The sequence below is a fragment of the Megalobrama amblycephala genome, linkage group LG22 (genome assembly GCF_018812025.1).
Source record: "Megalobrama amblycephala isolate DHTTF-2021 linkage group LG22, ASM1881202v1, whole genome shotgun sequence".
Classification (NCBI taxonomy): Eukaryota; Metazoa; Chordata; class Actinopteri; order Cypriniformes; family Xenocyprididae; genus Megalobrama; species Megalobrama amblycephala.
In genome coordinates this window covers 33,379,690-33,523,868 of record NC_063065.1, presented here as the reverse complement: position 1 = coordinate 33,523,868, position 144,179 = coordinate 33,379,690, and the positions used below count along the sequence as shown (strand labels likewise).

General features: G+C 37.6%; 2 protein-coding genes across 5 annotated transcripts; both read left to right on the top strand.

Moving 5' to 3' along the window:
• The first annotated feature begins 59,230 nt into the window (after positions 1–59,230).
• Positions 59,231–129,413, top strand: ccny (cyclin Y). 4 transcript variants are annotated; one of them, XM_048174279.1, is made up of 12 exons: positions 59,231–59,751; positions 103,253–103,327; positions 103,823–103,843; positions 110,405–110,439; positions 110,801–110,824; positions 111,161–111,264; positions 113,244–113,279; positions 114,085–114,142; positions 114,227–114,346; positions 121,696–121,862; positions 124,185–124,347; positions 128,737–129,413. In XM_048174279.1, the coding sequence occupies exons 1-12, from the start codon at positions 59,598–59,600 to the stop codon at positions 128,851–128,853; spliced, it is 1,074 nt and encodes a 357-aa protein (XP_048030236.1). In that variant the 5' UTR covers positions 59,231–59,597; the 3' UTR covers positions 128,854–129,413. The 4 variants fall into 4 exon arrangements, with proteins under 4 accessions (XP_048030236.1, XP_048030237.1, XP_048030238.1 ...); XM_048174280.1 differs by lacking the exon at positions 103,823–103,843; XM_048174281.1 differs by lacking the exon at positions 110,801–110,824 and having other exon boundaries at positions 59,232–59,751.
• Positions 129,414–136,111: 6,698 nt separating this feature from the next.
• LOC125258117 (gap junction delta-4 protein) lies at positions 136,112–140,137 on the top strand. Its single transcript, XM_048174959.1, is given in 4 exon segments — positions 136,112–136,762; positions 138,234–139,304; positions 139,307–139,333; positions 139,336–140,137. Coding segments are annotated over 4 exon segments (1,257 nt in total). The 5' UTR covers positions 136,112–136,698; the 3' UTR covers positions 139,431–140,137.
• Positions 140,138–144,179: the final 4,042 nt, after the last annotated feature.

Below are 144,179 nucleotides of genomic sequence, written 5' to 3'. Positions count from 1 at the left end.
ACAATTCTGACTTTTTTTGCACAATTGTGAGTTTATATCTCAAATTCTGACTTCTTTTCTCAGAAATGTGAGATATAAACTGGCAATTGTGAGTTATAAAGTCCAATTATGAGGGGGAAAAAAAACAACTGACTTTTTTTCCTCACAATTCTAACTTTTTTCTCAGAATTGCGAGTTTTTTCTTTTTTCAATTCTGACCTTTTTTCTCGAGTTTATATCTCGTAATTCTGATTTCTTTTCTCACAATTCTGACAATTCTATCTCAATTATGACATTTTTCGTACAATTGCAAGTTTATATCTCGCAATTCTGACTTTATAAATCGCAATTGCGAGTTTATATCACATCATTCTGAGATGTAAACTCGCAATCGTGAGAAAAAAAGTCACATTTACCTGTTTTATTTTTTGTTCAGTGGCGGAAACAAACTTCCATAGTAAACTAATCAGAAACTACAAATAAATGAAAAATAAACACTAACAATAATATAGTGAACACTAAATTGGAACTGACACACTGATAATAAAATAGAAATAAAAACAAAATAAAATATATCTAATTTGATACATATTCCATCTATCTATAAAGTGTTCTTTGGATGGTGAAACTCTGCTGGCGGAAAAAAAAAAAAAAAAAATGACAGCAAGGTGTATGCGTTCTGCTTGGAGGAAGATCTTTGTAATGCACTTTGCAATGCTTGTGGTGCAACACTGTGTCTGTGTCATTCATCAGTGCTTTGACACAGGAAGCGGACACAACCCTGACTGTCAGACACCGTGATGGAACAAGGCCATTTTTTACTGCATCAAACAGTAATCCACAGCAAGACAGCAGTGAACAGTCATCCCCGTCACACCCTTAGAACAGGTACTGTAAATGACATAAACCTCAGAATGACTCAATTTTGGAAAACATTACACACTGTGCTCTTGCTAACCTATCATCTTGCGGCTCAGGTGAGTCACAGTCATGTCAGACAAGTCAAAATGTGATGAATTAGAAAAGTCTATAGTCTGACTTCATGCACTCAAATGAGCAAACTGTGAGTCACTGTCGCCAAATCATCAACACTTTTCACCAGGTTTATGGTCCGGTTTATACTGTTTAATCCTGCATCACATTGAGTGAAAAGGACAGAAGACCCTCACAGTGCAGCAGCCACCCCACTTATCTGCCATCAGCATAATCTGTACACATAGACCATTCAGGCTCTGCTGCAGCACAATGCCTTTGTTTGCCTAGCAATAGAAACCAGTTGTCCACTGCTGAGTCAATATTTACACCCTGTTGGAATGTGGGTTGCGCTGCCTCCCCAATACTAGAGCCCAAGCTTATATTCAATCTCCCTCACTCTCTCTTTTTTTCTCTTTTTATGCATCGTTCTCCATCCTTCTTATGAAGTGCACAAACACAAATCCCCCTGGGCGCAATGTAAAGGCTTTCCATCTGCAGTCACATAATGTTTCTGAGTGGGTGAAAGTTAGAGTATCTGAGATCTTCCTTGCCCCTTACTTGATTTATTTTGACTGTCATGTTCTTGTATCTACATCCTTGTTGGTTCTGCAATGACAATCCTATCAACCAATCATAGGAGTGGAGATGGACTCTGAACACCATTCATTTCAACCTATAATTTAAAGGCACATATGTAAGATTTTTGGATTGAAATATCCAAAACCACTAGAACAATGTTATATATTATGTTGACTTGTGTACTTACATTATCCCAAATGATTTCTACAATTATTTTGTAGAAACCATAGAAACACCAAAGACGCATTAATATATTATGTGTTTTATTAGACAGGTGAGCAACTGTTTGGATACATTCATCAACATAAAACTAATCATGTTATATAGCTTAACACAGCAAAGGTGATGATATGTGGGGCAACTTTTTGTGCAATGTTGCTTGGGCATTTTCCCATTGAGAATGAGCAACAGATTTCTATCTGGATACTTTAGACAGGTTGTGAGCAATTTTTTGAGATCCTCCAATCAGAATGCTAGCAGTCGATCACGTGACCGGCTTGGAGATTTCAGAAAAAATTCAAACAAGATGGTGGCATCTTAGCGGCAGTGGAGCGAAGAAACGGAGCGTTAACTTATATCTTTTTACGCTAGTAAGTTGTCATGTGTCAACCCAAAACAGGGAATTTACCTCATTTAATGCTTAAAATACCAACAGGTGTCCAATTGAATGTATGTAGGCTGTCATTTAGCCATTGAATGTTTTCAGTTAAATACTAAAAAGATGCATTCTGTTTAATGTCTGCAATAGTGTAGGCTGTAGGAAGTGTGGCATGTGAAAGTAGCTTTTGACACGATCAACCCAGGTTCGAATCCGCCTTTTTGCCAAACTCGCTCTTCTCACTTTTCCGCTCTTCTCGGAAAGGTATTTATATTCAGTAAAAATGTAGAAAACATTTGAAAAGTGAAGTTTAATAATAAAGTATTTATTGGGTTGGCAATAGCTTTGCTCCTCTTTGATTGGTTGCTGCCAACTGTCCGTTGCCCTATTAGTTGCCCTGTGTCTCATCAGGTTGCCCGGCAACATTTCTCAAAAAGTTGCCCCATGTATCATCACCTTAAGTCTTATTGTTTAAAGGGGCTATATGTAAGATTTTCACTTTAATAAAGCATGAAAATACCCTGATATGTTTGCAGATATTTAGGAAACATGCTAAGGTCATCAGAAAAACAATGCTACAGCCAGATATTCTACTTTGAAATGTGCGTTCCGTGTCAGAATGTCTATCTTTGTTTTGGTCTGTGCAAAACCATGTGCTGCCAGTTTATCCAATAGTATTTTGACATCACAGGTTGCCATTTGGCGGAAAACACAGCGTTTTGTAGCCATGGAAACCAGCAAACAAACTGGGTCAGACAATCGCAGATTCTACCTGACCTAAAAAGCCTCTGCATCCATCTAAAAATCTCTATGAACGATATTCATGCATATTAAAACACAGATAAATCAACTCATCAACTTACAGTGTGTAAGTCTCCTCAGCTTTCATTGTCAATTGCGCTCCCTCTTGTTGCACATCCTCAAGCTGGCAACCCGCGTCTTTGAAGGAGGGGGCGGGGCAAACAATATTTTGAATTTGGACTGCAGTACCTATTTTGACCACTGGGTGTCATTCCTATACATAGAGCCCCTTTAAATCTTGTTTTCTTGATGTACCACACCTAATATCGATCTAGCTTACTGCAGTGTGCAACAAGAGTCTCATAGTAGCTGCCGAGTGAATGCAGAGTAGCACTATAACAACTTTCAGCACACAAATGTATCTAATGTGATAAAACAGCACTGTGAAAGCAAACTAGTGAGTAGATGAGTTTACCATGATGTTCAATTTCCATGATATAGTCCCATTTAGCCATGTTATTACTGATGTATTTTATCATATAGAATAAAACATGTGAATATCTTGAGGTTGTGTTAACCATAGACCATATTTCAAGCATTTAACTTAAAACTCTTCGACTTTAGGACAATGGAACCAGATGTGCCAAAATGATAACTCACTTTCCCGTTTTGGCCTAAAAAAATACGTCATCCTGGCAGCACTCTATAACAGGCATTGTGTGTTGGAGTAGAGTTGGAACTGTCTGCATAAAGGTTGCCCTACAGGGGAAGCAGGTTTAGATAGCAATAACTTAGAGATAGGACAATGTGTCTTTGACCGGAATTTTGACCATCAAAGATGCTGAGCAAGGAACATGTCCTACTTGGCAAAATCACAGTCACCATCCCCTCACTGCCGGGACAGATAGAACTGGCAATCGAGCCAAGGTCTTCACCACCCAGCGGATGCCTCTGCCATGAGCTCACTACATTCTCACAGAATGACCCCTTTGTTGCCAGGGCTGCTTGGAGGCCGTGGATGGATTACGGAAGGAATGTGCAACACTGCAACTGCAGAGCTGATGAACTGGAGCTTGTCCCTGAGCCACCTCCCCTCTCAGCACAGGTGTAAAAAGCAGGAAACAGGATGTCCCCAGGTTTGTTAAGCAACCCTCCTTTCTGGCCAGAAAACATAATAAATAACAAAAAATAAATGCTAGGTTAACTGGCCCCCATGGAGGGAGCTGGTCCTAGTCAGGAGGTCACTGCTCTCTGCAACCTTGAGACACAGTTGAGCTATTCATGCTCCAATCTCTCATCCCTTATCACATCATATAATTTATTGTTTTCAGACCTTGTTTTACGTTCGCTTCTTCAAATATGAAGAGATCTCAGTGGTACAGTTATGTTGGTGAAGGAGGTTGCTCTTCTTGTGGTGAAAAGTTATTTTCAAACGCTAAGGAAAGTTGGGTAGTTATTTTATATGAAAGTGTTTTTTCAAACAATGCAAAAACTTTTGGACTAAACAAATATAAAATGCACTAATCGTACAAGCTTGCTCAGCCTTGAACAAGGCTTGTAAAGTTGTATTTCATCTTCATTGTTAAATCCAAGACTGTCATACATTTCTACCTTTTGTTCTTTCATTCAAGATTTACCTCGTATCACTCCATGCCTTGTGCATGTTTTTCATTACCTCAGTTAGCTGTGTTTTCTGTTCTTGGTAGTAGGCCTGTCTGTTACACACTGTTCCAGGAGCTTGAGAAATCACTTCAATGCTATGAATGGAACCTGCTGGAGTTTCACATATTTTATGAGGAATGTACACAATGTCTGCTGTCCCACGGATTGCAACTGCAATAAAAAATAATGGCGTAATGCTAACATGTGACAGTGACAAATCATTGGAAGGCTGGAGATCCTGGGAAGAAGTTAAAGAAAAGAGTGGCAGTCTAAAGCCGCGTTTCCACCGAAATTACCCAGAACAATTTGTCTCAGGAACTCTACATACCATTGTTGATTCAAATAGCAAACAACTGTTACTGCACGCACTGCACCAGACTTTTAAAAATGGTGGTTGAAATAAAATGCTGCGTGGAGTCAACCAATCAAAATGCTGTGTGAAAATCAGAATGTTCAGCGCCCAAGTCCCATCCCTGAAAGTTCCTGCATGGAGTCAACCAATCAATATGCTGTGTCAGCTCAACCAATCAGCATGTTAAGTGCCCAAGTCCCACCCCCGAAAGTTCCTGAACTTTGAAAAAGTACTACCTTGCGAGCAGGGACTTTCTGAGGGGCAATTTTTTTACCCGGAACTTTATTTAGACCCTGGTCCCTATACCATCCCAAAGTCCCTATAGTTCCTGGGGAAAGATGTTCAGTGGAAACGCGGCTTGAGAATCCAATTTAACATTGACTATATATATATATATATATATTTACTTTCATCTTAGGTCATTGCGAACTTCGTGAACCTTAATAAATGTAAAATTCAGAATCCATCAAATCTATTAAAATAGCAATAGTTCTTTGAAATTGATTTGGATTAATTTATAGAAAATTTACCACAGAAACTTCTCATCATATTAGATATTAATATTGCTACGTTAGCAGAGCAGCCTGAAAATGATTGTGCTAAATTGGACTTAGGAACTTTAATCAAGTGGCATAGCTCCAAGAATAATCTGAAGACAGATTCTTTTCAGCAATCAGAATAATTAATTATCCATGGTGCAGAAAACTATATAGTAGAGATACTTTGATTTCTCATGCAATATTGAAATGCATAATAAAAATGAGGATTATTAATTTTTTTCCTCCTATTAGATTATATCCAGTCTCAAAGTGACTGTTAAACGAACAAAGCAAAGGTATTATATGATTCACTATCTAATCAATGTCCAAAAAAACGTGTACGGTTTATTCAGTTATGCCAGTTTATGTCCTTTCATTTGGGGAAGCTCTCAAATTCTGCATTCCTGTGTACGCTCCTATTGGCTTTTGGGCAAAATGATGAAAAACAGCAGCAGTTCCTGTGGTCAAAGTGTGAACCACACTGGGTAGTCAATTGTCAGTTAAATGGAGCACAGTGCAATAAGCACCAGCACAGCCTGTTTGCTCGCCTATCCCCAAATCTTTCCCTCCATAACCCCCCGTCTTTCCTCCCACACATTTACCCTGTGGGGTCCCAGTCGGGTGGAATACAGCACGAGTGGATGTGGCAGGTTGCCATAGAAACTTAATAAGCCACCGGCTGCAGAGAGACTTAGCTGGGGTAACTACTGAACCATGGTTTTAAAAGGTAATAAATTGTAAGCGGGGCAATATGTGGAAAGAGAGCCAGAAAGAGAATGGATGTCAGAAGGGAAGAAATGTGTTGTTTCGCCAGAGAATTGGGGTGTGGGTGAGGTTGAAACTGAATTAAATAGTTTGTCAAGCACAGTCTCAACTGTGAGAGCCACCGGAGCCGCGAGGCTGAAGGTTAAACGGCTGTCTGTGATGCCGATGTCGATTGCTTCCCTTTTGACGCGTGTCACCGTTCGTCTGTGGCGTCCCCATTCTTTATCCTCTCCTACAATTGTCATTGCCTCGACTGGACTGCCCATCATGCGCACCTGTCTGCCGGCAAGAATTGATGTGGGGCTCGCTGTCATAGCTCAGATCGCTCCTACGGCTGCTCTGTTGCCAAGTATCCTTTGTGGCTGTAAACCTTTCATTAGCGGCAGTGCTGTAAATCTATCATTAATTATTGGGCTTGGCATTTACAGAGGGACCTCTGATTGATAGCAGAGACGGCAGCAAGCGTGGTGTTGACTGTTTAGAGAGCAGATCCATAATGGCTGGCAACAAGGTGGAATTTGTCTAAGTTTTAATATCCAGAGGTCCTGCCATTCATCTTGCTAACCCTATCACATCGCAGATCTCAGGATGCAGATCTTCCAGGTGCTCATCTACGTGTGTTGAAGTGTTTTGTGCCAATGTGTTTTTGGTGAGGAGTGGGATACATGTCCTAAGTCGCCTCGCTGCACGAGGTTGATTGTTTTAGAAATGATTCTGAGAACTCCATATATGATCTCTGGCCCCATTTATACCTGGGCCAAGTTACATAAACTTAAACACTTGTTAAGACATTGTCACAATTAAGACATTCTACTCGAGACGTTGAGGTTTAAAAGTGTTCACAACATACTTTGTATTGTCTACCAGCAGGTACACATGCCCTCAGTTTCACAGACAAGGCTTAAGCTAGTCCAGGCTAAAATGCATGTTTGAGCTGTTTTAAATGAAAGCAGCTTGCACTGACATATCTTAAAACATGTCAGTGCCATTATTTTGTCTCAAGATGCACACAGGGCTTGACATTAACACCCGCCAACCTGCCTAATGTGGTTAGATTTCAGCAGTGGAAGTTGAATTTTATATATAATACTGCAGATTTTCAATTGTAGTCTTTAAAAAAGGCATTTGAAATGACATAAGTGCAATGTAGTGTTGTCAAAAATATAGATTTTTCAAAACATATCAATACTGAAATATCTGAATCGCTTCCAATACTCATTTTCCACAGAATAGATACACAATACCAGCTGCTCTTTATCTCTCTCTCATTTCTCCTACAGTGAGTCGACACACAAACCCACCTCCCCTCACTAACTCGTTTAATTTGCTCCAGATGAATATTGTAGGTGTTACAGGGTTCGAATTTCGGTGTGGGATTGCGCTTATTGTGCATAATTTTACTCATTCCCACATATTTTGTTTTCACACACAAAGTGCGTGCACATAAATTTGCCTTTTAGTACTAAATTGAGTTCTTTTTCGCTGCTTCTTGTGCTTAAACAGTCAAATACACACAAAATAATGTCAAAATGCCGGTCTTGGCGAGTATTCATGTAAACACAGTCAGTTATGTTTGAAGTGAATGTAAACAGTTGAGAAAGAAAACGCATGTGTAACAGTATAATGGATCCGTGCGTCAGGTCTTAAAGTGACAGCAGCCTAATAAATCTGATGCAAATTATGAGATAATATTAAAAAATATCTATATGGCAGTTTTTTTTTACCCATGGCATTGATGTCAAAATTGTGGCCAGTGAAAATGCTGAGTGGCTAGTAACTTGCCACAGAGGCTGGTGAGCAAAAAAGTTAATGTCAAGCCCTGCACACTAGGGTACGTTTATAAAAGTTACTTAAATGACCTAATTGAACTAAGGCCTAATCTTAGTATAGTCTAAGTACTGTCTGTGAAACCGGGCCATGGACAAACAGATACTTGCACCATTGGTTGAGTCATTGTTTTTGTGTATGGCCCAGTCACAATTTCTTTGGTGCCACCAGTGGTGGATAAATTGCACACTTTGAGACGCTCACCAACTCAGCTAGTTTAAGCTTCTTCTTTCCAGTAGGGATGAGGGATTCGAGTTTGTTTCTATGCTTCTGTGTTTACTCTAAAGGTTAGGGTAAAGGGTCGGCTCATTGCAGAGATTCAGTTGTCTCTTCTTGGAAAGCACTCTGTCGCCATGCATTGCATATGATTAGATGTGGGCAACTCTCAAAAAACACGTGCATGCATTTAATCAAATGCCGCTTATCTGAGCCTTGCAGTTAGTCTCAGGTCTGTAACTGTTGCAGATTACTCTGGCTCAGTCTATGAGAGCACGGGTTGTTACAGCCATTGTTCCGGTGTGCCTGGGGACTTGACCACTCAGCAGGTTTGATGAAATCGCTGCTCTGGCAGTGTGCTGGAGAGAATGGGGTTACATTAGGTGGTTAACAGGAGATGACTCCCGAGCATCAGCCAAAACAGTTTATTTTCCTATCCGCTTTCATAAGTGTGATAGACCGAAAGATCCCTCTGCGATTACTCAAGAGAACAGCTCTCTCAAGATGTCAGATGTTGGTCGGCTGCCTGCTGTAGCAATTTAGGGATGTTCTTTGTTTGGCAAGTGCCTGAAATAAGTTTCAAGTTCATGCTGCTTGACTGAGTTCACTCAGGTGCTTCTGAGGGTAACGTTCTTATAATGCTGACCCTTTAGCGATAACACCATTAGGATTCATGGAGCAAATCTTTAGGTGCACTCAACTAAATTACTGTTAGGCCTAACCTGAGGCACACTGGATTATGAAGATAAACTTGATACTAAGAAATGATTCAGACCACTAGAGCAGATGGTTATCATAAGGATTAGGTAGGCAGGAAGACAATAAGACCCATGTCCATCTTTTAGCTGGATTAGTCAATTATCTGTTTACACAGATTCAATTCATTTGTTTAATTTCTTTGTTTATCTGTTTGCAGATAATCTATTGTTCTCCAGTTACATGGGTGCTGCTGTAAATGACTTTTTTGCATTAAGCTCAAATCTGTTTATTTGCTTGTAGTCTGAACAGAATTACAAACCTGATCAAACTGCATTTATAGAAAGTTTGCAATGCAATTACAATTTTGGAATTGCATTTCAGTCTATCAGATTGCAGTTTTTTTTTTTTTCATTATTCAATATGAAACATGCATTAAAACCATACACTGAACAGTAGTGTCTACAGATGTATCTGAATTCACTTATTTTACACTCATGTTTTCCCCATATTTTGAACGATCTATGTTGTGAATGAATGGTTTATGAATGGAATATTCCTGAATCACATGATGGTTAGATGTCATGAAGGCCAAGAGCAGAGACAAACTGTCCTCTCTTACCACATGACAGCTGCTCTCTTCTCTTGTCTCCTTGCATTGTCTTGATACTTGAATTATTAGTATGGCAACCAGTGTGTGTGTGTATATATATATATATATTGAATACAATGTCTGAACACCATGACACGGTGAATTACAAGGCTCTTCTCCATTATCTGATGAATCATTGCTTCTATTATTACTAGAAATTGTTTGTGCAAAATTCAGTTATACTACATATTTTCCATGGGCAGTAGGGCAACACCATGTGTGGCAGGTAAATAGTGCTGACTTTTGTGAATTAAGTGTAATTTACATCGAAAAAACTTTGCACTGAAACTATGCATTGCATAGATCAGGGGTGGTTCTAGGATTTGATCTTTTTCTTCTGGCCTGGTCAGATCACAGCAAAAACGAATACTAGCCTAACTAAAGCCAGGTTCACACTATGCGATTTTGACCACGATTTGGCTGTCTAAGACAATTTTGCAAAAATCCTAAAGATTCCTCTGATCCTAGGTTAAAATCTGTAGTCTTTGATCTTTAGTTTGACATGTTCACCGACAGCCAATTAATGACCGCTGCGATTAAATTTGACCTCAGACGGAATTCTGGCATTGTCAGAAGATTTGCGCACGGTCCTGCAGAGTGACTTCTCCTACGACGAACGTCAAATTATCTCAGTTTTTCAAGACAAGCCATAGTCAAAATTAACACTAGAGATTTTTTTGTTTCATTTCAGGCCCGCGTGTAATGCAACTCACAGTCACCGAATATATATGGGTTGATGATGTAAAACTCTAGACAAGTTTTCTTGCATGCATCCATTTTTAACATGTCTTGACTGTCGTACAGTCTGACATTAATCTGACAGCTGAGATCCCACAGTGTGACATGAGGATCATGTTTGTACAGTCTGACAAGCAACAATCGTACAGGACTATTATAAATCGCACAGTGTGTGCCTGGCTTAATATAAAGTTCAAACATTAAAGACAATAATAAAATAATAACAAATAAACAAATTACAAGCCACAGCACAAAGAAATACAACTGTTTTCGTTCACTTAAAACATAATCAACTGTGTTTACGTGGATACTCATCAAGAAAGGCATATTGACATATTTTTGTGTGTACTCGTGTGCTGTCTGAGGTGGCTTTCTGTGTGCGTGCACAGAAACAATTTATCACAGTGTGCTAGTACTGAATTAAGTTACTTTCACTTGAATGACTTAAAATCACTTGAATGTTTAAACTGATAAGACTCAAAAACACGTGACAATTAAACTTTTTTGAAGCAATACTGGGCTGATCTTTCAGATAGGTGATTACAGTTAAAAATGGTCTAGAACAACCCCTGTCATAGATGCTTAGGATCGTGGATAGTTAATAAACGCAATTGTACTGCAGAACAACTGTGCAAAATCGCCCCACAGTTAGCTAGACACTAGAGTCTTGCAGTGCAGCTCTTTTTTCTTAAAGAGTTTGACGTGCATTTGGTCCACTAGCTCTCCAAGGCCTTCTCTACTCCTCCCCCAAACCTGACTTCACTGCAACACAAACTCTGATCAAGAAACTAAAAAAAAAAAGAGAGAGAAAAACATCAGTGTGTGACAAGTTCTCTCCCTCTCATCTCTGCGGGAATCTGGTGGGGGCTTTTTGCAACCCACCTGGCCTCGACTGAATCAACTGCAGCTCAGCATCCATAATGAGGCAGAGCTCCTGCAAACTCAGCTAGCATGTTTTTAGCGCAGACACCCCACTTCTCTTGATCCTCACTCACAGCGAGGCCTGTTTTCATCTGCCCGTTATTGTTGGAAGAGTAGTTCACCTCAGACTTCTGTTTTTCCTTTTTTGTTTCTCTCTCACACTCCTTTTTATGTTTCAATATTTTTTTTTACCATGACCACCCGCTGAATGTGTCTTGGTAGTTTCTTTTCAACTCTATTCCCTCAGTGGCCGCAGGATGTGCCAAAACAGTTTAAAAAGGAAATCTTCGTTCCATTTTTATCCCGTTTTTCAAATGTCAGCCAGAACCACACATTCCACAAATCAACAATGCACTTTCTGTTTCATGAATACTCGTGACAAACAAAAACACTTTCTATAGCTGCAATAAACACCACAAACAACAACTCCACAAATAACTTTTTTCTGTTTAGAGCTTAAATTGTTTAAACAGAACCTGCTGGAAACATCTACATTTTTTGTAGTTCCCCTGATTTGTCAGCTTGGTCAATGTGCGAGAAAAGTGGAAGGAAAAACTCTCTTATGTTGACAGTTTAGTAAACCCTTTCATTTGCAATTTCCATGTTTGTGTGGTTATTTATTTGTTAACACTTTAGTTTAGGGTCCAATTCTCACTTTTACCTAGTTGTTTATAAGCATGCATATTACTACACACTAAAAAATGCTGGGTTAAAAACAACCCAAGTTGGGTTGAAAATGGACAAACCCAGAGATTGGGTTGTTTTAACCCAGCGGTTGGGTTAATGTTTGAATTACCCCTACTATTGTTTAAAAATGACTACATGGCTGCCTTAAAATGAACCCAAAATAGGTTGGAAATTAGAAATCAGACACATAATTAAATAGAGGCAACAATAATAATCAAAAGGTGAACATTTATTAATAAGCTATTTATTAAATGTTGTTTAACTATTATTCATTTTAATTCATTAAACATATTAATAAATGTTCAATTTCCAACATACTTTGGATTAATTTTAAGCAAGCAATACAGTCATTTTTAAACAATAGTTGAGTTAAATAAAAATACCCAGCAGGTTGGCCAAACATTTAACCCAACTGCTGGGTTAAAACAACCCAATCACTGCGTTTATCCATTTTCAACCCAACGTGGGTTGTTTTTAACCAACCATTTTTTTAGTGTAGGATATTAGCTGCTTATTAGTACTTCTAAAGCACAAATTAATGCCTTATTCTGCATGACCATATTCTACATCCCTTAACCCTAAACTTAAAGGATTAGTTCACTTTTAAATAAAAATTAGCCCAAGCTTTACTCACCCTCAAGCCATCCTAGGTGTATATGACTGAAGTAAAATATCTAGCTTCCGCCAGACCGCCTTCCGGTTTCAAGTTACGAAGAAAGTGTAAACTGGCATCACGTCAGTTACACATTTTCCGTAAGTTGAATAGGGAAAGCGTAGAACGTAGCATAAGCTATTTGAACTGCAAGAGTTTTAGACTTTCTTCGTAAGTTGAATACAGAAGGTGGTCCGGTGGAAGCTAGATATTTAATTCATAAATTGTTAAATATGGATATTTTTTTACACAAACACATCGCTTCACTTCAGAAGGCCTTTATTAACCTCCCGGAGCTGTGTGGAGTACGTTTATGATGGATAGATGTGGATGAAAGCACTTTCTTCAGCTCATACTCATGACCCATGTTCACTGCCATTATAAAGCACAGATGCGTCAGGATATTTGTTAAAATATCTCAGAGAGTGTTTATCAGAAAGAAGAAAATCATATACACCTAGGATGGCTTGAGGGTGAGTAAAGCTTGGGCTAATTTTCATTTGAAAGTGAACTAATCCTTTAACAATCTTACTAACTATTATAAGCAGCAGTTAGGAGTTTATTGAGACAAAAGTGGTAGTTAAAGGGTTAGTTCACCCAAAAATGAAAATTATGTCATTAATGACTCACCCTCATGTCATTCCAAACCCGTAAGACATTTCGTTCATCTTCTGAACACAGTTTAAGATATTTTAGATTTAGTCCGAGAGCTTTCTGTCCCTCCATTGAAAATGTATGTACGGTATACTGTCCATGTCCAGAAAGGTAATAAAAACATCATCAAAGTAGTCCATGTGACATTAGTGGGTTAGTTAGAAGTTTTTGAAGCATCGAAAATACATTTTGGTCCAAAAATAACAAAAGGATTCTCTTCCGGAATCCTTTCCATTGAATTGATTCCATTGAATTCATTCCTTTGAATTCATTCCATTGAATCCTTTCATCTGTCGGCGTTGGTAATGCACTTTTACGTCGCCGTGGTTGTTTTTGGCGATTAGGAACATCCGCGACATTTTGAAGCATCGAAAATACATTTTGGTCCAAAAATAACAAAAACTACGACTTTATTCAGCATTGTATTCTCTTCCGGGTCTGTTGTCAATCCGCGTTCACGACTCTGCTTCTTCTTCTTTCCTGTTTTACGGCGGTTGGCTTGAGGGTGAGTAAAGCTTGGGCTCATTTTCATTTGAAAGTGAACTAATCCTTTAACAATCTTACTAACTATTATAAGCAGCAGTTAGGAGTTTATTGAGACAAAAGTGGTAGTTAATAGTGAGAATTGGACCCTAATTTAAAGTGTGACCATTTTTATTTAAAGGGTTAGCTCACCCAAAAATGAAAATTATGTCATTAAAGACAGAAGGGGGCGGTAATGCACCAATAAGCTGGATGCCAACCGCCGTAAAACAGGAAAGAAGAAGAAGAAGAAGAAGCGGAGTCGTGAACGCGGATTGACAACAGACCCGGAAGAGAATACAATGCTGAATAAAGTCGTAGTTTTTGTTATTTTTGGACCAAAATGTATTTTCGTCCTAATTTCGTCCTAATTGCCAAAAACAACCACGGAGACGTAAAAGTGCATTACCAACGGCGACAGATGAAAGGATTCAATGGAATCAATTCAATGGAAAGGATTCCGGAAGAGAATACAATGCTGAATAAAGTCGTAGTTTTTGTTATTTTTGGACCAAAATGTATTTTCGATGCTTCAAAAAATTCTAACTAACCCACTGATGTCACATGGACTACTTTGATGATGTTTTTATTACCTTTCTGGACATGGACAGTCTACCGTATATACATTTTCACTGGAGGGACAAAAAGCTCTCGGACTAAATCTAAAATATCTTAAACTGTGTTCTGAAGATGAACGGAGGTCTTACGGGTTTGGAACGACATGAGGGTGAGTCATTAATGACATCATTTTCATTTTTGGGTGAACTAACCCTTTAAATTTGTATGAAAAAATTTCCAGCCTCTTTTCTTGCTAATTTGGCAGCATACTTTTTTTTTTCCTCCTTAAAAAAGGATATATGCTTGATTTTCTTTCCTTTTTTATCTTCTGCCAGGAACCACACATTCTTGTAAAACAATAATTTAAAAAAAGGTGATTTGCAAAAAGCTCCTCTAGCTGAAAACTCAACCAACAATAATCCTGCGCCAGGCTTTGCTTCTTCTTTTATTCAGAATTTTAGAACAAAGTGAATAATTCCACACTACCATTTTGCGCTGCATTATGAATGTGTTGTCTTAGCTGTGGTAATTTTAGGAAAGCAAAGCGAGTGGAAACCCCGGTGTTTCACTTTAAAGCACCGATCTGGTGCTCACAGCTGGAAACCACTACCATAACAAATAATACATGAGCGGCTAGCAAGAGGGAGTGCAGTCTGCGCCATACAAACAGGAATAAATCATTACAGAGCTGATTCAATGTGAATGGAGGGAACCTGCAAAACCTCGTACATCTGCCTCTAGACTCATCACCTCTGAACCTCCTGAAATGAAGCAGTTTTCACTGCTCTGCCATCTAACCAGGCGCTAAACAAAAGCATAATTTTCCATCATCATAATTACACTCAGCCTAATGCAAACTATTTTCAGCTCTTATTTTTTTTACCAACCAGTCTCTCCGTAGGTGCCGCTTTAGAGACAGTGTTCGCCTTTGCTGTCATTCAGATTTCCCTCATTGGCCAAATGCTGATTGCGGAGTCTCGTTTTTCAGAGCACATCAATCATTCTTTAGCATTAGCGTTCAAAGGGCCAATTAGCAAAGCTCTGAGGCACTTAGAGTCACCGAGTGCAAGTCTTCGATTAGAGCCTGACCTCGCTGCAATTTGCATGGACAGCTAAGCATCAAATAAAAGATACAGGATCTTTCACATAATTACATATAAATGGATATTAGGGTGGAACCTTTGAGCCTTCATCTGAGGATATTAGCGGCAACGAATGGAAATATATCAGTCTATAACAGTGATTGAAAACAACAACGGAATGGAAAGTTAAAGTGTATCATCAGATCAATGACACCTAAAATTCTGCCATGTGTTATGTGAGCAAGTTGATAAATCAGTGAGTGTGTAAATTTTACGGTGTGTCAGAGAATTCTACAAATCCATTGATTTCGATCAATCACATCAGAATGGATGAAAATGAATTATCTGGTTATCTCCTTAAAACTTGCATTAAAAAAAAAAATGTAATCATTGGTGCAAATCCATTGAAAAATGATCATTTCAAAGGTGGATTATTAGTCATTTTGATTGAATTTCTGCTTGATTGCAAACTGAACCAGTTCTTTCCACACCCTCAAAATGCATGATGTATTTGGGTCAATGACATGACAGGTCATTTTTTTTTTTTTTTTTGTCCAAAGGCCTTAATAATAATAAAAAATAAAGATATAACATCCAAAATATGTAAGGTAGTGCAACTAGATCTCTTTTATTGACTCCAAAAGGTTTTAATTATATTTTGCTATATATAAAGGTATTTTAAAGATTTTGAAGTGTCAAAAGGTCATTCGGTTTAACTGTCCAAAGGCCAATACAGCCATTTAATTTGTGATTAAAATATCTTAAAATGTAATAAATGTATATATTTTTATTCTGGCATGATTTTATAACATCATATATCAACATAGTGCAAAATGGTATTAAAATTATGTGTAGAAGTCGTTGCTTTGTTATGAGAAAGAATGTCTGGAAAAATAAATTTCATTGATGTCATTCGGAGTAACCAAATGGGAAAAGGGACCATTTTGGAGTCATGCGATCCATATCATGTGACAGGATGTGACATCATTCAGACACCTGCAAAGGACCACATGGTCATGAAGCAAAGTAACTAAATCTCTTTTTAACTATTTGAAAAATTCATGTTTGTTCATATGCATGTCCCGAAACATCAGGTCATTCGATACAACCGCTATAAAACATGGAAAATGTTGCAATATTTTATATTTTATATAGCTAGCTAGATATCATCCTGTTAGCATTGTTTTAAAAAAGATATCGTCATTCGGTATAACCAAAACTGTCAAACCAAATGACTTTTTTGGTGACAAATGTTGTCCATCTTGTAAAAAATGACAAAAACAGTGTTAATTGATTATAAAAACCACATAATTTCATTGTTAACAATTAATAAAACTTCAAAATTAATTATATATCCATTATGTTTTTTTTACACTTTTAAAAACCTTATTTGTTAATGACCCATTTTTACCTGTCAAATGTTACATCATTGATTTAACCACAGGTAAACTCTGTTCTTACTGCATTTAAATGGTTTAGCATTGTACAAATCATGGTCATTAATATTATTATTAATAATCAAAATACACAATTCTAGTAAGAGTTGCTGTTTTACGGGTTTCCTGTGGTCACAGGATTGTACATATTATTGCCGTTTTACAACTTTAAATGCAGCTCACCCAATCAAAAATTCTTTTAAGTTACATTATGATACAGGATAGAATTTGCAGCGTCTCTCAATATAAAAGTCCAGCCATTTGACCCTTTTTATGGTCAAATGAGTCTGGTCCCATTCTCACACATGGCCTGATTTCACCATAAGAAAGAGGGTTGTTTAATGAGGCAGGTGCTAATCACGCAAGGTCACCTTGGCGGCTTAACTGCCTTTCCACCTCTACAGGTGCGAATACTGGTGTCCAGTCTTTTCTATAATATAGCTTCTTTTTTTCTGGATAAACTCTATTAAGTTCCACATAATTGTGTGTGTTCTCCATGGTGAATATTTGATACCCTGTTTGCCCTCTGACGCTGAGCAGACCAAAGTAATCAGTGCTGGGCTTGTCCGTGGATAGACATTGGTGTGTACTCAACGGATGGCCACTCACTGGACCAATTACTTTATTAATTATTAATTTATCACAAAGGTCAACTTCCCTTGATTGTTCCCGCAGAGCTGGTCACGGACAATGTGACTTTTGTCTCTTTGAGTAGCGGTTAATACTCACATTGAGAATTAAGGTGTCTAATGAAGAAAAAATAAATAAAAAATCACACGTGTATATGCTCTGTTTCAAAAACTAGCAAGCGATCTATATAGACAGCACTCTAAGGAATCATAGACTAAGATGCCTAATTTTCACAAAATTTAAAGCCAGCGTTGCATTTTCCCTTCAAAGAGACATTAAAGAGTTAATTCACCCAAAAATGAAAATTCTGTCATTAATTACTCACCCTCATGTCGCTCCACACCCGTAAGACCTTCGTTCATCTTCTGAACACAAATTAAGATCTTTTTTATAAAATCCGATGGCTTCAGTGAGACCTTCACTTGAGAGCAAGATAATTAACACTTTCCAAATGCCCAAAAAGCTACTAAAAACAAATTTAACCCTCTATGGTACGCAATATGATATCAATGGAGGAAAAAAGGATTTGTGTTGTTTTTCCTGCTTAAAATTGGACACTTTAACATCTTTAATATCAATAAACCTTTTCATAATTGTTTTCAATTTATTTAATTTTTATAAGTTTGTTGCCTCGAGGCAACATTGTACCACAATGGAAAAATTTAAACATTTGGCATTTTCATGTCGAAAAAAAAAAGAAATATATTTATTGAAAACATCAATTTGTTTAACTAGACACTTAAACAAACAAATTTATCTAGTTTTTAATGTATTCAAAAGTTTCATATTTAATAAAAAGCAACATTTTATATCCAGCTGTTACCCTCAGGCAACATTGTACCACAGTGGAACACAAGTATTACCAAACCATCATATCTTTATGTTATCATATCAAGTTATCATATCCATCTTCATCCTTATCTCCATCTTTTCTCTCTCCCTGACAGATTGTCACTATGATTTCATCTTCCTCATCACAGTATGACCCCTCATTAACTCCTCATCATCATCTTCATCAACTGCCAGGTCTACCTGTGATTTATACCTTTCTGAAGTGCTATAGAAAATGTGCAGATCATAATATATGCAGATATAGTATGTGTAAGTGCATTACAAAATCATGTGAAAATCCCAACATATTTAGATAATTCTAACTCTTTTCCTTACAAATATGATACATTTGTATTCAAACCTATTATGGCTGTATGGCCTTATGCGATTCCATTATGGTACAGTGTTGCCTTGAGGCAACACACTGTTTTTTGTTATTTCCTCTAAAACATTTTATGATATATAATGTAAAGTTCTTTAAAATACTTCTTTACTTGCCAGTGAAGGTGACTCATATTTTTTGTGGATGATTAAACGGTTACAAACAAGTGAAAAAAGCACTTTTCAATGGAGAAAATATGGAATCATGTGCACATGTGCTGAAACAGGACACAAAATGGACCCCTGATGGTCATGTTTTGGTCTTTTTTGCACTTTTATTGATTATTATTTGAGTTATTCTATCCTGACATATGCTTGATCAATCAATTGGTGGCTTATTTTATTAAAAACAAACTAAAATAGACCATGTTGCCTGGAGGCAACACCGTACCATAGAGGGTTAAAACAGATCATGTGACTACAGTGGTTCAACCTTATTGTTATGAAGCAACAAGAATTCTTTTTGTTGTGCCAAACTACTTTTTTCAACAATATGTAGTGATGGGCGATTTCAAAACACTGCTTCATGAAGCTTCGAAGCTTTACTAATCTTTTGTTTCGAATCAGTGGTTTGAAGCGTTTATCAAACTGCCAAATTCACGTGATTCATGTAAATGAGGCTTCGTTACGTTATAAGTGTTTCGAAATTTCAGTGGTTCACTTGACTTTGGCAGTTTGATATACTCTCCGAAACACTGATTCAAAACAAAAGATTTGTAAAGCTTCGAAGCTTCATGAAGCAGTGTTTTGAACTTCGCCCATCACTAGATATTGTCGTTATTTTGTTTTTTTGGCGCACAAAAAGTATTCTCGTCGCTTCAGAACATTAAGGTTGAACCACTGTAGTCACATGAACTGTTTTGTCTTTAGTAGCTTTCTGGCCATTTTAAAGTGTTAATTATCTTGCAGGCCTCACTGAGCCATCGGATTTGATCAAAAATATTTTAATTTGTGTTCCGAAGATGAACGAAGGTTTGCGGGTTTGGAACGACATGAGGGTGAGTAATTAGTGACAGAATTTTCATTTTTGGGTGAACTAACCCTTTAAAATGGACCATTTCACCCAACATTTGTTTTTGTTATGCATTTTTATTAGTGAAGCACCAAAATTTCGGCAACTGAAAATTGTTCGCTTTGGGCAGAAATAGTTTTGGAGGGCTAAAACATTGACTGAAACAGTGACATTTAATTAGAGCGTCTCCAATGACATGTTTTGACTGTGTCAGTATCTATTTCGTAAGCCATAACGGGTAAACACGTAGGCAGTGTGGACGCATTTCACCGTAACAGTTTGTTCGGCTGAAATATCTAAAGGCGTCTTGTTGCTGAAGAACTTTATTATGACTGGTTTAACGTTTTGAAGGAAGCTACCGAACGTGGGCAGCAAGGCAGCTGTCTAGGTTTCGGAACAGAGCCATAGTATCCGTCTAGACTAAAACATGAAGTTTCAAATGAACAAGATTATCGTACACGTTCGTTCGCCGTTGATAATTAAGGCTTAATGTCTTGTACCTCCTAACAAGGCCCAGCTGGAGTCTCGTGTGGTTCTGTTTAATTTGAAAGTCCGGTGGTTTGTAATGTTTAATGTGTCATTTATACTGACCTTTAGTTAATGGTTCTGCCATACCACTGAAAAGGTCATATCTCTATTTCCTATTTATTGCCAAAATGAGATGCAGAGTGACCCTCTGCCCTCGTTGGTGCGGCCAGCTCACAATTACAGTGGTGACTGATTAAATTACCACCTCTGCACACCATTCCTTCTAAGAATACCTCATTCCTTTCAAATGATCACAGACCCTCCACAAAATCTGACCTGGTTTGTTCCACTGAGATGAAAGAGACCACCTACACTTGAAACACTTCCTAAAGTGTACTGTGTGAGATGGAAGAGGCGGGAGCTTCGTGACTCACATGGATTTAATTAATGTTAATTCGTTTTTTGTTATATTTAAACAATGCATGTTAATCTGGCCCGGTAAATTATGAATTGTCAAGCCTGTCTTCATTTACATTATATTAATAGTCATATTAGCATTAAGTGCATAATTAAATTTGATTACGAATAATTATTCACATAAATTAGATTTAGGCTCAAATTATTGCTCTTAAAGTCTGTGAAAAGCTATTTAGCAATAAGAAAAAGTATTCTGCAAATGCTTTTAGTATTCGCGTCGTCTGCGCATACACAGACACACGAGATCCATTCCCTTAAAATAATTACGGCCGCATTGATATTGAAATTTGCATAATTTAATGCCTTAGTCCTCCAAACTTAGAGGATTTGCCCTTCTCAGTTTATGCAATAAGCTTTACTGCACTCTGTTAAACAGGAATACACCAGTCACAAATCTGTAGGGTTGTAGTCAAGACCGCCTAAACCGAGACCAAGTCCACATAAAGACCAGTGTGTGTCGAGACCGAGTCAAGACCCAAGACCAGACTAGCACTCCTCAAATTCATCTGAAAGATCCACATTTACTGCCTGAGAAATGTCTTATTTTTAATCAATAATAACAATTAGAATAATAAGACTATTATATAGAGCTGTTACCAAACAACTGAATTCACTAACAACAAAAATCATCTTTACACTGCAGAGGTGGAACAGAAGTTGCATCTGAATTGGTACAATTACAAATGCATAAATAATGTTGAGATTAATGTTTTAAAAACAAAATGCTGTTTATTGAACATTTGTAAAAAAAAAATCTATCACATTTGCATTTGTGCTCATATTTGTGAAATCAGCCCTCTTTCTTGTGATATTGCTTAATTATATCATGTGTTATAATATAAATATCAAGATCTTATATAATAACTTTATGCAATCATATCTTGAATTTTGTGGGCATTTCTGACACAATCCCTTGTTGATTTCTGACCCGGCACAACAGTAATAAAATAAATGAAATTAGAAATAAGTTATTGATTGCATTTGAAACAGGACGTTTTACATCCAATCAAATGAATGATGTTTACAAAGAAATCAAGCAATTTAGCGATATCCCCGCAGTTGTAGTCTTGACCGGTCTTGAAATAAAATCCTGAGTCCTTTTAGTCTGAGACCAAGACAAGACCAAGACCTTCAAAAAATGGTCTCGAGTACTACAACACTACAAATCTGGGCACTTGTATTCATGTTACTCATGTTAAGTTGTTTACAAAGTCAAACATAAATTGTGCTTACAATTAATTTTATGCATTTATGGTTTATGTATTTATTTTTACAAAATTAAAAGCTATTGAAAACAATTTTGGGGAAATTGACTTGCCCTATTTGTGAGGAAAAGAATGTGGCATGAGGTTTTTGAGGCATTAGGCCCGAGCTAAAATATTCTGTCAAAGTACGGCAGAATCATCTCGGTTTCTGTTGTAACCTCTGTTCTACCATAAAGACTCAGAGGGTAGGTAAACATGTTATTTATTCCGTAAAGTATAAACAGATGGTAGTGACGCACGGTACAACTAAACATGGTACAACGTTTCATGCTTAGTTGTACTGAAGTTCTTTGGCGTAGGCCCCATCCTTCGTCCGAATCCTGGGGATGCAGATTTGGCAGTTCCTGCCTAAGATGAAGGCAGGGGCGGAGCCTACCCCCGATGGATGTAACGGGGCCAACCTGGTGGTGGTGGATAGGATGGAGAGGAAAGTCAACGTCATCAACTGCGAACGTGAAACAGAAAATTCAGTGCTCATTTATACCAGGTGTCAAGCAGTGATTGGCCAGACTTATTACGAAGGATGACTTGACATTAAGTCTTCCTGGTAGAACTTGCGCTAGCGCTTTAATTTCCCTGATTTAGGGAACGAGACGTTGTGTCGAGACTGACACTAGGGATCGCTCTTGGGAGCCCCAAACACCTCTGACGTATTCAGAAAAGGCCAATGAGAATTAGTGAGTGCATGCCAGCCACTCCCCCGGACATGCGGGTATAAAAGTAGGCTGGCGTGCTCCACTCATTCAGGTTGATGCTGAGGAGCCAAGACAGCATCTTGACCATTTCAGCATCAGGGTTGTGGCATGAGGGACACAATGTCTCGTTCCCTCTTTCAGGGAATGGAGGTTACAACAGTGACCGAGACATTCTCTATATGTCAGTCACTTTGATGATGTGTCAAGACTGACACTAGGGGTCTCTATACTAAACGCCACAACCAGTTGAACTATGTTGAGTTTTTGTGGTGCAAGTATCAAGTGAATCCACGCCATCTCGCAACCTTCCACACAGTAAAATCAACTCTGCTCAGAGTACATATGGTCCCTCTCTAAATAGTGTTAAAAGTAACACTGAACCAGAGTTAAAGTTAATGAGATAATTGTGCAATTAATAAGGCTGTGACTGAAGTCAGTGGAAGTTATTAGGCTTGTTTGAGATGAGCAAATTCTGCGCAGAACCGATCACCGGTGATCACCGCGAGATGCATCCGGTTAGAAATGTGTCCGAGGGTGGGCCGCCTCTGCTTTTGCCGACGTGTGTCAAAAACCTCTCGCGAGTGCGAGGCGGACGTGTCGGATTCTGCAGTCACGCAGTTGCTCTCCACCGACTGCGCTGACAAAAGCACGATGGGAAACATTGCTGACGACACAGCTTAAAGCTTATTGGTTTAAACAACCGTGATGTATTGATCTGATTTAAAATGTTTGATTTTAAAACTCTAATTATGTTTTTATGTGTACAAATAATGTGTGAATATTCCCAAACTCTCTGACACAGTGATCTCTCTATGGGTTATGCGAACGTTGTCATTTATAAAAAAATATATAAAAACATGTCTATAATTAAAGTAAAAATGATTGATACACACATCTTTCGAATGGAAATAAATAACAAGTACTTTGGGTGTATTTTCATTATGTTTATTTCATATAAAAGCAACAGAACTTAAATTACATCAGTTTATCACAACACAGCGCACGAGTGTGATGCGATACCGCCTTTGATCTGAGGTTCTGATCCACTACGAGAACAGAGAACTTTCGTCTTGCCTGCATTTACTCCTCCCCTAACTGCAGCCGCCTACTCTCGGCTGAACTTCAGGCGAGGCTAGGCGCATCTCAAACAAGCCTATTGTGTTTCTCTTTTCTTCAGTGATTCTGCTTGTTAACAGCAGGTGTTCATCATTAACACACAATCATCACTTAATTAATTGCTCATTAACTCATTAACTTTAACTCTTATTTAGTGTTATTTTAACACTATTTAGAGAGGGACCATATGTACTCTGAGCAGAGTTGATTTAACTCTGGAGATTTTGCTGTGCAATGTCCAGGGGACTTTCCCTTTTTTATCAGTCGTGAAATAAGTTCTTATTATTAAAAATTAGTAGCTACTCAAGAAAGTATGCGATTTCAGATGCAGCCTATATTTCTTGATGGATGGATGGATGGATGGATGGATGGATGGATGGATGGATGGATGGATGGATGGATGGATGGATGGATGGATGGATGGATGGATGGATGGATGGATGGAAGAACAGATCGACCATTTGAAAACATGGTTTTAGTGTGAGAATGCTGACTGTAAGATGTATCTGTCTGTAGTTTGGTCTACAGATGGTGTAACATGAAACATGCTCTGTCTGAATCACTTTTAAAGCACATGCAGAGCTGCCCAGATATGGATTAGCGCTATATAGATAAAAACCATTTTAGAAAAGATAAGCATTGCGTTGGAATAAACTCACACAGTCTGACTGTTGACGACATTGATTCTGGCTATATCCGGGATAAAGATAAGGTTCTGAGATTTACGACAACATTGGAGTCCTTCCACCACGGTGATGCTTCAAAGAATTTATGGGAAAAAAAACATTCTACATTATAAGATCATATTTGTCTTATCATCTATCACCAGATTCGATTGGACCACACATGTAAATATGATGGATATAGACATCTACAGTTAGTCTTTGGCTCGACAACATATTGTCTTCCAAATGTGTTCTCAGCCCCCGCAAAACCATATGGGCTCTGTAAATCAGAAATCTGCAGTTTTCTCCTTGTGTAGACTGTTTATTTTTTCTTCTAAACGCAGCTTTCATGGTTTCACAAAAGGGAATTTGTCAAAAATTAAATAAATATAAGGAAAAGTATTCACAGAACAGGGCAAATCGACAGAAACAACATAATAGACCCTCCAGAGCGTTTGTTATGTCCTCTATTACTGCACCTCAAACGACATTATAAAACAACTTTCTTCCTCTTTGTGCTTTATAGAACGTAATCATTCATAATAATGAACACACTCGAACTCGGAGTGTGTTAGTGAGATTTGACTCAAAAAAGGTATAATGGTAAGAAGCCAGAGGCATAAACAGATATCAGTCTGAAAACTCACAGTCACATTAGAGCTCTTATCGCTTGAGAAACTCTGTTGTATTAATTAAATTAGAGTGACTGTATTGATTGTGATATTTTTTTTCTGGCTTCCCCGTATTCTAGTGTGGGTCCTGGAGGGCTGTAACCTTGCTGTTTTTTTCACAGCATTCTGCAGATTTGCCCTGGGGTTGAAAGTTTACCGCTGACACACAAACACACCAGTGCGCCGCTAAAGGCCCCTGGGAGATTAACTGAATGAAGGGGGAGTGGAAGCGTGTGGGGTGAACGAAAGGTTGCGTCAACCGAGGGCAACACTCACTGCCAAGGTGTAGCCAGACAAAAAGACTAGAAATTTACATTTTACATTCATGTGATTGCACTAAGGCATCGTATCGCCTGCAGCGATGTTCCATTGTAGTTTTTAGCCGTTGACATATTTTGTTTATTATTTATTTCCTTCTTTTATTGTGGAAAGTGTATAATTATAGCTGTCACAGGCCTGTGATTTGGGGGGCCGTGTTGTGAGACTGGCCCAGGTGTTGATACGGCTGCACATGCTGATAGTGCCAGTCGCCACACTGACAATTACAGACAGGGTGATTGCTTGATTGGCAGGGTTATTTCTGGGCAATTATTTTGATTTTTTTGTCAGTCAATCCTACAATAGGCAGATCTTGCTTTTTTACCCTCTCTAGTTGTGTTTCTCTAAGGCTTTGTAAACCTGAAAATCTAAATTCTCACATAATTTCAAAAGAAGATATTTAGCAGAATTTCAAAGCTGCTCTTTTACAGTTAAAGTGAATGGGAGACACAAAACAGACACAAAAATGACAAAAATAAATCTCAAATATAGCTGCAAGCAGCAATTACAGGGTCAAGCCAAATAAGGACATACAAGGAAATATTTGTGAACATCTGTAATCATGTGGTTAGGATAAAGCTGTTTAAATTACATCAGTTAAAGCACTTAACTTCTGAGCAGTAGGTGGCGCTTTGATGAAACTCTGCATGCACCCTCAAGTCATGCCTGTGATGACATGTACCAAGTTTCGTGTCAATACACAAAACTTTTGCAAATATAACAGCCACATATCCTTTTTGGCATGCACAGTCAAATTTGTTGACGCAGTATAAAACAACAGTTGGGTCTATCAAAAATCTTTTAATAACTTTTTGTAGATGCTACATACCAAATTTCGTACATTTGGACGAAGTTAGGAGTTAGAAAAAGTAGGTTTTGGATAAAATTCAATATGGAGCACAGTAAGTACGGTAGAATATGGAAAATTTGGTATCGTAGGACTCGGCATAAGCCAACAAACCTAATGATGTAAGTTGAATGACAATATGTTGAATTTTTCATATGTTATAAGCATTTTCATAAATTGCATTATATCTCTTGACCACTAGGGGTGCACTGACCTAAAACTTTAAAGGTCCTCTCAGAACATGACCTCGATGAAATCATACCGAGTTTCATAATGATGCGTTCATAAAACACAGCATTTTATAACAAAATTCAAAATGGTCGATGGCAAAAATGGCCGACCAAAAAAAAAATGGATATCATTCAACTCGGCATGCCTCAAGGAATCTGGGGAGACCATCCTCATGATTTTAGGACAAGGCCTTTCAAAAGTTATAAGCAAAAATAATCATTTTTCTTATCTCGGCACCAGTAGGTGGTGCTGTGACGATACTGTGCATGTACCCCCAAGTCCTGTAATGCCATATACCAAGTTTGGTGTCAATACACCAAATCCTTGTGAAGATACAGCATCAAATCCATGTTTCCGTGCTCGCAGTCAAATTCGTTGACGCACTATACGAGAACGCATTGGCCGATCAAAAATCTTTTGCCTGGAGTGTGGGTAGAAGTGGGTGAAGCGTGCTACATACCAAATTTCATGCAAATTGGACAAATGCTCAAGGAGGAGTTTGGAAAAGGAGGTTTTTCATGACGGAAATGATAGGGTGCATTTGAATGAGCATGTGGAAATAATTTTGTTTCTAGGACTTACATGTCCAAAGTTATGAGCATAAACATGAGTTAATCTTTGAACTGTTGGTGGCGCTAGAGGGTTTGAGGTAGAGACTCCAAATTTGCTATGGTAACAATTGAGACTATCCTTCTATCTGTGTGCCAAATTTCATAACATTTTACCATACAGTTCTATGGGCTGCCATAGACTCAAGAGTGGAAGAAAAATAATAAGAAGAAAATAATATGACTTTTAACAGAGCACATGAGTCATATGGGCTGTTTTTATTATTTTAATGATACATTTTTGTGCAGTGAATATGAGTGAGGATGGATTCCGTTGCGCTCCAAAACAGTTTTGTTATTGTAAACTAAAACTAAATATTTTTTGTTAACTGAAATAATATATAAATTAGTTCAAAAATTGAAATTCAAATTTTGCCTTAAATATAAATTAGTGCTAAAACTAAAACTGGTATAAAATTAAATTAAAGCTAAATATAAATATTAAAAATGATTAAAAAATACAAAAGCAAAAAACAAAATACCAAATCTTAAACTAAAATGAAATATAAAAATAACAGCTGACTCAAAATATGAATAAAAACTAGAACAGCATATACATATTACTAAAATAATAACTACTCCAAAACTGACTAAAATGTTCCATAAAAATAACAATCATACGACTCATGAAATATATATTCCAAGTCGAGTTTTGCGGGAACAATTTAGCTTGTTGAAAATGCCATACGTTGAAATAACATCTTTAATCCCAGTTTGTACTTCTCACAAACCTACATCTTCAGAAGACTTTTATTATAGCACATGATTCATATGCTTGACAGCAAGTTGAATCAAAATGAGGGGGAATAAATTTTGACCGTATTTTCATTTTGGGTGACTGATTCTTTTAAGCTTCAATAGTCCTTGATTCATCTGTTTTTGTTAGTCATTCATGGAATCACAGCTGCAGAATCTCCTGTTATTACACTTCCAGTTTCTTCATCTCATGTTTTTGCACCTGAAGCAATCTCTACCTAGACCACCACAGCAGCCAAGACCATTATCACTAAAGCACCGTTCCTCCGGCTGCAAATGCTGTTGATAAGGAACAGAAACCTACTTTGTGCCTTAATGAAAATGTCAGAAGACAAAAGGTCATTAGTGAATGCTGTGTGTGTGTGTATGTGTGTGTGTGTGGCCCCTTTGCGCCTCGGTCTTTCTCATGGAACATTTCCCTCGGCTTTCCAAAAGCGAAGCAAAACGACCTTACTTTTCATGTTACTTCAAGGACAACACCGCACATTCTCTTTCAGACTAAATAGAATATCCATGGCAACTGGGATGTGTTGCTGCAAGGTGCTTTGTGTGTGTATTTAGTGATAATTCATTTAATGAAAATCAATGAAGGTGTTGCACAGAACGGTGTAGGCCGCACTAATACGGGTCGCGTTCTCCGATTAGGAGCGGCAGCCTCTAAACAAACTATTAGTTCTAATGAAATCTCATCAGTACATCAAAAGACAAAGTTTTGCTCCACGTCGTCTCAAATGAGCTCAATTAAATCATGGGCTTTTAGGTCTATTACAAACAGGTGTCAGCAGACGCTACCTAAATAGCTTTCGGCTGCAGTAAAGAATTACGCTCAGCATAACAGATTTTATAGAAACGCTAAGGAGACTTACCGCTGTCTACAAATTGCCAGTAATCTGTCTTTTGGAACTGTGGGAACCAAAAATAGAGTCTAAGATCAGAGTATCGCAGCAAAAATGAATTGACGTTGACACATCAACCACAACTATGAAGAAACTGCATGAAAAAGCAGTTATTTGGCTTGGATGCCTGAGTAATGCATTTCCGTCTGATGATCAACGATTTTTCCCCTCGCTGCTTTCTTTTAATGTCTGGGTGGTAATCGTTCCTACTTGTGAGGGGGGCATCCATGTCAGATATAGGCTTTTGCTTCTTAAAAGCTTGCAGCGCTTTAAGTGCAAGGGCCGAAACGCCTGAGTCAGCATCCGCGCAGCCAGTTCAGCGAGTGCGACGAGAGGCTGGAAAACACATCGGCACCTCCCCCTGTTCGACGAGACACGCTATACACACACATTTCTCCCCTGTGTTCATGAATTTACATGAGGTCAGTCATCTCCCTGACAATTTGCAGGGCCAGCTAGGAAATCCGGTTGTGGGGCAGAAATTTGACGTGATGTAAATTGCTCTAAACGCACGGCTGAGACTGACTGAGTTGTTACCAGAGCCGAAATTTTTCACTCTTCTGTAATGACGTTTGGCTCTGTGAGATCTACGGCGGAGGACGCTGTAAATAATGTACTTAACATAATTCTGTGTAGCTCCGAGGGTTTCGGGGCGAATTCGCTCGCCGTGGGATAATTTCATGCAAACAAGCCAAAGAAGCCACTTACATGCCTCAGCGGCAGTTCATTGGCCATCTCCAAAGCAAACCAATTAGCCAGCGACTCAGCATCTGTCAGGCTAGGAGAAAAGTCTGTAAAGAATGCCTGTGGATTGGTGGGTGGTATTGTACGAGACCTCTGTATGGACCGAAACGACGAAGGCGTGTGTTTAGAAACCGTATCGCTGACATGAAGGGCTTCCAAAAGCTGCTACGCATCAAGAATCCAATGTGCTAAGCTGCTTGAGCTTTCAAAGCCAATTCAATGTCAAATCTTCCAAAATAAGCTTCAAATTCACAAATGAGTTCCGATGTGAGTTTCTACTGTGGGGTTACTTAGCAGGGGTTCGCTAGAAAGACTTGGGTTGGTTGATCTGGAAAGGGCAGAGGGATTTGGCCTAAAAGTGTTTAGGTGTCAAACTCGCTGCCCGCACCCTCCCCGGGGAGTCAACATTGTGCGGAATTACATTGGCCGCACAAAAGGAATTCTTAATTGGATGCTAATTAGGGGCACAGAACTGATAAATACCTTAGTGAGGCAGCTTTTATGCAAAGATGAGAAGATCAGAGTCAGGCACCCCTCTTCCAATTCCATTAACAAAAAGGCAGTTTTTGGTGGGAAAAATGGCTCAGCACTGGTCCCTCAAACACGCTGGTCTTGAGCGAGGAATTGCTAACGTCAGTCATCAAGGAAAGGGATAATGTCCGCTTCAAAGGATGCAATATGCAATATGTACAAAAAAATAGTTCTTAAAACTATGAGTAAAGGCTTAAAGGCCTAATCGTTCTAATTCTATTGCTGCATCCCTAATTCGTCTACTTATACTATGCCCTAAAAGTATGTACTCTTTTTGTGAAGAAAAAGTACATACTTTTGAGTGTGTAGCAGAAGAGTATGCAAGCTTTGGGATACATTGTCATTTGAACTGCCCTGTCAATCATCTTGTCACAGTTAAAATCCTCCAAATAATTTCCTACCGCGTCGGAGAGAAATGTAGTAGCACGTTGATCTGCCAGTCATGGGTCTTTCATGTGATGAACTCTCCTCGTGTTTGCATAATGATGCACTTAAAAGTTAATGACCAAACGCATCGTTCTAAAAGTTCACAATGCTGTTGCAGATGAAATATAATGTGGATAACATTTAATAAATATATTTTTGTCAGGTTAGATACTTATTATTAATCACTCAAACCCCTTTATCTTAACAGCTCTGCTTAACCGCACATCCATCATGTTTGTAGTTTTTTAACACTTTTTATTCGTATTTGTAGTTCTAAACGAATCCTCGTCCACAGCGCAATGTGTTATGGGGAATATTAACTGTTAGAGTGTGCATGGATCTGCACTTCGGATTCTAAACGGAAAAAGTAGACCATCTGGGTATCTTTGGAATACTCATTTCAACATACTACGATTTGGAACACACTAATTCTAATTTCGAATACTATTTAGCACATATGTTGATATATATATTATATATATATATATATATATATATATATATATATATATATATATATATATATATATATATATATATATCAATGAAAACATATATCTGAGCACTTGCCCACACAGCTATGGCTCTGATTAATATCCTTATAGTTATCTTTATTGCTATCTTTGTTGGTGTGAAGACTAAACAAAGACTGTGATATGTCTTGTTGGTTTCAGGCAGATTATGTCCATATAGTCACTTATGTTGTTGTTTGGCTCTCAAGAAACTAGTAGGTAATCGGAAGGAATTAGATATCTGCATGTTGTCGTATAAACAATGAGTCAGTAACTGCACTAATTTACACCAGCTTTGAGTACAACATAACAGTTCTTGGTTCATGGAGGCGGTCATGACAAAATTAATGTGAGTGAGATTAATTGTGAAAATGAACACTGAAAGTATTCTTGAAAATACCATGAGCTCAGGAAACAAACTCCACTGGTCGCACTGTACGCTTCTGATTGACTAAAAAGAACCAGCCAGGAATCAATAGCTTGGGAATCAGGCTTCACTGGTTGCACTGTGTGTTACTGAACCATTGAAAAGAACCAGCTAAGAAGAGTCATTAGCATGAGAACTGCACTGATTGCAATGTATGTTTCATGCTGAACAGTAATGCAGAGAACATATACCGTGTTCTTGCATGTGCAAGAAAATCAGTTTCATTTTCAACCCAGGCTTATTAAAAAAACATGCATGTGATAGAATTTCTGCAAAAATTATATCATGTTGCTTCTTGCACATTTCACAACACATTCAAAGAAAAATGTCCAGTGAGTGGTGCAAAAAGCACATTTAATTTTCATTGAAACTGTGAAAATAATTTACCACTTACGCTAAACTCTACTCAAAACCTGATAGTATTAAAGGGCACCTATAATGCCCCTTTTCACAAGATGTAATATAAGTCTCTGGTGTCCCCAGAATGTGTCTGTGAAGTTTCAGCTCAAAATCCCCCACAGATCATTTATTATAGCTTGTCAAATTTGCCCCTATGTGGGTGTGAGCAAAAACGTGCCGTTTTAGTGTGTGTCCCTTTAAATGCAAATGAGCTGCTGCTCCCACCCCCTTTCCAGAAGAGGGCGGAGCTTTAACAGCTCAACAACAACAAAGCTGGAGAATCGCACGCAGCCAAAATGAGGATTGTCAGTAACGGTGTTCAGCCTTACATTGTTCAAACCGGAGTCGACACTGATGGAGAGACTCAGGAAGAAGTTACAACTTTTAGAATGAAACTGGATGTTTCTGAATGGTTAGTGGATAAATGTGCATGCCTTTGCAAATAAACATTGCATTTTTAATGTCATGTCTTTACAGAAAACATACACAGTTTTTCAAGACAATCACCTTTAAAACTGTTCTTTATAAACGTGTGGTTATACAGTATATAAACAAGGTTTTAAATAGACGACAGACATATGGTCTCGAAGACAAAAATAGCTTTAGTTGCATTTGTTGTTGAACTGGCTAACAGGCACATCGACTGAAATCGTGATTTGCTCAAAAAAAATAAACAGTGTGACACTTACTTCTTAAGGAGGTGAAGCTGGATCAAGAATAGTTCAAACAGATCAGTCCTTGAGTAACAACTTTTTAGCAAAGCCTGCCTTGTATTGCCCCTCGTTCACAAAGCAGTCTGGAGTGAAATGATTTGTGCAGACATAAACGAATTTAGGTAGATTTTGGGGCGCATTGCCTTCAAAAAAACGAGTGGGTGGATTTTTATCATTTTAGGACGGTTGTGTTCATACACTGCCAACACACGTTTATGTCCAAACACCATGTGAAAGTGGATTTTTGCATAATAGGTGCCCTTTAAGAGAAGCAAACGTGAGACAAAATGCAATGAAATGTAGGCCTATGTATATGTACTTTTTTGGAATTTTACAAAAAGGTAGGTTCAGGCATGTTTTTCCAATGAGCCTATGTTGTTTCCATTTTATTGGAAAATAGGTAAAAGAGTGAGATGAAGTGATTGTAAGATACCTCATCCTGCACTGTAATACCACAAAACTGCAAGACCCTCCCCAAAAAAAAAAAACCCTAGTACTTGCATGCATCTCCGCTGCCTCATCGTCGCATTGTTGCCATGGAAACCTGAGGATGAAAAGAGTTACTTGTAGATTAAATGAGATATTTGAAGTACAGACATCCTTCAAAAACACATGGCTAAAAAAGTATAAGCTCTTTGGATAATATTGCTCAAATTCATGTAGATAGAAACATTTTCACCCAGTCAGCCTTTGATGGGCTTTAGGCACATTGATCAAACGCTTCAATGTGTATCAGTGTACTAACAAAGTCGCTGAATGCAGCATTTTTCACCTCTGGTTATGATAAAGCTTTCAGTAACATATTTATGAAACTGTGAAATAAGAACATGAAATATGATTTTCCTCAGCGGCGACTCTGAGTAATGGAAGAGATCCAGTCGAGTCATCTGTCACATCTGCGTGTGCGTGTTTGTGTCTTCGCCAGACTACTTTGAAACATTTCTAAAGACTGCTGCATTTCCTCAGGCTTCAACAGATGAGTACACCGATGACGGGATGACATCCGAAAACGGTTGAGCCTATCACATGCTTGCTGCCGGTCGGTGCTTTTGTGTGTGTGGGCCCATGTTTGTGTGAATGTCTCCTTTACAGATGGCCGCTCTCTGAAGGAGATTAGACTGGCTAGCCTTCCCTATGACGGACATGGACAGAACATCCCAATTCCCTGAAGGAACAAGCAACTAAGATAACAGGCATCCAAACCGAGGAGGCAGCGGACACATAAACTGTTTCCCAGTCTGTCTCAATCAGAGTCCACTGAGCAGCCAATATAGACTGTAATTTATTGTGCACCTTGTCCACTGAATGAGGCCTAATGAATCAAGGAATTAGAGTGTTTATGGGTGGCAACTGAATTGCATGCACTGAATTGCATGTTCTGGTAATGGACAGGCTTGGGAAACGGCAGTGCTAAAAAAAAAAAGCCTTCCAAACTACAGGCTATTTAGAGATTTAACACAGTTAAGCTAAAAATACACTGTAAGCTACTATCAAAAAAAGCTTTACATGCACTGTTCAGTTGAACCAATTAACTTAAGTGAATCAGACTACCTACAGACTTAAGGCTGAAAAGCTAACACAGTGACCTAACCAAATGCCAGGGTTTCCAGGTTTTCACAACAAAACCCACCCAATTGCTACTCAAAACTAGGCCAAAAACCAGCCCAATTGCATTTTGGGGTAGGGTACCCTGGTAAAATCACATTCCAGGGGGTAAAATATGCATTTTTGGTAGGGTTCCCCTGGTAAAATTCGAATTCCACGGCTAAATATCATGTTATTTGGGGTCGCTTCAACCCGCGGACATGAAAAACAACAGTGTTAAAGGGATAGTTCACCCAAAAATGAAAATTTGTTTATCTGCTTACCCCCAGGACACCAAGATGTATGTGACTTTGTTTCTTCAGTAGAACACAAATTATGATTTTTAACTCCAACCGTTGCAGTCTGTCAGTTGTATAATGCATGTCAATGGGAACTTCTTTTATAAGAGTAAATAAAACATGCACAGACAAATCCAAATTAAACCCTGCGGCTCTTGACAACACATTGATGTCCTAAGACACGAAACGATCGGTTTGTGCAAGAAACCGAACAGTATTTATATCATTTTTTACCTCTAATACACCACTATGTCCAACTGCCTTGAGCGCGCGCACGGCATCCGGTGCGTGAGGTGTGTACGCGCTCTGCCGTAGTTTACGCAAGCGCTGGAAGGGATCTCTCGCGCGTTTACGTCACTCATTGTTTACACAGTTCACAAACATTGTAGGTGCGACGGCTATTCAAAATGGTACTTACTTGCGCTTATCCAGATTTTTCAAACTTAAAACTGAAAGATAACGTTCTCTCGCACGAACTCATTCGGGAGTGGTGACTTTCCACGTATTCCCAACTTCTGAGCCTGAAGTTATGTTTTTTGATGTTATGTCTTAGGACATCAATGTGTCGTCACAAGCCGAAGGGTTAAATTTGGATTTGTCTGTGCATGTTTTTTTTTTACTCTTATAGATGGAGTTCCCATTGACATGCATTACACGCCTGACAGACGGCAATGGTTGGAGTTAAAAATCATCATTTGTGTTCTACTGAAGAAACAAAGTCACCTACATCTTGGATGCTCTGGTGGTAAGGAGATAAACATCAAATTTTCATTTTTGGGTGAACTATTCCATTAAAGTAGCCCAATTCCATGGGAAAACCGCAGACTTGGCAACACTGCCAAACGTGCTGCGATAAAATTCTAGCGACAAGCAGTTTGTCTGTCCACACCAGATGGACCCGACTACGAGACTCAACAAAATCAATCAAAAACCACAGCCAATCAGAAGAACGTGAGGATGGGCTCTCTTGGGAAGCACACAGCAGTCATAATGAAATGGATGAGTAGGCCTACATAATCAAATTTATAAATATTACACAATTTAAAGGTGCCCTCGAATGAAAAATTGAATTTATTTTGGCATTGTTAAATAACAAGAGTTCAGTACATGGAAGTGACATACAGTGAGTCTCAAACTCCATTGTTTCCTCCTTTTTATATAAATCTCATTTGTTTAAAAGACCTCCGAAGAACAGGCGAATCTCAACATAACACCGACTGTTACGTAACAGTCGGGGTGTACGCCCCAATATTTGCATATGCCAGCCCACGTTTCCAACATTATAAAAGGCATTAGACAAGGGCAGCCAGTATTAACGTCTGGATGTGCACAACCAAATCATCAGACTAGGTAAGCAAGCAAGAACAATAGCGAAAAATGGCAGATGGAGCAATAATAACTGACATGATCCAAGATAACATGATATTTTTAGTGATATTTGTAAACTGTCTTTCTAAATGTTTCATTAGCATGTTGCTAATGTACTGTTAAATGTGGTTAAAGTTACCATCGGTTATTACTGTATTCACGGAGACAAGAGAGCCGTCGCTATTTTCATTTTTAAACACTTGCAGTCTGTATAATGCATAAACACAACTTCATTCTTTATAAATCTCTCCAACAGTGTAGCATTAGCCATTAGCCACGGAGCACTATCAAACTCATTCAAAATCAGAAGTAAACAATATAACAGTATACAATACTCACATAATCCGATGCATGCATGCCGCATGCATGACGAACACTTTGTAAAGATCCATTTTGAGGGTTATATTAGCTGTGTGAACTTTGTTAAGGCACTGTTCAAGGCAAGCGCGAGCTCTGTGGGCGGAGAGCACGGGATTTAAAGGGGCCGCAGCATAAAATCGGCGCGTTTATAATGATGCCCCAAAATAGGCAGTTAAAAAAATTAATTAAAAAAAATCTATGTGGTATTTTGATCTGAAACTTCACAGACACATTCAGGGGACACCTTAGACTTATATTACATCTTTTAAAAACATAATCTAGGGCACCTTTAAACATTATTTAAAGTACATCCTGAGTTACTGAAACAATCTTTGTCATATAATACACTTGTTTGTTCACAATGAGTTGATTTATTTATTTTCATGATCTGATATGAATTATCCATGGTTACTTTAAGTACGGCTGCAAAGCTGTGAACACAATATGATATTCAAACGGACATTAGACGCTTTTAACAATAAATAAAACACATAAACAGTACTTATGATTATCATTGCCATACTTCGTGTTGTTGTTCCACCTGCGGCATCGCAGAAAAATAGAAAATTCTAAAATAGAATTGTCGCGTATCGCAGTCACAGCTAGTTAGGACAAAAACTCTGATTAACATGGAAAAGATGCCTTTTATTGCACGTCGCATCTGGTTAGGACACGGTGTTAGAGTGCAATAAGATACAAAAACCAGGAAAATGTAGCTTGTAACTGGAAAAGCTACATTATTATGATAACAGCGGCTACCAAGAAATGTCCAGTCATTATTACTACATATTCTACCTACAGCTACTTTTAGTTAGTTATTCCCTATAGAATACTTGGAACAGCATTTCATAACCAGAATATAAAATGTTTCTTGGTACAGCTGTAAAAATGGATCACATCTTGTAAAAAAGGGAATTACTACAGGATCACAATTTCTAATGTTATTAGTAGCCAAACTGTAAGGAGCCATTCACACAGAGCACATTTTTGCACCTAAGAAAGAAATAAACTATATTTTTATGCTCATGTTGTTAGAAACATGTTAATATTGAAAATATGCCTGTCATGTCTCCTGTGTGCATCTTGTGAGGAATGCTATTTGTCAGTTCTTATTAAGTGATTAAATCATTTGTCAAGGAATATATTTTTTTTTTTTTAGGTAACCCTCCCATTCTGTTAATGGATAACTCAAAAGGGGTAAAGCGAAGAAAATGCTTGTCATATTCAAGATTTATCAGCTGATCTCCCACCAGACTAAAGATTAACCAGAGCTCCATTGTGTTAGTCTGTATACCTATTCACCTTCTTTTCTCAAGATCCCATGGGTAAACACAAAACCACACATGCACAGAGCACAACACACTTCACGGTATCAACCCTTGCGGTGATTAGACATAATTCAAGTTTAGCGCCCGCCAACAGGCCCAAACTACGGAGCTGTCGGGATGGAGGTCAACGTGTATAAATATCTCCACACTTATTAATGTGTCAACGTTCTAATGTGGCCACAAACAGCCCACCGGGGACCTGTGGTGAAATAAAAACGGGTGGCTGAAACAAGGTTCGCGCGCCATTATTTTTACACGTCTTTACGACTCAATTTAGACCGTGAGGAAGTAAAAGAAGCCCACGTCAAAGACAAGGGTGCAGATGATTTACCGGGCCTGGATGTGTGTGCGTGACTGCAATATCTCTCTCGGCTGGCGTGGGTGTCAGCGAGGGAAGTCTGCTAATGAATAGGGCTTATTTTGATGAGTCTCTTTAACCTTGGTTAAGAGGCCTGGATGCACGGGTTCCGCCGGGGATCAGGTACGCTGTCATGGAACACTCGGTTTCCTGGCAGAAGCTTCTGTCTCACATGAGCGCAAAAAATGCCATTTTTCCCTTCCTAATTACCCAAACAGTCTCAATTAAAACTCACATTTTAAATGCAAATGAATGAGCTTTTATCAAAATAAGTCTCTTTTTTTCCCACTACCCAGACTTCATATTCCAGATGGACACCATGGTTAGGAATTGATTAGGTTTTTTTTTTTATACCTCAGTTGTTGTTTTTTTTTAGTAAGGTGGTATAATGGTAGCTTGGCTGCCGGGTTTTAATTGTGTTGCAGCTTTTAGAAGAGAGCCGGTAGCGTCTGTAATGACGGTGACTTGCCTCGCATCAGGTTATTTTGCAGTTGTTTCGGAGCTGCTGGGGCGTACTAACACTGGAGGAGAGCGACAGTCAGTAATTAAAATTCTGTTCAGCATGACAACGCTGTTTCATGCCTCATTTTTCACACACAGGAGGAATACACAATCCACACCATGAACACAATAAGTAAATAACAGACAAACACTTACTGTCATAAGAGACATGCAAATGAGCAGAGGGAAATGAAATCACAGCCTGCCATGTTTATGGTTTACATAAACGTACAGTTTTACATGTAACACAGTGCAGTTTACACATGTATGCAGTCTGGTGTACCTGATATAACAAGGTGACATGTTGTATTAATGGTGATATATGGAATATTCATGATAAGTTGAAAAATATCAACATTGTCATTATCATAATGGCTTTAATGCACTTTTTACTCAGCCATTAAAGGGTTAGTTCACCCAAAAATGAAAATTATGTCATTAATGACTCACCCTCATGTCGTTCCAAACCCGTAAGACCTCCGTTCATCTTCTGAACACAGTTTAAGATATTTTAGATTTAGTCCGAGAGAATGAAAATGTATGTACGGTAGACTGTCCATGTCCAGAAAGGTAATAAAAACATCATCAAAGTAGTCCATGTGCCATCAGTGGGTTAGTTAGAAGTTTTTGAAGCATCTAAAATACATACTTTATTCAGCATGGTATTCTCTTCCGGGTCTGTTGTTCATCCGGGTTCACGACTCAGGTTCAGTGAACCGCAGCGCACTGCTGATGTAAGACGCTGCTGACGTGTTATCTGGTGCGCCAGAGTTTCGTTTACAGTCTGAGGGAGACGCACGCTGTATTCAAGCTATTTTTTTAAATGGTGCGTAAGTGTGCATGTCGCGGAATCGCCAAAAACAACGACGTAAAAGTGCATGACCAACGCCGACAGATGAAAGGATTCAATGGAATCAATTCAATTGAATCAATTCAATGGAATCAATTCAATGGAAAGGATTCCGGAAGAGAATACAATGCTGAATAAAGTCGCATTTTTTATTATTTTTGGACCAAAATCTATATAAGATGCTTCAAAAACTAATAACTAACCCACTGATGTCACATGGACTACTTTGATGATGTTTTTATTACCTTTCTGGACATGGACAGTATACCGCACATACATTTTCAATGGAGGGACAGAAAGCTCTCGGACTGAATCTAAAACATCTTAAACTGTGTTCCGAAGATGAACGGAGGTCTTACGGGTTTGGAACGGCATGAGGGTGAGTCATTAATGACATAATTTTCATTTTTGGGTAAACTAACCCTTTAAGATTGCTGAAGAGTCTGTCATTAGACTAGTTTCATGCTCTTTCTTTGCAAATTGCGAAGTCATCACAAAACATTATTCGCAACTCAGTTAATTTCCGTAATCTGATATATTCCCAATTGAAGATTATATTTTGACAAACTTTTTTTTTTTTCTTTGGAATAATAACTCTTATTTTGATATTCTGTTTTGTTTCCTTTAGTTCCTGTTTCCCTGCTCTGTTTAGTTTTAGTTTCCTGGGTTACTGATTATGTCCTTGTTTGTTTCTGTGGTTACTTAGGATTTGCACCTGTATTCATTACGTTAGTCTTGGATTTCAAATCCCTGTCATGTTCAGTACCTTGTCAATTCTTGTTTATTATTTACATAGTTAGAGTTTCTCTTATGTTGTTACTGTGATCCTGAATATTTTGCATCATTCATAAAGACAGTCTTTCTTCACCTTCGTGTGCGCTGAATGTGTGTTACATCATGCACAATAAGACCAGAAACATGTGCTAATAAAGAAAATAGCCCAATAGTATTCATTTTGATTTCATGATTTATTTTTGTCTTCACTTGAAAAAGTCCCAGCGTCACATTTTTTTAATGTCTTGCAAGTTAAAAATATATGTAGGCAAATATAATTTTTGTTATATTTAAAATAAAAATATTCCTCCTTGTGTTCATTTAATTAAAACTAGATTTTATTTAATTTTACACAAATAAATATTGAGATCGAAAGTATATACTGAACATCACTTAAAGGCTTAAACATTTTTGCTGTATCACCTAGCACTGAGATGTGTCTACAAACTCAAATACCCCTAATCAGATCAGATCTCTAGGTGTGATTTGTAATAACGGACACGTGTGGGAATTTATCACAAGCACACGGCTGTGAATTCAGTGACTAGTTAGTATGACTGAAGGCAGACACGTGTGGGTCTCCAGGGATGGTGTCCATGGGGCTCGTCAATTATTGCCAGTCAGTTATCAGCGTTTCTCCCGGTATCTGAAGGTCTCCACGGCTCCTCAGCATTTAACCTGGGCCTCCACACTCTTGGCTCTTTCATCAAAAGCATCCTGCCGATTTTGTTTCCCAGCACCGCTGAGAGTTATTGCTCATGACAACAACTGCAGTTCTCTCTTTTCTGTTGCTCGCTCTCTCTCCACTTGCTGGGATTGTATTACCCTGTGATATTCTAGCACTCTCTATTAAATATGCATGAACCCTAGAGATGAAATTAATTTTGGGAATGCTCACTTTTGAATGTTCAAATATGCCTTCATCTGCCTTTGTATCAAACCTTGAATGTGTAATTTCATTTAGGATAGAGGCAGTAGATTAAAGCAGCACCATTTTGGCCAGTGATCAATGCGATGCTGAAAACGACACGCACCCAAAAAATTGATATCGGGGGCTAATTTGGATTAAAAAAACCTGGGGTTCACTTGAAAGGCCCTAAGATATTTCAGTAAAGACATGTCTGGAATAAATAAAAGTAAATGTTCACCAAAAAAATGAAAATTATGTTATCATTTAATCACCCTCATGCCATCCCAAAACTCGTTTAAATCTGCATACATTCAAATGTTGGAACATTAAGATGTCAATTGCCCTGTCTTGTGATGGTGTGAGACGTCCAGTGTTATTTTAGTATTATTAAGATATTATATTTTTCATTAATATTTTATTTTATATTTTCTGTTTTTAATTTTATAGTAATTCAGTTGTATGCCATTTTTATTTTATATATGTCTGCACAAAGATACTTTATGAAACTGATTTCAGACAGACATCTGAGGCAGCATAATGGTTTAGGATAATCTCGGGAGACAGGAAGTGAAGCTAAACATTGGATTCGGGCGTGCCATAATGCCTTCCTATCTTGAAATGCATCCTCTGTAGGCAGCATCTTTAAGCTTTCGGCTGCAACAAATGTTTTAAATGGGATGACTACGAACACAGTGTTTTAGGCCAAACAGAGGGGAAAAAAACTGACAGAAACTGCCATTCTGTCAGTTCCGCCCAACACCCCGAAGCAAAACGCATCTCGTACATAGTTTTACCATAATGCTGTTTTAAAAGTAGACAAAGGCTGGATCCCCTCACGGTCTTCCTCTGAGTCTGCACTTTCGTGACGTAATGCCACTTTGACTGCCAGGTAAAGTCCTCTGCGTAGCTCGCGAACTTGCAGGCTCAGCTGAAGTGCATAAAGGGCGCATAGTGGCCGCAAAGGGGGTGCTCGTGAGAAAAACCTAAAATGATGAATGGGACACACGGCAGCCATTGTAAGTCCACAAGACCGAAAGTGCTTTGAAGTGTGCCATTTGGGATTCAGCCAAAGTACAATACAATTTTCAGTGATAAACCTAACCTTACAATAACTGTTCTGTTAATAACCTTCTGTCTCACTGTTCGTAGGCGGGGATGCAAAAATACGGAAGTATAATCTGTAGTTCTACCAGAAAGACTCAGGGAGGTAAGATAACATGACAACCATATTTATTAACAATCGGCAAGCAAAATGTTGTAAGAAAGTTCTTTGGCGTAGGCCCCATCCATAGCTCAGATCCTAAAGGGTTGCGGACTCTGCATTTCCTGCCTGAAGATGAAGGCAGGGGCGTAGCCGACCCCCTGGGAGATATGGACAGGGACCATCCTGGTGGTGGTGGGGAGGATGGAGGTGAAGGTTTGCGACAGCATCTGCGGACTTAAACATGTGTCAGCAATCTTATATACTCCAAGTGCAAGATAATGATTGGTTAGCTCTAAACTAATTGGTGATGTAACATTGAGTCTTCCTGGCAGAACTTACGCTAGAGCTTTCATTTTTCGCAAAAGCCCTGGAGCTGTCAAAAGTCAGACTTTTGCCGATAAATAAATGGGAATTTCCTGGTCCAGGTAAAATGGAGAATGAGTAAACATTGTTTATTTACATATACTACATATACATTGTAACCAGGGTTTTCAGTTTGTGGGTAGTGGTTTTCCAAAGTTACTAGTCACTCAGCATTTTCACTGGCCACAAATTTGATATTGATACCATGGGGAAAAAGTGCCATATAGATATTTTTATTATTATCTCATAATTTGGGAGCAGGTTTATTAGGCTGCTGTCACTTTAAGACCTGATTTACGGATCCATTACACTGTTACGCAAATGTGTGTTCTTTCTCAACTATTTACGTTTTGATATTATTTTGTGTGTAGATGACTGTTTATATGCAAATAACACTTTATGTGTGCGCACTTGAAAACAAAATCTGTAAAATTATATTGTATTAAATTATATTGCACAATACGCACAATCCAACGCCAAAATTCAAGCCCAACACCAACAATATTCATCCGCAGCAAATTAAACTAGTGAGTGAGTGAGGGAGGCGGGTTTGTGTGTTTTTATACCTATGTATTTTTAGAGCTCATCCACATTCATGGCTTTTCACTTCCACTGTATGGAAAAGAGCAGCTTGAACATTGGTCAAAATATCTCCTATTGTGTTCCACAGAAGAAAAAAAAAAGTCACACAGGCTTGGAAAAACATGAGGGTGAGTCAACGATGACAGAACTTTAAATTCTGGGTAAACTAAGCCTTAGATCATCCCCACAATCTGTCATCACCGTGTCGTTGTTGTCGTAGGCTCCAGCTGTGAAGCTTCCCGTAAGTCCCACACTCACTGGAGTTGAGTTCCAGCATAAAAGCAAAGTGTGTGATTGGTTCCACACACACATTCACTCTAACTACATCTGCATAATTACATTCTGCAGCAGGGAAGTCTCTCTGGAGCCATATTGTTTGGAGACCAGTCAAATCCCCTCTCAGGCAGATAACCCAAAGGCTAACCACAGCTGATTCGAGAAAGGCTTTTTTTACTCTTTTCCCCTCAGAGATATAATTGGAAATCCAGTTTACCATCTTTTTATCGATGGCGAGACTATGAGCCTAACTGCTACCTTGATTGGGGTGCATCAATAGCAGTTCGGGTTAGATGTGGAGGGGTCGCTAGTAGGCGACCCCTCGGTTCTTATCAAGTAAAGTGGTTTTTGATTAGTGTTAATGGGGATTGGTAATGGCCTTTGGCTGTTACATGGACGGTCATGCTTCAAGTCAGGGCGCACTGTGGGAGTTGTTTGTTGTTGCGAATGCACACGCATAATTGCTTTTCTCAAGGGCACATAAGCCATGCGTCGTTCTCCTATATTGTGTGTGCGCAGAGAAAGTCATAAATCCATTCGCAGTGTTCTGCAGCCAAGTTTTTCGAGTAATGCTTTAATGTTTTGCGCTCACATGCACCTGGGTGGTACAAACAAGACAGGTTAAACTGCATCGGTGCATGCGCTTTCTTTTCGCCCGCCACTCCGAATACCTGCCATTCGTGTCGAGCTTCGCCCTTGCATGATAATGCATTCTTAATATTATTCTTATGAACTGCCAGTGACTTCATATGTTAGCCAGCACTCTGTCAAATTAATGTCAATTCCATTAATGGCGCTGTCCATTTTCTTGCTCTCTCCTTTTCGCCGCTCAAAGTTTCTTTCCCCGGTGTGGTCGCAGTGGGCCGCCGCCGCTCTGCAAAGATGAAAGACGGAGAGGAGAGAATTAACGTCCAGGGTCATTTATCAAGAACGGGACCCAAAAGTGCAGATGAAACTCTGCCGATGAAAATCTGTCCTGAGAAATGTCACTGAGATATTAGGTTTAATATATCAAATCATGGGTCTTCCCAACAGTGCTGAGCCAACACCAGTTCACCGCCTCATGCTGTGCATAAACACAGTGCTGTACAATCAGCTTTATAATCTACAGGAAACGGTCAGCATGCGGGAAACGGCGAAGGCAGCAAAGTGTCGCTAAAGGTGTCGTGATTGATGTCTGGTTTTGTGAGCTATCATTTGTCCTACAATAAAATTTGAGAATCTAAGCAAACTATCAGTTCGCTATCTGCCACATGAGGGATGAGCTCTTTTCTAACTCTGCGTCTCCGTAGTCGTGATCGATGGTTCGTTTTAGAAACCAATGTGGCAAACAGCAGCTGTGATTGTTCAGAAGACAATGTTAGTTTTGATGAATGCTGCTCACCTGCATTCTGCGCAAACTCACAGTTCTTACTAAATTTAAAATCAAAATTGATAAACAAGATGTGAGAGAGTTAGCCGCTTACCAAACTGAGCCCAAGAGATCAAAGTTTGGCTGGTTAGCACGGCGCAGTTAATCATCTTGGGTTATTTTTATCTTTATCTTGAGCCTTTTGGGTCTTTTTTTTTTTTGGTTATTTTTCCAGTGTTTGGGTATTTTTTTGTGTTACCCAGATCCTGGGTCAGACGTAACATCCCAGTGTTTGGGTAGTTTTTGTGTTACCCAGCTCCTGGGTCAGATGTAACAACCCAGTGTTTGGGTAGTTTTTGTGTTACCCAGATCCTGTGTCAGACGTAACACCCCAGTGTTTGGGTAGTTTTGTGTTACCCAGCTCCTGGGACAGACGTAACAACCCAGCGTTTGGGGAGTTTTTGTGTCACCCAGATCCTGGGTCAGACGTAACAACCCAGCGTTTGGGGAGTTTTTGTGTTACCCAGATCCTGGGTCAGATGTAACATCCCAGTGTTTGGGTAGTTTTTGTGTTACCCAGATCCTGGGTCAGATGTAACAACCCAGCGTTTGGGGAGTTTTTGTGTCACCCAGATCCTGGGACAGACGTAACAACCCAGCGTTTGGGGAGTTTTTGTGTTACCCAGATCCTGGGTCAGACGTAACAACCCAGCGTTTGGGGAGTTTTTGTGTTACCCAGATCCTGGGTCAGATGTAACATCCCAGTGTTTGGGTAGTTTTTGTGTTACCCAGCTCCTGGGACAGACGTAACAACCCAGCGTTTGGGGAGTTTTTGTGTCACCCAGATCCTGGGACAGACGTAACAACCCAGCGTTTGGGGAGTTTTTGTGTTACCCAGATCCTGGGTCAGACGTAACAACCCAGCGTTTGGGTAGTTTTTGTGTTACCCAGATCCTGGGTCAGACGTAACAACCCAGCGTTTGGGGAGTTTTATTGTTACTCAGATCCTGGGTCAGACGTAACACCCAGCGTTTGGGTAGTTTTTGTGTTACCCAGATCCTGTTACAGATGTAACAACCCAGCGTTTTGGTAGTTTTTGTGTTACCCAGATCCTGGGACAGACGTAACAACCCAGCGTTTGGGTAGTTTTTGTGTTACCCAGATCCTGGGTCAGACGTAACAACCCAGCGTTTGGGTAGTTTTTGTGTTAACCAGATCCTGGGTCAGACGTAACAACCCAGCGTTTGGGGAGTTTTTGTGTTACCCAGATCCTGGGTCAGATGTAACAACCCAGCGTTTGGGGAGTTTTTGTGTTACCCAGATCCTGGGTCAGACGTAACAACCCAGCGTTTGGGTAGTTTTTGTGTTACCCAGATCCTGGGTCAGACGTAACAACCCAGCGTTTGGGGAGTTTTATTGTTACTCAGATCCTGGGTCAGACGTAACACCCCAGCGTTTGGGTAGTTTTTGTGTTACCCAGATCCTGTTACAGATGTAACAACCCAGCGTTTTGGTAGTTTTTGTGTTACCCAGATCCTGGGACAGACGTAACAACCCAGCGTTTGGGTAGTTTTTGTGTTACCCAGATCCTGGGTCAGACGTAACAACCCAGCGTTTGGGTAGTTTTTGTGTTAACCAGATCCTGGGTCAGACGTAACAACCCAGCGTTTGGGGAGTTTTTGTGTTACCCAGATCCTGGGTCAGATGTAACAACCCAGCGTTTGGGGAGTTTTTGTGTCACCCAGATCCTGGGACAGACGTAACAACCCAGCGTTTGGGGAGTTTTTGTGTCACCCAGATCCTGGGTCAGACGTAACAACCCAGCGTTTGGGGAGTTTTTGTGTCACCCAGATCCTGGGTCAGATGTAACAACCCAGCGTTTGGGGAGTTTTTGTGTCATCCAGCTCCTGGGACAGACGTAACAACCCAGCGTTTGGGTAGTTTTTGTGTTACCCAGATCCTGGGTCAGACGTAACAACCCAGCGTTTGGGTAGTTTTTGTGTTACCCAGCTCCTGGGTCAGACGTAACAACCCAGCGTTTGGGTAGTTTTTGTGTTACCCAGATCCTTGGTCAGACGTAACAACCCAGCGTTTGGGTAGTTTTTGTGTTACCCACATCCTGGGTCAGACGTAACAACCCAGCGTTTGGGTAGTTTTTGTGTTACCCAGATCCTGGGTCAGACGTAACAACCCAGCGTTAGGGTAGTTTTTGTGTTACCCAGATCCTGGGTCAGACGTAACAACCCAGCGTTAGGGTAGTTTTTGTGTTACCCAGATCCTGGGTCAGACGTAACAACCCAGCGTTTGGGTAGTTTTTGTGTTACCCAGATCCTGGGTCAGACGTAACAACCCAGCGTTTGGGTAGTTTTTGTGTTACCCAGATCCTGGGTCAGACGTAACAACCCAGCGTTTGGGTAGTTTTTGTGTTAACCAGATCCTGGGTCAGACGTAACAACCCAGCGTTTGGGTAGTCTTTGTGTTACCCAGATCCTGGGTCAGACGTAACAACCCAGTGGTTGAGTTATTTATCGCAGGCTTTTTGCGCCCTCTTCAGGAGAGAGCAGTGCAGCTCCGTCAAATTGGTGAATGTAAAATTAACCCAACATGTGTTCTGTCCTATATTTACCCAGCTCTTGGGTTGAAAACAACCCAAATTTGTTTTTTTGTTTTTTTTTTAAAATAAAAATCAACCTTTAGACGTGCCTGTAATTAATTTCTTTCTTTTGCTGAACACAAAAGAAGATATTTTGAAGAATGTCAGTAACTAAACAGTTGATGGGCCCCATTGACTTCAATAGTTTTTTGTTTGTTTGTTTGTTTGTTTGTTTTCCATACTATAGAAGTCAATGGGGCCCATCAACTGTTTAGTTACTGACATTCTTCAAAATATCTTCTTTTGTGTTGAGCAGAAGAAAGAAATTCATACAAGTTTGGAACAACTTGAGGGTGAGTAAATGAATCTTCATTTTTGGGTGAACTATCCCTTTAAGAGGTTTTATATTTGTTGCCATTTAAAGAAATCTTGCTACTATCTAATGCTACTTAGTCTTGCTTAGTAAAATAGCAAAACATTTCATTTTGGCCAGTAAAAATTGCCCCAAGGCATGTAAAAAACTACTCACTCACCTGGGCCTGCAGAAAAAGAAAAAATCTTTAAAGTTGATGAATATGAAAAGCATTGTTCCTTTTCTTCTCTGTTTAAGCAAGTGCTGAAAAGCAAATCAGTAATAAGGCTCTTGATACCATCTCCAATAACAGACGAGAAAGCAGTGAAGCGTACAGCCCTTAATCAATGAAACATCCAGCGTCAGATACTGTACAATGTACAGTACAGCACAGCAGAGATTTGTTCAATCTGCCTGCAAAAAAGCATCAAAAAGTCCCACATTCATCATTCACATTTTATCGAGCCGCAAAAGCTGGAACATTACGCCAGTTTATTTCTTCATGGATTTATTCATTCATAAATATTCATCCTCCACATATGTCACACACACACACACACATGATTTATCTGAAAGAGAAATATTGCTTTTCTAATATTACACACCGAGATTTATTGTCTCTCATTACCATTGTTATCGCAGTAGCTTTCAAGTAATCTATTTTTACCACTATGGGCGTTCACTATTTACTGCACAGGAATATCATTCGGGATCATACATCTTTCTCCAGAAATCCATATAAGTGTGAAATCAAAGGCAGAAATCTGCAGCACAAAGCATTCTGGGACCCCACAGTGCCTGAATTAAGCGTCTCTTTAATGGAAATGGTCTATTTTCCAGGGCATTAGAATGATCCAGGCCTGGAGTTTAATTGGAGGGCTGCGTTTAAGAGGAGTGATGTATGAAAAGAAGTTAAAGTCAGGCAAGTCCACACATCTGGGCTTGATACGGACCCTGAAACGGGCCGAGGCTTAATCAGTCAGATGAGATCGGATTCTGATTTAAGACGGAAGGAAATAACAAGGGAGAAATGAAATGGTAATTACTATTGATTGGCTATGTGCATATGACCCCACGGGCCTTGCTTTGCATACTTAAATCAACTTAAATAATTGGATTTGCTAATTTTTGTATGTGTAAGCCAGAGTGTGTATGGCTAGGACTATGAAATACGTCCATGCTCACTGAAAGAATAAAAAAAATGAATGAAGAAATTATGCAACTTGACTCTTGTGATGAATTACCTCACCTTTACCTTGTGTTTTGAACGTGCACCGGATTCATTGGTGAAGTTTGGTACATCGGTCATTGCATTGCACTCGATTTAACTTCAGCAGACAGTAGATTATGATGTCAGGGGAATCATTTATTATGTGATCCTTCTTTGCAAACAAATACTGCATATATACCACGAGTACGCAGTGTGATCACGATCAGGAGTAGTTGTGGTGTGCGTCTGACAGAAGCATGAGTGACCATGCTGCAGAACACGTGCTCGTGGCTCTGTTAGTGTGATGATGCACTGCTGCCCCCTACTGGATCACTAGAGCATTAGTACTAGCAAATGCTAATTATCATACAGACTTTATAATACCTACGTTCTGCATTAAGTTAGAGCTTTCATGGGTCAACATATTTTATCTGCCCGAAATTGTAATCCTAACCATAATTTATCCATAAAATCTGAGGGAAATGATATGTGAATAACATTAACCCTGGATGTAAGCCTAAATGTTGCATAAACTTATCTCTCAAATCTGATTGGGTGATTGGGATGTTGTTCCAGGATCAACAAAGATGTTGATCCAGGAACATGTTGTACTTGGTGAAATCAGGTTCTGCAATATGTTCTACATAATCTAAACACACTCATTACTATACATACTGTAAACATTACATGTTACAATAGCATTTTTCAGTAAAAATAAAGGGTATAGGCCTATTAAAAGTTGCCATACAGTCATTTTGGCACAGAACTTGCATCGAGGAAACTACAGCAACAAACCTTTGCTGGCTCGAACTGGGCTGCGTTTCCCAAAAGCAACGAAAGCCTAAATTGATCATAGTGACCATTAGTGGCAATAGTTCTACAATCAAATTAGGCTCAGGCTACGATTCTTTTGGGAAACAATCCCTTTTTTTTTTTTCTTTTAATCTACATTTTAGCTAAATGGAGTTTCTCTTCACCTTTTGTCCACAAGCAAGTTTAATGAAGCTTTTAAGTTATACTGAATGCAGATTGGTTTGAATGGTAACCACTAACAATGATTGAAATCCGCAGACTTGGCAACACTGAGCCTCTGTTGTGCCACAGCCCGCCTGGATGCAAATATTAATGTTGCATCATTCGAATATCAATTGTGATTGGTCAGTTTGGTAAGCAGGGAGGAAAGTTTTTTGTTTGTTTGTTTGTATCAGCCAGTGTCAGAAATTAACAGACTGGATTTAGGCTTTTATTCACATTTACAGTAAATACTGATCAGCGAACATAAACATAAGTTCAACCGTATACGTGCTTTGATGCGCGAGAACAAACCTCATTGGTTCTTGCAGAAGCTCAAATGTGATGCGTAACACACAAGGACCTCATTGGTTTTCGCACGTCAAGCAAACATGCTTGAGCTTCTGTTTACCATAACTGATGTGTTCTTGATGGATGTTTATATGCGAACAAAAGCTTATATTAAATCTGTTCACCATATAAAGCGATCGTGTCTCTTCAGAAAATTTGGACTAAACCGCTTGATTCATATGGATTAGATTCACAATCTCTTTATGAACTTTTTGAAACGTCAAAGTGGTAGTTGCTTAGACTGTCAGTGGAGGGAGAGAAATCGCTCAGATTTTATTAAAAAGATCTTAATTTGTGTTTCGAAGATGAATGAAAGTCTTGCGGGTGTGGAACAACCTGAGGGTGAGGAATTAATGACAGAATTTGAACTTTTGGGTGAACTAACCCTTTAATCATCTGTATATTGTAATTTGTGAACAGTGGTATCATCTGTATAAGAAAGTAATACTCATTTGTCCTGTAAAGATGTTAAATGTATTAAAAAGTTGAAGTGAAGACACTTCTACTGCTAGAGGAAAGAAATGATGTAATAAAACAAATTAAAATAAGTAAATTTATCAGCCTTCGAGTACAAATGCATTGTCTTCACATGATGTCATGATTATTAAGGGAGGGTTTTGTCTGTCAAAACATCATAATGACCCTTTTACTGCTAATGAAAGGCAAACGTTATCTGATATTAATCCGCTCTAATTAAAGGTTCATTTTAAATGACTTGGTCCAGAGCCATGAGCACAACCCAACATGTCTGGACTGTTAAAAAGCTCGTGGACTGTGAGAGGGACATTATTTCAGTCAGAACACATTAATCGTTTTTTATCGTTCATTTTTATCATTTATTTTTAGCATTCATTAATAAACTGGAGTATCTCTTGCATTGTGATAGAAACTATGATTAGTATTTGATGTTTATTTTTTAAGAATTAAATGTTTAAAATTTGTAAATGTTTTGAATTAATATTGATAATATTATGAAATGTTTCCTGAGCATCAAATCAGCATTTTAGAATGATTTCTGAAGGATCACGTGACACTGAAGACTCTACTAAATTATAAAACTAAATTATAATAAAACTGTTTTTACTGTATTTTGATCAAATAAATGCAGCCTTGTATAAGTAGTATATTTTGTAAGTGCATCATTGTATAAGTATAAATGCGGACTTCTTTAAAACACATTTTAAAAATGAATGCACATTTGTGAACTATTTCTTTATGGAACACACAGCTGATGATTAATTAAAATAATTAAATTATTTCTGCTCTATATATCAGGGTTTTGGGGCTGATCACTGATTACCGAAGCAGTATTGGCTGATACCGATCACTGAAATAAATAATACCACATGATAAATAGAAGGCTTCAAATAGACCCACTGGGGTTATTTAGCTATCCTTAACAATGTAATTTAAGTATAACAAATAAAGACATAAGAAAGTATCATGCAAGTATCAAGTATCAAACATTTATTTATCAGCTTAAGAAATACAGCATTCCTGTGAAATAAATAATAATAATAATAAAAAAAAGAACAACAACTAAAAAAAAAAAAAAAACAGAAAGTAATCAAATGTAAAACCACTGCATAGTCTTTTGTATTTTTTGATTAACATTGAAACGGACAGCAGCAGGTTTATTAGGTCCCTTTAATGCTGTGTTCACACCAAACGCGAATAGAGCGTCTGGCGCGAATGATTTCAATGTTAAGTCAATGTAAAGACGCGTTTACGCGCGTCTGGAGGTCTCGCGGCGCGGAAGACGCGAATTCGCCTCATTCGCGCGTCTAGTTCGCGCGAATGACGCGAATTGAGCGTTACGCGCGAATGGTGCTTTTTGTGCATTTACGCGTTTGACGCGAATTCGCGTCTGACGCCCGAGTAGAAAAATTTGAACTTTGGCGTAAATTCGCGCCGCGTTATCCAATCAGGAGCCTGCTTGCTGCTGTGGCGGCAGACCCGCCCGGAGTCACTCATTCAAAATGGAGGAACGACTGATATTATCAGTGAGCAGTCACCCAGAGATTTATGACACAAGTTCATACTTCTATAGAGACAGGAATAAAAAGGACCTCGCTTGGAAGAGTGTCGGTGAGGAGATTGGGCAATCTGGTAAGTTGTAAAAACACATTTCACTTTTGAGTCACGTACATGTTTATCGACCCGCGAATACAAAGCGGTAGCTCTCTCGATGAACGCACGATCAACATCAGCCATCTTGCAAACAGACATCCGCCTAGCACTTGCCCCTCTCACAAGAAGCGGATTTCGCCTCGGACGCGCGTCAATTTCGCTTCAAACTTTTGTTTTTTTACGCGCGTCTATTTCGCTCTAGACGCGCGAATGCATTCAAAATGTTCAAGCGGCAAACTAGACGCGGTAGACGCGAATTTGACGCTCTATTCGCGTTTGGTGTGAACGCAGCATAAGACTGAATGCACGGATCCAATATACTGTTACACATGTGACTTATTTCCCAACTGGGGGGTGTGGCCTGATTCCAAGCTTCTCTCAACCAATTTTTGTCCAAAAAATCTCAATTGTTTAGCATCATTATAATTATTTTATTGCTCCCGCTCGTGTCGTGTTTGATATTTACGACTCTTGATCGGACTGCCTCTGACGTGATACTTGCGATAGCCAATGAAAGCGAGCAAGCTTCGCCAGCCGTATGTTGCTTGCTTCTATAACTGAAACTTTCAAAACGAAAGTATTGAGAAAGACATTCTCTTTTTTCTCCTTTGTTTTTCAAAACTCACACCAGGAGAACCAGCTGATGACGTCAATAGTCCTCCATTTGTTTTTCTTCTCAAGTCACACTTGATCTCGCAAGTCTCTGTGAGATTTCGTCTCACTGTGAAAATAGTCTTATTTGAGATGAGCAGAATCTGCACAGAACCGATCACGAGTGTGTCCGAGTGTGGTCCGACTTGCTCTGATGTCATGCTGATGTATGTCAAAAACTCTTTTGACAGCGAGGTGGCCGTGTCAGTTGCTCTCCACAGATTGCGCTGATCAAAAGCACGATGGGAAACGACTTGCTGACAACACCGCTTAAAGGGTTAGTTCACCCAAAAATAAAAATTCTGTCATTAATTTTTCACCCTCATGTCGTTCCACACCCGTAAGACCTTCGTTCATCTTCAGAACACAAATTAAGATATTTTTGATGAAATCCGAGAGGTTTCTGATCCCCAAGGAAAGCAATGCAATTACCACAAGGTCCAGAGAAGTAGTAAAGACATTGTTAAAATAGTCCATGTGACTACAGTCCAATACTGAGTCGGCGTTCTGACATAGAACCTGGAAGCGCTGCACTGTGTTTACAACGTAAACAGCGTAGAAAAATGACAGGTGAGAGACGAAATTGTTGAATAAAGTCGAAATCATTTTTGGGTGAACTAACTCTTTAAAGCTTATTGCTTTAAACAACCATGATGTATTGTTCTCTTTTAAAATGTTTGATTTTAAAACTCTGATATCATGTTTTCATGTGTATAAATTAGGGATGCACCGATACCGATACTAGTATATGATTGTTGTCATAATTAAAAAAATAAATAAATAAAAACATGTCTGTATTAAAAGGTTAGTTCACCCAAAAATGAAAATAATGTCATTTATTACTCACCCTCATGTTGTTCTACACCCCTAAGACCTTCGTTCATCTTCGGAACACAAATTAAGATATTTTTGATGAAATCCGATGGCTCAGTGAGGCCTGCACAGCAATGGTACTTCCTCTCTCAAGATATTACTAAAAACATATTTAAATCAGTTCATGTGAAGTGGTTCAATATTAATATTATAAAGCATTTTAACTCGTCATATGGTCATGTTACAACATGCCCCTCACATGTTACAATGTGCCCCACATGGGGCATGTTGTCACATTTCACTTCCATTCTTTCGGGATAAATCAAGAAAAAAGTATACACTGTATTAATGAAACAAAACCACATAATTGTACTAGATGTCTGAAATTAATGTGGGAAAAAAATAAAGCTCTCCCCTGTATGGTTATATATATTATATTATATTATATTATATATGTTCAACATTTATTCATCTGGTGTATGCGTTTTGTTTTAATAACATATATATCCACCAGGTGGAAGCAGCATGCAATGAATGAAGTATGCCTTCTTTTCATTATATTGACATTATTATTATTATTATGCTATTACTTGTCTTATTATGTTACTACTAATGTCATTAACCTAATTTAATTTTTCATTAAATAAGTACATTTATTTGGTTGGTAATATTATTTAGATTCTCACTTTATTGCAAACATATTGAAATAAAGTGGTCTGATTGCTCAATAGCGCCTCCTATCAGTGAAGGTGGAACAGCGTCATCGCAGCGTGCTGAATGTTTGATCTTCTGAGGTTGAACAGGAGCCGTTGCACATCATTTGCACATGCAAATTACTCGTGTTCTCTGACCTTCCTGCTTTTACATGGAAAGCATTCTTTTATCTATCTATCTATCTATCTATCTATCTATCTATCTATCTATCTATCTATGCAAAAAAATCACGTTGTACCACTAGAGGTCGCTGCTGTATTGTATTGACTAATAATGTACTGCGCGTGTCTCTTCCACTGTGTTTATACAGCTGGAATGAGACTTTGTTCATTCCGGGTTCACTCTTATTTCTTTCCTCATTCATTTCTCATGTATTTTTGTTCCATTCTAAATTGTCCTATGATCCTATATGACTTTAAGCTTGACTTTATACGTCTGTTTACTATTTTATCATGCTCATGTGGTAACACTTTACAATAAGGTTCATTAATTATCATAAGTTAATGTATTAACTAACATGAACTAACCATGAGCAATACATTTGTTACTGTATTTGTAAATCTTTGTTAACGTTATATAATATTGTTAATCCCCAACAGTTTATAGAGCTGTTTATAGTTTGTTCATGTTAGTTCACAGTGCATTAATGTAAACAAATACAGCTCTTGATTTTAATAATGCATTATTAAATGTTGAAATTAACATTAACAAAGATTAATAAATGTTGTAGAAGTGCAGTTCATTATTAGTTTATGTCAACTAATGTAGTTAATTATTACCATTATGTATTAATGTGCATTACCTTACAGTACAATAAACCTTTCTTCCTTACAGTCTTGAAAGATAAAAGTACTTATTACTGGTTGACTAGACAATAAAGCTCCATTACAGATTACCCGGAAGATTAAATCTGTCAATCATTTATGATGCAGTCTTGTTCAATTTGATGACTTGCATTCATGAAAGCAGAGCAGATTCTTCTTTTTATTACTAAATTGTTTTTTACACAGTATAGACCATGTTTTCTCAGACCAAATATACATATATATATATATAGTTTAGAATTTTTAATTGGAACACAATGATTTGAATCTGTGATGTGTTGATGTGTCCGTGACGTCAGTGACATTAAATCACACCAGCCTCTGATAATAACATATACAGTTCAGCCACATAAACCTATTATTAGTGGGGCCTTTTGTGTGAAGCTTAAATAAAGCCTGTTTTAGCCAATAAATGTAACAAAACCTGTAGTCTTAATTATATTTTAAATGGTCACATCTCGTTTACAGAGATATTGTTGGTGTAGTTGAAATTCAATAGCTTATTTATTGTAAGTGATTTTTAAATGAAAGTCACTGAAACTGAATTAACACAAACAAGAGAGAGAGAGAGAGAGAGAGAGAGAGAGATTTTATATCCCTATTTGAACTTTTTTTTCTCTCTCTCTCTAGGGGAGAAAAAAAATAAGAAAAACAATATTTGTAAAGATATTAAAGCATAGACACAGTGTCAGAAAATATTTTTTTATCAGTGCCATTTTTGCCACTCATACTTACTTTTATATTGTTAGTAATATTTCAAAATGAACATTTATTGGACAGCAGATTGCATAATTTTTTGAAAAATCATGTTAAAATGTGAGTATCGGATATGATCCATCAGGCTTATTTGTTCAGATCCAGGGGGCGGAGACAGACGGGTAGGTTTAGATCCAGGGGGTGGAGACAGACGGGTAGGTTTAGATCCAGGGGCGGAGACAGGTAGGTTTAGATCCAGGGGGCGGAGACGGGTAAGTTTAGATCGAGGGGGCGGAGACAGACGGGTAGGTTTAGATCCAGGGGGCTGAGACAGACGGGTAGGTTTAGATCCAGGGGGCGGAGACAGACGGGTAGGTTTAGATCCAGGGGACGGAGACAGGTAGGTTTAGATCCAGGGGGCGGAGACAGACGGGTAGATTTAGATCCAGGGGGCGGAGACAGACGGGTAGGTTTAGATCCAGGGGCGAGACAGGTAGGTTTAGATCCAGGGGGCGGAGACAGGTAAGTTTAGATCGAGGGGGCGGAGACAGACAGGTAGGTTTAGATCCAGGGGCGGAGACAGACGGGTAGGTTTAGATCCAGGGGCGGAGACAGACGGGTAGGTTTAGATCCAGGGGGTGGAGACAGACGGGTAGGTTTAGATCCAGGGGGCAGAGACAGACGGGTAGGTTTAGATCCAGGGGGCTGAGACAGACGGGTAGGTTTAGATCCAGGGGGCGGAGACAGACGGGTAGGTTTAGATCCAGGGGACGGAGACAGGTAGGTTTAGATCCAGGGGTTGGAGACAGGTAGGTTTAGATCCAGGGGACGGAGACAGACAGGTAGGTTTAGATCCAGGGGCGGAGACAGACGGGTAGGTTTAGATCCAGGGGGCGGAGACAGACGGGTAGGTTTAGATCCAGGGTGCGGAGACAGGTAGGTTTAGATCCAGGGGCGGAGACAGACGGGTAGGTTTCGATCCAGGGGCGGAGACAGGTAGGTTTAGATCCAGGGCCGGAGACAGACGGGTAGGTTTAGATCCAAGGGGCGGAGACGGGTAGGTTTAGATCCAGGGGGTGGAGACAGATGGGTAGGTTTAGATCCAGGGGCGGAGACAGACGGGTAGGTTTAGATCCAGGGGGCGGAGACAGACGGGTAGGTTTAGATCCAGGGGGCGGAGACAGGTAGGTTTAGATCCAGGGGCGGAGACGGGTAGGTTTAGGGATATATAAAGTGGGAGGAGTTGGATCCCCCTGGATCTGGTGTTCTGCAGTGTGGACCATCTCCTTTAACCAGCAGATGTCCTCAGCATGCTATGTTTCGAGTGAAAAGCTAGGCTGCATCCGGAAACCTAGGCAGCTGACTTGTTACCTCAATGCCTTATCAGGTGAGTTGTAAGGCAGCATTTGTGCATGAAGGCACCTCACCAAACTGATTTCGGACAGACTTCTGAGGCATCTTAACAGTTTAATGATCTACAGCAAAATAGCGCGAGCTTTGGTGAGAACTAAACACATATTTAATTACTACAGTAGTAATTTCACGCTAGGAGTGATATCAAAAGTGGAAAATGTTGGTCAAAAACGTACATTTACACAGACTGACCAGCAAACGGAACTTTCGGATGCCATCTTTATTTTTCTGCTCAACTGTCACAGAATGGTACACACAGGACTGTAGGATATCAAAGGCAGCGAAGGATACATCTATGCTGCATTCAAAAATTGATCAGATGAAGGTATCTCAGGAAACAGGAAGTGAAGCTAACATTGGATTCGGACGTGCCTTGATGCCTTCCTACCTTGAAACGTGTCCTCCGAAGGCAGCATTTTCCAGTTTTCGAATGCAGCCCTAGTGTAATTGATCTAATCTAACAGTGAATTTAGCTGACGAAGGCAATATAGTGGAATAAAAACAACATCTAGTCTTTTTCACTGCAACTTCAAAGGCAGCAAGACAATGTTGTCGAAACTAGCGCTGGATACCTGAGGTAATCTTATGTTACACTGTTTGCTAGTCTAGAATAATGATCTCATCGTTAATACTTCTTAACATTTATTCCAGTGGTATGACTGATTGTTTTCCATATATTCATTTTCTTTAAGTATCCTTGAAAAGGGGGTTTGATTTGTCAAACAGTTATGGCTTTTTCTGGACCTCTGCGATTAACTTGTCCTCAATGTCATCCGCCATTTTAAATGCGAGAGCCCTTAAATTAGAGTGGATTCTCATTAAACAGCTGGGAAAAAAATCGTTCTGAAAGTGATTGTTCGTCTATATCATTATCGTTATAGCTGTGGATTGGACAGTGCTATTCTTTTTAGAGGATTTATTATTTTTATAACTATATCTTTATTGTTATCTTTATAGTTATTGGTGTGAACGGGCCTAAGATATAATATCGGCAGATAGCGAGTACTAATATGCATTTTATGTAAGTAGTCTGCTATAGTGTTGATCTAATTGATTTACATTACAAACATCAGAATTTCATCTTTTTGTTCATATAATATCAGCAACTGCAGGAAATTGCATATTTTTGCTTAATTTGAATAAAACTGAGTTTTCCTCCTCGAGTGTGAGCTCCATATTCTCACTATATCATTCTGTATCAGACTAATGTATCAAATATGATACAAAACATTACGTTTTTTAGTATTTTGTCTACAGGTTAAATAAACTTTTTTTTTTTTCCTTACTAGGCTATTATTTAATAGGTTTTACAGGGTAAAGTAAATATATTGTAGATGTTTAGGGTCAGTAATTTCACTCTAATGGCAATGAAAAGGACCTAATAATTGCAATTAGAATTAAATGACAGACCCTAAACATACGATCTTGATAAAAATGCTCATTTTAGAAGAAAATTTCAGATGGCACTTAGAGGCTTTTGCATCTGAAGTCTTCATATATATATATATATATATATATATATATATATATATATATATATATATATATATATATATATATATATATATATATATATATATATATTTGATATATATATCAAATAAAGCAAATATATTGTGCATTTCTATAAAAGCATATAAAGCTACAAAAATATAAAGATAGTTTATAATAGGCTATGTAAATATTCAACTCCAAATTATGCTCTTTTTACATAATACCGCATATTGAAAATAAAACTGTGTTTTGTTTTAAGAAATATATTTCATCCATTGAGGATTGTGTAACCAGATTTACATGCTTTAATGCAACCAATAAAAAAAGCCAAACATTCAAGAGAAAATTGATCAATATCGTGTTTACAATCTCTTGCAAGCAGATACAAAATGTATCATTCTGAGTGACGTCAGGCGCTGAACCGGAAGCTGTTCCGTGTGCTCTCTGTGTGTGTGTATATGTGTGTGTGATCGTGGGCACGGCGAAACACTGACAGCTGAACGATACGATGTAACTGCGACGGGTGAGCATGGAATAACCCACCGATACCGGCGCATACGCACACATAAACCTCTCCAGAGCAGCCCGCGTGGATTATGTGTTGATTTAATGAGGACAGTCGTGACTGTAATACGCTGATGTCTTTACACGAGCGTTTGGCACGGGAGTGATCTCGAAGATCGCAGAGCCCGTGTTTCATCCCGTCATCCGCAGCTGTTACGCCCATCATCTGCGGCGGGGCTCCGTCGATCCGTGGCTGTTTGTTTATCTGCGCGCATCGGGACTCATGGGGAACAGCACATCATGCTGCGTGTCGTCCAGCCCGAAGCTCCGGCGGAACGCGCACTCGAGGCTGGAGCCGTACCGGCCCGAACCGGAGCTGAGCCGAGAGGACACGGGCTGCAACCTGCAGCACATCAGCGACAGAGAGAACATAGACGGTAGGTGTCAACCAGCATCATCCACACACTCAACTGACATCTGATTTATCCAGAATAACGGCTCACTGAAGAGAAACTCCCTCGTGAGGGTCCTGTTTTCAAAAAAGTACCGTGCTATTTGGACAGTTTACCATGGTAAATACCATGCTTTTGACAGTCATTCGGTAGCATACAGTAGGTAGAAGTACCATCGCTTTACCTCACTGTACCATGGTAACGCCCTTACTTTATTGTACAATAATCACACATCGTATGTTAATAGCACTTTAGTGTTTTGTTGCCAGTAGTCTTGTCAGTATATTACAAAAAACACCATGAAAACTATATTTTTTAAACAAAACAGCATAGTTATGGAAGTAAAACTCGGTTTAACCCATCACTTTTTAATACAAAATATGACTAATGTATATGCATATAAAAGTAAGGACTCTACCATAGTATTTTTCATGATGCACCATGTTATAGCCACTGTGTATATAATATTGTAAATGTACTTTATAATAATGTTGCTATTCTTATACTTCAGAATTTATGTTGGACTCGAAGAATACTGATATGTGGTATTTCCATTGTAGAATACAGTAGTGCTTCTTTTTTCTCGCTAACAAAATGTGACTCTAAAACCAGTCATAAGGGTCAGGTTTTTGAAATTGAGATTTACACATCATCTGAAAGCTTAATAATAAGCTTTCCATTTATGTTTGGTTTGTTAGGATAGGACAGTATTTGGTCGAGATACAACTATTTGAAAATCTGGAATCTGAGGGTGCAAAAAAATCAAAGTATTGAGAAAATCGCCTTTAAAGTTGTCCAAATGAGTCCTTAGCAATGCATATCCACTCACAAAAATGGAAGGAAGAAAATTTACAAAATATCTTCATGGAACATGATCTTTATTTAATATTCTAATGATTTTTGGCATAAAAGAAGAATTGATCATTTTGACACATGCTGTGTATTGTTGGCTATTGCTACAAATATACCTTATGACTGGTTTTGTGGTCCAGGGTCACATATAGTACCATAATAATGACATTTTTGGACATGCATTGTTGATAAAATTCGATTCTTGTACCATGTAAATGTCATGGCACTTGAATAATTTCATATCATGGTGTTACCATGGTATGATGGTACCACCCTAATTTGCAAGGGTGTCGTATATGGTGCCAGTGTTTGGTTCGTAATGTTTTTGTGCGTGATCAGAGGTATCTTGCATCAGCTGAAGTTCACAGTGATGTGATCATCTGTGCAGTTGCTGCAGCCGGTGCGCTGGACATCTGTTGAAGTGGAGAGTAGATCCAGATATGTTCTAATGTAATTTAACATCTAAAAGGAGATGAAGGCTGATGAGTGTCATGTGACAGCAGGCAGAGCTCATGTATATGAGATATAGCTGATCCAGGACCAGTTACTGATTCCATATGATCATATTTATGTTGTTGTGCAGCATGAAAAATCAATGTCATTATACTGTAGGTTAGCGCTGTGAAATGTTGGTTCATTTAAATTGTTTGATAAAAGGCCTATTAATGCTTAATTCATGCAATTTGATGGATCTTATTATCTCTTGACTTAGAAATTGGTCTTTATGAGGACAATCAAAATAAAACTTTAAGTTCTTGACCAATACTTATGAATGACTGGAAATGGCATGGAAAATAATAAAATTTTAAATTAAACTTGAGGTGTTTTTTTTTTTTTTTTTTTTTTTTTTTTTATAGTGAAAAAAAAAAAAAAAAAAAATAAATTATATATATATATATATATATATATATTATTATTTTTTTTATTGTAGTATTATTGAGATAATGTTTTATTTTATTAATACTTTTTTACTTTGTTTTTTTATTAGTTTTTTATCTTTTTTTCATATTTTATACATTTTTTTATTTCAGTTTTACATTATTATTTTAGTATAAGTTAAACTAAATGAAAATAATGAAGTTTCCTTGGCAACTAACTGAAATAAAACAAGTTTAAGCTTTTTTTAAATATTTTATTTCAGTTAATGTTTATTTAATGTCAAGTAACAAAGCTTAGTTTTTATGGTTTAATTTCGGTTAACTGTAAATAACTCTGTTTTAATGGCTCTATATTTAACGAATCACATACAACAGACCTGAACCGAAAGTGATGCGACCTGTTTTCCAGAATACAGAAGTTTGTTGTGCATAACAACACTTCTGAGAATGACAATTTTAAGTGTATTTAAAGAATCCTATCTATCCCAAAGTGCATTTACATACAGATACTTTTATCGCACACTCCTGATGCACTGCAAATTGTGGAAGTCTTGTATTTCATCATATCTAGCCCACCCTTGACAGAGATGAGAACTGCGTTGGGTGAAGATACTCTTCCACGGTCGGGGTCAGTCTGTGCCAGTCTCCTGTGATGGGAGAGGAGCTGTACTGATGTGATTAACACTGTCCATTGTGATTCAGACAGCTGCTGTGTGAATCAGCCTTATCCCACAGAATAAATCAGTGTCAGAGCTCTAGTTTTCCTTTTTTTTCCATTCATGAAAAGCTTCTTCATTTTATTGTAACTGCAAGATAATGATACAAAAATATTAAATAAATGCTTTGTTTATAATGAGGGGGATGCTTTAAATTATGAAACTTGCAGGATGTTTTAATGGGACAAAACATCCTTAACTTCAAAACTACATTTTTAATATATTTATGGTAGGAAAACTTCAAAATTTAAATTGTTGGTAAAATTTTAAATCAAATATCAAATTTTAGAAAATCCAGCGACTAGATCTAGCTGCCTGGTACTTTGATAGTGCAATATTGTTTCAGAGCTATAACAACCCAGCCACAACACATAATTGCCAATAACATCTTACCTGTGGAGTGGAATTTGCACCGCAGCACCCCCACACCTTGATGCTCATGACAAGAATAGCATGTATAGTTATCTTTATTGAAGTGAATTAGGTTTAAATCACCGTCATGCATGAATGAATGATATTTTTTGCAATTTTACACATAATAATCCACGATGAACACATTACACAAAACTGAAATTGCACGTCAAAATAACACATTGTCAATATTTTTTGAGACCCCCCAAAACTTCACAAATCACGTTTTCAGGGGAGCCCATGTCTTATTAAGGGGAGCCAAGCTCCCCCTAGCTCCCCCGTAGTTCGCACCCTGGATACACGGGGCAACTTTTTGAGCAATGTTGCTTTTTGAGCGATGCTGCTTGGGCACTTTCCCATTGAGAATAGGCAATAATTTTGATCTAAAGTATCCAGATAGAAATTTGTCCCCTGTTCTCAATGGGAAAGTGCCCAAGCATCATCGCTCTGCAAAACTGCCCGGCAACATTGCTCAAAAAGTTACCCCGTGTATAATCACCTTAACTCCCTAAAATTGAGTGGCAGCTTGCCATCAGATTGGATCTTGCAGTTTTGAGATTGGTTTTTACCATGTTTTTGTGCAACAGACATTCTGTGAGGCCTAAATCATTGAATATTTCTTAAAGAATAGACGGCATGTAACAGGAGAGTGTGAAGAGCGAGAAACTAAGGCACGCGTCTTAAGAGCTAACAGGATTATGTGTTGTTTGCCATATGGTCTGCTTGTTTGTTTCTTAGCTATTCTTGATATTGTTTGAATTTTGACTGGAACAATAAAATCCCCCCAGTCAGAGTTCCAGATACTTGGTTTGATTTATGTTCTTAACTGCAAGATTACTGTTTAAACCAGGGACACTCGAAAGTCTGGCCTGTGGGCCAAATCCAGGCCCATTCGTGGTTATCAGTTGTCTACCCAGAATTCAGATGTGATATGTGATGCAACAAAAATATATTGCATACATTTTAAACAAATACGCTTTCTGTGATATCAGCAATCACTTATAATAGGAATTTTTTAGTGAACACCTTTTAATTGGTAGATTTTATAAAACAAAAGTTATGATTTCCGCACAAATTACATTTTGGGAGATGATTGTGCAGTTTGTGCACAAGTCTGGAATAGAGATCGGCCAAAATAATGATGCATATCTAGCATTCTGGGAAATTAAATGTTCTAAAATACAAATTTATTGGGCACATTTCAAACAGATCAGTTTGTCTATCTGTCTCTCTCTCTCTCTCTCTAAAGCTAACCCTATCTTGAAAATCTTGGAAGTTATTTTTGAAATTAATTTTCACTTAAAGTCCCCCTGCAGTCAATAATTTTATTCCTTAAAACTCATCTTTGAACACCAAAATGACACATTTAAATGTTTTTTTTTTCCTGTCAAAAAAGTAGCTTGAATGTAACTCTACACCCTTGCCTCATTTAGTATACGCAAATTTATGAATATGCTAATTAGCCCCGTCTCCACTCACTCGCACGAGCTCATAGATCCACTCAGTCAACTTACTGAGGTAAACGCAGCACAATGGTATCATATTTTACGACGTCGGACACATAACAGTATATTATTATGATTATCCTTTTGCTTGACTATGCTATCAAATGTTACACAAACCATGTTCCTGTTCATGAGTCAGACAGCTGTTTTCTAAAAATCAGTATACTTAAAAAAAAAAAACGCTTTGAACGAACTCAGAACGTCAGTGGAGAAAGGCATATTCATCATAACATTGTAATATACATCATACACCCGCTATATTGCTAAATCTACCCAATTTTTCATATCAGCAGAAAAATATACTGGGATAACCTTCTCTTGAGACTCCACTGCTTCATTGCGGTCATAGTTAATGATATACTAAAGCCCACCCCCATGTTGACATGATTGGTTACATGGTAGTTTGTAGGGCTGTCAAACGATTAATCGCGATTAATCGCATACAAAATAAAAGTTTGAGTTTTATTATATTTTATTAATTTTAATATATGTGGGTGTACTGTGTGTAATTATTATGTATATATAAATACAAACACATTCATGTATATATTTGAGAAATATTTACAAGTATATGTATTTATTTATATTTTTATATAATTTATATTATATATAAATAAAATATTTTGTACATAAATAACATATTTCTCATAAATATATACATTAATTTGTGTGTATTTATATATACATAATAATTACACACAGTACACCCACATATATTAGGCAGACTCAAACTTTTGTTTTGTATGCGATTAATCGTTTGACAGCCCTTGTAGTTTGTGACAAACACCAGCGAGTTCAAACCGCGTTTTTGAAACTATCTTTAGATCGCTGCTAGCCTGGATGCCAGCCGAACTTAGCCCCGCCCACAACATTTTTAGGTCGGGAAGTTCGGTCTGGACTCGATCCGTAGAGGAGTAATTATGCCCGAACAGAAACTGTTCGGACCAATCACATTGTCAGGGCGATGATTGACAGATTATCACCAGAAACGTAATCAGCCACGTCATCAAAGAGAGCTTGGGTTGAATTAGTTTACAACAATGGTGGCTGTTGTTGAAGAACTGAGATGTGTAGATTCCACCATCGCGTCCGTTATAGAAGATATCGACAGCGCATTAATTTTAAAAGAGGAACAGAGGACCGCCATCAAGGCATTTGTCGATGGGAAAGATGTCTTTGCCGTCCTTCCTACGGGATTCGGCAAAAATTTGATTTATCAGCTGGCCCCGATGGTCTCTAAGAAGATGGGGCGCAATGAAAACCCTGTGGTCATTGTGGTTTCTCCTTTGGTCGCACTCATGGAGAACCAAGTGAAAGAAGCAACCGAAATGGGCATCACGGCGATGCAACTCGGCGTGCACGACGAGGTAGACATAACCAGCGTGTTGGCAAGTACTCCGTGTGTACTTAAATTCTTTTTACAACACCGGCAAAGATTGTTTACGCTCATCTACTAGTTCCAGCATGTGTGCAGTTGAGTTCTGTTGACAACTATGCGTCGCTCAACATACATCACTTACTCTGTAGCTCTGATTGGTTGTAGGTCTATCCAATTGAGGTCTTTCCTGGATCGGTTGAAATACGCCCCCATAATCAAAGCCCAATGGAGCAGTATCAGACTCATATTCTGACTAGAATTGAGTATGACCACGTCAGGCTAGATCGCTGCAGTTTTAAAGAGAAATACTCAGCAATGGTGCTGTCTTTTAAATTTGCACATGGTTTGTCTTAAATTATATTAAAAACACCACATAGACATATAAACAACATTAAATACTTGTTTTCCTCAGGGGGGACTTTAAATTCAAATTCAGGAAAGAAACGGCTTCTTTAGCTGGCAGATTGCTTGAACTGATTGCCAGCATTTCGACATCAGGTTCTGTTCACAAGAGGCCTTTACATAAATAAAAACGCATTAAATTTACAGAAAAAGTTGTATGTGTGAATGTACCTATTAACTACTGGGAAATGAAAGTCCTTTTGTAGACTTGAGACTGTTTTGAGAAATGAATTGATAAAAATGTGAGGCGAAAACACAGCCGTGGATGTGGAAATGAAAGTATTATTACTATTACCAGGCCATTTAATTCATTGGCCCCTGATCGCCCCACATGGTTCATGAGCTGCACAATTTAAGCGTCCCTGGTTTACAGCTTTCCACATTCGTATGATTCCCTACAACATCTATTCTGTTGACACACCAGTCCTGCAATGCAATGTGACTCTAGCATGATTGAGAGTGCAGTACAGTAGGGCATTTGTTTGCGAGCGCACTGCCTTAGGCTTGTGTTTAGAGCTGTGACCCTCCAAAAGTGTGACTCGAAGTCAGACATTAGAACTGCTGACTTTCAACCCCGAAGCGTCTATGCAGAAAATTCCAGGTTTCACTTTCCCCAAGTCACCCCCGATGTGAAACATTACTCTTGTTGCCTGTCTCACATTTTTCTCTTCATTAGTCTTGTTCTTTGAAGCAGTGTCTACATACTCCTGGGTAGGGCTGGGCGATATGGCCAAAAACATTATCACAATAAATTGTCATATCAGTCGATACCTATAATTATTTCTTTCGAGTTTAAAGGCAATTTTTTTAGGAACCAGACTGTTAATTGTGGTTTTATCATCACAAAGACTTGCCAAACAGATGACCATGTCACAAATTAATATTACATGTTTTGGCTCTTAGAAATGCACATTTGACAGTAGCTTGAGTTGAGTTTCTGCAAACACTTTATGAACTTTATGAATGATTATTTTATATAAGTTTCAAGTGATGTGTGTAAGGAGCTGGAAGAAAGCAAAGTACGGATTTTTCTAAAAGCATTCAGTACCATCTGCTGGTAAAAACTAAGCTCAGAATCGATTCGAGAGAGAATTGCGATGCATTTGGAAAACCTCAGAATCGATCCACAATCATTTCTCGATTTATTGCAATGATTTATTGTCCCAGCCCTACTCACTACCATGTAGAGCTGCTCGATTAATCATTAAAAGATCACGATCTCATTCCTAAATGACAACCATTCGCCTGTGAACATTAAACTTGTAACAAATTCATACCAGAACATTCACATCTGCGTCAGTGCTGCCGCTGAGCCAGAGAGAGACGTTGTCATGTGTAGGTATGAACAGTCTTTTCAACCATATTTCTGTTACAAATATTCATGTGATCAAAGAAGAACTAGGATAAAAGTTTATAGTTTGGATATAAACACTGATGTTTATGGAGCCGATCAAATTAGAGAAAATCACCTTTTTTTTTTTTTTTTTAAGTGTCTTGACTCTTCAAATAAAGATTGTCAATTACATCATTACACCAGTAGGTAGCAACTGTAAAAAAAAAAAGTATTTGTCATTGAATCATTAGAGATTCATCCAAAAAAACGCTGATTCATCCAGTAATGAAATAAGTTAGTCATTGAATCATTCACTCAAACTAATTCAGATTTATTAAACATTTTCTGACATTAACATTTGTCAGAACCTCTAGTAAATTACATGTTATTTTGTGGTACAGTTGTCTGTGCAGAAATATTGGAGAGCTGTTTGAAACCAAAAAATTGTGATTCTCAATTTACCCAGAATCGTGCAGCTCTATAATAAAGTATATTTACAAGCTGTTTAATTCATACAAACCCGATTCCAAAAAAGTTGGGACACTGTACAAATTGTGCATAAAAACAGAATGCAATGATGTGGAAGTTTCAAATTTCAATGTTTTATTCAGAATACAACATAGATGACATATCAAATGTTTAAACTGAGAAAATGTGTCATTTTAAGGGAAAAAATAAGTTGATTTTAAATTTCATGGCATCAACACATCTCAAAAAAGTTGAGACAAGGCCATGTTTACCACTGTGTGGCATCCCCTCTTCTTTTTATAACAGTCTGCAAACGTCTGGGGACTGAGGAGACAAGTTGCTCAAGTTTAGGAATAGGAATGTTGTCCCATTCTTGTCTAATACAGGCTTCTAGTTGCTCAACTGTCTTAGGTCTTCTTTGTCAAATCTTCCTCTTTATGATGCGCCAAATGTTTTCTATGTGAAAGATCTGGACTCAGGCTGGCCATTTCAGACCCGGATCCTTCTTCTAGAGCCATGATGTTGTAATTGATGCAGATGTGGTCTGGCATTGTCTGGAAAATGCAAGGTCTTCCCTGAAAGAGACACGTCTGGATGGGAGCATTGTTGTTCTAGAACTTGGATATACCTTTCAGCATTGATGGTGCCTTTCCAAATGTGTAAGCTGCCCATGCCACACGCACTCATGCAACCCCATACCATCAGAGATGCAGGCTTCTGAACTGAGCGCTGATAACAACTTGGGTTGTCCTTGTCCTCTTTAGTCCGGATGACATGGCGTCCCAGTTTTCCAAAAAGAACTTCAAATTTTGATTCGTCTGACCACAGAACAGTTTTCCACTTTGCCACAGTCCATTTTAAATGAGCCTTGGCCCAGAGAAAACGCCTGCGCTTCTGGATCATGTTTAGATGGCTTCTTTTTTGACCTATAGAGTTTTAGCCGGCAACGGCGAATGGCACGGTGGATTGTGTTCACCGACAATGTTTTCTGGAAGTATTCCTGAGCCCATGTTGTGATTTCCATTACAGTAGCATTCCTGTATGTGATGCAGTGCCGTCTAAGGGCCCGAAGATCACGGGCATCCAGTATGGTTTTCCGGCCTTGACCCTTACGCACAGAGATTGTTCCAGATTCTCTGAATCTTTGGATGATATTATGCACTGTAGATGATGATAACTTCAAACTCTTTGCAATTTTTCTCTGAGAAACTCCTTTCTGATATTGCTCCACTATTTTTCGCCGCAGCATTGGGGGAATTGGTGATCCTCTGCCCATCTTGACTTCTGAGAGACACTGCCACTCTGAGAGGCTCTTTTTATACCCAATCATGTTGCCAATTGACCTAATAAATTGCCAATTGGTCCTCCAGCTGTTCCTTATATGTACATTTAACTTTTCCGGCCTCTTATTGCTACCTGTCCCAACTTTTTTGGAATGTGTAGCTCTCATGAAATCCAAAATGAGCCAATATTTGGCATGACATTTCAAAATGTCTCACTTTCAACATTTTCATATGTTATCTATATTCTATCGTGAATAAAATATAAGTTTATGAGATTTGTAAATTATTGCATTCCTTTTTTATTCACAATTTGTACAGTGTTCCAACTTTTTTGGAATCGGGTTTATACAAATATAATTAACTTAACATAAATCAAACAAAATTAATTAGCCAAATTTACTAAATCCATAAAATGATCCCATGATGGGAACCCCTAAACGTTCTATATGTAAAGCGCCTGACAGAACCCTTTCAGATTCTATATTTCTTCTCAGAGTTCATGTTATACTGCTACTGATGCCAAAATCACTGTAACCAACACAAAGAAATCTGGAAGGTGAAAATAAAGAAATGACAAACACATTCTATTTGAAGATTCCCTTCTAAATCATCTGATGTCACATGAGGAGGGGGAGTGAGCTCAAACAAGGCTAATTTTAGCCAACATTCAGGGCTCATATTTTCTCTGGCAGAAATGATAGGGAGATTTGTGTTAATTCCTGCTATTGCAACAGAGCACAGGTCGGGAGATTAGTAGTGTTTTAAAATCCCTCTGGATTAGCACAGAGACACAGACAGTACGGGATGCACCATCAGGAAGTGAATGGACACATGAGAAGTTTTAAACCCAAATAATACTTCAGTTTCGACGTGAACTTTTAGCATATGCATCACATGGCCTTTAGAAGTATGGTTCGTTTGACCTTTGAACACAGGTGATCGACACATGCACACTACAAAGTTTTATCCTTGCCCAATGTCTGTGCTATTTCTCTCCAGATGTTATGAGCAATAGAAATGTCTTTGTATCCTTTGTATCTAGAGTTAAAACAAAGGTCACTGTAGAAGGTTTTACAAGAAACTGCTATTTCAGTTTTCTTCTTCAAAACTTCATACTTAATTGTGTTACATGCTGTTTCTTTTTAATTGTTTGTTAAATTTACTAGCAATTTCTGAATGAAAGTGCCACTAATGAGATCAAGGCAATGGATTATATTATAATATTGTATTATAAAATGCTACGCATGCACATTTCTGAGTGATAGCACAAACATATCTAGTTCATTGGAAGTTGACCATTTAAAGTGACTGATTCAGAATCTTGTCAGCATTTTTACTACTGAGGTTTGAATCGGAGAACGTCTCTGAAGCAATAGTGTTTCATTGAGTGGAGGAAAGTGTGAGTATGCCAAAGCTAGATAAGAGAGTAAATATGAGACGGGCTGTGAATGTGGAAAGACTGCTGACCTGCACTGCTGACTGCGTTAGCTGATGACGAATCTCAGCAGAAATTAAAGTGCATCAACTTAAAATGAGTCAGCCGTAAAAACGCTCTCTAATCATTCTTAATCACTTTCACTCTTAGTCATGAATGGACCCGACTCCCGTTTGACATTTTGCGTGGTCCTGTGGTGATTTACTCATTGTGATTTGTGTCTTCTGAAGGAAATGACATACAGGAAGTGCATTGTTTTTCCTCCCTCAGCCGTGTCCGTGTGTTGTGTTGTGTTGTGGGGTGGATCGTTTCATTTAGCTGCAGAAATGTGCGGGTTTGATGGGGTTTCGTGAAGTAGTACTCAAAAGTCTTCCATAGGACTGGGTGATATAGCTAATAAAATATTTTATATTTTAGCAATTTTATGACATTCGGAATCTCAGTATTTGTTTGTAAGTTGCGTAAATTTTTGTGACGTCAGTAAATTATAAAATACAATAGAAATCTAAAAAAAAAATAAATAAAAAATAAAGTTTTTCACACTGATATTTTTGAATTATTTGTATCAATTCAATATTTACTCACACACTATTGTTAAAAAGTTCGGATAGGATTTTTTGTCTCTTATTCTCACCAAGGCTGCATTTATTTAATCAAAACTACACTGTAAAAAATATTTTTTCATTGTAAATAAATCAAAGATTACTAGAGTAAGTTTTATAAGAATGTTATGTTTTACAAAGATTTAATTTAATGTCTTGCTTGTAAATTTGTGAAATCTACTAGCAATTTATGAGTAAAAATAGTTTCAAAGTAAATCCTTAACCAAATTTTTTTACAGTGTACAGTAAAAAAAAAAAAAAAAGATACTGTGAAATATTACGCAATTTAAAATGACTTTTCTATTTGAATATATATTTTGTGTTGTTTTTAAACGTGCTATAGAAATAAATGGATTTTGATTTTGAAAATGTTATTCATTCCTGTGATGGCAAAGCTGAAGTTTCGGCAGCCATTTTTTAAACTTTTTTCACTAAATGAGTTCAAAGAATAATGTTAATGTTACATGATTCTTCAGAAGTCATTCTAATATGCTGATTTGCTGCTCAAAAAACATTTTCGTACTATTTTCAATGTTGAAAACAGTTATGTTGCTTAATATTTTTTATAGAAACCATAATAAAAAAGCTAATTTTTCATTAGGTTCAATTTCTATAGCTTTTGCCTTAATAACCTCCTAATTACTAATTATTAATAGTTAATAAGTTAGTTATTAAGTTTAGGTATTAGGTAGGATTAAGGGATGTAGAATATGGTCATGCAGAATAAAGCATTAATATGTGCTTTATAAGCAATAATTCCTAGTCAATATCCTGGTAATATGCAATATGATAATAAGTAACTAGTTAATAGTGAGAATTGGACTTCTAAACTAAAGTGTTACCTAAAAAAAAATCTCAGGATTCTTTGATGTATTGAAAGTTCAAAAGAACAGCATTTTTTATTTATTTATTTATTTATTTTGAAGTAGAAATCTTTTGTAACGTAATAAATGTCTTTACTGTCACGTTTGATCAATTTAATGCATCCTATTAATAAAATCGTACTGACCTCAAACTTCTGAACAGTAATGTATATTTAATTAAATCTTTTTAATGATATAACAAATCACACTATCATTAACATTTTCGAGTAAAGATGCTGCTGAATCATTGAATTTATGTTTTGCACTCTTTAACTGAATCAAATCCGTATGCAATTTGGCTACTGAGAGGTGTTTCAGATTCTGAGACATTAAAATGTGTTTGTCTTGGTGTTCATCATTTTCATGAGCGACTGGAGTAGTGAGTGCAATCTTTACATTTTAAAAATGGAATTTTAATAGCCAAGCAAAAAGCACATTAAAATGATTGCTGTATTGATGATGTAGGTTAATGTTGTAATAATTAAATGATATTGTGTGTGTCATAAATATTCAATTTATCACCCAGAACTGCTTCCACCAGTAGCTTCACTTTGTATCTCTTTGCTGGTGATGTTTTTTTTTAATAATTCAGTGTTCTTGTTTCATTTGTTTCAAACAGTGGTTCTGTCCACATCTATGGTTATATTTCTTTGCCTACTTTTCTAAGTAGGTCTGTAGACCGTCTGGGCTGAACTTATCTGCATACACATGGACAGCTGACCTCTTTGTAAAACACTTTTCACAGATTCACTCTTGTAGGTCAGCGTAATTTTATTAATTTTATTTCACTCTCTCTATATATATATATATATATATATATATATATATATATATATATATATATATATATATATATATATATATATATATATATATATATATATATATATATATATATATAAAATCAAAATTTGAGACCATTGAAATTTCATAATTCTTGTCACCAATTTCAATATCACAAAAAAACTAATGCTAAAAAAAAAAAAAAAAAAATCTCTCATGCTTACTGAAGACAAGTAAACAACCAGTGATAACCTTAGAACAAAGAAACTAATCACAACAAACTACAATTAAACAAAGAAATAGACCTACCTGAAAAACTTCAAGCACTAGAAATAAGAAATACTAGAATACATAAATTAAACTTTTAAAATTAGTAGTAATTATAAAAAAAACACTGCATATCTTCACTGTGTAAATAAAATATACATTTATTCTTATCAAAGTGAGACAAAAGTAAATCCGTAAAGAGATTTTATTGTTTTTTTTTTTCTTTTTGTTGCTGTTTGATTAATATTAATGACAGACAGCAGCAGGTTTATTAGGCTGCTGTCACTTTAAGACCGAATGCACGGATACAATATACCGTTACACATGCGTTTTATTTCTTAACTTAAGACATAAATGACTGTTTATGAGGGTACCTGCAAAGATGGGCATTTTGACACATCAGTATGTGTATTTAGCTGTTGAAGCCCAAATAGGCAGCAAAAAGAAGTCATAGCCTGTGAGCAGTGTATGTGTACATGTGTACACACCTCCGACAGTACGCGTATATATAACGGAATGAGTTCTTTCACTGCTTATTGCATTTTAAAGGGGTGGTTGATTATGATTTCACTTTTTTAACTTTAGTTAGTGTGTAATGTTGCTGTTTGAGCATAAACAACATCTGCAAAGTTACGACGCTCAAAGTTCAATGCAAAGGGAGATATTTTCTTTTCTTTTTAAGGACTACAACAAACAGCTGGTAGAGACTACAACGAGCTTCTTCCTGGGTTGGTGACATCACAAACCCCAAAATTTACATAAACCCCACCCCCGAGAACACACAACAAAGGGGGCGGGGCCATGTTGGGCTGCTTTAGAGAAGAGGAAGAGTTGTTGTAGTAGAGTGTTGTTGTCATGCCGTCATTTTACAACGGACTGCTTCACAAACGAGGGTTTCCAGTTTCATTCTAAAAGTTGTAACTTCTTCCTGAGTCTCTCCATCAGTGTCGACTCCGGTTTGAACAATGTAAGGCTGAACACCATTACTGACAATCCTCATTTTGGCTGTGTGAGATTCTCCAGCTTTGTTGTTGTTGAGCTGTTAAAGCTCCGCCCTCTTCTGGAAAGGGGGCCGGGAGCAGCAGCTCATTTGCATTTAAAGGGACACACACTAAAACGGCGTGTTTCTGCTCACACCCAAATAGGGGCAAATTTGACAAGCTGTAATAAATGATCTGTGGGGTATTTTGAGCTGAAACTCAGACACATTTTGGGGACACCAGAGACTTATATTACATCTATTATGCATTATAGGACCACTTTAATGGTTTAAAATCATCGTTTTTAAACCACAATGCTTTAAAAAACCCATGCAAGTGACAAGCTTTCGTTACTGTGCAGCACAGCAACATCATGTGAGCGTAACCTCAATCTGTACCGTCTGACACCTGTATACTGGTTAATCATGTCTCTGTATATCACTCACCCCTACCTGCCACTTTGGTATGAGTGAATCATCATAGTTCATATCACGTTTCATCTATTGTTTTGCCATACTTTCTCTATGACTGTATTTTGCTGCAGGAAAGCATCTTAAAACTGATTTACTACTCTTAGAATATCAAAGATGAGCATAACTGATTCTTCAATGGAGATGTGTGACAGATTATTGACATCTTTACTGCTAATTTTGATCAGTTTAATTAATTCCTTGCCCAATAAAAATATTAATTTCTTAAATACTAACAGAACCCATACTTTTATATATGATTGTGTTTATGTTTGTAAATTACATTCACAATAAATGTCGTATTCATATTTAACCATGATCTGCTTACACATGTGAAACTCAGTGACTAGGTTTCAGAGGGTGAATGTTGGGAAAAGATTAAAAGTGTGCCCTTTACAGGAAACACATAAAAGTTGGGCTTTTGAAAAGGATTGTGGGAATGGATATGACTCGTAAAAGCAGCAGCAGCAGGAGGAGGGAACCCTCGGGCGCTGGGCGGCTCTCCTTAAAGTCTCGTCATTGCACTGCATTTTCAAAGGATGGGTTTTGTGAGATCATCCTGTAAAGCAGTCGTGGGAAGATCAGTGAATGTGGGAGAGGGTGCCTGTTCTTTCAGCGTCAGTCTGTACACGTGGATATATTTTTCACACATAAGACAAGGCCTTCAGGCTAAACTGCAGCCTTATTTGAGGAGTTTGACTTTTGACATACTAACAAATAATCAAACCTTTTGAAATTTGAGACGGAGTGTTTGATCTTTTGTGGGAAACCTTTTGGTCAGAGCAGAGAGATTAATAATATCAGCTGTCAGAAATCTGCAGCGCTCTTTTGTTTTAATGCTATAAATGCAGCATGCCGTTTAGAAAGTGAATTTAAACAATAACCCACAAAGGTGAAGTGTTGATTTTTCCATGCTTAAAGATCTCAGTAAATGATTTAATATAAAACATAAATATATACACTACCTTTCAAAAGTTTGGGGTCAGTGTTTTTTTCTTTCACAAGTAAATCAATACTTTTATTCAGCAAGAATGCATTAAATTGATCAAAAGTGACAGTAAAGATTTATACATTGTTACAGAAAGTCTATATCAAAGAAATGCTGTTCTTTTGAACTTTCTATTCATAAAATAATCCAGAAAAAAAATGTTTCCACAAAAATATTAATTCAGCAAAAACATCAACATTGATAATAATTTTCAACATTTATTTTATTTTATTTTATTTTATTTTATTTTATTTTATTTTATTTTATTTTATTTTATTTTATTTTATTTTATTAATATCAAAAAAGACCAACCTAAAATGTGTTAATAATAATCACAATATTTCACAAAGTAATTTTCCAACTGCAGTGATTTTGTAGATATTTAGTCTAGTTGCACTAATATAGCAATTATTTTTACACCTATTTATTAAAATATGTTTCAGAGTTTCTATCTGTTTTATTTCAGCACATCAACCGCTGCATCTTTTTATTATGTTTTCTCCCCTCTAGAGACAGAGACTCATTTATTTCATTAGGCAAAAGGCCCAGCATTGAGGGCCAAATGAATCTGAAATGAATCAGAATTAGGCTGTTTGTATGCATAATCATTATGCTAATGGTATCCACTTCAAAAGATCCATGTGCTATAACCAAATAAATCCTCTCAAACCTCTCTCTTGTTTTTGTGAAGCCAAATGACCGTGAGCTGAATGGAGGAGGAACGTGTTCAGCGACCGCTCTTCTGATCTGCACAGTAAACATTAGACATATAGGTTATTTGCACTGGTCTGCACAATTCTTTAGTAGTTAAAGGGATAGTTGACCCAAAAATGAAAAAATATGTCATTAATTACTTAAACCTGTATGATAAAAATAATGGGCTGTTCTTCACACTAAACTATTGTATTAGTGGTCGACCGATATATTGCCAAGACCGATACATCAGCCGATATTTGACATTTTTTAATCATCTGCGTCGGTTGATAGGTTTCACTCTTTGGCCGATGTATCGGGAGCGAGACTTTTATTTTGAAAGTGCTGAGAATGCCAGCGCATGAGCATCTGAGCGCTCATCTTCACTAGTTTACTAACAGTTCTGTCTAATACAGAGCTGATAAACAAAGAAAGTGAATGGCATATGAAAAGCTATAGCATTTTCTTTTCTATTATTAGCAATCGAAAGGCAAATGCTATGATGATTTCTCATGTACCATCAGCATGTACCATCATGCTCTGTTAGTGTAAGTGTGAACGCCGCCATCCGAACCGTGGTGCGCACCAAACAGGCTGACTGAGACCCACCTTTTCGAAAGGGACTCGGTCCGCTCTCAAATGAACTTTGGCATGGTTCGACTGAAAATTGAATTGAAATACAGACCAAAGACATCTAAACCATTCAAAAACAGGATGTGATGTCACGAGACGCGACCCTGAAGCCCAAAGTATATGTCGCTTTTTTCCGCGTATGCAAGGGTCAGTGCACAAGTGCAAATTTCATCATCGGAAGAGTACGTGCACTGCCGGATTTTTTTGTGATTTTGTTTGTTTGTTTAGTGTCTTTAGGCTCCATGTTAAAAATGACAGTGTGAATGCTAAGAGAACGAAGGACAAAATGTATATTTTTTTTCTTTGATCCGGACCAAAAGGACTACAACAAACGGCTGGTAGGGACTACAAGCTTCTTCCTGGGTTGGTGACATCATAAATCCCAAAATTTACATAAACCCCGCCCCCGAGAACACACAACAAAGGGGGCGGGGCCATGTTGGGCTGCTTTAGAGAAGAGGAAGAGTTGTTGTAGTAGAGTGTTGTTAACATGCCGTCATTTTACACCGGACTGCTTCACAAACGAGGGTCAGTTCAACACAAAAGATGAACATGACGTCACATTCTAGTGGATGAGTTGAATCAACTCCACAGCAACTACATAAATGTATCCACTAACCATTCAGAAACGTCCAGTTTCATTCTAAAAGTTGTAACTTCTTCCTGAGTCTCTCCATCAGTGTCGACTCCGGTTTGAACAATGTAAGGCTGAACACCGTTACTGACAATCCTCATTTTGGCTGCGTGAGATTCTCCAGCTTTGTTGTTGTTGAGCTGTTAAAGCTCCGCCCTCTTCTGGAAAGGGGGTGGGAGCAGCAGCTCATTTGCATTTAAAGGGACACACACAAAAATGGCGTGTTTTTGCTCAAACCCAAATAGGGGCAAATTTGACAAGCTATAATAAATGATCTGTGGGCTATTTTGAGCTGAAACTTCACATTCTGGGGACACCAGAGACTTATATTACATCTTGTGAAAAGGAATATAATAGGTCCCTCTTAACACAGAGTTTGTATGTTTTGCGAGTTGTGCGATGAAAAGCAAGCGGCTGCATCAAATGCACAGCGGGCGAATCCATGGGGGCCATTGTTCAGTGGGTGTAGGAGTCATAGACCAGCTTCAGAGACGTTGCATAAATATCACACAGCCCTTTCATTAAACCACACAGACAACAGCCAGCTGGTAAAATCCCCCCTGCTTCAGAGCTTAGCTATTTTCTTCCTGTCTAGCCTCTCTTCCCTTGAGTATCCTCTTTCTCTCCGTAACATCGCTACAGTAAGGCGTCTCCCCTCCTCCCTTTACAGCGCTATGGAAACACATCCCGGCTCTCAAGCATCTCGGGGGGGCGGAGCCTTGCATTCTAGTAATTATGCATGGCACTTTGGGCTGACGCTAATCAGTGTAGGATATGTGCCCAGATTTTTCTCCCTCAGAGCGTTTTTTTGCGTCAATATTTGCTCTTTGCTATTGTTTGCATACATTTTCTGACTCTAAACTCTGCAGCCGGTTTAGCTCGTCTAATATTCTCAAGTGACTCACAAAGGTTATCCGTCAAGTGTTTAAATTCACTTAAATATCAAGCGTGAACATGTTCAGAAGAGAGACATTAAAGGCAGGGTAGGTAAAAAATGTATAAAAAACTTTTTTTTCAAAATTTGTTTAAACTTTATTTATATATCAATACATATTTAAAATGTAAGTACTCTGAAAAAGAAAGTATAAAAATCAAGTGTCTGTAGACCTCTCACGACTGTTTTAAAGACAGCTCATTATTTCCATTCACTCCACCCCTCCCTTCTGGGCTCCTTCCAAAGCCACGCCCCCAAAACGCATGAACGTGCGACTCCGACCACTGAGCTGGAAGACGCATTATTTACCTGAGACGAGCGGAGAGGAAGGAGCACAGTGCATGTAGTGACATCATGTCAGAATCACATGTAATAAAAATAACTTTATAATTATGAAGATAAACATAATTTAATTCGCTAACGAGTTAGTTATCTTTAAGGCAAAGCTAAAAACAGGTTGCATGATACACGTTTTTCCATTACCATCATTTACACTGTGATGAAGATGAATTTCGTGTAAGATTCATAACATATACATTGTTCTACAGATAAACAGAGTAACATACACTCAAATATCAACTCACAACTGCATTGCAGACACAAAATAATAACACACACATACAACAAGTGTGTACGACACACAGATACAAGATAAAGACATCAGTAAACATAGGTAGAGAATATAAAAACAAAACAAAGGCGAAAAAAAACGTGCAGGTAAACTTACAGGTGAACATGGTAAAGAGTTAGACAGAGGGTAGATATAGTTCTAAGAAAAGTTCCTAGATGCGGAGTAACGTTAGGCCTACTATCTGTTAAACATGTATTTAGTTATCTAAAGCAAAATTATGCACAATTCACACTATAGCTATCATCTTGAGCTAGGCCTATAGATTATTTATCGTCTCTACTACGGCTCGCTAAGTAATGTTATGTTAGCTATATTACGCAGCTACGTGTGCTAATGACACATGCTTCATGAAAAAATAAACAAAAAATATGTATGATCAAAATACAAAAAGAAAGATTTACCTGTCCAGCAGAAATAAAGCCATCAAGGAGTCACTTTTCAGCCCCTTGAGTTCCCTCAGTTCTCGCCATCGCTGGAGAGCCACGCCGATATTAACTCGTGTTTTATTTCTTTGTTTTTCCAAAGACTTTTTGTTCATTGCCTTTTCTTGTACTGTTACTGTCTTCCTTTTTTGCCTGGTTTGCCTTCACTAACTGCATAGGCCGGTACTGTGAATTTTGCTTGCTGTTTCTCTGCCATTGTTTTGGCCTAGGATCCATGCCTCGTGAATTCCCCAAATCAAACGTGCGCGCGCAAGTGGGCAGGTCATGTGTGGCAAAAGGGTGGTTGCCATGGTTGCGAGAGAGTGACAGCCGCCTAAGCCAATCCTATGTTTCGTCCCGGATGGAAATAATGAGCTGTGTTTAATACAGATTAAACGGTCTAGAGTCACTCGATTTTTATACTCTTTTTATCAGAGTTCTTACATTTTAATTATGCATGTATATATATAGAAAGTTTAAACAAATTTGGAACAAAATTTCTTACCTACCCTGTCTTTAAAGAAATAGAATACATTTTTCTGAGTCTGTGCCACACAGGAGCAACCTGGTATTCTCAGATGATTAGTGTTTTTAGGAGAGAAGGATTTATTCCCATGGCATCAGTGCAGCTGCTCGGTGTTGTTGGGTGAGGAGATGGCACATGAAAGGGAAACCCTCATTAATATGTATAAAGGGGGTGTGGCTACTGAACATGTTTGGAGCACCTCTGACCTGAATTGAGATCAGCATTAAATATAATTATATTTAATTAGAAAAATAATAGTTGGTTCAAATAAACATGAAAGAGCAATTTGAAAAGATGAAATAAGGGCAACAATAAGTATGCTATATTTATTACATTGCAGATATTTTGTCACTTTGTCATATGTCATCTTCCACTGTGGCAATTGTAATTCTGATTTTGTTAATTCTGTAGACATATCGTGCTATTAACACAGCTCTACTCTTGAATGTGTTAGTGTGTAATGTGTATAGTGTGCGTATTGTGTTGCCGAGTTTAAATGTCAGGAAGACAGGGTGGCGCTGGCACAGATGGCATCACAGTAAGAACTGCTTCCTTAACAGCATGACACACATACATACACACACACACACACACACACACACACACACACACACACACACACACACACACACACACACACACACACACACACACACACACACACTGCAATAGGAAAACAATTCCTCAAGTTACTGAAAATAAAGCCTCCAGGATTCAGTCAAGATCTCACAGATTACACATGGTTACTGTCAGCTGACACTACTTCACTAAAATTACATAGTAACCTTATCAGTGCAAGTTTCTTAATGCCTGATCGCATAATACACCATGTTTTTACTGTCTAGTCAGTCATTTGGAAATGTGCTATATTCTAGTTATCTAATACTCAGTCACATCACTTGGATGTTTTTAGTGTTGAAGATGTGGTGTAGCTGTTAGTGAACACAATGGTGGTCAAGTGGGAAAAGCAGGTTCCAATCTGGCCTGTGTTGTTTCCTGATCAGCCATTATATTTAAATTTTATTAGGGGTTCAAGTGCGTAGCGCTGAATCACTGTTGTAATTGTTACATTTTCCAAGGATCAGCATTCACCTCTAAAAATGATTGGGCAGACCAATCCGTAAGTCGTAGAGACTTGAAACTTTGAGGGCTGGTACTCACACCGCCTACGACGTCACCAAGGCTCGCCCCGATCGGCCTGGCGAAATTTTCGGGTATTTTGGATTTTTTGAAAGAACCTACTTCTGCGAACTAGTCCTAGGTTTTTGGCCCGATCGGAACCAAACCAGTGCAGCAAGATTTTCCGGAGTCTGATTGTCAATAATTAACAACAAAAAAAAGTTGAAATTTAGATTCACGGTCCCTAAGGGCCACCAAAACATTCGATGTGGGTGGAGCCACTTTTATTAAAATGGCTATAACTCATGAAAAGAATGAGATATTTTCACCAAACTCAGCACAGCTACGTAAGAGCTCATTCCGTGGTCTCGTGAAAAAGTACACAGCAACTGGCCACTTAGTGGCGCTATACCATGAAAAAAACCTGAAAACGGCTATAACTACTTCATCGTTAGTCAGTTGAATGAAAATTGGCATGCAGTATCTTTGTCTGAGGTGCCATGATTGTCTATGAGGACATTAAAGGTGCCGTAGAACGTCTTTTTAAAAGATGTAATATAAGTCTAAGGTGTCCCCTGAATGTGTCTCTGAAGTTTCAGCTCAAAATACCCCATAGATTTTTTTTTTTAATATTTTTTTTTTAACTGCCTATTTTGGGGCATCATTAAATATGCGCCGATTTAGACTGCGGCCCCTTTAAATGCTCACACTCCCCGCCCACGGAGCTTGCGCTTGCCTTAAACAGCATAAACAAAGTTCACACAGCTAATATAACCCTCAAAATGGATCTTTACAAAGTGTTCGTCATGCAACACGTCTAATTGCGTAAGTATGGTATTTATTAGGATGTTTACATTTGATTCTGAATGAGTTTTATAGTGCTCCGTGGCTAAAGCTAACATTACACACTGTTGGAGAGATTTATAAAGAATGAAGTTGTGTTTATGAATTATACAGACTGCAAGGGTTTAAAAAAGGAAAATAACGCCAGTCTTGTCTCTGTGAATACAGTAATAAACGATGGTAACTTTAACCACATTTAACAGTACATTAGCAACATGCTAATGAAACATTTAGAAAGACAATTTACAAATATCACTAAAAATATCATGATATCATGATCATGTCAGTTATTATTGCTCCATCTGCCATTTTTCGCTATTGTTCTTGCTTGCTTACCTAGTCTGATGATTCAGCTGTGCTCATCCAGACGTTAATACTGGCTGCCCTTGTCTAATGCTTGAACATGAGCTGGCATATGCAAATATTGGGGGCGTACATATTAATGATCCAGACTGTTACGTAACAGTCTGTGTTATGTTGAGATTCGCCTGTTCTTCGGAGGTCTTTTAAACAAATGATATTTATATAAGAAGGAGGAAACAACGGTGTTTGAGACTCACTGTATGTCATTTCCATGTACTGAACTCTTGTTATTCAACTATGCCAAGATAAATTCAATTTTTAATTCTAGGGCACCTTTAATGTTAAAAAAAACATGTCCGCCATCGGCCAATGAAGTTTGAGCAGCTATCAGACAAGATGATTGGAGGCTGATCGGAACGTAACTCGCTGAGTCTATTTGACTCACAAATTTGAAAGAAATCGGCCACCGGGGGGCGCCTTCACGTTTTTCACGTACGTAGAGGATTGTGTATCGCGTGATTTTTCGCACATGCCCACGACATTCATACCACATGGTAGAACTCCTCATTCTGAGCAGCTTTGCCTCTAGGACCACCTCTAACCATCGAATCATTCGTTAAATATTGGAGATTATTTCAAAAAACAACTTTAGCAAACTAGTCCTAGGATTTTGGCTCAACCTCGATACCTGTTAAAAAGCTTAAACATATATTTCCTATGGTAAATTGCTTGTATTGGCTGTAAATGGTCTTTTCCATCTATGATCGAGTTACAGGCTTGCTAAATAAAACATAATACCTTTTTGCGCATGTGCTTAAAGGCCTTAAAGCACTTGAACCCCGATAATTGCTGCTCGCAGCTATACTTTATTTCAAATGATTCATTTGTTGATATTAATTATACTGTATTATGCTGAGCATTCTACTGCTTATTTAATATTACAAAATGGTCTTATTAGTTACGAAATGTGTCCTACTCTCCCTTTTTCGTTGGCACGCACACAAACACACACACACACACACACACACACAGACATTCACACACACACTCAGCATATGTGTGAAGCTCGACTGAGCTTGTGTTGTGATCAGGCACCTGTTAACACTTCAGCACTGCACAGATTCTGATCTGGGCTCTAATGCCCTCAGCAGGTGCCGCTGGCCTGTTTTCTGCCCACACATTAACACGACTCACAGCTGCCTCACTGCGCTGGCACACGCGGACAGTGTTTGGACAGCTTACTTACATCACACACAGGAAGCTCTCTGATATGAGCGGTGCTGATTTATGAGTGCCTTTTTCATGGTGTTTAGTTGGAAGTCTGTGAGACTGTATTGATTTCTGTTCTTTGACGGCTAAGTTACCCTGATCTTCAGCTAATTTTAGCTGAGAACGGTCGTGGAGCTTGTAGAGCAGCTAGCATAGATTTTCAGAATCTGTTTAAACAACCCTTAGGCCTACATTTCCAAGCACATGAGTAGTATTGATATTTCAGAGAGGGAAATTATGTTTTTAAGGGTGAACTGATTAGATTTAGTCATTTCATGTGTATAGGTTTATTTATTTAAAGAATTGTAGGTCTGTTGTCATGTTTAGGAGTCTATTTCAAATACTTTATTTATCTATTTATTTAGGTGCAGTTTGAGTTAAAAAACATTGTTCTGTCTTTCATTCATTCATTCATTCAATTCAATGATTCTTTCAGTAATGTTTTATAAAAGGAAACTACTTTCTCTGCATCTGAAGTGCTTTTCTGCTCATATAATCATTACAATACAATAACCAATAATTTTGCTCCCTACCTATTTGGATTTCATGATAAAAATCAAATCTCCCTCGATAATGGTAGCCGATCATTCAGAATGATATCTGCTGATACCGATAGTTTGATTTTTCTTAAGGAAAAAAAATCTCTCCCATCTCCCACTGAGATTTTTTTCCTTGATAAAATGTATATGTACTGTACCGGATATATATCCAAATGAATCAATATTGAGTTGAATTGAATCTATATTGGAATCAACTCATGAAATTTGTGTCAATTCCCAGTGCAGTGTTAATAAAAACACAGGACCAGTCATTGTAGCAGTTGGAATATTGATGACAGTTGGCTAAAATTCATTAGATATTTTCAAAAGCTGAAATGATATGACTTGATATTTGAACTAATTGCATAAGCTGAATAATTGATCATAGCCTACTTTAATCGATAGTTAGCCAAATAATCTCTCTAACAATCATTAGATTAAAAGTGCCCTAGAACCAGTTTTTACAAGATGTAATATAAGTCTAAGGTGTCCCCTGAATGTGTCTGTGAAGTCTCAGCTCAAAATACCCCATAGATTTTTTTTTAAAATTATTTGAACTGCCTATTTGGGGCATCATTAACTATGCACCGATTCAGGCTGCGGCCCCTTTAAATCGCACGCTCCCTGCCCCCCAAGCTCTCGACTATAATACAATGCATTTACAAAGTTCACACAGCTAATGTTATGTTGAGATTCGCCTGTTCTTCGGAGATCTTTTAAACAAAAATTTACATAAGAAGGAGGAAGCAATTGAGTTTGAAACTCAATGTATGTCTTTTCCATGTACTGAACTCTTGTTATTCAACTATGCCGAGGTAAATTCAATTTTTGATTCTAGGGCACCTTTAATTGATTATCAAAATAATTGTTTGTTGCAGCCCTATCTTCATGACAAATTTATTCAAACATACAGTACAGTCCAAAAGTTTGGAACCACTAAGATTTTTAATGTTTTTAAAAGAAGTTTCGTCTGCTCACCAAGGCTACATTTATTTAATTAAAAATACAGTAAAAAACAGTAATATTGTGAAATATCATTACAATTTAAAATAACTGTTTTCTATTTGAATATATTTGACAAAGTAATTTATTCCTGTGATGCAAAGCTGAATTTTCAGCATCATTACTCCAGTCTTCAGTGTCACATGATCCTTCAGAAATCATTCTAATATGCTGATTTGCTGCTCAATAAACATTTAATGTGTACAATTGTACAAAATATTTGTGTACAATATTTTTTTTCAGGATTATTTGATGAATAGAAAGTTCAAAAGAACAGTGTTTATCTGAAATCTAATCTTTTGTAACATTATAAATGTCTTTACTGCCACTTTTGATTGATTGATTTAATGCATCCTTGCTGAATAAAAGTATTAATTTCTTTAATTTCTTTTCAAAAAAATAAAAATAAAAATTCTTACTGACCCCAAACTTTTGAACGGTAGTGTAAAATGCTACAGAAGCTTTGTATTTCAGATAAATGCTGTTCTTTTGAACTTTCTATTCATCAAGGAATCCTGAAAAAAAGTACACAACTGTTTTCAACATTGAAAATGATCATAAATGTTTATTGAGCAGCAAATCAGCATATTAGAATGATTTCTGAAGGATCATGTGACACTGAAGACTGGAGTAATGATGCTGAAAATTCAGCTTTGCATCACAGGAATAAATTACTTTGTCAAATATATTTAAATAGTACACAGTTATTTTAAATTGTAATAATATTTCACAATATTACTGTTTTTTACTGTATTTTTAATTAAATAAATATGTAGCCTTGGTGAGCAGACAAAACTTCTTTTAAAAACATTAAAAATCTTAGTGGTTCCAAACTTTTGGACTGTACTGTATATATATATATATTTTTAGCTAACAAACGAACCGTGATCATTGGATAACTTTCCTGAGGTAAATGCAATGTTAAGTGAAATTGTTCACAAGCTTTTTTTATTGAACTGAGGCACTACAGTGATCTGTCACATCACATTTAAGAGCGTAAAAACACCATTTATTGGTTGAATTTTGTGTAAAAATGTACAGATTTGAAACCTGCGATTTAGTTTCTTATCAGAAGCAACAAAGCAGAAAGCTCTTTGTGATTATTGGATAGGACGCACGCTACAAATAATGTTTGATGTAGGGAAAAAAAAAAATGTGAACCTGACAACCCTGGCTTGAAATACAGGTGATACATAGGGCCAACTATTTCTATGATAATGACTTAGAAATAGTGCAGAATCTTAAATATTGTACACATTTATGTGGCCAAGTGTAAATCGAATGTTAATGGAATCAGACAGCAATCCAATCAGTCAAGATGCATAAAATGACCAAGTACAGTACGTGTGTTCTCATAGAGGCAGTGCTGCTGGCTGATCCATAAAGAAAGAGTCCGCTGTCCTTTATCTGGCGTTTCCATGGTGCTGCTGCCCCGGCGACAGGCGAGGACGCAACGAACAAGACAGAACAAAGTATTAACACAGGCTAATTACTGCTCTCCACCCTGCCGAACACTCAAAACACACACACTGCTGTTTCATCATCCATATCCATGTGCCTACTGTCAGGATGTGTCACATATTTTCTTGATGAGGTTGTTATCCGTGTTTCATTATAGCTCATGAAAATCTAATTTCAAAAGAATGATGATAACTTTGGATTTCCAATAAATGTTTCAATGGACTGTTTGTGAGAGAATCTTGTGAAATTATAGACTATAAAGTTTATGTAGAAGAGCCGTTTGAATGAAGCAGAGTCTCTCTCTAGCTAGTGTTGGAAACACAATTGACTTTCCTTCCTCGCTAATGACTGCAGTGCGTCAGCACGTTCACAGTGTGATCTTTTGATGTATTTTACCCTTTTTGTAAAGCTTACAGGAGATGACGAGGGTGTTGGCCATTCTGCAGGGAAGCCGAGAATGTGTTTGTGGTTTGTATCCTGATGCAACCACATGCTCCCCTGCTCTCTTCTTTATTTTTATTCAAGAAATATTTGACCAAAATGGCAATTCTTGTCATCATTTACTTTCCCTCAGGTTCCAAACCTGTATAATTTTTCTTTCTTCTGTGGAACACAAAAGATGTTCAGCAGAATGTTCAAGCTGCTCTTTTCCATACAATGAAAGCATACAATGAATTTTAGAATTATTTATACACTATATTGCCAAAAGTTTTGGGACGCCTGCCTTTACGTGCACATGAACTTTAATGACATCCCATTCTTACGGCCCTATTTTAACGATCTAAACGCAAAGTGTAAAGCGCACGGCGCAGGTGTACTCAGGGCGTGTCCAAATCCACTTTTGCTATTTTAACGACGGAAAAACGGTCCGTGCGGCGGGGCGCATTTTTGAAATGGGTTGTCCCTATTCTCTTAATGAGTAATCGGTGTAACGTTCAATAAACCAATCAGAGTGTCATCTCCCATTCCCTGTAAGAGCGAGATGCGCTCGCGCCATGGCGGATTGCTATTTACATGGCGGAATTTGTTGGCGGAGAAGCTGAACGCTTTTCAAGCGAAGAAACCAATCTGCTCGTGCGCGAAGTTAAAGCATGTTTGTGTGATGCGCATCCCTGTGTGTAATAAGCAAAGTCAGCGCGCACTGTGGACACGCCCAGAGGCGCAGTTTCTACCAACGCGCTCTAACAAAAAAATATTGCGCCATTGACTTTAGACTTTAGACCAGGTTTGAGTTGGTCTATGGCGCAGTCTATTTTCAGCTCCTTAAAATAGCAGTGCACCAGCAATGCGCCTGAACACACCTCTTTTTTTAGACCAGCACACCCATGGGCGCACTAACTGGCGCAAATGCATTTACTAATTTAAGGACGTGGCGCTGAACGGGAAAATGCGAACAGCGCCGGACGCAAACTAGCAAACACACTTGCGCTGCGCCTTGCGTCGCATTGCGCCGGGTGTATTATAGGGCCCATTATCCGTAGGGTTTGATATGGAGTTGGCCCACCCTTTGTTGCTATAACAGCCTCAACTCTTCTGGGAAGGCTTTCCACAAGGTTTAGGAGTGTGTTTGTGGGACCCAGACTCGTCCATCGGACTGCCAGACAGAGAAGCGTGATTGGTCACTCCAGAGAACACGTCTCCACTGCTCTAGAGTCCAGTGGTGGTGTGCTTTACACCACTGCATCCGACGCTTTGCATTGCACTTGGTGATGTAAGGCTTGGATGCAGCTGCTCGGCCATGGAAACCCATTCCATGAAGCTCTCTACGCACTGTTCTTGAGCTAATCTGAAGGCCACATGAAGTTTGGAGGTCTGTAGCTATTGACTCTGCAGAAAGCTGGCGACTTCTGCGAACTGTGCGCCTCAGCATGCGCTGACCCCGCTCTGTCATTTTTACATGGCCTACCACTTTGTGGCTGAGTTTTTGTTGTTCCCAATTGCTTACACTTTATTATGATACCACTAACAGTTGACCGTGGAATATTTAGTAGTGAGGAAATTTCACAAATGCACTTATTGCACAGGTGACAACCTATCACGGTACCATGCTTGAATTCACTGAGCTCCTGAGAGCAACCCATTCTTTCACAAATGTTTGTAGAAGCAGTCTGTATGCCTAGGTGCTTGATTTTTTTTTTTACACCTGTGGCCATGGAAGTGATTGGAACACCTCAATTCAATGATTTGGAGGAGTGTCCCAATACTTTTGCCAATATAGTGTATATTATTATAGTATTTAGGGCTTGACATTAACTTTTTTGCTTACCAGCCACTGTGGCTTGTGGTTTTCCAAAATTATTAGTCACTCAGTATTTTCACTGGCCACAATTTTGACATTGATACCATGGGGAAAAACTGCCATATAGATATTTTTAATATTGTCTCATAATTTGGCAGCAGGTTTATTAGGCTGCTGTCACTTTAAGACCCGACGCACAGATATATTATACTGTTACACATGCGTTTTCTTTCTCAACTGTTTATGTTCACTTAAAAAAACAACTGACTGTTTACATGAATACTCACCAAGACCGGCATTTTGACATTATTTTGTGTGTATTTGACTGTTTATATGCAATAAGCAGCGAAAAAGAACTAAATTTAGTACTAAGAGGTGGATTTGTGTGCCCACACTTTGGGTGTGAGCACAAAATTTGTGGGAATTAGTAAAACATTTACTGTTGTTCTGCGAATTCAGTACTTTCAATAGGAATCCACGTGAATGGGAATTTCATGTGAGGGTGAAAGATTTCCCACAGAGATTTCGCAGCTGGTTCAAATTTGAATGCGAAATTTGCCATGTTGAACAACAGAAAACTGCATGGGCATTTGGGCTATTTTGGATATGGTGAACAAAACTTCTTCTTTTGTGTTACGAAGAACAAAGACTGTCATTCAGTTTGCAACAACATAATGGTAAAAAATAGATAATGACAGAACTTCTTTTTGGGATGAAATAACGTTTTAATGATTATCTGACTTTTAAATCCCTCTTTCCTTGCCATCTGCAAAGCTAGAATGGATGGATTTTTGTCCCAGTCTGTTGTACTGCCTTCCTTCAATTTAGGAGTTCCCAAATAATCCATTGTGCACACAATTGAGCAATGTTTTTTTTTTTTTTTTTTAATTTTTATTGTTTACAAAACAACAGCTTTCAGCGACCACTGAAAAATTATGTCCAAAGAGAGGATATGATGTCGTCTCCTGACAGGAATTGCGCTCACAGGAAGCGTGATCGGGGCATGTGGCAGGTCGCAGATGGCTCATTTGCACCAGATAATGAATCAAACAGAAATACCATCACCATCCAACTGTCTGTCCCATTAGACTTGGGGCACATGGGCTGATTGAAGATGCAGACACAATCTAACATATTTGTTATCACTTTTGATTTATTGATGTTTGCGGTCCTTGCAGACATACACTGAAAGGATTGTTTGTGTTGAGGTTCAGTGCAGGGTTACAGTGGGAAACGCAGTCGGTCTCGGCTCTTATGTCACTTCCTGTCATCTGAGGATGTTGTTGCTCTGTTGTGCTGAGTGACCACCCTGTGTGTTTGTGTGCATCCATTTCAGCCTGTTGAGGACCGTTGTTGTTAACTAAAACTTAACCTATTAAAAAGGAAAGTCTCTCCAAATCCACGCCATTTGTGCCAGTGTTGTCAATTTCAAGTTCAATCAGGCCATTCAAATGAACAGATTGCAATTTTCATTCTGTGCCTCTTGTTGTGTAGAAATACACACTTCACCTTGAACTGCGATGATGGAGATGATTCTGGTTTGTTGATGTTTATGATGGGCTTCATTTACTCTATGCTATGTTTCAGGAACATCTCATTTAGTTTCATTAACTGCCCTCGTCGTTTCAGGGGCTGAGAAGCAAATCAAGTTTTTTCCTATGAGTTCCAGCCAGGAGAAAAAGAGGGCAAGAAAAAAAGTTAAAATTTGAAGTTGTGGAGTGCAACAGTCGAGTTTCAGAAATGAAAACTCCTTTCATTTTCTCCATGGGGAAATAGATTTTTAACAATAACGTATAAACCTTCAAAGCAGCCTTACTGTGAGCTATGAGGTTGTTAATCAATAGTATTTGCTTCTTTTTACGCCATCAGCTTGCATTATTTCAACTTAGTTTTAAAATAATAGTGTTTAACAGTGGAATTTGTGGTGAAAACAATATCTCGCTTAGCTCCACCCACTCCCATGAAGCACTGTGAATGTAATAGTCAGTCTCCCTACAGTCTCAAAATACTTAAATATTTGAATGTGTATGAATATTTTACAATAGTAACTGTATTCAACAGTAGTATTCTACATGACCTAATTCAATGAAGTGGAGTCCAGTTATCATATTTCATGCATTTTCATACATTCAGCTATTTATTTATTTATTTTTTACAATTTTATCATGTGCCAGCTGCAAGTTATTGCAAAGTCTGTATAGCATGCCTCTTCTTAAAGGGGACCTGTTATGCCCCTTTTCACAAGATGTAATATAAGTCTCTGGTGTCTCCAGAATGTCTATGAAGTTTCAGTTCAAAATACCCCACAGATCATTTATTATAGCTTGTCAAATTTGCCCCTATTTGGGTGTGAGCAAAAACACGCCATTTTTGTGTGTGTCCCTTTAAATGCAAATGAGCTGCTGCTCCCGGCCCGCTTTCCAGAAGAGGGCGGAGCTTTAACAGCTCAACAACAACAAAGCTGGAGAATCTCACTCAGCCAAAATGAGGATTGTCAGTAACGGTGTTCAGCCTTACATTGTTCAAACCGGAGTCGACACTGATGGAGAGACTCAGGAAGAAGTTACAACTTTTAGAATGAAACTGGACGTTTCTGAATGGTTAGTGGATAAATTGATGTAGTTGCTGTGGAGTTGATTCAACTCATCAACTAGCATGTGTGTAAAATGACGGCATGACAACAACACTCGACTACAACAACTCTTTCTCTTCTCTAATGCAGCCCAACATGGCCTCACCCCCTTTGTTGTGTGTTCTCGAGGGCGGGGTTTATGTAAATTTTGGGGTTTGTGATGTCACTAATCCAGGAAGAAGCTCGTTTGTAGTCCCTACCAGCCTTTTTTTGTAGTCCTTAAAAAGCGATTTCTGTAAAAGAAAATATCTCCCTTTGTATTGAACTTTGTGTCGTAACTTTGCAGATGTTGTTTATGATCAAACGGCAACATTAGACACTAACTAAAGTTTAAAAAAAAAAAAAAAAAAAAAAAGAAGTGAAATCATAATCATGGACCCCTTTAATATCCGTCAGTATTTAAGGCATCATCCATGTCTGTAGCATAATCCAGAGCTGTAATTGTAACTAAATTGTAATTGTAATATTGTTTTAATGAAGTGAAATTAAGCTGAAATAAGTATGAATATAAAATGGATGAATTAATCAAATTAATCCGAAATTAACTGAAATAAGATGAAGTACATTCAAATTACTAAAACTACAATTGAAGTAAATATTTGAATATTTTTATTAAAACAAAAACTAAATACAAATGACAAAAGCATGTAAGAGAATTACTTAGACTAAAATGAAAATATAAAAAAAAGATTATTTAAAATATTAATAAATACTATAATAGAAGCCTACATAATACTAAAATAACATTGGCACCAATGATGAGCATATTAGTAGTGATGCTTGCCTTAGCAATCCCACTAAAATGGAGTTTTATGTTGAGCTGAGAGAGGAATAGTCTGGCTGGCACAGCTCTTTCAGGCTCTATTAGTGAACATCAAGATTTGCATCCTCCCAGTGTGATGAAAGAAAAGCAGGCTGGTGTCTTGTGAGAGTTCAGTGAGTTCAGTGTTCAGTCTCTCAGCATCAGCACAGAGCTCACTGAAGCCTGAACACCTCCATTATGCTGCATGTGCTCTCAGATGCTGTCTGCTCAGAAATCTCACACCCTTGAGACTTTAAAGTGCAGCTAACTGGACTTCAAAAAAGTGACTCAATTTTAAAAACCAAATCAAAATTGTTTGCAAAAATGTACATGCTCTGCATTTTGTGTTTTAAAGTACTAATATGAATAATGTATGTTAATATTAAATATTTGCATTTGAGTAATGGTATTTAAAATAAGATTATTAATATGTAAGGAATAATTAATTATGGGCCGTTGAATTATTAGAAAATAAGGTACACGCGAGGTGGTAATGCGGTCAATTATTCCGCTTATACTACTGTTAGCACACCCCAAGACACTGTTCTCATGTTGTATTTCAAGACATTTGTCAGGTTTTTGTCCTTAAACGCTCTTGTGTGTAGGTCTAATTTCTTACGCTTCTTAACCCACGCCTAATTCTTCATGAAAAAAGGAAGTACATGTTTCAAAACTTCCTTGAGTAGCTCATGTGACAAATGGACTTTTTTAGTCTTGTCATGTGGCTCTGGGTCAGTGTTTGGTAATTGCGTATGACGTCCAGGTGGCACTTTCCACTGAGGGCTTTGTGTGTGTGTATATGTTTGTATGTTTTTGTGTGTGTTTGTGTTTGCGTACCGTAGGCATGATGCCCAGAAACCGTCCTGTTATCTCGCCTCTGTCACCAGCTGTACACACACTAGAGGATTTATTGTCCCATCGTCTTGATCATTTATTACTATATTTTCCTCTTGTTGTTCTATTGATTGTGGAAGTATATACACATTTTAAATACCTTTTGATTGTATATTGCCTTTGAAAATGAATTGATTTATCTCATTATCTAGATAAATGTTGAGTTAAAATTATTGCCTCTTTACATTTGTGACCTGTCACGGAAACCAGGGACACAAGTCGGCAGCACAACTATTGAGCAAACTGAGAAAGTAGCGGTTTTTTTTTTTTCAAAATTGGTGATTTTCGTTTTTTGCAGAATCTGTTAGTTGAGATCATGAAGAAGCATTTCCGTGTTTTAGGTAGCAGTATTGGTTTATTTAAAGCGTACATTTTGAGGTTGAAATCAGCTTGTTTTTCTGGGATTCTATCTCGCAGTAGGGGCGTGTCATTGTCTGTTTGTATTTCCATACTGGAATCGGATACGCCGGCTTTTGTTTCTTTTGTTATTGCCGCCACCCTCCAAGGGAAGCGTGGCTACTTATTTATGCAGCGCTCTGGCCGGCTCTAGCTGATATCAAAATTTAATGAAGATGGACGCCGCAAAGAATATCGCAGACGAGCTGAACCGTGGCCGTTACACCGAAAATGTTTTGAAGTACAACATACGGCTGGATTCTTTAGCTGCGGAAAAAGAGTGGCAGGACATGCGAATTATTGGACATTTAGAGGCAAACAGACACATAGTGCAAACTTCGGAGATGGTTACATCCACAAAGAAGACCCCGACAAAGAGAAAGTGTGCCCGAACAACTTATTTCATTGGAGGCAACGAGATCTTTTGTTTCTTATGGGGTGAGTTTCCATAAACATCAAAGTTTGTCGTTTTGTGTTCATTCTGAAGAACACGTAGGCTACACGTTATCTCATGTGTCTTTTGTTATTAGCTAGCTAAGGACTGTCGTTTTCATTTTAATCGTTAGCATCGTATCACTTGCCAAAAACCCCCATTACTATAATGGGCTTTTAGATGGTAATGTTAGCATGTTAATTTGAATAACGCTTCAACTGCTTGAATTGACTGGTGTGAATGACTTAGCTCATGTAAACCTTACTATTCTTGAATTGAATGTGACGCTAATAATTTTAGCCAGTTACTACTTCTTAACCAGGATTTACTAATGTAATAGTAAATGTATCAGATTAAATTCCTACGTAAGTAAAAGTATAAAGTATCCGTAGCCGTAAAATGTGCGTTATAAGTCAAAAGTAAAAGTATTTATTGAAGAGTTTAATGTACAGGATTTTTTTAATCCTTTGATTCAAACCAGGTCTAACCACTAACTGAGGTCTAAACCAGGACTATACGGTTATCACAGAATCCTGTTCAAAAAGTCCTAATGTCAAAAAAGATAAATTACTGACATTTACAATGCACATTATCCTTTATTATTAATAGTATGCGGTCCGATTTTTCCCGTTGCGTCTTTCGTTGCTTTGCAACCATGCAGCTTTACATGGGGTATGGCTTATCTAAATGAGATGTAAATGAGCCCTTTTGTCACTCCCAGCAGGTGAGAACAGGCGAGAACTGCAAAATCTTTAGGTCATTTTCTGCCCTTTGAGCTTTTTTGAGTGCCTACCTTCAAATGGCCACAACTTCTCCAAATATTTCCATGTGTTACACATCATTGGAAAGCTTGGAGACTACACTTTCAGAATCTGTGAATAACTCAAAATGCCCCAGAACCGACTTGTGTCCCTACTTTCCGTGACTGGTCACATTTTATAGAGGACCTATTATGCCCTTTTTCAAAGTCTTGATTTTATTTTTGGCCTCTACTAGAATAGGTAGTTCTCTTCCCAGTCTGTCAGTAACGCTCTGTTTAGTTCCTGTCTCTATGAAGCCCCTCCTTCGGAAAAGCACAATGTGCTCTGATTGGTCGGCTGGAACAGTGTGTTGTGATTGATCAACTGCTTCAAGTGTGTTTGGGAAATGTCACGCCTCTTACAATAACCTTGAGTTTCAACACACTCCTAACCATCTCAACCAGGCCCCGTCCCTTTATTTTGTCTGTGTCTTGGCTGGAAATTATTTAAATGGGGAATATTGTGATGTGTTCGTACCCCGACGAAAACTCAAGACTACAATGGAGGCGTTTCAGGGAGTTTAGAAACAGTGACACCAATTATATAGAATAATTTCCTTTGGAGTGACTTTGTGCTTTGTAATAAGAACTTTTAGAGTTGTTTAAATTATTCCATGTCCCTCCTGGTGAAAATGGGAGGGATTTTCACCAGGAGGGACCACAACCCCCCCCCCCCCCCAAATGAGAGAAAAGACAGTCGACTTGTACAGATCAGATGGGATTTGTAGAGCTGATCCTTTGTTTCATTGTGTTGTAATGCACTGCGTAAATCTGGATTAACTCCATGTCATTCATGAATCCGCATGGATTTCTTTCACAGTGCAGCACCAGTAGTAGGTCCTAATATCAGTCCTTTAGGATGTGAGAAATGAAGCTGACTCAGATTCACCATAACTGCAGCATGCCAGTTAAAGTGGATTTTAATTGGCTGTCAATGTTTTTATCGTTCATCACCTGAAAATAGCTCTGAAAGTGTTTCTAATCATCATTACTCTGTTGTTATCATTGTGTGGTGTGGCTATTCTCTTAGAATTAGAGTCTGTCTCTTTCTTTTAAACTTTATGGTTATCATTATTGCTGTGAATGAGCCTTTAAGCTTTGGTTTTGACCATGATTTTGCTGTCTGAGACCAGTTCTGGAAAGATTTCAATCATTAATATAGCTGTGAGCAGCAATTATCGGGGTTCAAGTGCTTTAAGCACATGCGTCAAAAGGTATCTCTATCATAGATGGAAAAGACCATTTACAGCCAATACAGGAAATTTACCATAGGAAATATACAGTATGGTTTTTAAAGCTTTTTAACAGTTATCAAGGTTGAAAAAATGAAATAATTTGAAATAATCTCCAATATTTAATGAACGATTCGATGAACAGAGGCGGTCGTAGAGGCAAAGTTGCTCAGAATGAGGAGTTCTACCATGTGGTATGAATGTTTTGGGTGTGTGTGAAAAATTGTGTGATTCTTTCGTTCGATAGTTTCGTTCCGATCGGCCTCTGTTAACCTTGTCTGACAGCTACTCAAACTTCATTGGCCGATGACGGACATGTTTTTTGAGATACGTCAGTGTCCTCATAAGACAAGTATGGCACCGCGGACGAAGACATTGCAAGTCAATCAGACTAACGATGAAGTAGTTATAGCCATTTTCATGTTTTTTTGCTGTTATAGCACCACCAAGTGGTCAACTGCTGCATACTTTTTCATGCAACCACAGAATGAGCTCTTATATAGGTGTGCTGAGTTTGATGAAAATATCTCATTCTGTTCATGAGTTATAGCCATTTTAGTCGAAGTTTGCTCCACCAATTTTGGAACGATTTGGCAGCCCCTAGTGACCGTGAATCGAAATTTCAACTTTTTTTTTATAATTATTGACAATCACATTCCAGAGAATGGTTTGGTTCCGATCGGGCTAAAAACCTAAGGATAGTTCGCAAAAGTAGGTTTTTCAAAAAAAATCCAAACATTTCGCAAAGGATTCCAACGGTAAAAACACTTGAACCTACGCATAACGGTTTAGGAGTAATGAGCGCTTTTGTACTTTTGACCACTGTAGCGCCCCCGTCAGGCCAATCGGGTTGAGTCTTGGTAGTGTTGGAGGCGGTGTGAGTACCAGCCCTCAAAGTTTCAAGTCTCTACAACTTTTAGCACTACGCACTTCAACCCTAATAATGCAAAATCATCAGTCTTGGTTTGCATGATATTAGACAATATTGAATCAATAACCTTTGCAACGAATCTTAGAAAGTAATTAGGCATTGAGCAAAAGCATTTTAAAGGGGTTGTATCAAACAATCACTCTTTTATGATTCAGTTTCGATTAAAATGGATGAATTCCTTTTTTTCGTTGCTTAAGAAAGTGGATTTTGGGCATGATCAGGTGAAATCCCCACCGCAGCGCTACTGCTCACACTGAGCTGAACAGATTTGGCTTTACATGCTCTGCAGAGGTTCTGAATTAATTCAGAAAAATTTCTCATCTTTTGAGCTTCAACATCAGCCATGAAAACCCAGTTCTTCCCATCCAGGGATTTAATGTGGCCTTTCGATCTGTCTGGGTGACAGGAATGAACTTGGGAAGACTAATGAGATTGAGAGATGACAGCAGGCCTAAAGCATGAGTGGGAGAATGTTTTGTGGCCCTTGCGTGGAGGAGAAAAAGAGCATCTCTAACTTCTATATTAAATGTCTATTAAGTAATATATGATTTATAAGTGTATCAAGTGCAAGTGCATTTATAAGTGCATCAAGTGCATCATATATATATATATATATATATATATATATATATATATATATATATATATATATATATCCAGTATATCAAGCAACATCCAAAATGTAAAATGTGATGGAGTGGTGGGAAATGCTTAGGAAAAAAATGATATACATTTATTTAAAGGGTTAGTTCACCCAAGAATTTAATTTCTGTCATTTATTACTCACCCTCATGTCGTTCCACACCCGTAAGACCTTCGTTAATCTTCAGAACTCAAATTAAGATATTTTTTGATGAAATCCGAGAGCTTTCTGACTCCAGAAAGGTAGTAAAAACATTGTTAAAATAGTCCATGTTACTACAGTGGTTCAACCTTAATGTTATGAAGTGATGGTAATAATTTGTGCTCAAAAACAAAACAAAAAATAACGACTTTATTCAAAAATCTCTTCCCCTTCCCTGCACATTGTTTCCAAAAAGCTTGTTTGGCATCAGGTTCTCATGTCGTTTGGAGTTCAGGAAGCTCTTTTACAAGGAAACCAAAGCAGCTTGCTTGATTCTGCAACAAATCATCTTAGTAGAACAGTAGAATGATTCAAAAATATGTGGAAACTCATATGCAAGTGAGTGGCCATTGGCATCCTCTTCATGTGGCTTTGTTTTTCTTGAGTGTGTACATGCACATTTGTCAGTCACTACAGGGGAAATGTTGACAGCTGTGGGCATTGATGCCAGGCAGACCGCAGGGCATCATGCCAGCTTGTGCTGGGATCTGACTGGCCAATGAGCCGTGCCCAAGACAGGCCACAGCTGGTTCTGTTAACTGGGGTAGAGCCGTAATTCAGGTCAGAAACATTCATTGACCTAATTGATAAATAATTTACAGTACTGACTAAGAATAATTGTGAGCAATGGGCTTAGATCCTTTTATATCCTAAATGTCTTTGATAAAACAATTATAGAATGTAAAATACCACATAGGACCTCCTGTAAACATTGAATCACTATTTTGAACCAATTAATTGAAAATGACAGTTTAAAAAAAACAAAAAAACAAAACAAAACTGAAATTTACTTTTTGAGATTTAAAGGCACAATTTGTAATTTTCGACACTAGATGGTGCTTATTCAAAACAAAGGCATAGCTTGATGTCCCCGTGAATGCTTGTGGAATCATGGGAGTTGTCGTCTTCACCTCCACAACCGATGGAAAGCAATCCCATGGACCCCAGAAATCATGTTCATAGATGCGTTAATGTATTAAAGTTTTATTAATGTTACTGTGGTATAAAGCAGGGTGAGCTGAGAGCCACAGGAGTCCAGTGGAGCTTTTATTATGCTTGTTTTTGTTAAGTATGTGGGGTAACGCAGCTCTGTTTTACAGGGTTAAAACAATCATACTAAATACATTTGAGTGTGCTGAAAGTTATGTTATAATGTTGTTCTGTGTGTTTGCTTGGTGGCTGGTATAATAGACTTGTTGCACTTGCAGTAATTTAGATTGATAATAGAATGTCATATTAATAAAAACTGGCATAACTTGTGATGCTAAATGACATGCAGTTAAAGGGGACCTATAATATCTCTTTCACAAGATGTAATATAAGTCTCTGGTGTCTCCAGAATGTCTGTGAAGTTTCAGCTATATACCCCACAGATCATTTATTATAGCTTGTCAAATCTGACCCTATTTGAGTGTGAGCAAAAACACGCCGTTTTTGTGTGTGTCCCTTTAAATGCAAATGAGCTGCTGCTCCCGTCCCCTTTCCAGAAGAGGGCGGAGCTTTAACAGCTCAACAACAACAAAGCTGGAGAATCTCACGCAGCCAAAATGAGGATTGTCAGTAACGGTGTTCATCCTTACATTGTTCAAACCGGAGTCGACACTGATTGAGAGACTCAGGAAGAAGTTACAACTTTTAGAATGAAACTGGACGTTTCTGAATGGATAGTGGATAAATTGATGTAGTTGCTGTGGAGTTGATTCAACTCATCCACTAGCATGTGTCGTCGTGTTAAGCTTTTGTGCAAATCCATCATTAAATTGGCCCTCATTTGTGAAGCAGTCCGGCGTAAAATGACGGCATGACAACAACTCCTTACTACAACAACTCTTCCTCTTCTCTAAAGTAGCCCAACATGGCCTCACCCACTCTGTTGCGTGTTCTCGGGGGCGGGGTTATGTACATTTTGGGGTTTGTGATGTCACCAACTAGGGAAGAAGCTTTACCAGCCTTTTGTTTCGATTTCTGTAAAATATCTCTTTGCATTGAACTTTGAGCGTCGTAACTTTGCAGATGTTGTTTATGCTCAAACAGCAACATTACACACTAACTAAAGTTAAAAAAGTGAAATCATAATCAACCACCCCTTAAAAATATATTGTATGATGGAAGAAGCTCTCTCTGATTAAACAGCTGCTCACCTGTCTAATAAAACAAAATGGAAATTGGAAAAAATAAATAAATAAAACCCATTTTATAGGGCCCTAAACATGTAATTGTGCACATGCTTGAAAGATGTTCTGCATACAAATTTGTAAATGTTCTAGTGTGTTTCGTAAGTGTGTGTTAGAAGCTCTTTCCTGAGTGTGAGGAAGTCATGGGGTGTTCAGACCAGACCCCCTCCGAACGCTCCAGCCCCTCTTCACAATATACAGAGGGTGGGTCACAGGAAAAGAGGAAATGACTCAATCCCATTGAAAAATGTTCTGTTACCACATGTTCTGCCATGAGTATGCACATTTTTGTTTCCATAAAACACTTTAATATTAGAGTTTTTGTGTCCAGCTACCCATAAACCTCTCTGAGACCGGCAGCGCATTCGCAGTTCTCTGGTCTCCTCTTCTCTTTTTCATTCATATCCACCGTTCTCTCCCATCTTTTATTAATCAGTCTTTCCTCTGCACCTCAGAGTGTTTCATACATCTCGCGGTCGAGGCTCCTTTGAGATTCAAGTGGCTCTTCCGCATAAAAAACCCTGCTTCAAAAGACTTAAAACACAATACAGCGGACCGCTCACGTGGCTTTCGCTGAAACGGGTTATTCTCTGTCACGATTATCTTCGGTTTTGCAAATCCCAGTGCGCATGTTGCAACTGTAACGCAAACACTGCTGTAGGTGATGATGGTGATGTCTTTATTGTCGGCTGGTTTGGTTTCAGGCTATGAACTCTGGGTTCCTTGTTTCCTGGTCGGGGTGTGCCACAGCACTTTCCTCTGATGACATCATGTGTGTGTTAGTCGCTGCTGAACAGTGTGTGTGTGTCTGTGTGTGTGTGTGTGTGTGTGTGTGTGTGTGTGTGTGTGTGTGCATCCTTCTGAAAGTCAGGGTGGGAATCTGTGTGAAAATGAGCAGAAAGGAAGTTTCTTTAAAAAAAAAAAAAAAGTCACAATTAAAAACAAAATTAAATGCATTATAATTAATATAATTAATTAAAAAGATAATAATATCAAATATAATAAAAATGAAAATAAATGTTATAATAAAAAAGGAAGTTTCACGTCTGTCTCGGTGATGCCTGAAATTGATGGCAGATAACAATAAAATAAAATATAAAAATATATTTTGTAATAAATTTCAGAAATATTATTATAGTATAAATGTAAAAAAATAAATGTAGTATGTATATTGTAGTATATGTTACAGTAAAATTAAATAAAAATTATTAAAGGTTGTAGTCTCTCATTCACTTATGGTGCACAAATGGTCCATGGTTCCCAAAATCATAGTTCTGCCCCCTAGTGTTGGTATAATGGCATAGCAGGGAAAAAACATACATACTACTGTACATTGTTACTATCTTTGCATCATGTATGCTGTGCACAGTGTTCACTTTTTTGGCAAGAAGTTACCTATTAAAATTGCCAAAATATGCAGTTTACAAGCAGAGCATATAGAGGATATTGTATCCCACAATTCAGTGCACTGAACTTTCCATTTCAAGTTTGACAAATGAACAATGTCAAACACAATATCCTTTTCCTACAAAGTACATGGTGGTGTTATGGTACAGTGACAGTATCAAGTTTTACTATATATTATATGTTTTGTATAGTAATTGTATATTATTATAGTATTTCATGGAACTGAATGATAACCATATTCATAATATTATAGTATTTCATGGTATGGAATGATAATCATATTCATAATCCATGTTTATATATATATATATATATATATATATATATATATATATATATATATATATATATATATATATATATATATATATATATATATATGTATATATGTATATATACCACAAACTGCTTCAAAGAATAGCATGATATTGTCTGGAATATGCATTAAAAATAATTTTGTTCCTGTTATGTTAAATTCTGATATAACTGATTTAAAAATGTAAGCTAATTGGGTGTCATGCCAACACATAGTATATAATGTATACCATTACATAATAAAAGTCTGAAGAATGCTAGTATTCCATTCTGAACAAGTGTTATTGTTGTTAAAGGTGCCCAAGAATGCTTTTTCACAAGATGTAATATAAGTCTAAGGTGTCCCCTGAATGTGTCTGTGAAGTTTCAGCTCAAAATACCCCATAGATTTTTTTAAAAATTAATTTTTTTAACTGCCTATTTTGGGGCATCATTAACTATGCACTGATTTTTTTCAGCGTGCCGCCCCTTTAATTCGCGTGCTCCCTGCCACACGAGCTCTCGATTATATTACAGCACATTTACAAAGTTCACACAGCTAATATAACCCTCAAATGGATCTTTAGAAGATGTTTGTCATGCATGCTGTATGCATGCTTCGAATTATGTGAGTAAAGTATTTATTTTGATGTTTATATTTGATTCTCTATGAGTTTGAGGCTGTGCTCCGTGGCTAACGGCTAATGCTACACTGTTGGAGAGATTTATAAAGAATGAAGTTGTGTTTATGAATTATACAGACTGCAAGTGTTTAAAAATGAAAATAGCGACGACTCTTGTCTCCGTGAATTCAGTAAGAAACGATGGTAACTTTAACCTCATTTAACAGTACATTAGCAACATGCTAACGAAACATTTAGAAAGACAATTTACAAATATCACAAAAAATATCATGCTATCATGGATCATGTCAGTTATTATTGCTCCATCTGCCATTTTCGCTGTTGTTCTTGCTTACCTAGTCTGTTGATTCAGCTGTGCAGATCCAGACGTTACTGGCTGCCCTTGTCTAATGCCTTTCATAATGTTGGGAACATGGGCTGGCATATGCAAATATTGGGGCGTACACCCCGACTGTTACGTAACAGTTGGTGTTATGTTGAGATCCGCGTGTTTTCCGGAAGTCTTTTAAACAAATGAGATTTACATAAGAAAGAGAAAGCAATGGAGTTTGAAACTCAGTGTATGTCTTTTCCATGTACTGAACTCTTGTTATTCAACTATGCCGAGGTAAATTCAAATTTTGAATCTAGGGCACCTTTAACTAAAACTATTAAAATCATCTTGGTTAATTGAAAAAACTGTAAATTATAATATAAATATTAGATGAAAAACTTAAAATACTTAAATGAAAGTTAGAAACATTGCCTTGGCAACTAACTTAAAATAAGTTGGGAAGTACTAAAATGACTAAAAATTTAAAACTGAAATAAAAATATTTACAAAAATAAAGCACATAAAAATCACTAAAAAAGAAAGCTTATATATTTTTTTTCATTTTCAGTTAACTCAAATTATTAATAAATACTATAATAGTATATAAATAAGTCAGTATTTTGCTACATCTAATTCTTTTAGCCATTTTCAAGGCTGTGTGTACACTACAACCACTCAATACTGTGGCTTGCCTGACTAAATGTTTCCCATAATCCTTTAAGTTTTTTTTTTTTTGTGTGTTTTTTGGGGGGTTATTCTAGTAATACTCAAACAATAACTCGAGCCTCACTCTTGAATAACAAATCATCTTTCTCTTTTCTGTCTTCAGAGCTCAACATGGAGTACAATCCTTCAGACCACCCGCGCGCCAGCACCATCTTCCTCAGCAAGTCTCAAACAGACGGTAAGAGAGACTCCACGTCTTCTGACTCACAGGATGAGTGGGACAGTCTCCCCTTAAGACTGGATGCTGGAAGGGAACGTTAATTAAAACGAAACTACGGTCAGGATTGCTTCAGTCTGATCCAAACGAATCAGGAGGCGAGCGCACAGATGGCCCTGACTTAGTCAGACCAAACATTCCCTCCTCAGAGAAAACTTTCAATAATAGTTTGATTTAACACGGTACCCCTGGGCGATGATGCTTTGTTAACTGTCAGCTCTTCCCAGTGGGCGATATTTCTACCCAGGCTAATGTTATGATATTCTCCTTGTTTCTCAGGGAATTGTTAGTGAGATGTTTTGTGACTCCGGTCTATCAGACGTCTCGTGGTTCCAGTGACATTATAAAGGGATACAAACACAATTAGTGGCATATGAACTGTAAATTCAAGGACAAGTAAATGCCAGCCTTGTTATCCATGCTCAGATTTAATTTAGAAACCTTCTTGTTTTTCAGTTCTTTTACCCAACAAGAAAGGTACGTTTGATCTCGGCGTGTTTGTTAGTCTGCTGCTGTGTTGTGCTGAAGCTTTATAGATTCCGAATGTCTAGATTTATGCTGTAAGCTGTTTTTTGTTCAGGAATCTACTTTGATAAGCTACAAGCTACTCGATTTAACTGCAGTGAAGCTACGCTTTGTAGTTAGCTACACTACAAGTTAACAAAAAGTAGCTAACTACATCGAAGCTGCTTAATGGAGCAACAGCTTTTTCAGAGTAATGCCATTTTAAAAGTATTTTCTGACAGCATTAAACTTCAACGCTTTCATTTACACAACATTTAGTGCCATTAAGGGGTTGTGCATGTTAACAGTGTCGCTGTCCCGTTTGTCTGGCTGCGCAACTGTTTGTGTAGATTTGTGTACGCTGTGCTGTCACTAGGTATCTGGTGCTGTTGTTAAGTCATAATATGGATGAAAATATAGTCAAACGGCTAATGTGAGTCATTAGTCATACGGTAGCTTAAATATTTGTGTTTGTGTGTGTGAGGGATCTCTAGGGATTTCTAAAGTCAGTTTATCTCACATTACCATGCATATTTTGTCAAAGACCGGCTCTTTATTTTCACCTGCAGTCTCACTAAAACACATGGGTCAGGCTTTTAACACATTGCCTTTCAGTCAAAATAACTGGCCTCGCCCACAAATACAATAGTGGTCGTTAAATGCTAAAGGAAAATCTTATGGTTAAAATGTTTCGTTATTGCATTTAAAGGGGTCATGAACTGCATTGTTTTATTGTTTTATAATGTTTCATGGGGTGCACTTACAATGTTGAAATGATTTTAACATCAAAAATGGTCATAATTTAGAAATAAAAGGCATTTTTCCTGCCCTGATTTTTAGCCCTCTGATTTGAACGCTCTGTTTTAAGGGGCGTGTCTGTGTGAGACGTCAGTGTAAACGCCCACTGCTGTGATTGGCTGACGTCTTTGCATATGAAATGGCTTACTCTGTATGTGGAATTCCCTCAAACTTTTAGCACATTACAGCTCTCAAGGTTAACTGATCGTGAAAAGTGTTGATTATTTAGATCGTGGCATGAAAGGTTACGAGTGATGATTATTGTATCTGATCACAGACATGTTGAGCACATGAATGCAGCAATCTCGTCAATGCAACTCGATTTCTGCACACTATCAAATGTTTTCATCATAACTAACAGTGCAAACACCATGTAAATAAGAGATTCATTGATTTCCAGAACTCATTCACTGATAAACTCACGCTGTTTGATTGACAGCTCCAGCGACTGTAAAGGGAGCGTTCTTTGATTGCTTTATATATATAATTTAAGCACAGATTATTAACTTTTTAGAAATAACAGATCATTTTCATCCTACTAAGAGGAAACCGTGTGATGTTGACCGTTTAGTCACTGGTTTGATTTACTGACACATAGACAAAGAACATCTGACTGTATATGAATCATTAATATCCAAAATCACTGGTCACAGATCAGGCATTAGAATTAACAGTTTCTTACAGTCGCATTACTGACGAGTCCATATCATTTATCGCTTGCTAGCTCTAGTAACCTAATGTTAGCGTCTCTCTGTTACCCACTACATGGTATGCGTGATTCGGTGGGCGGGGCTAAACAGGCAGTGATGTAGAAGCAGGCGTTGATCTTCTTCTGTGGAGGCGGTGTTTAGCCACACTATTACGTAATAAAGTGGCACATTCCACAACCTGTCATTTTGGCAGATTGGCTTCAGTATAAGCTGTTTTTAGACTAACAAGAAAATTTTCCTCCGGTTTCACAGACAAGGCTTAAGCTAATCCTAGACTAAAATGCATGTTTGAGCTGTTTTCACTGAAAGAAACTTGTACTGACATATCTTAAAATATGTCAGTGCCATTGTTTGTCTCAAGATGCACACCAGTGATGTTTTTTTTCAAGTGTACGTTAATAAAAGCTACTTAAATATCCTAATTGAACTAATCCTGGCTTAGGCTAAGCCCTGTCTGTGAAACCGTGCCTTTTGAGTTTTGTTTTTATAGTAAAATGACCACTTAAATGTCAAGCGATCAAGGGAATTTTGGTTTCTCAGTTCATGACCCCCTTTAAGCAATTAAACAAACTACTGTACCAGACACACCAAACCGATATCAGAGAACTAGCAGCGATTGTGATGAATGTGGTGTCTGGGCTAAAATGTTGAGCTTGAACACTCGGCAAAGACTACAGCCAACGACCAACTAGCATGTACAGGGGTTGGACAATGAAACTGAAACACCTGGTTTTAGACCACAATAATTTATTAATTTGGTGCAGAGCCTCCTTCTGCGGCCAATACAGCATCAAATTGTCTTGAGAATGACAGATAGAAGTCCTTTACTCTGGCCAGAGGGATTTTGAGCCATTCCTATTCCAGAACAGTGGTCAGGTCACTACGTGATGCTAGTGGACGAAAACATTTTCTGACTTGCTCCTCCAAAATACCCCTAAAAAATATTTAGATATGGTGACTTTACAGGCCATGGGAGATGTTCAGCTTCACTGTCATGTTCATCAAACCATTCTGTCACAAGCCTTGCTGTGTGTATTGGTGCATTATTGTGCTGATACATGGCAACCCCTTCAGGGTACAATGTTTGAACTATTAGGTGCACACGGTCCTCCAGAATGGTTCAGTATTCCTTGGCAGTGACGCGCCCATCAAGTACAGTAGAGAATGCCATGATATTGCAGCCCAAACCATCACTGATCCACCCCTGTTCTTCACTCTTGGCAGTTAAAATTTCTTTTAATTTTGATGATTATAACTGACAACTAAGGAAAATCCCAAATTCAGTATCTCAGAAAATTTGAATATTGTGAAAAGGTTCAATATTGAAGACACCTGGTGCCACACTCTAATCAGCTAATTAACTCAAAACACCTGCAAAGGCCTTTAAATGGTCTCTCAGTCTAGTTCTGTAGGCTACACAATCATGGGGAAGACTGCTGACTTGACAGTTGTCCAAAAGACGACCATTGACACCTTGCACAAGGAGGGCAAGACACAAAAGGTCATTGCAAAAGAGGCTGGCTGTTCACAGAGCTCTGTGTCCAAGCACATTAATAGAGAGGCGAAGGGAAGGAAAAGATGTGGTAGAAAAAAGTGTACAAGCAATAGGAATAACCACACCCTGGAGAGAATTGTGAAACAAAACCCATTCAAAAATATGGAGGAGATTCACAAAGAGTGGACTGCAGCTGGAGTCAGTGCTTCAAGAACCACTACGCACAGACGTATGCAAGACATGGGTTTCAGCTGTCGCATTCCTTGTGTCAAGCCACTCTCGAACAACAGACAGTGTCAGAAGCGTCTAAAGACAAAAAGGACTGGACTGCTGCTGAGTGGTCCAAAGTTATGTTCTCTGATGAAAGTAAATTTTGCATTTCCTTTGGAAATCGGGGTCCCAGAGTCTGGAGGAAGAGAGGAGAGGCACACAATCCCCATTGCTTGAGGTCCAGTGTAAAGTTTCCACAGTCAGTGATGGTTTGGGGTGCCATGTCATCTGCTGGTGTTGGTCCACTGTGTTTTCTGAGGTCCAAGGTCAACGCAGCCGTATACCAGGAAGTTTTAGAGCACTTCATGCTTCCTGCTGCTGACCAGCTTTATGGAGATGCAGATTTCATTTTCCAACAGGACTTGGCACCTGCACACAGTGCCAAAGCTACCAGTACCTGGTTTAAGGACCATGGTATCCCTGTTCTTAATTGGCCAGCAAACTCGCCTGACCTTAACCCCATAGAAAATCTATGGGGTATTGTGAAGAGGAAGATGCGATATGCCAGACCCAACAATGCAGAAGAGCTGAAGGCCACTATCAGAGCAACCTGGGCTCTCATAACACCTGAGCAGTGCCACAGACTGATCGACTCCATGCCACGCCACATTGCTGCAGTAATTCAGGCAAAAGGAGCCCCAACTAAGTATTGAGTGCTGTACATGCTCATACTTTTCATGTTCATACTTTTCAGTTGGCCAAGATTTCTAAAAATCCTTTCGTTGTATTGGTCTTAAGTAATATTCTAATTTTCTGAGATACTGAATTTGGGATTTTCCTTAGTTGTCAGTTATAATCATCAAAATTAAAATAAATAAACATTTGAAATATATCAGTCTGTGTGTAATGAATGAATATAATATACAAGTTTCACTTTTTGAATGGAATTAGTGAAATAAATCAACTTTTTGATGATGTTCTAATTATATGACTAGCACCTGTACATGTTTCACATTGTCAACAGCCCAAGATTTGCACTGTTGGCACCAATGAAACCAACATTTGGCATTGGCATAAGTGATCAAAGGTTTGGCTATAACAGCCCGACCATGAATATTGACCATGTTGGACCAGTTTTGGTGGAAACAGGAGTTGAGGTGCACATTTAATTCATGCAATGAGTTGGGCAGCTGTGGTTTCATGTTTGTTGGATACAATCTGGGTTAGGACCCCGACACCCCTTTCAGACAGCGCCGATATTGGATGTGGTTCATCCTACGTGGTGGTAGGCCGTCATTACCCTGGATAACACAGCATTCAATACTACTCTCATACCAGCAGGTGGCAGTAGTCTGTACTCATCATTCAGGAAAGGAAAACAAAAGAGCTAGGACCAAAGCAGCGCTTACCATTTTCACTCATCACTTGCTTTCATCACTTCTGTTTTCTTCTCATTCTCTGGTTGGCTAATCTGTACAGCCAATCATAGTGATCTATTTCATTGAGGGGCTCAGTTACAAATTCAAAAAGCTCAAGCATCCAAAATTCCATTGGCAGTAGTCCGACTAGCGTCAGTGGTGCAAAACATGCTGCAAAAAGCCTGACATTGTCCGGCCATCATCTTGTGTCCCGGCCTTTTATATGTAAATGATCTCTGTTATGATTGGTTAACCTCTGTTCATCATCATAGCTCCATCAAGGCTTACATTGGTCTGGAAATGTAGGTGATTTGTAAGTTTGTGTGTTAACATTAATACTGTAACAATTTCTAAACACCACTTTTTAAAGAAGCTTTGTATGAATGTTAGAATATATTTACATAGTAGTACATAGGTCTAAACAAAACTTCATTCAACAAAAACCAACAATGGCAAATAAATAGAGCGGTTTATAAAGCTTTGACTTTGAGCAAACAACATTTGAAGGTCTAAACCCTCAGCAAATATCACAGCACTGCTTAATAGGTTGTGCAACTGCTGCATGATAATTTGAATGCGCTTTTGTGATGTCATCAATAGATTTTCTCATTCCTAAATGGCACAATAAAACAAAAAACATTGGTTGCTTTATGGTCAGTTGGTCTCTTTCCCTAAAAAGTACAAAGTGTACTTCAGTTTTTTACGTGTACACTAGGGTATGTGTACAGTGCACGTGATGTAAATTTCATTATCAGAATAGTGTATTACATTCTGTAAACTCACAGCCAGATTTTTCTAACTATGTGTCTTAAATTTTTTTCACATTAATTAGTTTGTCCACAAGGTGGCAACACTGACCACAACTATTGTTAACAACAACAACAGACACCTGTGTTGATGAGCGCAAGATACACACTACTCTAATTTATATGAGTATAAAGACATTTTTATTGCTCATAACTTCTGGAGAGAAATAGCAAAGACACTGTACAATGGTGAAACTTTTTTGCGTGCATGTGTTCACCGCCTGTTTTAAAAAAACAAAAAAAAAACAAATGGAGTATACTTTTAAATAGGGTTGTCAAAAGTGCCGACTTCGATACCAACTTGGCATTGACATTTTAAAAAATGTGACAATTCCAGCATTTTCCCCTAGGATTTTGATAAGCGGATTCGAAAACATCTCTGATTGGCCATTGTGTTCACGCGTACAATAGATATGTCTGTGATCAACCCTTCAAAAACAAGTTGTAAATAGAGACCTTTGACGCTCTTTAGGTGTCTATCAGTGGATATATTAGAGATCGCCTGCTTTTAAAAATTCCCGTGCATTGATCATTGTATCCAATCACAGACATATGTTGAGCTCGTGAACACAATGGCCAATCAGAGGTGTTTAAGAATACGCTCAACAGTGCTCAAAATGCTAGGGGGAAATGCTGGTATTGTCACATTTTTAAAATTTCAATGCCAACTTTGTACCGAAGTCGGTTCTTTTGACAACCTTACTTTCAAAGGCTGTGTGTTCAGCTGTACGCACATACTAAGCGTTCACGTCAAAACTGAAGTGTACTTGGAGCTTAATTTGGCAGTTATTGGCTAGAATAAGCTCCAAAGTGGACCAGACTTCATGCTGATAGTCAAAAGTAAGTCTATGCAAAACTAACCAGCTTTTCTAAAAGACCTTTTTCAGAGAAGTTTAATTACAACACATTTCATCTCTCTGCCCCTTGAACTGTTGATAATGAAATACCGACCAACAGTTCAGACCTCAGATTGTTAGATACATCCTCCTTGATGTTACTGACATCACTGTAATTGTGGCCCTTGTCTTTTTGTCTGTCTCTAATTAACTGTATCGTCTGTTGTGCTAGTGTTGCTAATTATGCGTTTCTCTTTACAGTTCGGGAAAAACGGAAAAGCCTGTACGTCAACCATGTAAGTAGCAGCAGCAGCAGCGATGGCATCAGTGGTTATGTGTCTTCTGGTAGTGCGATTCTCATAATGCCTGTGTCTGCAATGAAAACATCTCCCCAAGTGTCACAACACTCACAAAACTAATCAAACCTAACTGTCAACCACCACATGAGAATGCACATACCAATATTGCATGAGTCTCTGGGCTTGTGTTGCATCAGTAACTGCATTTCTTTTCTGTTCAACACTTTAATTCTAGATGAATGATTTAATATGCATGGCTTGACTTTCTTCATTTTATCACCGCATGCTCTTCATAATAAATTTGCAATTAATCGCTTATGCTTTGTTCCTATTTTAATGTCTTTTATTACTTTGCAAGTTAACACACATTGCGGAGTCAAAGGTAAATATTTGCTCATTGCTCTATTTAATTTTCTTAAACTGTTTGTATTACATTGTAATGATTTAATTGCATTATTAATTTTGCTTATCAGTTTGATATCTTGTTAAACATTTTCTAGTGAGTTGCATAAAACATTACAGTCTGTGTTGTATTGGAGTGGGATTCTTACCCACACTAATGCACACATTAAGCGAGAATCACTCGAGTAAAAATGAGATGATAATGGCTTCTTTGGGGCTGCAGGTGGCATAATTTGCAGCCTGTTTGCTGAAAGTGTGTGTGTGTTTGAGAATAACTGATGTTTTAGTTTGAGCTCTGTGTGTCCTTGTCTTTCAGCAACATCCGTCTGGTCCAATGAGACGCAAGTACAGCTCCTGTTCGACGATCTTCCTGGATGACAGCACCGTCAGCCAACCCAACCTCAAATACACCATCAAATGGTACTCGAATCCTCTCTGTAACAGTTATTGAGCTGTGTATGATTGGTATATCTAAGGCCCTGTTTACACCTGGTATTATGATTGCGTTTTGGGCGATCGGATCACAAGTAGACGAAGGAGACATTCCCGTTTACACCTGGTGTTTTAATCCATCTCTTTTGTTCACTTTCCACCACTTCTGTCCTGATTTCTTCAAGGGGAGGGTCTATAGGCGGGTAAATGTATGGTTTTTTTTCAAATCTTTTGATCTAATGGACGAAATAAGATTGCACAATTTGCATATGAACATGACCAGAGACGACGGAAGGTCAAAATTACAGTTTCAGTGCAGCTTCAAAGGGCTTTAAACGATACCAGATGAGGAATAATAGTCTTATCTAGAGAAACGATCAGCCATTTTCGAAAAAAAATGTAAATGTATATGCTTTATATAAACAAATGATCGCCTTCTAAGTGCTTCCGCCAAAACTGCACTCTCGTATTCTTCAAAAAGCTTACGCTGTACTTCCTACGCCTTCCCTATTCAACTTAAAAAGGAAAAAAAAAGGAACTGCCGCTGCGTTCGTTCCGTAAGTAGAATAGGGAAGGCGTAGGACATACAGCGTAAGCAGTGAAGTCCATTATAAGGAGAATAATCCTGGAATGTTTTCATCAAAAACCTTAATTTCTATTCGACTGAAGAAAGAAAGACATGAACATCTTGGATAACATGGGGGTGAGTAAATTATCAGGAAATTTTATTTGAAAGTGAACTAATCCTTTAACTAAGCTTGGATCTTCAGCCGACTAAGTGTAAATCCCGTCTGGCTAACACACTTCCCATAATGTTTACGTGTTAGGTCAGTAGGTGGAGATTAGGCCGTCTTTAGTGGCTGTTCAAACACATTCGACCACAGAAGCGTTCACACTATGAAAGCAATCCACTCAAATGTTTTTTCGACTACCTCTGGAAGTAGTCGAAAGTGGACAAGCTCAAAATGTTTTACACCCCGTTTACACCTGTATTTAGCGTCGTCCACTTGTGATCCGATCGATCAAAACACATCTTAATTCCAGGTGTAAATGAGGCCTAAATAAGTGAATTCATTAAGGCTGAAACAGTTTGAAAATTCCTTTTTGAGGATGTGGAAAGAAAACTAGATTTCCATAAGAAATTCCATGGAAATTGGGATTAACAACTTCTTAGGTTGTATTTTTGTTAAATAATAATCATTGGTATAATGAGTTCAACAACTGAGCTGATTCAATGAGGAAGTGAGCTTTTTGACTGATAAAATCCATGATTCAAACCTCTTTATGATTTCATATAATTCGCCAGTCAGTTCTACTGATCACATTCAATATGTCTCTTTATGGATTTAATAGGTTAGGTATGCACCACTATTAAAGTTCTGATCAATAATAAGCCAATAATTAATTAAATACGTATATATTAATAAAACAAAAATCTATCAATGAACATTATAATGTACAGTATCAAAAAATTGCTAAAGATTACATTTAACAGTGTTATTAAATTAGTGATTTTAAAGATTAACTAAGTGAGTGATGGATGACAGCAAATTAATTTTTAATTTAAATGTAAAAATAGCAGAAATTAACATGCACAAAATATTGTGATAATTGATATGGGATGATATATGAATTTACTAAGAAATGTGTTCTTCATATACGAGGCCCCTTGTGGCATTCAATTCAAGAATAGATTCATGAGCGATTTACACAAATCATACATCATGCATACTGTAGAGTTTTCGATCCTGTATAATTCGCCAGTTAGTTCCGCTGAATATCATGTTCTTTTATGTGCACATTGTACAGTTATCGAAGACCACATTATAGCAGCACAATTCACCGCTAACACTAAATAGAGCTTCACATAAATGCCGCCGGTCCCCTTTAGATTGAATTTAATGTTGCATCATCATGCAGATTACTACATTATATCAACCTCTCTCTATTGTTTCTTCTGTTTGCAGTGTCTCCCTCGCAATATACTACCATATAAAGAACAGGTATGTGTTTCATTGCTCTCATCAGATCAGGTGCTGTTATTACGAGAGTTCAGGGAAATATGTGTGTGTTTGAGTGACTACACATGACCGAATGAATGGCACTGCAGGAAATCTGTGTTTTTCATAAATGGAGTGGTGAAGTCCAGCAGTGTGTGTCGTGCTTCACAAAGACAGGCTGAAGTGTCTTAAATGAGTCTGGACACAGGGATCCAAATACACTCAACCACATGTGTTGCAGTGCACTGTGGGTGAAGGAAAAATTGATTGCCCTCCCTTCTGGAAGTTCATAGAGAGAGACCTATTAATGACAGTGTGACTTTTATTTGAAAAATCAGTGTTTAATGTTTAAAATCAGCAATGTTTAGGCTACTGAATATATTATCTATCTATCTATCTATCTATCTATCTATCTATCTATCTATCTGTCTGTCTGTCTGTCTGTCTGTCTGTCTGTCTGTCTGTCTGTCTGTCTGTCTGTCTGTCTGTCTGTGTCTTTTTATCCATCCATCCATCCATCCATCCATCTATACTTGACAATATACTTTATATCTCTGTCTTTACTCATTTCTCTGACTTTGTGCCTATCTTTCTCTCAAATCCTTAATACCATATAAACCCTTAATGCTTTATAACCTTCAGACTTCAAGGCTTCAGAGCAGTTATAATATAACTTTCAGACAAGGTTTTGATAACATTGAAAATTTACCACTTTGCTTTCTAGTTCTTTAATGCATTATATGAATACATCTCAGACAATAAGGACCAGTCTTCCCTAATCTAATTCCATTAACCCTTCTCGTTTCAGAAATGTGGACGGGCGAATGCTGTTAGACATTTTTGATGAAAAACTTCATCCACTTTCAGTAAGTGTTTCATTTCTGCAGCTCATTTATAAGCTGTTAAATTACATCCTGCACAGAATGTCCTAAAACTTCCTCTTCCCACAGAAATCGGAGTTGCCGTCAGACTACGACAAGCACGACCCCGAACAGAAACAGATCTACCGATTTGTCCGTACGCTCTTCAGTGCCGCCCAGCTCACGGCTGAGTGTGCCATAGTTACTCTGGTGAGTGACAGGTCATGTGACTTGATGCTGGCCCAATGAAATTTCCCCTTTGTCATTTTTAGATTGGCTGGTAGCAGAAGTTAAAATAGGGTTTACCATCAGTGAAGTGGATTTACCATCACTCAGGTGAAAATAGTTGTCATATTTACTGCTTTATTAGCTGGTGCTAAGCCCAGCAGCTGTCTGTGTGTGACTGTTCCTCCTCTATGATGAAATCTTTCTTTTGAAGGCTCATCCCTTCTCACTTTCCCAACCAAATACCTTTGAGGTGTCATTAAACAAGTTCTAGACATACAAGAGGCTGTGAATGGTTGAGATGGGCTTGAGGGGAAGTATAGAGGCTGTAGTGTGTTTAATAGGGTTATAATCTATGCTGATGGTCCAATGAAAGTGTAGTCTCAGATGGTTCCCATCGACTGTTCCTAGATATATATTACACATAAAAATGGCAAGCGTGTTCTTAAACTTGTAAGATGCAATCTGATTTGCTAGCTTGATGCAATTTAATCAGTTTGTTACCTCCTAGATGGCTGAAAAAAAAAAAAATGTCTCTGTGCTTATTTCAGTAATGTCTGAAGAACCTTTATCCTAGACTGTTTTCATTATTATTGTAGTACCAATGATTTCAGATGTGCTCACCTCTAAACATCTCATTAAAAAACTGGTTAATCACTTTCCATATCAGCCAGTCTCTTCCTACACTGGCCAGACTTAATAGTTATAGTAAAATGTCTGAGACTAATAAAAGTGCTGTTTTTATGAGCATAGCTATTTTGTGTGAGATTGAGATTTGTGTCTGAGTTAGACTCGGTATCTGTGAAATGGTAGGCTTCTCAGATAGACAGATTGTGTGTGACTTTGTTGCTAAATGTAGATTGAGACAGATTGAGCCTGTTCCTTGACCTGTAGGGGTCAACAGGTGCAGAGATGCTGGTGAAATCTGATTGGCTGTTGCTGGTGCTTCAGTTATTCAAAGGAAATTATGAGTCACTGCATTCAGTGATCTTCATGGGAGGCTGGACTTGAAATATACACTATCAAAACATTTTCATTCATATGCCAAATAATAAATCAGTTTGGCAAAAATTGTTATCTAAGACAGATCTCATTGTTCCAAAATCCAGTTTCACGTTCAGTGTGAACAAACAAATGACCTGTTCAGATTTATATGTATCTATGGAAGCCCGTTTCCGCCACACAAAAAAAAAAAAGCCACTAAAAAAAAAAATTAATTGCGACTTTTTATCTCAGAATTGCGAGTTATAAAGTCAGAATTCTGAGATATAAAGTCACAATTGCGTGATTAAAAAAAAGAAGAATTCTGACTTTATAACTCGCAATTGCGACTTTATATCTCAGAATTCTGACTTTATAACTTGCAATTGCGACTTTATATCTCAGAATTCTGAGTTTATAACTTGCAATTGCGACTTTATATCTCAGAATTCTGACTTTATAACTTGCAATTGCGACTTTATATCTAAGAATTCTGACTTTTTATCACGCAATTGCGACTTTATATCTAAGAATTCTGACTTTATATCTCGCAATTGCGACTTTATATCTCAGAATTCTGACTTTATATCACGCAATTGCGACTTTATATCTCAGAATTCTGACTTTATATCACGCAATTGCGACTTTATATCTAAGAATTCTGACTTTATATCTCGCAATTGCGACTTTATATCTCAGAATTCTGACTTTATATCACGCAATTGCGACTTTATATCTCAGAATTCTGACTTTATATCTCGCAATTGCGACTTTATATCTCAGAATTCTGACTTTAGAACTTGCAATTGCGACTTTATATCTAAGAATTCTGACTTTATATCACGCAATTGCGACTTTATATCTCAGAATTCTGACTTTATATCTCGCAATTGCGACTTTATATCTCAGAATTCTGACTTTATATCACGCAATTGCGACTTTATATCTCAGAATTCTGAGTTTATAACTTGCAATTGCGACTTTATATCTAAGAATTCTGACTTTATATCACGCAATTGCGACTTTATATCTCAGAATTCTGACTTTATATCACGCAATTGCGACTTTATATCTCAGAATTCTGAGTTTATAACTTGCAATTGCGACTTTATATCTCAGAATTCTGACTTTATATCACGCAATTGCGACTTTATATCTCAGAATTCTGAGTTTATAACTTGCAATTGCGACTTTATATCTAAGAATTCTGACTTTATATCACGCAATTGCGACTTTATATCTCAGAATTCTGACTTTATATCACGCAATTGCGACTTTATATCTCAGAATTCTGAGTTTATAACTTGCAATTGCGACTTTATATCTCAGAATTCTGACTTTATATCACGCAATTGCGACTTTATATCTCAGAATTCTGAGTTTATAACTTGCAATTGCGACTTTATATCTAAGAATTCTGACTTTATATCTCGCAATTGCGACTTTATATCTCAGAATTCTGACTTTATATCACGCAATTGCGACTTTATATCTCAGAATTCTGACTTTATATCACGCAATTGCGACTTTATATCTCAGAATTCTGACTTTATATCACGCAATTGCGACTTTATATCTAAGAATTCTGACTTTATATCTCGCAATTGCGACTTTATATCTCAGAATTCTGACTTTATATCACGCAATTGCGACTTTATATCTCAGAATTCTGACTTTATATCACGCAATTGCGACTTTATATCTCAGAATTCTGACTTTATAACTTGCAATTGTGACTTTATATCTAAGAATTCTGACTTTATATCACGCAATTGCGACTTTATATCTCAGAATTCTGACTTTATACCACGCAATTGCGACTTTATATCTCAGAATTCTGACTTTATATCACGCAATTGCAACTTTATATCTCAGAATTCTGACTTTATATCACGCAATTGCGACTATATCTCAGAATTCTGACTTTATATCACGCAATTGCGACTTTATATCTCAGAATTCTGACTTTTTATCACGCAATTGCGACTTTATATCTCAGAATTCTGACTTTTTATCACGCAATTGCGACTTTATATCTCAGAATTCTGAGTTTATAACTTGCAATTGCGACTTTATATCTAAGAATTCTGACTTTATATCTCGCAATTGCGACTTTATATCTCAGAATTCTGACTTTATATCACGCAATTGCGACTTTATATCTAAGAATTCTGACTTTATATCTCGCAATTGCGACTTTATATCTCAGAATTCTGACTTTATATCACGCAATTGCGACTTTATATCTCAGAATTCTGACTTTATATCACGCAATTGCGACTTTATATCTCAGAATTCTGACTTTATATCACGCAATTGCGACTTTATATCTAAGAATTCTGACTTTATATCTCGCAATTGCGACTTTATATCTCAGAATTCTGACTTTATATCAGCAATTGCGACTTTATATCTAAGAATTCTGACTTTATATCTCGCAATTGCGACTTTATATCTCAGAATTCTGACTTTATATCACACAATTGCGACTTTATATCTCAGAATTCTGACTTTTTATCACGCAATTGTGACTTTATAACTCGCAATTCTGAGATAAAAAGTCACAATTAATCTTTTTTTTTTTTTTTTTTTTTTTAAGTGGAGGAAACGGGCTTCCATATGTATCCCTATTTATTATGACAACAAAACAAAAATAAGACCCCTAAAAATAAAAACCCTTTAGCTTTATGGTAATGTTATAGTAGTTGCCAGCTTTAGGGTAATTCACCCTCTTAATGTTTATGACTCAATTGAATGAAAACTGAGTTATGTTTTAATAGCTCTACCCAGGTTAGTGTTTTCTGAAAGGTGCTGATCATCTCCAGAGTGATGTTGATGATTATGAATTAATCAATTATGTATTAAGTTGTTGATTTATGAATGGTAGTATTTGCTGGCACTCTTTAAAGTTCATCTTGAGTTGCTATATACACAAACATGTTCTCATCAACACATATTTAACACAGCTGCCCACGGGTGAGATGGAGCCCCGCAATGCAGTGGAACTAATTAAATGTGCAATTTCTGTCTGACACTTTCTACAAACAAAACTGGCCTCTTATTAGATTTCTTTCCCACTGTGGGCAAACTAATATTATTTGACATTGTTGTCCCCCATTGTGTGTGTATATGTGTGCATTTGCGCTGCTTTTAATTGCATACATCATGTGCTTTTCATTTCATAAAGGACGTCTTTGTTCACCTACATCCGTCAGCAGTGTTTATGAATGCTAAAGACGCCCATGGCTACAGCATACTGTCATACTCCACGTCAACAGAACACAGACTTACAATTCAACTACTCGCAATGTTTATAACTTTCTGTTAGAAGTACACAAAGAAAAATAATTGGTGTTAAAGGATTAGTTCACTTCAGAATTCAAATTTCCTGATAATTTATTCACCCCCATGTCATCCAAGATGTTCATGTCTTTCTTTCTTCAGTCGAAAAGAAATTAAGTGTTTGAGGAAAACATTCCAGGATTTTTCTCCATATAGTGGACTTCACTGGGGTTCAACGGGTTGAAGGTCCAAATGTCAGTTTCAGTGCAGCTTCAAAGAGCTCTACATGATCCCAGATGAGGAATAAGGGTCTTATCTTATCAGTAATTTTCTAAAAAAAAAAAAAAAATGTTTTAACCACAAATGCTCGCATTATGTAATCACGTAGTGATCCAGTGTCTACAAAACGAATGTGCAAAGACTAACTTCCGCCTATGTCATGTGTGACCTTTCCAACATGATTACGTAATGCGTGGCGCATCGCGGAGCAGTGCAAAATGAGCATTTGTGGTTAAAAAGTATATAATTTTTTATTTTTTTAGAAAATGACAGATTGTTTCTCTAGATAAGACCCTTATTCCAAATCTGGGATCATGTAGAGCTCTTTGAAGCTGCACTGAAACTGACATTTGGACCTTCAACCCGTTGAACCCCAGTGAAGTCCACTATATGGAGAAAAATCCTGGAACGTTTTCCTCAAAAACCTTAATTCTTTGCGATTGAAGAAAGAAAGACATAAACATCTTGGATGACATGGGGGTGAGTAAATTATCAGGAAATTTGAATTCTGAAGTGAACTAATCCTTTAATAAGGCATCCATCACTACTGCGAGTGCTCATACTTAACCCCTAAACATAGCAGTAGACTTTGTACTTTAGATTGATATGTGATTTTTTTTTTTTTCATAATGTCTAGTTGCTATCAGTAGCCTTAAAAACAAATGAGGGCTCACTATTATCCACTTTTTTTCTAGTTATTTTCACAATACATATTTACAAAAAAAAAAACATGTTTCAATGATACAGTCATTTGGCCTTATTTTAAAAGGAATCTTGCATCACTTTGAGCCCCCATGAGCAGTCACAGGTGACCATGTCAAGGAAAAAAACATCATTGTTGGTGAGGTGTTTGAGAAAAAAACATGTTTTCTAATAATATTTCAGAGGGGCAGCATGTATAATTTAAACAGCAGGGGGCCTGACACAGATACTTGTGGCACTCCATACTTTACCAGTGTCAGAATTTCTAGCAAACAAACAATTTGGTAATGGGCATCTGCAATTTTTTTTTTCTCCCAATAATGTCTAGTTGCTTTCAATAGCCTTAAAACAGAAATGAGGGTTCAGTATAATCTAATGGTCTAGTTCTTTCCACAATACATAGTCACAGATGACCATGTGACCATGTGCGCAGTCACAGATGACCATGTCAAAGAAAAAACTTCATTGTTGGTGAGGTGTTTGAGAAAAAAACATGTCTTTTCAGGGGGCCTGACAGATCCTTGTGGCACTCCATACTTTACTAGTGTGAGAATTGCTAGTAAACAAACAAATTGGTAAGAATAGAAGGATCAGATGAGAAGGATCTAAACCAGTTTAATGTCTGTCCTTGAATACCAATGTAATTTTCTAATCTACAGTACAGTCCAAAAGTTTGGAACCACTAAGATTTTTAATGTTTTTAATAAAAAAGAAGTTTCGTCTGCTCACAAGGCTACATTTATTTAATTAAAAATACAGTAAAAAACAGTAATATTGTGAAATATTATTACAATTTAAAATAACTGTGTACTATTTAAATATATTTGACAAAGTAATTTATTCCTGTGATGCAAAGCTGAATTTTCAGCATCGTTACTCCAGTCTTCAGTGTCACATGATCCTTCAGAAATCATTCTAATATGCTGATTTGCTGCTCAATAAACATTTATGATTATTTTCAATGTTGAAAACAGTTGTGTACTTTTTTTTTTCAGGATTCCTTGATAATTAGAAAGTTGAAAAGAACAGCATTTATCTGAAATACAAAGCTTCTGTAGCATTATACACTACCGTTCAAAAGTTTGGGGTCAGTAAGAATTTTTATTTTTATTTTTTTGAAAAGAAATTAAAGAAATGAATACTTTTATTCAGCAAGGATGCATTAAATCAATCAAAAGTGGCAGTAAAGACATTTATAATGTTACAAAAGATTGGATTTCAGATAAACACTGTTCTTTTGAACTTTCTATTCATCAAATAATCCTGAAAAAAAATATTGTACACAAATATTTTGTACAATTGTACACATTAAATGTTTCTTGAGCAGCAGATCAGCATATTAGAATGATTTCTGAAGGATCATGTGACACTGAAGACTGGAGTAATGATGCTGAAAATTCAGCTTTGCATCACAGGAATAAATTACTTTGTCAAATATACTCAAATAGAAAACAGTTATTTTAAATTGTAATAATATTTCACAATATTACTGTTTTTACTGTATTTTTAATTAAATAAATGTAGCCTTGGTGAGCAGACGAAACTTCTTTTAAAAACATTAAAAATCTTAGTGGTTCCAAACTTTTGGACTGTACTGTATGTAAGAATATGCCATGATCTATAGTGTCATAAGCAGCACTAAGATCTAGGAGTGAAATGCAGCCTTGGTCATATGCTAGAAGCAAGTCATTTTTAATTCTGAATGTGGTATCTGTGGCCTGAGACATGACTGAAGTTCTTCATAATCATTATATTTACATGGTAGATGTTAGTGCTTTTAAAACTGAGTGGTGTTCGATTTGCAGCTTGTTAGCAGTGAGGCATCAGGTGTTTGTGTTGGAGATACATGTGTTTGTTTGTCTTTCGACATGCGTGCTCCCTGACCTGCGTGTCAGTCTCGCAGTAATCGCATATTTGCAGTGACGCTGCAATAACCTTGCACCAAAAACAGAAACGCGAGGGTCAGACACCAGAATCTAAAAACAAACATCGGTTTCTTTACAGCTGACTTGATTGCCAAGCTGATTTATTTTGATATTGAATAATGTCCAAACTTTATGAAGCATTTCCTCTCTCATTTTTTCTCTCAGGTTTATCTGGAGAGATTGTTAACATATGCAGAGATCGACATCTGTCCTGCTAACTGGAAGAGGATCGTTTTGGGTGCCATCCTGTTGGCGTCAAAGGTGTGGGATGATCAGGCCGTATGGAATGTCGACTACTGCCAGATCCTCAAAGACATCACCGTGGAAGACATGTGAGTGTTTTTTTTTGTTTGTTTGTTTGTTTGTTTCAAAATAGCAGACTTTCAGTACCAGAATAAATCAAATGTTTTGTTAATACTCTAATATTGTGGAACAACAATTAGGTACTACATTAGCTATGTGTCCATCCACATATGTGCATGCAAAATTTGGCGTATCACATAACAACTCTGAATGAAATGGCAAGATGTGCATAAAATCTTAAAGGTGCCCTAGAACTTTTTTTTTTTAAAAGATGTAATATAAGTCTAAGGTGTCCCCTGAATGTGTCTGTGAAGTTTCAGCTCAAAATACCCCATAGAATTTTTTTTAATTCATTTTTTTAAGTGCCTATTTTGGGGCATCATTAGAAATGAGCCGATTCAGGGTGTGTGGCCCTTTAAATCTCGTGCTCCACGCCCCAAGAGCTCGCGCTTGCCTTAAACAACATAAAAAATGTTCAAACAGCTAATATAACCCTCAAAATGGATCTTTACAAAGTGTTCGTCATGCAGCATGTCTAATCGCGTAAGTACAGTGTTTATTTGAATGTTTACATTTGATTCTGAATGAGTTTGATGGTGCTCCGTGGCTAAAGCTAACATTACACACTGTTGGAGAGATTTATAAAGAATGAAGTTGTGTTTATGAATTATACAGACTGCAAGTGGTTAATAATGAAAATAACGACGGCTCTTGTCTCCGTGAATACAGTAAGAAACGATGGTAACTTTAACCACATTTAAAAGTACATTAGCAACATGCTAATGAAACATTTAGAAAGACAATTTATCATGGATCATGTCAGTTATTATCGCTCCATTTGCCATTTTTCGCTATTGTTCTTGCTTGCTTACCTAGTCTGATGATTCAGCTGTGCACAGATCCAGACGTGTAATCCCTTTCATAATGTTGGGAACATGGGCTGGCATATGCAAATATTGGGGGCGTACACCCCGACTGTTACGTAACAGTCGGTGTTATGTTGAGATTCGCCTGTTCTTCAGAGGTCTTTTAAACAAATGAGATTTATATAAGAAGGAGGAAACAATGGAGTTTGAGACTCACTGTATGTCTTTAACTATGCCAACGTAAATTCAATTTTTGAATCAAGGGCACCTTTAAAATTTAAAAAAAAATTGCACTGAATTGAGGTGGATCATTTTTTATCTGATAAAAAGACGTGCATAAATCATGATAGAAACACATTTACTGAATAAATTCCTATATGGGCAACAAAAACTAATCAAATCATATGATTGGATAACTAGACTAGCCAGTTGGACTCAAATTTCACACCATCTCAAATGTTGTTTTAGTCATTCTGAAATGCTTGAGCCAAAGTCTGTCATCAAAATGATTTAGTATGATTTGGCTCCCAGAACAGTCACACATGATTGCATTCACACACATCAGGCATCCGCTTCCAAACGCAAGATAACACAATAGCGTTTGTCATTGCTTTCCGCCTGCCTGCTCTGAGCTGCAGGTAGTTTATTATGTTGGAAACAAAGCTCCAGTGGATTCCCCGATTGCAGCAACTTCTGTTTTCTTTATTGATAATTTGCAGCAGTTTCCCAGGAAGCGATGATTTTGTTCTCTTGAACAAGAGATGGTAACAGTGCTTTATTCGCAAATGTTTTTTGTGATATTCCAATTTTTCATATAAGTTCAATTTGCAAGTTTTGATGGAAACAGGCTGTTGGTTTATAAGATATGACTTTGTAGCATATGTAGAAATTAAGGTACCATATATAATATACCTGAAGGCAAAGTAACAAGAAATTGACCTGACAAATAAAAATAAATGCTTGACATTTTCAGCATGTTGTCACATCTGTTCTTTCAACTCCTGCTGTGTACACAGTTATTTTAAAGACCGCCCTGACTGTATATTCAGTGACGGTGGCTGTCATATTGTCCTCAAAGCATACCACACACAGCAGAGGACCAGAGAGTGTGGGTTTGTGGGTGTTTGTTGTCTTTTTTTCTTTTTTTTTCTTTTTTGTCAGAAGCTTCACTTTTGGCTATATTTATCTGGTCGGTTGGAATAATTGTGTGGTTGGTAGGAAAGAAGTTTTGTTAGTGCTGAGAAATTTGGGGATGTATAAAGGAAGATTTTTAATATGAATGCATGATCAGGACTTGTCATTTCTTGACAGAATTGTGGTTTTTATAATGAAAAGACATTGATTTCCATTGAAAGATGCTAAATCAGAATTTTCTTCAATAGCTAAACCGTCAAGATTTTCTTTTCGCATATTTCCGCCCACTGACAAATGTCAAAAGGAACATGCACAAAGCTAATTATCTTTGCTTTCTTTCTCTCCCACCAGGAATGAGTTGGAGCGGCAGTTTCTGGAGCTGCTGCAGTTCAATATTAACGTCCCATCAAGCGTCTACGCCAAGTACTATTTTGACTTGCGTTCGCTCTCCGAGGCGAACAACCTCAGCTTTCCCCTGGAGCCTCTCAGCAGAGACAAAGCCCAGAAACTGGAGGTGAGGGGTCAATACCACTCTAGATCATTAACACACGTTATATAGCTCATGATATTTATCTAAGATTGTCACTCAAGAGCTCATCACATCCCAGTGTGCTATGGCTTCTAGGTTTTCAAGCAAAGCTCAAGTTATAAGGAATATGGTGGTGAAACTTAAAAGCTTGCTTTGTTGCAACTCTCAAAAAGAAGGAATATTGTGACATGTTGTATTGGTCCATTGGTTCAGTAGCAGCAGGGCTGAGCAATTACCTCGCCTGAATTCCCATGTGTGTCTTTTGCCAGCGTTCAGCCTCAATGCTGCCCAATTACAGTTCTGACAAGACCGGGCCTATAATGATGTTAGTTCAGTTGTGTGTGTGTGTGTGTGGTTTCTTTTTGGTGGTGTAATAGCCCACTAGCCCATCTAGAGTCAGTGGTCTGTGGGTGGACAGCTCAATCAGTCAGTCAGTGGTTTGTGATCCAATTCTTTCATGAGGATCAGCCCCCTGCTTCCATACCGCTCTGACCATCTTTATACACTCCCACACACAATCAGCTGTCGTATCAAAAATAACAGGACACGAGATGCATCTTGTATCTTGAAACTTTTTCATACTTATTCATGGAGGTGTTTGTACTTGGAAATTTAGTTCTTGCATCAGAAAGTACAGGTTTGGCCAATACTTCTGTGACACATTTACTTGCATAAAATGTGAATCTAGCTAATTATGTATGTGGGTCAATGATGTGTCGGGGTTTTTTTTTTTTTTTTTTTTTTTTGTCCAAAGGCCTTAATAATAATAATAAAAAAACAGATATGGTATACCAAAGTATACATCTAGATATTTTTTTATTATATTTTGCACTTATAAAGAGATTTTGAAGTGTCAAAAGGTCATTCGGTTTAATACAGCCATTTCATTTGTGATTAAAATATCTTAAAATGTAATAAATGTATATATATATATATTTTTTTTTATTCTGGCATGATTTTATAACATCATATATCAACATAGTGCAAAATGGTATTGAAATTATGTGTAGAAGTCGTCACTTTGTTGTGAGAATTTCATTGATGTCATTCGGAGTAACCAATATAAAGAGACCATTTTGGATCAAGTCATGTGGTCAATATCATGTGACAGGATGTGACATCATTCAGACACTTACAAAGTAACTAATTCTCTTTTAACTATTTGAAAAAATCATGTTTTCACTTGCTCATATGCATGTCCCGAAACATCAGGTCATTCGGTACAACCGCTATAAAACATGGAAAATGTTGTAATATTTTAAAAACTTGTATTAAATAGAAAATGTTTGATTGTCCTTTTGATATCAGCCTGTTAGCATTGTTTGAAAATATCATCATTCGGTATAACCAAAAGTGTCATTCAGTAAAACTGAAATTTTGGTTAAACTGAATGACTTTTTTGGTGACAAATTTTGTCCATCTTGTAAAAAGTGACAAAAGCAGTGTTCATTTCATTGTTAACACTGAATAAAAATTCAAAATTAAGGTCCCACTTTATATTAAGTGGCCTTAACTACTATGCACTTACATTTAAATTAATCATTTGATACAATGCACTTATTGTGTACAAACATGTTTTTACATTGTACTTATATTTTAAAAACACTGCACGTAATTATTAATTTCTGTAATTATTTTTATAATTACACTGTTGACCCTTCCTTTACACCTTAGCCCTACCCTTAAACCTACCCATACCACCAAAGCTTTCCCTAACCTTACCCGTACCCCACCTCAATAGCAGAAAAAGTGTTTTGCAATTCAATATGATCCCAATAAGTGCATTGTACTTATTTTTTTTATGTAAGTACATAGTAGTTAAGGCCACTTAATATAAAGTGGGACCATGACATTGTCATCTCTAATAAGTTACAGATAATAATAATGTAGATCATTTAGAAAAAGAAAAGGGCCAAGAACAGAACCCTGGGGAACACCTTGAGTAAGGGCAGCATTGGGTGGATTGTACTTCAGAATAGAAATACTATATGGAATATAATAATATACAGAAATATACACTATAGTTAGACTTTTAAACTGTCTAAACTAAATTGGATAAATTGACAGTAAAGACGTTTAAATGTGTTTTTTTTTTTTTTAAACATTTAAAATGTACAAAAAAAAAAAAGTTGTTCCTTTTGAACTTTTTATTCATTAAAGAATCTTGAAAAATGAATCACGGTTTCCTCAAAAAAAAAAAAAAATGAAGCAGCACAAATGTTTTCAACACTGATAATAATAATAATAATAAATGTTTCTTGAGCACCAAATGGGCATATTAGAATGATTTATGAAGAATCTGAATACAAACTCTTGCGAGGGGAAAAAAGTCAGAATTGCGAAAAATAAAGTCAATTCTGACCTTTTTTTATATTATTATTTCTCGCAATTGTTTAGCTGAATTCGTTTTTTGTTTTTTGAAATTGTGAGATATAAACTTATAAATCCACTGAAGACTGGAGTAATGATGCTGAAAATTCAGCTTTGCATCACAGGAAAAAAATTAAAGTTTAAGCATAAGTTGGAGTAAATTAATGCCTTAAAGTTTTGCACAAAAATAAAGTTTTGCAAAACAAAAAAAGAATTGAGCAATAAAAAAATGTTTTGCAAACAAAAATAAAGAATTGCAAAGGAAAAATAGTATTGAACAGAAAAAAATAAGTTTTGCAAACAAAAATAATAAATTGCAAAATAAAATAACGTAGTGCAAAAATAAAAATATAATCAATTTCAAAAATCAATGACAGCTGTAATCCTATTTTATCTTTGCCACATATTTTTCATGCACTTTTCAACGCTGTGCGGTTCTCTTTATGGCACTGGTTTGACGTGGGGGTGGAGTCAAGAAACGGGGGCACGCCCCCGCGAAACACGTCATCGGCAGGAGACGCAGATCGGAACAGGGCTGCGTTCCAGTTCGGTTTTTAAATGCCCTTCCCTCGCTAACTTCACTCGGTCTCGTTGACTCGGATGTACGTCATTGCTTACGTTGCACGAGTGCCCACTTCTGGCGGAACCTTTGTATGTGCTGAACTGGAACGTCCTAAGCCCTTGATCACTTGGAATCCGCAATGGAGCTGATTTATTATTTATTTTTCCCCTTACAAAATTGTTTAATACAGCATTCTATATGTATATATGTGTGTTTTAAATGTTTAAAAAATAATTAATATATCATAGATTTGTTTGTGGTGGGTAAATTAAACGCGATATGCGGTGACGTCACAATCGTGTTGCATTGTGGGTTATGGAGCTGCCTGAAGTGTACATATGAAGTAGATTTTGACCGAGGGAGCGAGGGTCTGTCCATATAAACTTCCCTCGTCCACTTCACGAAGTGGAGCGCACTTCAAAATGGCGGCAGGGATTCCCCCGAGGGGAAGTGTTTAGGGAAGTTCGCGAGTGCGTGTCTAAAACCGAACTGGAACGCAGCCCAGAACAGATCAAGCATAGAGACAGAGCGCATTTATTATAATCTGAAAACCACGCCCACCGGGGGAAAAACAATCCAACCGTCTCCAGGCTGCCTTCTTGTCTTTTCTGACTCATTACAAAAAACAGAACAATGCCTAAAAGCTGCTGTGTGACAAGGTGTACAGCTAACAAGCTAAAAAACACAGAAATACGTTTTAATAAGCTGTCGACCCCAAAAAACGAATGTTTAAGGACACAAAAGCGGACACAGGCAGTGAGACAGAGCGCAACGGGTCATATTACTATAAGAAATGCATTGGACGGGGTCGTAATCGGCGACAACATATGCTAAACAAACCAACAAAAACAAACCATTCATTATTTTTAACCATGTCAAAGAATTATTTCACCTGTCGCCGATTACGTTCCCCTCCAATGCATTTCGCAGAGGCGTGCCCCCGTTTCTTGACTCCACCCCCACGTCAAACCAGCGCCATAAAGAGATCCGCACAGAAAAGTGCAGCGCAAAGGAAAACAGGTATCGTGAGCGCACGCTTGACTGAAACGCAGAATTAAATGAGCGTTGCAAATGATTTAGTAGGTTTGAGCATGAAAAATATGTGGCAAAGATAAAATAGGATTACAGCTGTCATTGATTTTTACAATTGATTATATTTTTATTTTATTTTGCAATTTATTATTTTTGTTTGCAAAACTCATTTTTTTCCGCTCAATACTTTATTTTTCCTTTTGCAATTCTTTATTTTTGTTTGCAAAACATTTTTTTTATTGCTCAATTCTTTTTTGTGTTTTGCAAAGCTTTATTTTTGTGCAAAACTTTAAGGCATTAATTTGACTCCATAATAAGAGACTTCTTTCAAGAATATTTAAAAAATCTTACCAATCCCAAACCTTTGAACGGTATTGTAAAATCTTGTTATCTATCTCCCCTTCTCACAGGCGATCTCCAGGCTTTGTGACGACAAATATAAAGACTTGAGAAAAGCAGCCAAGAAGCGCTCAGTGAGCGCAGATAACCTGACAGTGGTCAGATGGTCCCCGGCCATCATATCCTAATATCGGTGGACGTTGGGGACTTTCACGAGAGACTGAGAAAAGAGACTGTCAGAAGAAGCGTTCTCTAAGAGGACACGTACATGCTTAGTACCTCCACAAGACTCTTGAGCCAGAGGTTTTTGTTCTGAAGAGTGGTCGTACGGCTGCTGTATATACGAGACACCCACACAAGATCACTTTCCAACCTGTGGCTTAGAGAGGAGGACACTGCAGTTCAGAAAAACTGGAGGGTGAAAGGATATAAACGAGGGAGAAACTCCAAAAGACGCCCAATGACTGGAACAGCGTTCCAACAGCTCTGTGTCATACGTGTTTGCCATTCTAGGTGAGGAAGTATTCGCACATGATCTTGTACGGTTAGAAAAGTTTCTCATGGACGCTTAAGGATGTGTCGTATCAAGATGGCCAAAATCAACCACTTCTCCAGATATCATTCCTAAAAGTATTTCTCTGTGAGCTGATCACACTATGAAATCACCACTGTAGTTATACATACTGTTATTTAACATTTTGTTTTAAGATTTATTTTAATTCAATTAAAAACATCCTTAATGATGGTTTATTGATCTAAAATTAGTCTTTAATAATGCACATTAAAGGATTAGTTCACTTCAGAATTCAAATTTCCTGATCATTTACTCACCCCCATGTCATCCAAGACGTTTATGTCTGTCTTTCTTCAGTCGAAAAGAAATTAAGGTTTTTGAGGAAAACATTTCAGGATTTTTCTCCATATAGTGGACTTCACTGGGGTTCAACGGGTTGAAGGTCCAAATTGCAGTTTCAGTGCAGCTTCAAAGAGCTCTACATGATCCCTTTATATACTTTTAAGCACAAATGCTCATCTTGCACTGCTCTGTGATGCGCCACGCATTACGTAATCACGTTGGAAAGGTCACTCAAGTACCGCAATAGGACGAAAAACTCCATCTCATTTTCTCCTCCAACATCAAAATCAAAATTGTTTCACCTTTTTTTTTTTTTTATGGTGTTTGACTTTAGTTAATCTTTGCATGTTCGCTTTGTAAACACTTGCTCAGTACATGTGCCTATGTCATGCGTGACCTTTCCAACGTGATTATGTAATGCATGGCGCATCACAGAGCAGAGCATTTGTGGTTAAAATGTATATAATTTTATTTTTTTTAATTGACCGATCGTTTCGCTCATCTGGGATCATGTAGAGCTCTTTGAAGCTGCACTGAAACTGACATTTGGACCTTCAACCCGTTGATTCATGTTGAAGTCCACTATATGGAGAAAAATCCTGGAATGTTTTCCTCAAAAACCTTCATTTCTTTTCCACTGAAGAAAGAAATACATGAACATCTTGGATGACATGGGGGTGAATAAATTATCAGGAAATTTGAATTCTGAAGTGAACTAATCCTTTAATGGGAAAATATACAATTTGGACATCTTTTTAGTCTGATTATTTCATTTAATTTTTTCATTCTATTTTTTTTTTTTACCTTTTTTTCCAATTTGTAATACTTGATCAAGGCAGTTCGTGCCGTTTAGTCTTATTATGGAAGTTGGCTTTGTATTTACACGAGGAAACTTATCGTTCCATTAAGTTTAAATTCAAAATGTACAATGTCGAAATAGACTGAAATTGGAAGTTTTAATACTGAAATCAAAGTTTTTTTGTTTTCTAGAGCCAACAGTGACATTCCATTCTCAATGACCATGAACATTTATAACCTTCACATTCTTGTCTCTATTATTTTTTTATACTCATCTCATCCTTCGCTTCAACAAACGACAGATATACACATGATGTGTCACTCATTTCCAAATTTTCCAAGCAATACATGCACTGTGCTCTATTGCATTTGGAGCTAATATTTGAAAGGTTCCTGGGGTACTTAGAGATGACATTTAATGAGTCCAAATATTTGGTTACAATTGGTGTCAAAAAACATGCTATTAAAGGTGAGGCTAATGGTGCCACTGCGATACAAATGGTTGGACGGATTGCAGTGTTTTATTTGAAAATTACAATGCGTCAAACCAGAGACTGAATTGAATTGGTGAGGAAGAGGAATTCCTGCTGTATCCACTGCCATCACCTGCGGTGCCTGCGTTTAGCGGGAATATGGCCTTAGATATAGAATATGAAAATGAATCATGTTATCTTTCATTCTCATTAAGACATCAAAATGACTATTTAGCAAAAGAAGTTAGATTTAAAATCGGTTCTTCCCAGTTCGAAAGATCAGCATGTGTTGAATTATGCCATCAGATGTGTGTAATAATGATTTCGTTATATTATGTGAAGAGAGACTGAGACATATTCATCTGTGAGACTTATTGAGAATTAGAACTTCCAAAAATATCTTTTGTATATTGTACATAATTAAACATACTTAAAGAAATTTAATTATGATCTTGAGATATTTATATGTCACCAGTATTTACTTTTCTTAATTATTATTAAATTCTGGACAATGATGGATACAAATTTGAAAAATATAAATATGTTGGTTGTTTTGTCAGGAATAAGTCAATCTTCTGACACAGTTTCTAAGCGCTGTCATTGAAGTGTTTTTCTTTAGTCATATTCTTCTGTCCTTAATTGAATTTCCAGTCAAGTTAAACCTTTTTTCTGCACCACAAAAGTGGTGAACCAATTTCACAAGGTTATATTGACATGAATGTAACTTCTTTTCATTTTAGCAGCAATGATAAAAAAAAAGCGAATTTTCCATACTTCTTGCTACAGATGACATCAAAATGACCATTATTTTCAAGCAGTGTAATGTTCTTACATAGATTATAATCTAGATTTTTTTTGTTTGTTTCTTTGTTTGGTTTTTTGTATTTTTATATTTTCTCAAATGCCCAAAAAAAGTCTTTGTATACAATAGAGTAAGTCGGCAATGTGTGTTAACGCATACAACTGGACATACAAAGGTTACACATTGTTTGCAAACTGAAAAGAAAAAAAAAAATAGGAAATTATATTTTGCATAAAGAAAATTATGCCTATTTTAGGACCATAAGATTGTCGTTAGGCATGTATGGAAGCTTGTTTTCGCCATGGAATTATATATGTATGTAATACTGCAAATTTAAAGCTCAGAATTTGGATCAAGTTTATATCTTTTTATCTCACAATTCTGAGAAAAAGTCCAAATTTTGACATACAAACTTGGAATTGTGAGAAATAAAAGTCTGAATTGAAAGATATAAACGTGCAATTGCAAGAAAAAAAGTCAGAATTGATCAATTCTGACTCTTTTTTTTTTTTTCACGCAAATGTAAGTTTATATCTCACAATTCTTACTTTATTTCTTGCAATTACAAGTTTATAACTGAACTCGAATTGTGAGATATAAACTTGCAATTGCAAGAAAAAAAGTCAGAATTGCGAGTTTGTCCCGCGAGTTGTTTTATGTCTCACAATTCAGCCTTTATTTTTAACAGTTGCGAGTTTATCGCATTTGCGAGGGGAAAAAGTCAAAATTGTGAGACAAGTTTCAATTACCTTTTTTATCCTGTGGCAGAAACAAGCTTCCATACGAATGAACACACTTGGAGAAAAAAATGTGATTAATAGGCTTAATTATCTTATTCATACAATATATAATTTTTAATTTCGTGTGATTTTGGGGTGAAATATAACCCAGACATGTTCTTGACAGATTCACTCCCTGAGCAAAGCACTCGTGTACCTTTGCGCATCTTGTGACAGACGTGATACTGGACAAACCGTGAAACTAAGACAGTGAACACAGATGTTTGTTTTGGTTAATTTCCTGAAGATAAAGGTGGTTTTACCAAAGTTCTTCTCAAGGAAGATCTGTTCTTTGTAAATGGCGGCGCTTTAGACTCCCTCTGCACATTTGAAGTGTGTTGGAAACCGTTTGAAATCAGGGAAAACGTGCAAGGAAATTGTCTTTGGTGAGGAAAACGGAATCATAAATCGAAAGACTGATAAAAGCATTTGAAGATTGTATTATTCTATTTATTTTCTGTGAGCATGTGAGGATGCAGCCCAGCGTTGGATCTGAAGAAGGTGTTGTAAACTCGAGGCAGTAGGCAGGCGAGTGGCGTGTTTTAGCCGTGTGCACTGAACTCTACCTCTGCATAGAGTTTTTTTGTTTCTTATTTAATACCTCTCTCTTGATGATATTTCCATCTGTCTCTCTCTGTAATCCTTGTCATTTTCATTGCAATTTCTAGGAAATTACAAATTCAAATCTTTCAGAACCTTTATACTATAAATGGTTTCCTGTGAAAAAAAAAAAAAAAGAAAAAAAGAAATCTGCTGTAGTTGTGAGTTTTAATTTTATATTCAGTCACTGGTTGTATGCCTGTTATCATGAATAATACATTGTTGTTGTCATTTGTTTCTGTTCCAAAGGTCAAACCCATCCTCAGTATGTGTTTTCATTGTGCCAAAGGCTGAATCCTATCTCCTATGTATGATCTTAGTTCATTCTACTTTCTGTTTAACTAAGTGAACCCAGTCGCCTGCGGTCATCCGCCCAGGAGCTGGAGGCTACAATGGTCGCATGCAGTTTCTTTTGTTCTCGGACTATGATTTTAACTGATGCTCCCAGTTCAGAAGCAATGTTTAGAAACCGCCACAAGAATAAACTTTTAAAGTTGCAATAAAACTGATCTGATGTGTTTTCATTGAGCCTGATCACATGATGCAGGTTTAGGGACTACATTATATTGTCACATATACTTGTCACAATTTTTGTCCAGTGAATATTTATGTACATTTCTGCATAAACACAAACCTTAAATCTTGGCTAAAAAAAATCATTAAATGTTTCCACATTTTTAAAAGAAAGAAAAAAAAAAAAAGAAAAAAACAGGAGCATGTTGACTTTTGGTGGCATAATAGCCTATTTTTATTGTAGTTTTGAGGACAGAATTCACCATAATTTTCAGAACGGTTTCAACCACTCCTGCAGTAAACAATCATTGCATAATTTTGACAAATAGTCTTGGTCACCTCATAAGTATTACTAAAGTGGCCATATAATGCTATTTTACATCTTCCTGCCATTGGTGGAATTTTCCAGAAATCCATGTTTTCACTGTTATACAGTAGGGGGCGCTATAGGCTTTATGCCAAACGTCACATGAACAAACAGGAAAACCGGTCTCATTGCATAAATAACGGCATAAAACTGACGGCGATATCTATGGACTCAGCTAACTTATCTGGTTATTTTTATTGGTAGCGTTTTATTCGATTTAAACATCTAAATGTTGCATATGTTGGTTATGCTCATCTTTGCTCACTCTTTTGAAGGGATCTTTAGTAAACCATTTCTATATTTAATGAAGCGCATACCTGAACCAGAAGCGATTCGACCTGTTGTACAGAACATAGAAGTTTGTTGTGCACAACCCCCATTACGCATCTTTTAAAAGAGTACAGAATCTCTGGATCAAAACACAGGCGAAGAAGAAGCAAAAACAAGCGATAGAAGCATTGCTTACATGTAATCTAACATGATCATCAAATATTAAACCACGTATAAATCAAAACTGCCTAATGCTATTGAGCTAGAATATTTTTATTTATTTTTTATTTTGTTTAAAAGCACAGTTCTTTATTTTGATGTATTGTTTGTTCAGATAGTCATACAACAAAATTTTCTGTGGGCCATAAAATTTGGGTGAAAATTATCAAAAATGCTAGCGCTGGGAAAGGGTTAAAAGGTCATTATTTGGTTATTGGGTGTACTAGAATAGGTAGTTCACATGAATCTTTCTTTGCATATGCCTTTTGGTGGGCATTATGCTAATATTTCACACTTTGATGTAGATGTTTGGAGAAGTAATATCTGAACTTCAATCAAGAGGCAATGGAACAATGTTCTCTGTTAAAATAAATCCTTTTTGTGGAACACTATGAGCTTTGTAACTTTGCAAATCTTTATGCATTCACAAATAGATACATTACATACTAAAGGAAAACAAAGCATCATATTGAGCACCATATTGAAATTGAAATTTACAGTTCATTTCTTTAAGAAATGGGATGTTGGAGCTATAAAGGCTATTCGATGTGATTTCCCTAGAAATCAGTCAAATACAGCCATATATAGCTTTTCACTTAATTTGATCAAATAAATGGTTCAATGACATATCTCCAAAAATAATGCATTAGCTATAGCATATGGTCTATGCATTCCCATCCTAAGTCCTCAGCTTTGCACCTCTAAATGTGTCCCTGGTGAACTACACCATTGCTAGTTGCCTTAAAATGGACCTTTATCCAGCTAATCCAATTACAGAGATACAGAGGCGAGAAAGAAGAAGTGATTGAAATATTTATGGCTGTCATCTGGGACATATCATCTGTTCTGAATTGTGAATCACCACAAATGTACAAAATGTATTTGTGTGTTCAAAAGAACATATTTGGTTACACTTGCAAATGCTGTATGATTTGCATTGTCTTTTCCATGCAGGCATAAAATTAAACTCTTGTTCGCCTACTCACTTTTTAAAACAGGATGCAATTTGCTGTGCTCCTAGTGTAATTAATCTCATAAACACATTCCAGAAAAAGAAATAATCTCCCTACTTGACTTCCCAAGACAGATTAATAATAATACTCAAGCAGATCCCAAGAAAGTCAGATGCAGAACAGCCTTTAATAGACTTGATGAATAACATTATTTCTAAATACTAAAGAATGCATTTTTCCATTCAAATGCGCTACTTTTCCATTGTTTTTCTATGTAAACACTCGCTAGAGGGATGTAAAGTTGCGCTCGTCTCTTTCGTTTTTTTGCAGCATCTTGCGCATGACATTGCATTCTAAAAATGGCGCTCAAATTTAAAAAAACACATCTCGAGACCTTGCGTTTTTTCTCCATTCCACTTCCCGTGACTCGTGTTTTTGCTTTGAACCTGCCCTTAGGTTCACGTCAACTTCCCTCAGTGCCCTCAATATATCAAAAAGAAGTTTTACAGTAAGTGTTCACAAGCAGCTGCCAATATATAATTTGTGTACCTATAAATCTCCATTCATTAGAACACAAGTCCTTCAAACGCTCTGTCCAGATGTCCCTCATTCAGAGGTCATTTAGTCAGGGCTAAAAGCTTCTAGAGATTCCATCATGATCTACTCTGATCCCATGGCATCCAGTCATGTCAAACACCTCAAGGACGGAGCTAAAGAGGGGATTCTTTTTAATAACGTAATAATAACAACCTAGCACATCGCTAACAGAAGCCAACAGAAAGGAGCCTCAGATTAAAAGTTTTACATTTTCTGCATGATCTCAACACCCAACGAAACACTTAGATACACTTATGTAAATGTCTTTAGTATCTTAATATCAAATAAATGCACTATAATGAAATTCATGTCAACACAAAAAAAGGATTCTGCCACCCAATAGACACAAACTGGCATTGAAATGCTTTCCATCATACATGAGAATTTAATACGGGGTATTTGATGCCTGATCCAGCTAGTTATTCTCCTGTAAGGACAAACAGAGACCAAATATCACAGCAAGGCCTGCGTGCCGACATGCCTTTGGTGGGTAAGAATAGCCCCACAATGGAGCTCACATCTCTCGTCTTCTGTTGTCTGAGAACAGTTGTTGTCAGGACAGAGGAAGAGGTAAGATCGGAAGCCAAGCTGGTGGCGAGTCTTGCCGATTACACCCGACCTGGTATCTAGGACCTGACTAGGATTTTGAGTGCTTGTAAATGGGGTTTATTCGTAATGCCTGCTTGGACTGAGTTTAATACAGACTGTAAAACTCCTTTTCTTATGTGGAATCAAGCGGGCTGTGTTTTGATCAGCGAGATATTCTGTGCGGTCCTCTCGGGGTTTGAAGGCCTAAATCTGCTAGCATGGCTAAACTGGCTGCATCAGGCATGATCTTCATAACACTGAACCACAACATCACCCTCACAGGTATGTGGACGCTTTTAGTATTTTCAAACACATTTATGCAGTGGCTCCAGAAAGTATCTGGGCACTTAAACCACACCTATAATGTCTGAATGTTAGTGTATTTGATTTCAAAAACCAATATTTATTTTAAAGATAGCACATTTTTACATGCAAAACTTTGTACAAAGAAGTTTGTTGCTATTTATTTTGGATGTCATGGAATGATATTCATACATTCTGAACTAATACTTTTGGGGGGCGTTGTATCATTGTTTAATATTTTGACAGTTAATGCATAATGCAAAATTATAATTCAAGATGATTTACGAGGAACAATTCTCACTTTTAACTAGTTGCTTATTAGCTTGCATATTGGCTGTTTATTAGTACTTATAAAGCACATATTAATGTCTTATTCTGCATGACCTTATTCTACATCCGTTAATCCTACCCAATACCTAAACTTAAATGCTACAACAACTACTATTAACAAACAGTGAATTAGGAGATTATTGAGGCAAAAGTCATAGTTGTTAGTGAATATGTGTTCCCCATACTAAAGTGTTACAGATTTACTTGTGTAAAGTGTATCTAAAATGTCTGTAAAGTGATTAAATGGCTTTAACAGAAAAGTAACAGAGTCTGTTTATGCTCAAACAGCAACATTACACACTAACTAAAGTTCAGAAAGTGAAATTATAATCAAGGACCCCTTTAAAGGATTAGTTCACTTCTGAATAAAATTTTCCTGATAATTTCCTCACCCCCATGTCATCCAAGATGTTCATGTCTTTCTTTCGTTAGTTGAAAAGAAATGAAGGTTTTTGATGAAAACATTCCAGGATTTTTCTCCTTATAGTGGACTTCAATGGGCACCAAACGGTTGAAGGTCAAAATTACAGTTTCAGTGCAGCTTCAAAGGGCTTTAAACGATACCAGACGAGGAATAAGAGTCTTATGTAGCAAAACGATTGGTCATTTTCGAAAAAAATACAACTGTATATGCTTTATATAAACAAACGATCACCTTCTAAGTGCCTCCGCCAAAACCGTGTTGCCTTATTCTCCAAAAAGCTTACGCTTTATGTCCTACGCCTTCCTTATTCTACTTACGGGAAAAAAAATGTAACTGGCGTTCGTTCCGTAAGTAGAAACTTTAATTTTGACCTTCAACCGGTTGGAGGCCATTGAAGTCCACTATAAGGAGAATAATCCTGGAATGTTTTCATCAAAATCCTTCATTTATTTTCGACTGAAGAAAGAAAGGCATGAACATATTGGATGACATGGGGATGAGTAAATTATTAGGAAAAGTTTATTTGAAAGTGAACTAATCTTTTAAAACAATACTGAAGTTTCATTTGTCAAAAGAATACCTGGCTAGTTTATTCAATTTAACAATTTCCAGACCAATTTGAGAAGGTACATTTCTGAATAAGGTGTTAAACTGAATAAGGTCTTTATCAACTGAATGCTCTCTTTCTTTCCTTAGGGAAAGCATGGCTCATCTTGGTGGTATTCCTAAGGATCCTAGTCTTGCTGTTTGCTGGTTATCCTCTCTACCAGGATGAGCAGGAGCGATTTGTGTGTAACACCATTCAGCCTGGTTGTGCCAATGTGTGCTATGACATGTTTGCCCCTCTTTCCCTTTTCCGATTCTGGTTGGTGCAGCTCACCACCCTGTGCCTTCCCTACATGATGTTTGTCATCTATGTGATCCACAAAGTGAGTTCTGGCATAGCTGCTGATAACGGAACGTCTGAATCCATAAAAGCAGACTCCATCTATAAGATCCATCAAGAATCGTTCAGGAAAGCATCTCTTTGTAAGACCGTTGTGAAGGCTGAGAAGGGGCGGGTGAAGTACTTCACAGGAGCCTACATTTTGCAGCTGTTGCTTCGGATAGTTGTAGAAGCTGGATTTGGAGCTGCCCATTATTACTTGTTTGGCTTCCACATCCCCAGACGCGTCATGTGTCAGCAGACACCATGCACGACCATGGTGGACTGCTACATCTCTAGACCCACTGAGAAAACAATCATGCTGAACTTCATGTTGGGGGCGGCCGCTTTGTCCTTGCTGCTAAACGTGTGTGACTTAATCTGTGCCATCAAGCGCTCCGTGAGGCAAAAAAGCATAAGAAAGATGCTGGTGGAGAAGATGTACGCAGAGGAGCAGTACTACCTGTCCGGGAACGGGAATCAAGGTGTGGATGTCAGCATCCCGCCAACTCAAGACGTGAAGGGGGGGTTCCGCAAAAGAGGGACCAGAAACTCGAGTGGCGATGAAGCTGCTTCCGTGCTTTTGGACGACGACCCTCCACCACCCTTACCTCTTGGAGGAATGTCTACAATTTCTGGAATGCCTGGTTCCAACAACAATGATGACAGCAGCAGCTACCAACCCACCCAAGAAGATGGGATGGTAAGAGAGGGCAGTGAAGTGGCACTGTACCCCACTGAGCCTTTGGGGACTCCTCGAGCCATCAGAGTTAGCAAACGCAGTCGTCTCAAACCTCCGCCACCTCCACGAAGGGACAAACTAGTGGCTCAAGGTGCAATTGATGTCCGGGAGCATCAGCGATGTGTACCCGAAAGTAGGACAATATACTCTGGTAGAAATGTCCACTGGTGAAGACATGGCGAGTTGCAGTGGAGATGCCCAAGAGAAGAGGTCAGAGTGGGTTTGATTGTCCCAAAAGACTGTCCATTTGAATTAGGCTACTGCTATTTTTAGCATGTATTCTCATACGTTGTAAGCTCTGAGGTTACATTTCAAATGCATGTAAAGCCCGGGACACGAGCCGACGTCAAAGAACTAGTGTTGACGAAAACCGACTGTGTTTTCTCCTCTCGTCGACTGCGCCTCGGCCAAAAAGCTGCAATTGAACAGACCGAAAGGTCTAAAGGTGACTGTCAACTATGTTCAGCAGGTATCAATAGTCTATTTTTGTCATTCAAAAAGAGAAACCGAAGCTAGGACTGCAGATATACAAACTGGCAGAGTTTGGGGTAACGCATTACAAGTTGCGTAATCAGATTACTTTTTCTAAGTAACTACTAAAGTAACTAATTTCTTTTAAATTTACATTGTTTACATTGTTACTTTTTCAAATAAGTAATGTACAATTTAGATATACTTTATGTATTTAATCTCACTTTATTAACCAATGTCTTTGCTGCTGACATTCAATGATCCAATTCAACCATACTAATAAGCAAAAATGATTATTAGTGACAGTTTGTTTAAGTATTGAACTTTCTTCTCCTGTGTCCTATTTTACTGTACTCCAGAATGGCAGCACAGCTGAAAGGATGCGCCCTCTATTGTACAAGCGTGAATTAGCATTTCCTTCAGCCTGAAGCTTATTCATTTCACTTTTGATTTGAAAGGGCCTTTACATTTGCCAAAAACAGAACTTTTGTGATTAAAAAAAACACAAGTAAGCCAAGCCCAGGTGAGAAAAAGTAACGCAAAAGTAACATAATGCATTACTTTACATAAAAAGTAACTAAGTAATGCAATTTGTTACTGTTTTAGGGAGTAACGCAATATTTTAACGAATTACTTTTAAAAGTAACTTTCCCCAACAATGCAAACCTTAAACAAGGCAGAGCTTGCTTACCATTTTGAATATCATAACGTAAAATTATAACAGCCATCTGTCTGTACCGTCTTGACTTCTTTGCTTGCTTTCATCACTTTGGCTTTTATTCTCATGCACTGACTCAAAGCTGAACAGCCAATCAGAGTTCTCTCTCTCACCAACGGCCCGACACTGATTCAACATGCTGAATCGGCCCAAAAAACCAAGATGGCATCTGACACACACAGAAAAAACTTAGGCCAACTGACACTCAAAAACGGTCCGACATTCCCTTCTGGCTGACTTGGTGTGTCCCAGCCTTAAAGGGTTAAAAAAAATGAAAATTATGTCATTGCTAACCCTCATGCCTTTCCAAACCCGTAAGACCTTCGTTCAACTTCAGAACACCAAATAAAGATATTGTTGATGAAATCAGAGAGTTTTTTTTTTTTATCCCCCATACTGAACTGGTGTCTGACGAAGAACCCGGAAGCGCTGCACTGTCTATACAACGTCAACAGCACAGGAGAATGACAGGGAAGAGACAAAATTGTTGAATAAAGTCAATATTTTTGTTTTGTTTTTGCACACAAAAGGTATTCTTGTCACTTCATAACATTAAGGTTGAACCACTGTAGTCACGTTGACTATTTTAATGATGTCTTTACTACTTCTCTGGACCTTGAATGTGGTAATTATGTTGCTTTCTATGGGAGATTAAAAAAAAACCTCTTGGATTTCATCAAAAAATATCTTAATTTGTGGTATGAAGATGAACAAAGGTCTTATGGGTTTGGAACGACATGAGGGTGAGCAATTAATGACAGAAATTTCATTTTTGGGTGAACTAACCTTTTAAGTTGCAAAGAAACGTTGATTAGAACTCGACTGGAATAGATTGCTTGTAGAAGCATGGTGAAATGTGAGGTATTATTAGATGTCAACGTCATGGATACATGCCAACTCTCGGATCAACTACGCCCATCTGCATCCACCTGCCTCTCATGTTTGTGTTAGCTCTTTCTTTCACCAACCAGACGGGCCTTGACCTGCCTTGAACCTGCTACAATCAGGGGACATTCTAAAAACAGGCCAGTTGCAACCACCCAACATCAGCTAGGATGAAAAACTAAGACTGACATACTTTCTGCTTCAACTGGAAAGACCACCAAACAAGAACATCCCTGAGGGTACGAAGGTGCTACCTGCTTTAAAGTCCTCCAAAATCCTCTAGCCTGCAAAATCTCAGGGACTGTCAAGTCTCAGTCAGCAGCACCCCATCATAAAGCAATTACTGCCCCGGCTGCTTTTGTATTTATGGAGGGAGCTTGTAACACTATTTCAAGGACCCGTTGGGCTTTGGTTTGGAGCTTTAGAACAAACACTTAAAATAGAGCTCCATAATCTGCTGTAACACGAGAGCAAGACAATGCCTGCATTTCAGACTCTCAGAAGCTAGCCGCAACATGCAGACGACTGGATGTGCGTTAGCCTTGGACGGTCACCTAGACTGCAGCCCTTCTGTCATGTGTCTTATTAAACACACCAGAGGCCTCTGGGATTGCCTAATTATGATGCTTCCTTATACATCACTGATGCTGATAGGTGTAATTGACTGCTATAAAAGTGCTTATTGTCTTTGAAATTTCTCCAGGAGACTCAGGGAATAAATCAAATGTGTAAAGTGCTTTCATGTATCCATAGGCCTATTGTAATAGGCTACTAAAACTAACATTATAAACAATAAAAATATAAAATTATTACATCACCAGCAAGGAAAACTAAAGGTTTAATAAGGACTACAACAATTCTGTGATTTGCCAACCATGTAAACTCGCATCCTTGAGGCTTTTTGTACAGTTTTTTTGTCCTTCAATTTGCCAATTCTCTGCATTTTTGACTGATGTGTGAGAATTGCCCTCTAATGGCTGTTATCATATTGTCACCGCATTAATCAGGGTTTCTGCAGGTTTCATCAAATCTAATTTAATGCTTTTTAATGCCTTTTTAATGCCAATTTTTAAATTTTTAATGCAATATATATATATATATATATATATATATATATATATATATATATATATATATATATATATATATATATATACAGTACAGTCCAAAAGTTTGGAACCACTAAGATTTTTAAAGATTTTTGTTTTTAAAAGAAGTTTCGTCTGCTCACCAAGGCTACATTTATTTAATTAAAAATACAGTAAAAAACAGTAATATTGTGTAATATTATTACAATTTAAAATAACTGTGTACTATTTAAATATATTTGACAAAGTAATTTATTCCTGTGATGCAAAGCTGAATTTTCAGCATCATTACTCCAGTCTTCAGTGTCACATGATCCTTCAGAAATCATTCTAATATGCTGATCTGCTGCTCAATAAACATTTATGATTATTTTCAATGTTGAAAACAGTTGTGTACTTTTTTTTTCAGGATTCCTTGATGAATAGAAAGTTCAAAAGAACAGCATTTATCTGAAATACAAAGCTTCTGTAGCATTATACACTACCGTTCAAAAGTTTGGGGTCAGTAAGAATTTTTATTTTTATTTTTTTGAAAAGAAATTAAAGAAATGAATACTTTTATTCAGCAAGGATGCATTAAATCAATCAAAAGTGGCAGTAAAGACATTTATAATGTTACAAAAGATTAGATTTCAGATAAACACTGTTCTTTTGAACTTTCTATTCATCAAATAATCCTGAAAAAAATATTGTACACAAATATTTTGTACAATTGTACACATTAAATGTTTCTTGAGCAGCAGATCAGCATATTAGAATGATTTCTGAAGGATCATGTGACGCTGAAGACTGGAGTAATGATGCTGAAAATTCAGCTTTGCCATCACAGGAATAAATTACTTTGTGAAATATATTCAAATAGTACACAGTTATTTTAAATTGTAATAATATTTCAAAATATTACTGTTTTTTACTGTATTTTTAATTAAATAAATGTAGCCTTGGTGAGCAGACGAAACTTCTTTTAAAAACATTAAAAATCTTAGTGGTTCCAAACTTTTGGACTGTACTGTATATATATATATGTGTGTGTGTGTGTGTGTGTCGCTAAATGTCGATAGATGAATTCATGCGGCAATTTGTTTGCTTCTCTGCTGCTACCCTTTTTGCTCACATAATATATTTTAATACAGCCAAATTCCCAATAAAATTGTTTAATCTATATATTTTTCTGTTTTTGTTGTCAGACAATATGAAATGGTGACTGAAATGTGGCCCATTCATACTTCATACAGGGCTGGACATTAAGCTTTGTCATTCACTTGTACGAGTAAAACAGTTGCTTGTCTGGAAAAAAATGGGATTTTATTTATTTATTTATCGTGTAAATATAAATTTAAAATGTATGAAGCAATATCCTTTCAGAATATTGCAGCTTTGACATATTTAAATCTGCATATTTGTGATAGATTTGTGACATCCTCACTTACACTAAATGTAATAAAATCATTTTGCCGTTTTTTTTTTTTTTTTTTTTTTTTTTTTTGTATTGATGTTTTAATCAGGTCCTTATCCGGCCGGGCAGGTAAAATTCTCTTTCACTTGCCCCTTCAAAAAATCCACTTATCCCAGACTAATTGAAAAGCATTAGTGTCGAGCCCTGACATGTTAAACCAGCGCTAAATCCTGATTTATAATCGAGACGTTGTCTGATAAAATCACAATACACATAAGATAAAGACAGTTGCTGTGCTTTACGTTATATGTACACGTAAAATGATCACTCAGGTTAGAAGCAATAGTATCTATTTTATTTGTTCTCTGACAGAGCGCACAGCCTCAACTGAATGCACTGATCCTCTCATCCACTCAC

What these genes read in the sequence shown, in the direction of transcription:
- ccny (XM_048174279.1), top strand. Translation starts at nt 59,598, where the DNA reads ATGGGGAACAGCACATCATGCTGCGTGTCGTCCAGCCCGAAGCTCCGG. An exon ending in CGACAGAGAGAACATAGACG is followed by an intron (nt 59,752 to 103,252) that starts GTAGGTGTCAAC and finishes TTCTGTCTTCAG; the next exon opens with AGCTCAACATGGAGTACAAT. An exon ending in AAAGCCTGTACGTCAACCAT is followed by an intron (nt 110,440 to 110,800) that starts GTAAGTAGCAGC and finishes TTACTTTGCAAG; the next exon opens with TTAACACACATTGCGGAGTC.